This window comes from Anser anser (genome assembly GCF_964211835.1).
Source record: "Anser anser genome assembly, chromosome: 5".
NCBI lineage: Eukaryota > Metazoa > Chordata > Aves > Anseriformes > Anatidae > Anser > Anser anser.
The window spans coordinates 46,577,607-46,706,634 of record NC_139725.1 but is presented as its reverse complement, the minus strand read 5'-3'; the positions used below and the strand labels follow the sequence as shown (position 1 = coordinate 46,706,634).

The 129,028-nt window shown below is 35.3% G+C and overlaps 1 long non-coding RNA gene across 1 annotated transcript; it reads right to left on the bottom strand.

Annotated features, from left to right (window-relative positions):
• Positions 1–34,354: 34,354 nt before the first annotated feature.
• On the bottom strand, positions 34,355–119,507 carry LOC310900382. The gene is made up of 3 exons (XR_014585100.1): positions 115,813–119,507; positions 41,659–41,727; positions 34,355–34,580 (listed from the first exon to the last, which is right to left on the bottom strand). It is a non-coding gene; the product is annotated as an uncharacterized lncRNA (long non-coding RNA).
• Positions 119,508–129,028: the final 9,521 nt, after the last annotated feature.

Below are 129,028 nucleotides of genomic sequence, written 5' to 3'. Positions count from 1 at the left end.
AAGAAAAGAAAAGAAAAGAAAAGAAAAGAAAAAAGAAAAGAAAAGAAAAGAAAAGAAAAGAAAAGAAAAGAAAAGAAAAGAAAAGAAAAGAAAAGAAAAGAAAAGAAAAGAAAAGAAAAGAAAAGAAAAGAAAAGAAAAGAAAAGAAAAGAAAAGAAAAGAAAGAAAAGAAAAGAAAAGAAAAGAAAAGAAAAGAAAAGAAAAGAAAAGAAAAGAAAAGAAAAGAAAAGAAAAGAAAAGAAAAAAAGAAAAAGGAAAAAAAAGAAAAGAAAAAGGAAAAAAAAGGAGAGAAGAAAAGGAAAGAAAAGAAGAGATAATGTAATAGGAAGAAAAGACTGTCAGAAAATTCAGGATTTTCTGACAGGATACATCTGTAGTATAGTGAGTGTGTGTGGAGTGCGTCCATATCCACATGATGTTCCAGTGAACCAACATCACTTTTAATTAGCCACAATGGTTGCTGCACCCATAAATAAAAGATGACACTTGGCCTCTGATTTATAAAAGAAGCTGACATAATTAAAGAATAATTCATTAAAATAAAACACCAAGCACAATCTCTGAACTTTCACTCTCATTATTTTGAGAGAGAAATGCTAAAATATATGCTCTTCAGAAATAATTCTGTTAATTTCTGAAGATCTCTATACCTGAAAAACAGAACTGATAATGAAAACTGTATATGATGATATGGTAGTAACAAAGGTTACCTACAAACTTAAAACCAAGAAAAAAAGAGCTTTGGGGTATATTGCAACCCAAGTCCCTTGGGCTTAAAGCAGGGTAAAAAAAAAAAAAAAAAAAGACTAAGGCAATAAAGCTGCTTATAAGGAAAAATAATTTTCTTTCCTGACTGTTAATCCTCCCTTTCTCCTACCCCAGGGTGAAACCAGCCTTAAGCACTGTTTCTGCAAGGCAAAATTTCAGCTTGTTGCCAACAGAAAAACTGCAATTTTGGGCAAAGAAGCAAATGATGTCTGCAAATGATCTTGTTTCCAAGCAGCTGTCAGTAACAAAAGAAAAGTAAAATAGAGAAAATCTATGAGGCAGAGGCAAGAAGGTGTTAGGGAGTTCAAAGCTTTTTTCACATTTTTCACTGCAGCTACATTTCAGAGGGCCATCCAAGCCTACCCTGAGAGTCTGTGAGGTCTGTAGAAGCAATTCACCGCCAAGCTAACCTCTGCTGTTAAGTTTATTGAAATTGAAAGTTAAGACTTCTGTTAAACTAAAAAAAAAAAAAAAAAAAAGAAATAAGGAGCAACAAGTAAGATCCAGCACCTTAGCAAAACAAAATGAACAGGAAGGCAAAAGGGAATCTGTTACATTACTCAGGCAGCTGAACAGGGTGCTGAACTCTGGCCCAATGATGGTGCATGTCAGGAATCTGCCATGCACATTTCCTGTTTTGCATTGTTTCATGAATCCCAAAGCATATGCTGTGCCACTGAAGTCAGGAAATGCCTCACCCAACTCATTGTTTTGTACATTATGACAATAAATATTAATGATGTAAAATTAGAATTCTTCATGCCAGGATCATCAATCTGTCCCATAGACCTTACTATGGCCAGAAATGTATGACAATCTTTGACTTCCACCTTACTGTTTTAACCTTTAAGATTCCAGTGGAAATTTTGTATTATATAAACATATTGTTATATTATGCAATGTATTTTAATATAATGCATTGCAATGTAATGTATTGCAATGTAATGCAACAAAACAAATGAAGTAACATACAGTCTGAATTTATGTCATTTAAAGGTACATCACAGTGGAAACATGAAAACTAAGCAGAAAGTTTCTTAGTTTCTTGGACAGGAAACTTTCAAATAAAACTAAACTTTCAGTCTATAAATCCAGCGCTACTAAAGAGTTTTAAACCATGTGAAATACTTTTTTGGGGGTCAATATGGCTATGTGCAAATTTTATTGAAGTTTAAGATTTCAAGTTTGTAGGCATTTTCCTGAAAACGATGCTTAGCTCCTACTCAAAACCTGATCCACCTTCTGTTGAACTAAGGAAAACATTCCCATTGATCTTAAAGAAAGTTGCACTAAACTATGTTTTTATTTGGATTAAATAACTAAAGAGGTGAACTGGATCTTACTTCCATGCTCTTTTTTGAACAGAACAAAGATTCAGACATATCCACCCTTGTTGTCACAGAATCGTAGAATAGTTAAGGTTGGAAGGGACCTCTGGAAATCATCCAGTCCAACCGCCCTGCTTTAAGCTGGGTTATCAAAGCAGGTTTTAGAGATCAAGTTACTTATCAATCAATGTACACAATGATGTCAATCAGAAAAAGTTATTTTGAAACAAGATATGTCAAAGTGCACTTTAAAAAATGGTGCCATTTCATGATTTCATTTGTAATATATGCTACATATCTTCTTATTAAGATGTGATATTCTCAGGCATCCCATCGGACAAAATCACTATCGATTTTTTTTAATATATGAAATATCCTTTCCTCCAAGAAATCAAATTTATAGTTAACAATGAAAATTAATAATGGTATTTCTCTGAACCTGTAAGAAAAACAAAAGATTAAAATATTCTGTATATGAGAATCAGTTTATAGTGCCTTAGTGACAGTGCAGAAAGCTTGTCATAGTGTATAACAATATTTCTTGCTCAGAAAGAAAATCATCTAGAGATTTCATTTTCTTTATTCATCATATTAGAGATTTCTGTCATTATGAGGTTTGTACTATTCTTGTCCACTTAACAGACTGTCAGGAAGGAGACAATAGTATTAATGGCAAAAAACTACAACAAAAGATCAAAGGGGAACAAGTCCTTTATTAGACTGAGACTGCAACGTTTATATTTAGTTCAAAATGTTTCAGAAGGAGAACTCTTATACCACTAAATTTTTGGATATTAGATCTTTGCATGGTATGTGGAAATAACCAAAAGAAGGAGAAAGTGAGGAAAAGGGATGCTGGAGACAGAATATTTCTTCTGAAATGCTGAGCATCAGGTTGTCAAAGTATACAGTATCAGGTTTTATAAACATGCACAGAACTGCCAAGGACTGCATCTGTACCCATTTACCACTGTAAAGCATCATGGTTTATGCTTTGGAGACACTGCAGTTGTGTAAGGAAAATGACAGTCAGCAAAATATATCTGAAAGAAGAAAATTGAAAGGAGGAACTTATTCTGATTTTTCTGCTGCAAAAAGATGGAACAAAGCATGAGTAACAGATATCTGTAGATCTTATGAAACTCCCTTTGAATATTAAATGCAAGAAGGATTCATTCAGCATATCTTTACCCTTATCAGAAACTATCAGTCCACACAAGTACAAAATGAACTAGAGACCTTATAATAGCCAGGCTCTTGTAAGACTTTCGGCATTTCCCAATGAACCACAAGATGTCTAACTTCTTTCCAGAGCTTACTCTGAATTTTTTAAGATTTCCTCAAAAGGCAGTGACTTGGATTTGCTTTACAGCTGGAAATTGCAAGACAATCAGACTGGAATAAAGCAAAATATGTTTAGTGCAATTATCTAACTACAACCCTATAGATGAGTTAGATACCTTTATGACTTTATCCAAGAGGTCAGCCAAGATAAACATTCTGGGCCTTTCATTATTAAAATCTACCATTCTAATTCATCTCCTTTGCTCCTTTATTACTTTAAAATTAACTTGAAACTTGAGTTTAGAATCTCCATTTCTAAATGTTTCACAGTTACTAACCTAGAACTGACATGGCATGGTGGCTTTAACAGTGGGCCTCACTTGTACACCAGGAAAGTGGTGTACAATATGTATTAGTAACCCAAAGCGGTACAAACATTTACTTTCATGAGCTTCTCATGTTGAGCCCTTCATTATGCTTACTCCCTGGAATTGCTGTTCAGTCCTTTAAAGCCCTGGTGAATTCATAACATTTGTTATTCCTTATCTTTATTTGGCTTTTTTTCATGACATGGGAAGCTAGTTAAGCAGTATCCTTTCATTCATCCCTCTACATTAGCACTATTCTAATTTCAGGAGAGATTAGGAATAGAAATTTTCCTTCTCAGCTACTGTGAAGAACTTATCTAGATTCGAAATTCTCAGTAGTGGCGAACATAAAGTAATCACAGGTCACATTCTTCAGACCACTTCAGCAGAAATTGTAGCCTCTAGAGTAGTTGGGACCAGAGAAGGTTCTTTATATATGCAGAGATTTTCAAATGAATGGGAGGCAAGGTCACAATGAATGTAACAAATCCATATAACATGCACATTGATAAGAGAAGAAACATAAAATCGAGCTTCAGCTAAAGTTTCAGTTAAAGCTGAGATTCAGTGATATAGATAGGCTTGTAGATTCCTAATGACTTGAAACTGAGAAGATCTTTAAGATATATATATATATTATTTTGTTATAGAGGTTTGTGCATTAGAAATATTGGCCTAAAGTCATTTAGATGGCCTGTCATTTAGAATTCACAGCTATCTGGTGTAAAACCTGTCACAGAACTCCACTGAAGATAGCATCATTTTATTATAATGCTATTTATTTATTTATTTAAATCAGAATGTGAGTTTGAGGGGCCCTTCCAACTTGGTATGACTCATTTAGCTTTAAAAACAATTGTGGATTTTCTCAAGTTGATCCTTCACTTTTAACTCTCCTATCTCTTTTCCAGTACCACAAACTCATCAGCTACCTAGTCAGACCTTTGACCTATGTTTTACAAAAAAGATCAGGGATTTCTTCTAAGGCAGATGTCAACAGCTACATGTAAATCCACCTGCCAGTTGCAACGCCATTAAGGAAATACTTGAGCAGACATCTTTCCTTCTGAGGCCGACAGACACCCTTGTAGCAATGTGTCTCAAGGACAAAAGGACAAGGCAAATGAGATAACTCCAGAAGTAATCTACTAACAGTCTGAAAACTTTTAATAGTTGGAATCCGCTATTTTTCTGCGGACAGTTTTGCCTCTTTCTAGTTGGCAAAATCTGTTGATAAGGCAGACAGCTTTGCTATCACTATTTTGAACTAACCAAGAAACTTGTAATAAAAGGGAATGTTAAAATATTTTCTTGGGCTTATTTGATTATGTGTGACAGTGGTTAATGCATCGTGATGTATGCCTTTTTTTTTTTTTTTCCCATTCCCCGAAGGGAGAAGAAGCAAGTATTCCATTCAGATATATCACAGATTAATGTTCACGCTCTCAGCATTCACTGGCTTCAGTTGTTTTTTATTGAAAATATGTAGCTGTGTCTCAAAGCCAACATTCCCCCAGGGTGTCCATTAGGCAGAAGGGCAGCACAGTTGTAAACAATCTATTTTGTAAAGTCAAGGAATTTGATAGAAAAGACATCTAAGTAATATTTGTAAATATTTCATATTTTACATTACATAGCTTGCAGGGAGAGAAAAAGAAAAAAAAAGAATAATTTAAAAAGAGTTACTCAAGGGAAACAAATCTCTCTAATAATAATATCATAAAGTTTCATTTATTTTTTACAAAGTGGATGCATCATAGAAGCTCTGTCTGTGCCAGACAACACAAGTGGGTTTCAAAAGTTGGATGGAGAAATACATACCAGGATACAACAGGTCAAAGAGAGGCAACATATACTGGGAAGTTTGTGTGCTATGAGTGCAAAACCTCTGGAGATAAAATATCTGTGCTGAAACATGATAAAATTAGGGCATGAAGAACCTCATCTGTACAAGGTCACAAGCGCAGATGGGCATCCACTGTGGCTATGTACCATATGGCTGGTGTTTGCTATGTGCAGATGAAGGCTACAGGACTGATTAAGCACTTTGTGAACAAACAGACCACAGAAGTCCTCTCCAAATATCTCCCTAGAAGTCTCCAGTGCATCACATCTGACCTCACTGCTTTAGGGGAAGCTATTGGGGTTGCCTTCTCCACTTCTTCTTCAGTCAGGTGGCTGTGAATGAGTGCATGATGGTGCTAGCAAGCTCTGTGAGTGTGTGAGCATTTTGTGTTATTAGCTAATGAGAGTAATAGCTTGATTATATTCATAACAGTAGCTTAACGAATAAAAGGTGTTCTAAGAAATATTGGCTGTGATATATGTTTCTTTACACATCCACACCTAGCCACCCATCCCGTCCCATATTAGAAGGGAATTTACAATATTAAATAAAATATATAATAATATTACCTGATCAAAATGTTTAAAACTTCCAGTTTTCATCCAGGAAATCATGGGAAAAGCTTGGCATCCAGACACAATTTTGCACCATCCTGAAGTATTAAAATTGAATTTTATAGGATCTATATTTCTTCTGTTACTTTTATCAGTCATACATAGAACTAATCAAAGAATGTTAAATATTCATTAAGAAGAATAATTTACAGTAAACATCTGTAGCTGTAGAAAACTCTCTCTAAAAGTAATAATCACATCTTAGAGATGTTCTTGGTTCTTTCCCCATTTTTTTAAAAAATAATTCTTTCCATCAGCCAATTCTGGTTTAGTGAAACACCCTCATTTTATTTATAGTATGACTGATATTTTGTTGTTGTTCCATACTGCATTGTTTCTAAACAGGAAATTAATGAATGGTATTTATAAAAATGTTTAACATACCTTTAAGTCTATAATAATATATTTGCAAACTTTCAGCATCTGTAATAATCATAATTATTTTAATGATAATAGCTAAATACAATTAACATGACCACACCTCCTTTCGCTGTACTGGGTCTGGATGGGATGGAGTTAACTTTCTCTGCAGCAGCCCATACAGTGCTGTGCTCTGTACTTGTAGCTAGAACAGCACTGGTATCACACCAGTGTTGTGTCTACTGCTGAGCAATGTTGGCACTGCGTCAAGACTCCCTCTAACGCTCCTAGAGCCAGCAGGCTGGGGGTGGGCAAGAGGTGAGGAAGGAACATCACAGGGCAGCTGACCTAAACCAACCAAAGGGATATTCTATACCATATTCCATTCCATGTCACACTCAGCAATAAAAGGCAGAAAAAGGAAGAAGAGGAGAGGGGTAGGCTGTTATTGTGAAACCGTCTGTCTGCCCAAACAATGGCTACGTGCGTTGAGGCCCTGCTTCAAGGACGTGGTCAAGCATCGTTCACTTGTGGGAAGTAGAGAGTAATTTCTTTCCTCTGCACATCCACACAGCCTTTGTTTGTTGTTGTTGTTTTCCCTTTTTCTCCTTTCCCTTTTTCCCCTTTCACTAAATTATTTAATTAATAATAATTTTTCCTTAGTAATTATTTTTTCCTTTAATTAAATTTTCTTTATCTCAACTTGTGAGTTTTTTCTTTCCTTTTCTTCTTCCCTTCCCCTTCTGAGGAGGGGAAGTGAGAGAGTAGTTGTGGTGGAGTTCAGCTGCCCAGCTGGGTAAAACCACCACATTAGGTTAGCATTATTTTATGCTAAAATGCACATGTATTTTTTCATTTACTTTCATGTTTTATTTTCAAAGCATAGAGCCTAACTAGCTTTACTTGCCATGATCTCAGATTAAAAAAGAAAAACAATACTGTGATAATTATCAAGTTTATTAAGCCCTGAAGATAATGAGTTTAATTTCAATTTTGGAATGAAATCCAAAATCAGTGTTGTTTCTTGTAGTTTCAAGTTTCCTTAAAAATTCCTAATATAAAATGACAATTGTTGTTAGTACTTTCTTGCATGTGAATAGATAACGTCTCTTGTAGATAATTCTCATGAGGAAAAGCAGTAGTAATCTCAAACCAACCACTAATGGTGGTAAAGTCATTCATGAATCACCACAAACAGGTGGAAGGCAGTGCGTGAACCTGATACATCCCAAATTTGTACCAAATACAAATCTAGCATTGGTAGCACTGTACTATTTGTTTCTACAGACCAGAATTTTCATCCTGAACATGAGAATGTGTTTCTACAAACAAGTTACACAGAGTTCACTATTACTGGATAATCCTAGACTAGTAATCCAATCAAAGGGCTGAGCCACAGGTTTAGTTGTTGGCATGCATGTCTTGCTGCTTGTTAGCACACTCTTTTGCATAGTTTTAGTTTGCATTGACTAGCACAATCCCAGGAAATGCCTGGACACCAGGAACTTTTCTCAAAGGAAGTCCTGATGAGACAAGTGAGTCCAGGAGGCTGCTATCTGTGATGTATACATTCTAGAAGTGACAAAGAACAAGACCTAGAGTATTTTATCTGCTACCATAAACATAGCCCATGTGATGCAAATTTGGTCCGGGTCACCATGGCATTTCTAGCAAATCACTAAGAGTGCACTGAACAATGTTTATGCCAATTTTCTGATTTTATTCCAGTTTTCAACCAGATGGAAGAGTACACTTAGTACCTCATACCATACAGGCTATAGGAGAAAAATATCCTTAAAAAATGTTTGAACTGCTGTCAATAGAGCCAGTTTACTCCAGTTAATATTCTGTCATGTGGAAAGATCATTTATTATCCAGTACCAAATATCCTAAAAGTAGGTTTGATTTTTCTTTTTTTGTTTGTTTGTTTTTCCCCATGAAATCATAGCCTGAAAGCTTTTTCTAAGTATGTACTTTGGGTATATAAATTCTGGGTTTCTTCTGGTCTCTTCTAGTCCTATTTTCCAGTTATATTACTACAATCATTTCAGCCAAGTGCAAAAATGTACACAGTAGCAAACATTGCTTTCTCTAGTAGTCCAAAGAAGAATTTTCCACCAAGAAAGTTGGATCTATGGTAACTATAACTATATCTTTCACACTCAAAATATATATATATGTTATAAGCTGGGGTACTAGGAACATTCATATACTGAAATTTCCTAATAGGTCTATCCAAGTGCATCAATATTCAGAAAAACAAAACAAAACAAAAAAACACTCTATTGTCTAATAAAGATAGAATTTGATTAAATTTTCTCATTCCAATTAATCCTCAAATTAATAAGCAGGCATGAAGGGAGGAGCCTTGAAGAGAGACTGCCTCACCACTTCAAGCTAGCACTAGCATCTTTTAGTCTCTAAAGATAAATTTGATTTGAATCTTCAAATAATAAGCTAAAAATAAAATATTTTTTCACCTGAGAAAGTCAGCACTGTTGAGCAAGAGACTGAACTGCCACTGTAGTATCAAAGTTCCCTCCTATTCATCTGTATAATAAGAATTCTAGAATAAGTATCTTCTCAATTAACTTGAAGAGTTACCCAGGGTTAAAGGTAGAACGTTTCTTAAGGAAGTACTGAGTAGGTGGGTTTTCATCCAATGACTTATCTGTTTTTTAGCAAATTTGTAAACAAAGTATTTACAATCTATTTTGACAGTAGCAATATGATGAACAGCCATGGGAAGAGACATTCTCTTTCATTAATTTGAGATGCTCTTCTTTCATTAATTCATGAAGCTCAATAGCCAAATTTGGAAAACAGTTCTTAGGTAACTGTGGCTGATAACTATGTTTAGAAGTTGTCAATGCTTCTGTTCAACTCAATGATAAATGAATTTAAGTGCCAAAGACAAGGCATATTCTAGATTTATTACCATCATTATTATTTAAATGCAAATTACTCCATCATTCTATATGGATTTTTCTATCCAAGACAAAAAAAAAAACATTATTTATTTATTTATGGTTGTTGGACTAATATCCACACTGCAATATATATATATATATATAATATAATATAATATATGTGGCATGAAATTAACTTAATTGGGGATGACATAAGACATGTGGGAGTTATTAATAGGCTTTATATCGGAAGAAGCTATCCCGGGAACTTTATTGCAAGTTGTAGTACAGATGAGAAGTACTTGACAATACATTTGAACCTCTGAATGACAGGTAGACCTATCTTATAAATTTACGTAAGAACTGTTTTGTTTTGCTTTGTTTTCCTGCTGCTTCTAAACTGGTGCAATGAACATCTTGGGCCTCATCTCTGGTGCTTATTGACACAAATGTCAGCATTCCATGAAAAGGTACAGTTGGTGTAGGTTGTTTGTCTTTTGCTGCCGTGTTTTGACTTTTCTACTGATCTTATTTGTGCTTTATAATGAAATTAGAAATCTGAAATAACTAAGAGATACATAAAACGAGTGGCAACTCCAATAAATTACTCTCTTGCTTCATGTATTCTGAATATGCTTGTTTCAACTAGCTAGTAAATAAAAATGTGGGTAATTTACCAATCATTCACATCCTGTTTCAGTGCACATTGAGGTCACCTGAAAGGCCAAAAAAAAAAAAAAGTCTACTGCTATTCTACTGAAATATTAAGGTAACAAAATCCCACTGTATCTACTGTGTTTTTTGTTTGTACAAAACACAAGCTCCGACAATCAGGTGATTATTCAAGAAATATCAGTTTTTATTTAAAAAAAAAAAAGAAAAAAAGGCATATAAATCCGTGTGTAAAAAATAAAGGTTAAAAATTTAGAAAGATAATGAAGAAATACCTAACGACATAAATTTTAAGCCAGTTTTTGGGGCTTAGAAGATTTATGAACATTTACAAACTATGTATTTAAGGAAAATTCGATCTACACCTTCTCTTTTAAAATAGAGGGGGAAAAAAAATAAAAAAGAGAGAGAGAGAAAAAGAAAACTGGCAGTCCAAGAATATTTTCTCCACTACAGAAAAGTATTATACATTGAAATGCTTTGTCAGAATAGTTAATATCCATATCAGGATAACACCTCTGCAGATCAAGACATAATGATGCCAAAATGGGGAAGAGACACAGTGTTGTCACTGTGCAAGACTGTTTCAAAGCTTACTCTGGTGTACCTACAAAGAAACAATTCTGAATTTAAATGTTTAAAAGTAATAGTTCTATGCAGAACAGTTCAGAAAGAACAGTCACCACATAAAATCTTTCTTCATCATATGATGATTTAGGAAACTTTGGTCTCTTTCCAAGGTTATATTTTAAATGTTTTATATATTCATATCTGTTATTTTGCAATACTTTATAACAAAAAATGTGGCAATGTGATTTTCTCCCAAACATTCTATTCAATGTAATGCAATTTCATGAGAAGAGAATTTCAGGAAACACGTGTTCATGAATATCTAACAGTTCTGCAAAGTGAAATTCTTATGCTGCTTCTTCACCTAAAAATGTATCCAAATTCTGCTGATCTCATTTTTATTTTTTTTTTTAAGTAGGAATGTTAATATTTTAGTGATATTGTTCATCATATTCACTTTTTATTTTAAATGGATATTTACAATTGCATACACAACAATTTATGAAACTTTATTTAAGCACACTGTTAATTACTCTGTGTGAAAACCTAATGTGAATTGTTAGGAGGCTCAACCAGAAATGATTGCCCATACCTCACATTTCTAAAATATACAAACAGAATTAAAATGTCTGAGCAGAAATTAAAATATTTTAAAGCAAAAATAATAACCATAATTAAATTAATTCACTTTTTAGAAATAAAATATTTAAATATTTGTTGGATAATTTTGAAATGAAACTTAAAATATTTTTCAATATTTTAAGTATTTATTTCAAAACTATGATGAATTCATTGCAAATTCACAATTATGTTTTCAATCTAAATAATAATTTCAAGTGAAAATATTTTTATTTGTAGGAAGAAAATTCTGTTACTTATTTTGTAATTTTCTGCTCTTTATTTGTATGTTTTATTTTTAAATTGAAACTTAGGATAGGGTTATGAACCTAAATTATGTAGTGTACTGTCCAAATGGACATATTGGACTGTTACTAGTTCACTTTTCCTTCCCACTTTGACCTTTTCGAAAAATGAGAAAAAGTGCTATTATTTCATTGGGCAATTGAGGATTCAAACTTAATAAAAACGACAGAGAAATAACACTTTTCCATTTTCATGTATTCAGGTAGTCTACGTTGACTGTGTCCTAGATGGGGATTGAAAAGATTTTGAGTGAAGTAGTTGTGTAACAGGTCAAGGTAGAGTTAAAACACGTAATTGCTGGTACACTTGAGCAATGGTTGAAAATGGATCATACCATTACTTATGTAGGAATACATCTATAGCATGTATAAATGTTTGCAGCTCCTGTTTATCTCTATACGCTGAATATAGTCAATATTAGAGAAAACTTTGGTAACATATGGATCACTTAGTTTTTTTCTGGCTAACTTCATTGCATTCAACAGTGTCTTGTCACTGCATAATTCTGGATTTGACCAGTATGCTAGTTGTTAGCTCTCTTTCTGGGAGAAAAAAAAAAAAAAATGAAATCTTGCAAAACTATGCAGATATAAATATGACACACATGTCTTAACTGTGTTTCTGTTTTAATGCTTGTAACGTTATAGGAATAAGAAATCACAGAAAACATCACTACATAAAATATCTTAAAATGTACAGAGATATGTTCCCAATACTTGCTGTTGAGGAAAAAAAAATAAAAAAATATATGATTTTAATGGGCTGATAAATCCATTAAACCTTGAGTGCTTTTTAACAATTTAATTCCTGGGAACTTTGTGGCTAGCATTGTTAAAAATAAAGAAGGAATAGTTTAAACTAACTGCTCTGGTAATGAAATGAAATGAAATGAAATGAAATGAAATGAAATGAAATGAAATGAAGAGCCATTGAAAACTAAAATACATTAAGAAATCAGAAGATTTACCTAAGAGACAGATGTTTCTATTGTTGGTTGATGCATCGATGGATTTCACATCTGGCACGCAACTGTGTTCTCACCTCTCTTGTTTTGAAATGTAAAAAGGGCAGTGGAATAGTGATTAGGATAGAGCCGTGTGTATACTTGGAAAGGTTTCTACACCTGAAATGTCTGGCCCATAGAACACAGATGTGTTTTGTATAGGCAACCAAAATTTATTGGAATTTGTTTTATATATAATCTGTTGCGACATGGTCAAAACTGTATTTTCTTGAAATATAGCTCAATTTCTTTCCGTGTCCCTTAAACAGAGTTGTCATAATACCTTCTCATAAATAAGATTGTCCCTTTCACACAAAATATATTTTGCATAATTTTACAGATCTTGGTATTAGTAAAAGACAGATTCATACGTGTACTGAGCTTCCTTGACCTAACCAATTCACCAGATGTATCATCATTTCCCAGATTAACAAATACATGTGTTTTTAAGGAAATGTAGTTTCATATACTAAATCTATTGCATAATACCAACCTTTTAAAACTGCATAAGGGTTCATTTTCTCTATATCACTTTTTTTTCTTAACCACACTTCTTTTGTATCCACTTCTGCAAATTCTGAATGTACAACCTCAATGTATTTTCATACAATAATGTAACAACAACAAAAGCATGATGTATTTTGAACAATAATAGACCAACCCTAGAGACATCGCTAGACTTGGACAATATTCTCAAACGTCTGCACAGCAAAAGTCTTCACTGTCAACTCTCTACCAAGTCTTTAATTGTTAAAAGAATGTAAAAGTGGTAGTGGTACGCTTCCAAAATGAATGGGAATTATTCCCGTATAAAGACATGCCAAAAACATCTTGATATTTTCCACGTGATGATCAATATTTAGGGCAATCACTTAGAATTCAAAATGTAAAGAATAGTTGGTATCAAATTAAGAAATATATGTAAAACAAAATAGAAAATAAAACATGTGAATCTAGATAGACACACACACCTCTTTCCAGAAAGATAAACAACAAAAAACAGACTATAGCAGCATTTCAGAGCTGAATAGTGGAACACTTTCCAGGTGCTACACCATCTGAAAGCCACTATCAATATTAAATGTTAACATCATCTGCCTAGAATAACTTGCCAGTTTCTGTGTGTACAAACCTGAAAGATGGATAAATGAAAATATGTAGAACTACAATCAGAAAGCCAAAGTAAACATCAATTCCTCAACAACACCCTTGGAAAAAAAGAGCAATAAATCTGTATTAAACAAAGCACAAAACAGTAAAAGGCTGCATGACATGAGACGAGGGAATATGTGAGAAATAGCACCAAAGACATAGAAACAGCTGTTGCGAGAAATGATAGTAAAACACTTTATCAACTCAACAAGATTCTAAGTGGCAAATTTACGTCAGCTAAAGGATGCATTAGCAAGAAACAGAGAAAGACCACAAAGATTGTTTACCATGTCATCCATCTGTGTACTTGATTTTCTGATCTTCCTCTTTTTACATTAAATTCAAGTTTCTTGTCTTCACTTTCAAAGCCGTGTTTACCTAACTTCCTCTTGTTTCTGATTTTTCATCTGTAAGGTAGTTGTCCTTTTTCTCTAATATTTCTGCAAATCCTGTGTCTTTGGCCTGCCTGTGAAAGAACTGAAAAAAAACCATCATTGTACTCAGTCCCACCCTTTGCTCAAATAGGGAAAAGCTCTGTAAAAGTGTTATGACGGCGACAACAACAACAACAGACCCCCACTACATTCTTCTTTTCCTTCCTTATTGCCCAGAATGGGTCAAACTGTATCAATGATATTCTTGCCATGCACTTGACTCTTTTCTTAAAAAATGGTAGGGTCTTCACAACCTCTGTACATAATCATTTCAATTGTTCATTTCATTTACTTATTTGTGTGAGAGGTAGCGAAAAAACCACTCATTTTTTGTTTAGATTTTTTATGTCCTTGAAGATTTTTATTATTAACTGTTCTTCTTGAAACCAGTGGTGGTTTGTTTTGCTTGCTTGTTTGTTCGTTTCTTTTTTACAGCCTTTCAACAGACATGTTTCCTAAATCTCTCAGTTTCTGTTTGCTTCTATATTAACTTAGGTTGGTGCATATCATTCTTGAATTATAGTGACCAGAAGTGGACATGATAACAATGATGAATAACATGTTTTGTACCCCTCCTAGTCATGTTATTGGGGCTTTTGTCTCTATAGTCCTTTTTTGAATATTCCAGTGTCAATTTTGCGTGTTTCACAACAGCATGGATTTTGCTCATTCTTATTCAGTTTATAACACAGTTTGTAATCTAATAAATGGATTTATTTTTTTTAAGAATGTCTTCTTTAGTTTTATAGATTTATTCCTCCTAAACCATCATCTGTGAATTTTGATTTTTTTTGAAAGTTTTGAAGCCATTTCAGTGTAAATAGAATAAACTCTAATCTGACTCTCTGTTGTTCATACATCGCCTCACAATATCTTATTATCTGCAAATGCAAGAAACTAGTCTATTTCACCATCTAAATCTCCATTGAAAATAGTGAATACAACTGGACCCAGAACTGACCCTGTAGCACTCCTATGCATAACTACTCTGGAATGAAATAGCTTTTTACCACTTCTGTATCTTTCTTGCTGATTTGGTTAGAGAGCTACAGTATGAGCTCCATATGGTTTATCAACAATGCACTAATGTATTTAGATAGATTTTTATTTTATTATTTTATTTTATTTTATTTTATTTTATTTTATTTTATTTTATTTTATGTTATTTTTTTTCTGAAAATAGAGCTCAAAATAAGAGCTCAGGGAAAGAAGGACAAAGACTATCTAACAGTCTGCTTAACAAAATAAAAGGCTGATAAATGAAAGAGAAATCTAATAAAATTTCACTGTTGTGAATTCAAATATTAAATTAGAAAGAAAAAAGCTATATGAATCAAGTGAATTCTCACACTGTGACAACAACACGCATGTCAATAGGAATGTACAGAAAGAAGTAAAATGCAAAATTTAACCATTTTAAGTAAAATCTAGGTGTCAACCTTCAAACCCTTCACTTTTCCTCCTCAAATATTAATTCCACATTTTTATATAGTTTTGAAAGCTACAAGTTTACCAAGGAGAGCTAGACTGATATCTAAATAGCTGTGGAAATAAATACCCCTAGAAAGGAAGTATTAAATGAAATTGATCAATAATAGATGCTGAGATACATCAAAGAGTTTTGTTATCCTTATCTTTACTGTTATCCATAATAAGAGATGGAAATATTCAGACAGTGTTTTAAGAATAAATTTATGGAATCTTTTATAACAGGTGTAACTTTAGGCAACTGGAGGAAGAAGTAAAACTGCAGTTTTAAAGTACTTTAATTAGGTTGTGTGTGTCTTAATAGTATATAGCCCATACATACATACAGGAATTTTGTTAGGAGTAGAAAAAAATGAAAAGGAGAAAGCAGGAAGCAAGACTGAACCTCTCCCTTCCCAGACACTTCTACATACAGGAAAACAACATACTCTTAGCTCTTTGTGTCTGGCAAGTCAGGAAAGAAGATGTGGAATTCCACAGTATGAACACATCATTAGAGAAAAGTAGAAGCTAGGACTAATAGTAGAAAGGATAATAAAAACTATTTGACCTCCTCTGTCCAGTAAATTAATAGCTTTTTTTTATTATTATTTTTTTTTTAGTTTTGGTTCATCCTCAGTGCGTTCAGATCCTTGAAATACAAACTTCACACTGTGTTAGAAGTTAGAAGAACTGAACTGTGACTGTTCCCCCTGTTCTGGCACTGTGCTGAAATAAAGTCCATATTTTTGTTGATGCTGGTAGGATTCATCTTTACTTTGCCTAATAAGATTTCTTAATCAAATATATATATATGTATATGTATATGTATATATGTGTATATATATATATATATATATACATATATATATGAGATTTCTTATCCAGATTAGGCTTATCACCCACTGGCCTCAGAATAATGTTCATTCATCCTTAGCACCTGACCAGATTACTCCATCTGAGCTTTGCTGTTTCTGTGTCTGGATTGCATTGCAGCTAACTTCACCATCCAGTGGGAGTTAAACTAGCCATTGATGTAATAATTGCAAATACAGCATTGCATGACTGACAGCTCACTTCTACAGCACTGCATTTTGAAGATATTCATCTTTATTACAAAAGTTTTTTGCTTCATAACAGATTTCAGGTTTACGCCTATTCCATTTCTTAGTCAGAAGTTTCTGGGTCTTAAGTTCTTGTGTATTGCTGGTTTTTGTTGTTGTTGTTGTTGTTTTTCATTGTTGCTGGTTTTTCATTTGCCACCTTCAAAGTAGAATTTGATTATATTTTCCATCATGTACACAACTACCAGTGAACTAGGTACAATAATTACCATTTCCCATAGTTTCACAATGGTCTATACAATATATAGAAACTGGTTATTGTTTTTTAAAAACAAACAAACAAACAAAAACAATCAACAAACTGATTTCTCTTATGTCTTGTTATCTGGATTTTCTTAATTTAATCATGTGAACACTACTTTCTACTTTGAACATTTCTCTGCATGTTTCAGCCATATTTACTGTTTAAAGTAATAATTTCTGTAGGGCTAGATCTGTCTCTCAACCATCCAGCTTGAAGGCTTTAATCTCACGTTCCACAAAAGAGCCTGGCTCTAATTAGCAAGACTTTTATGATTCCAGTGCTGTGTGTGCATGTCAGAGTTCTCAGCTGTGCAATGTTAGTATTGGTTTTGGATGTAAGCACATGTTATCTTATTCCAGTTTCATTCATTTGGAGGTCATAATCCTCAGACACCTTTATCTACTGTTCTAGTGTTCTTAGTTATGGTATCTCACTCAGCTGCTCATTCTTTTCCCTGACTAATGAGCTGTTTAAATAATTTCTGTTATTATTATTATTATTATTTTTTAACCACCACCTTTCCACACAGAACCAGATTATTCTTCCCACCACGAGGTTTTTATTGGAAACTTAGTAGTCATGGTTTGTGTTCATGCTGACTGATTTGTTTTTGGTCATGCTTTGCATGTGACTTTGGCTCTCACAGCCATAAGACAAACATCCACGTTTCCCCAGATTTATCCTGTTTTTTCAGGTGGATTACAGTTTCTCTATGTTCATTTGCCCTAGCAGGTTAGGAACGTCCTACCCTGATAATAGACCTTCAGAAATCCTGCACTTACTGCTGTCTGGTAAAAAACACAGCTCAAGTACACTGTCCTGCATGTCTATACATGGTAAATTTAATATTATTCCAGAATGAACAGAAGTACCATGCTGTATATATATACACTGAGTGCTTTGTGACATCTCCTGGAAGCAGCAGATGTGCTTCTCCTGCCCACTTGCTTTCAAGAAAATTATGTGAAAATGATTTCATATACTCTCTGCAGTTACACCGTGCACACAGAACAATTCCTACGTAAAACTGAACTGTTGGAAGTAGTGTTACTGTACTGAACAATTCTATGGTGAATGCATACTTATGTCTCATAAAAAACTGTCGCATTCCACCACCCCCCACACACACACACCCCGTATCTTTTATTAAGATGAGTAATTACAAAGGTATTACAATGAAATTAGTTCAAAACACTTCTTTTTGGAGCCTTCTCCAAACTTCACCCTTGCGCAAACTGGGTTTTCCCAAAGGTTCAATGCATGTTGCTACTTAAAAGTCAGAAAGAACTGTTTGTGATTAAAACAGTTGTTTTTCAAGCAGCTATACTGCATGAGCACTGATTTATTAAAATTCTTTTTAATCAGCAAACCATATTTAGGTATATGTGTGCTGAGGATTCAGAACACTTGTCAGCAATCTTAAATCTGAGCAAAATCAGAGCAAGAAAAACTAAAAAGTATAAATTTGTGGTTGGCTGAGATCTGTAGAAAAAAATGCTCTCAAGAAAGTTTCAATCAAATATTTAAAACTCCCTGGCTCCTAAAGCACATCATCTCATTAAGATGATTTGTAAGATGATGTTCCCTTTGAAGAGCCCCGTTATTCAAGGTGTTCCTGGTGCCCCTGGCTGTTTTCTGCCAGGTTTGTCATTTCACAGCCTGCTTCTGAACTCATTATATGAGTAAATAAATGAAAATAAAGATCTCTCAAATGACTAGACAAGAAAATAATCTTTTGTTTTGGCTTGTTGTTATCAACTGTTGAACCCCACAACCTAGCAAATCCGTTCTCCACTGTGTGTTGGAAGGTTTGTTAAGATAAATTTCTCTAAGACATGAGTATTATTCCAAGCAGAACACATGGACATACATGAAATTACTGACTTGAAGATAAGAAGCTTATTTGGAGGAAATACATTTCAGTTTAGCCTGATTTCAACATAGAAACTTGGACATGCAAGATTAGATTAGAAGAGGAATTGCACTTCAGATCTGGGCCCTACTTAAATGATTAGGTGGGATATAGGTATAAACCAGCTTTGTTCAAAGTCACTAGACTCAGTAGGGTTTTTTGTTTGTTTGTTTGTTTGTATTTATGTTTGTTTGTTTTAAAACAAATACAGTAAACACTCAGGTTCACTTTAATAGAAAGTATAAGTTTACTGCAGAGAGAATACTGAAGGGCAAAAAATTAAAAAAAGTAAATACCCTCCTTGAAACATATGTAAATTTTTGTTTACTTCTTTTATATGGAGGCATTCATACAAATACAAATAAAATTATTAGTGCTGAAGTCATCTGAGGCACTTGTTTTGACATAAACTTTTTTACTGTATATGTTATGAAAGGATCTCCTTACTTGATTTTAGATAAGAATTTGGACTCACAGACTCAGAAGAGTATCAAGAAGAAAGAGAAAGATGGTTTTGTTTTCTTGGTAGAGTTACATTTCATTGCAATAAGAAAGTACAGTTATATAAAACCTTTCGGTTTTTAGAAACATTTTGTGCTTGACAAACTGTATGCATGTTTGAATTATTTCACAGAACTAGAACTATTTTCACCCAACACTGAAGTGAAATCAACATGGCAGGTGCCTCAACAGTATGGCATAATAACTTTGGAAAGGAAGGAGGAATAGCAAGTGCTAAAATAAAGCTTTACAAAGAAAGAGTGTGATCAGTCTTTCAAATTAGAACATAGAGATGCTTGACCTGCTTTTAGTTAAAGCTTCCCTTGAGAAGAAAGTCACACCAAAAGAAATCGAATTATTTTAGTGTAAAATGTTCAATTTATATACATTAAATCTTCCATCTTATCAATCAAGCTGGCTCTTCTGGAAACAAAGACTAAAAGAGGTACAATAACTTTGGAGAGGAAATATATAAAGAGAGAAAATTTATAACCAGATAAAAACAAATGATTGTGAAGCACCCTGTCAGCCATTTGAAATGAGAATGTTGCCAAAAGCTTTTTAAGTGGAGGTGTATCTCCTCAAAATTTCTGCATCTAATTCTCTTGTTTAAATATTACAGCATAAATTCTTGATATCTTGAAATTATACTGGGTAAATTTCCTTATCTGAAGCAAAAGAAGTTCCATAAACAAGGTAAAATACCAACTTTTCATTTTATACCACTTTTCATTACGGTATTTAGTAAGGATGCTTTTCTTTGAGCTGTCACTGTGACTCTCTTGCCACCAGGATCTGGCACACTGCACATGTAGGCACTAGTAACAAGGCTCCTGCTGATGCTGAACTACCTGTCCCCAGTACAGCATCCCCTCAGGAGCTCAGCAGCACTCCACTTTCATTAGGTATGTGTTTGCCACTGAGCTGATAAACATATGCTAACCAGTCCATCGAGAAAAAACTCTTTTACAAACATTAATTCTCATGATACTCTCGAGTGTTAAGCAAGTTTTATATCAATTTCACACACAGGCAATGCATGAGATGAAAAGGTGAAATTAGACTGCAGAGTACTTACTCTGAGATTGAAATCTAGGAATACTGTTGGTTTACAATTCCCCGTTGTAGTTGGCAGTCCTTCTTAAAACTGCCTAACACTGAAGTAACTTGATTTAAAAGTTTTTTGTGCAATTCTATACCAATGAAAACTACTAAAAACCTGCCTTGTTAATTTCATTAAGCCTTAACTCCAGTAGTCATCTAGCATAGGTTAATTTAAAGAATCTCTATTTCCTGAATGTGAAGAATGTGAAGAATGTGTAGCATTATAATTGTGCATACCACAGTTCAATTAATAACAAATATCCCTTATCATTAAAAGTCATACTAGTAATTTATGGAGGTAGTTTGATGTACAGCTTCTGAAAAGTAGGAAGTAAAGTGTTGCTCAGAAACCTATGCTGAAAATAGGATCTTCTTATTATTTTGACTGAAGAGAAACTGGTCAGTATTGACTTTTACTTTCATGTAGGTGACTTTTTATTTATTTACTTATTTAAGTGACAAGAAAATAAAAGCAACAGCAAAAGATACCATTACTGGAATTTTCAATCTTACTATTAAAAACTACTGCCTGAAAATAGAACAGGTAGAAATTAAAATGTTGTTCCAGTAAACAGAAGATGCCAACTGTTAATACATATGAACAAGAGAGATGATACAATAGTAGTTTCTGCTTTGTAATTAGATTAATTTTATTTTTAGTGCAAACTTGGATTCAGTTTTTGTTACTGAAGAAGGAATGAAAATTGCAGTTTTTCTAACTGCAAATCTAGAGGAAAAAATGTTCACAACTACAAAACCAGTTGTAAAAGATGGACTTCTTAGCACTGTAGGCAAAAGTGGGTTTTGGATCACAAAAAATAGGCAAAGAAGAGGGTTCTGGCGTTATGCTGGGACAAAGATGCTTTTGCTATTGGAGAGACAGATTCTACTTCATTTAACATTGTAGCTGGATCTGCTAGCACACAAGGATGAAGACAGTAGCATCTTTAGCATCTCTCAGATAGTAGGGGCTGGTTTGCTCAGTCTGAAATCTTTTTTGACAATGAAGAGACTAATTTATAGCAAAACTTTTGAAAATCTATTAGGAATACAATTCTAACTCTGAGGAGAGAAAATCCTTAAAAAGGTTACCAAGAAAAAAAAAAGTCCTTATCCATCAGTATTTTTACATAAAGACTGAAGTAACATTTTAAGATTAAAAGATTTTTATTTTTATTTTTCTATCAGATATAGTTCAATAAAGTTCTGCATTAGAGTTCTTTCTATGCCATTCTCCTGTGGTTTAATGGTAACTGTTGTTAGTCATAACTGTATTTACAGAAAATATTCTTCCCTCATCGTTTCTTCAGGTGAACTAATGCAGTTTAAGACTTAAATTTTGACTTTACCTAACTGAGAAAAGGAGCATTTAAAATCATGGATTTTTGTACTAGTCTGAGGCATCGATGGAGTGTTATGGAAACAAAGGGGGAAAAAAAAAAGGGTCGACCTCCACTGGAGCACTGCATACCTTCCACTAAAGGCTCTTTAGATCCTCCTCCCTAAAAGAGCACAGTGCAAGAGAAGTCCAGCTGACCTACATCATTTAGCAGTTTCATGCCTTCCCTGAAAAATGGAGTGTATATAGAGATTTGCCCATAGCTGGTTTTATAGTACCCTCTTTTATGCCGTTCCTCTGCAATATATTTGGTTTATCTAAAGAGCACATTCTTTAAATACCAGCAAACTAACTCTCCCAGAATATGCTGTGATTCAGACACACACATTCTCTTTTAGTGAGTTTAAGTCACGCTTTCTGAAAAAGTCATGAAAAAACATAACTTTATAAAATCAACCCTGTTTTTTTGATCTTTCTCCTTAAATTCAAGCAGTGTTGGCCTGAGACTTACACGAGCATATTACTTTAAATAGTTGATCTACTCTTTTGATTTTTGTGCTTTTAATCTTTGCAAGCAACCAGAATGGCTGTGACAGTGACAGAATAATGTGAGTTAGGTATAATGCAGTTGGGTGCAATGTAGATTACTTTGTACTGTGATACCAGTACACTTTGACCTTTGTTGTTCCAGGTAAATGTCACTGACATCATGAAACAAGCTGTGGTTAGCTTAACCCACTGCAAACAAGATGGACTAAAATAAACTGAATAAAATCCTAGAATAAAAGCATCCTTAAAAATAACCCTTAAAATATTGCTTGATGATAAGAAGTATTTCATTTTGTACTTTTTTTTTTTTAAGTTGTAGGCAATGTTTCTCTAAAGATTCAAAAGTATAATAAAATTGCACATAAAAAAGAATTCTCCTGATAGGACTTGCCAAGTCTGTCTGGAACCAAACCCACGGAGATCTGTCCACCCACTGCATAGTCCTCGGGGCTGAGGCGCTACCTGAGCAATACCTATTATGCAAGCCCAGAGAGACAAGTGTTTCATGAGCAGTTCCAGGGGTTTGGGAAGATCAAGACCTTGATGGCACTGGCAGAAGTCATATAGCTGGGTTGCCTATTTCCATGGATTTTGTAAAATTTTAACAGATAACATCCTGTATGAAAACAAAGATGCTTCTTCCTTTACAAACACCTGCATTTCCAGACACTTAGTTGCATGGCATAACCAGAGAAACTGAGAAACTCCCTGAAATCAGGATCGTCCTGGTCACATGCTTATGAAGATTATTTTTATTTCACAGTCAGAGCCTCTTCTGAAGCAAAATGAAATATGTTAAAGGCATAAAATAACATACGTAAAGTTTAAGAAAAGTTTAAACCAAAAGCCTTAACCAACTGAAACTTCAGGGCATTCCAGGCAATTAATCAACATGCATGCTAAGAAAAATTCTATTATTTGTTCAACTCTCTTCATATGCATTCTATCTTCATGATCCATGAACACTAAGGTGTTTGAGTTTCCACTCATTAGGATTCTCACAGGAACAGTGATCAACTTCAACTGGAGTTGATGGAAAAAGATTCTCGCTAATTTCTAGGGATAAGACCCAAAATACACTGTTTTACACTGTACTCTCACACTTCAACTACTTGCAAATAGGAGTTGTTGCACTCAAACTGACAATAATTTGGCATAGGACATTGCTGAAAAAACAGGACTAGAGGTTTCAAAGCTCTGTTACAAAAGTCAGGAATTAAGAGTACAATGCAATTTATAAGATACACATACATAAAAAACATTATCTATAGAATTCAAATATCAGAATGCCAAATACAGTTTTTGAAGTCCCTGAAAACTTGTAATCATTCTATCCAGTCAAAAATAGCATGAAAAAAATAAATAATTACATTTTCAAAACAAAAAATATGCTTTTGGTTTCATTCACCATAAGAAGGAAAAGAAAATGAACTTGTCAAATAATTTATATGCCATGAATCACTTGCTTAGATCTGTACATTAAACCAAATCTTTTATAAAACACACTGTTCTATATGAAAAATGTCATTTCTGTTTCTTCCCAGCTGCATAGAGGTCTTCCATTCAAAATTTCACTTTATTCTGCTAATTAATTACGCTTCTTTGTAGCACTATCTTTAAAATATTATTTGAAAGAGAACACACTTTTGAATCAATATCAATCAGATTGCTTTATTTTCTCAAGGGAAAAGAGGATGCTCAAAGGAAATAAATCTTACATCTATATTAACTTGCTGCCATATAAAATGTGCTCTCTTATTATGGTCTTTGGAAAATCTTCAGCATTTCTCATATAAGTCTCATTTAAAGGTTTCTCTGTAATGCATTCTCAAAATAACTTATGTTTTTTGATTTAACGTAGCTGTTTTTCAAGAAAGATGGAGTTCAGTGTGATGTAGTGTTTTGGATTTAATCAGTACGGTTCTGGTAGCAGGGGGGGGCTGCAGGGGTAGCCTCTGTGAGAAGAATCCAGTAGCTGCTCCATGTCAGATCAGAGCCAGCTCCAGCCAGATCCAAAAGGGGCCTGCCATAGGCCGAAGCTGCATCAATGAGTGATGCTGGTTGCATCCCTGTGAGAGCAGATTTAAAACAAAACAAAACAAAACAAAACAAAACAAAACCACACTGCTGTAGAGCGAGGAGCGAGAAACAGCCCTGCAGACACCAAGGTCAGTGCAGAAGGAGGGCAAGAAGTGGTCCACGTGCTGGAGCTTCCCCTGTGGCCTGTGGAGAGGCCCATCACATAGCAGGCTGTCCCCCTGCAACCCATGGGTCCCACATGGAGCAGATCTCCACGCTGCAGCCTATGGAGAAGCCCCTGGTGGAGCAGGCGTATGTGGCCTGAAGGAGGCTGCGGCCCATGGAGAGCCCCCATAGGAGCAAGTGATCTAAGTGATCTGGGGGGGAGCTGCCGCCTACTGGGGACCCGTGTTGGAGCAGTTTGTTCCAATTTGAATCAAAATCTTGTCTAGAACATATCTCCTTAAAGGTTGTTGAAAAAGATGTCTTTTCATGTTTAACTCTTTCTTTGTGGACACTACAAAAGATAAAGATTTCATTTTTTTCCATTCTGTTGGTAGCTGCCCCTATTATCATTGTAGGTCAGCGAATACTTCTCTAAGCTCATCCAGCTTCCCTTCTACTTTCAGACTAAAATAGATACTAACTCTTTTTAGAACATGATCTGTGAGACTGTTCCATTCCTTTCAGCTCTATTCTTTGTTCTTTTGATAGTCTTTTCATCTGCTGAAGAGATTCCTCAAAGCCATGTCTGTGGTGTCTTGTGAATACACTAAGGATAAATCCAAGTGTTTGAGACAAATTACTGAAAGTATATTTTGCACTTTCTTATGTGTTTACATACTTAGTTAATGTGCTTCCTTTTGAAATAGGTGTGGAGAACAAGATTTCCATGCTCTGGTCTAATGTTATAGAGCCAGACCCCCAAAATTTCAAGGAGAGTTCTTCAAGTTTAGATAAGTCAGATCCTTTCTAGTTTTAATGCACCTTTTAATAAGTGTTTACTTATATTGTGTTCTTATATTCAATACAGTAATTTTCTAGCTTCTGTAATGAAATGTTAAGATAAACTTATTGTGACTGAATGAGTTGGAACATTTACTCATAATACTACACATGGTTCAAAAAACAGAGGTATCTCACAGAGATGTCCTCCATTCAATATCTGAGGTACTTTCAACCTATGTTTCATAGAATAAGGTTTTGTTACAATATATAGCTAGAGCCTCCCAGCCAGCTTAATAGTTGTACAGTTGACCAAAGCGCTGTCCCATTTGTACAGACAATAATTCAGACCCATTTTGCCTCAATACTTCACTGAGTTGCTATATTACAGTACTTCTACATCTTGACTTTATTAATTTCAAACTTCAAGAATTACAGAATTCTCTAAGGGGTTTAAGCAATACATGGATTACAGCAGTGTATGTTTGTATTAAAATCACCTTCCGTGCTCCATACAGGCTTATAAGAAATTCAAACTACTTCTGGCCAGCCTTAATCCAGAATATTTAAATATATCACTTTAAGACTGGGGCCAACAGTTCTGCTATTATGCCACAATGAAACTTCGCCATGAAGACATATTTCATTTGAACAGAAAACAATGCTTTCTCCTGGATACATTGAAGACAAGATATTGAATCATTGTTATAGTGGATACCAGCAACTGAGATATTTCATGGAATGCATTGCTTTCCATCTTAATGCAAGACTGAGTTTTGGCTATATAACGACATCATGACTGAAACCATGTACCCTCTATATACTGGCAGGAACAAAATAATTCAGAAATAATTTTTGCCTGAGGTATTAGATTCAACCATTCATTTAGCCACTAGTATAAATTCTATCAAATTCAGAGGTATGTTCAGCCATTCTTTTCAATATATTCAGAATACATACAGCTTTCACCAAGATACAAAAGCTAAATGAACAAGAAAGAATGGGGAGAAATTATTTGGCTCTGCACTGAGAAGCAAACAATTGCTGTCATAAAGATGGGAAATATATAAGGTGGAGAAAAAAATGAGCAGTGAAACCCAAACCACCAGCTTTATACAATCATAGGAAAAAAAAGAGAAAACTGAGTTACACGTTTTCATCACACTAATCATGATGTGAGCTTAGGGAAAGCTTTGATTGCACACCATAACAGCCAAAATTGATTAAATATAGCATGGTATGCTGGAAAGGAAAGCCAGCGATGACATCCATGTGTGTATTTCAATGAATGATGTCTCTGTATGTCTCAGGTCTCCTTATGAGAATACGATAGAGTTTATAGTCTTTGCCTGTGATTTTCTCTTTATACTTAGCTCACAGATTTTCTTTCTAGATCAAATAAAACTGTGATAGAATGTGTTCAAATGATAAGGTCAGAAAAAAAAAAGATTGTGTTTGAGTACTGAGAAATTAATTATTTGAAGAAATTCTAACAGAGGCTAGTATCAGAATTTTCTCACTATCTTGTGAGATAATTAATCAAGCTTGATTATAAATAATTAATGCAAAGTAAAAGTTAAGACCTGTGATACAAGCAAGGTGCTATCTTAAATACATCTTTGGCCTTGTTAGATATAAGTTTTAAACAATTAGCAAGCATATTCCTGGTTTGAGTGTATAATTACAATGATTACATTTGCTGATAGGGTAATTAAATTTGCTAATGACAATTAGCCATTTGCACATACAATTAGCTAATTAATGTGCACAGTTTCAAATGAAAAATGGTGTCCTTCACAGCTTTTAAAAATAATTTTCTGTATTTTGGAACCTGGGATTAGTGACAGAAGTTTACTTCAATAACCCACACTGATCAGAATTATTTCAATCCACTGTGTTAATCAAACAAACATACTCCATAACCACACTGCACATATACCTAGCTGTACAGAACATAGGTGTAACATGTCTTTACCTCATGAACTAAGAAGAGAGAATGGGAAATTTTCCTGTGGTACTGTTAGCTATTCCTAAGGGTAATGTAAATAAGGAATATAGAGAGAGAGCTGCTAGCTACTGATGTCATGTTCACTCTCACAGTAATCTCTTAAAATTCTCTTGATTATGAACAGTTTAAGCTCAGGAAATTTCTGGTACAATTAAATTCAGGTAGCATCCTGCATCACAACAAAGACAGCAGTAATGATACACACACACACACACACAGACACACACATACACATAAAATCATCGCTCCCTTCTGGCTGTCATTTTTGTTTCCATCTAGCTAATCGTAAGATACCAGGCAAAAATGTGCAAAATTCATCATTGCAAAAAGTTTGAAGGAACACAGAAGTGAGCAGACTGGTGAACACGTCGAATACTGACATTAAATGAAATGACTGAAATTCAGTATTGCATTTTCTATTACAAACACTATTAATCACTTAGTTAAATATGGAGATTGGAAAGCACTTTTCCAAAGTGGTAAAAATCATAAAGCAATATAATATAGGCCAGAAGCTTTCACCATGATCATGTCTGGTTTCCCACAGAATACATTCCAGGAGGTTTCACCTAGCTACTCTTGGCATTCCTAATGAAGTGGCAGAGGCAAAAATTGACTTCTTTGTGATTACTCAGTAAGTCAGTGGTAAATGCATCTCAGACTCTAGACTCCCAGCACTTTTGTAGTTCAACAATAAGTTCTTATGTGATAGGAGAAACAGAAAGGGAAATGTTGCACAGAAGATTTTGAGACAGGCTTACGTGCACAAAACATTATTTGCAGTAATCTGTAGTCAACGGTCTATATCGACTTCAGTAATGAAAAAGCTACTTTCTGCAAATAATAATAAAAGTACAAACAAAACCAAAAGGAGAGAACAAGAGAGAAGTAAAAAATAAATAAAATAAAATAAAATAAAATAAAATAAAATAAAATAAAATAAAATAAAATAAAATAAAATAAAATAAAAGGTCAGCCAATAAGAGCAGTGATTGGGTCCCAAGGCAAGCTTCCTCTTTTGGGTATCCTCCCACAGGCAGCAGGTGTTCCTATCAATAACGTCTTTTTCACAGTAACTATTACTAATTCCATCAGCACCTGCTCACACTCTCTATTATATGCTCACATTTACAATGCTGTAAGCATGAATTACATGATGCTTTGATCTGAGGTGGGAGACGCACACAGAGCAGATCTTAAACTTTGTGCATGTGTATTAATGGTCCTGAGTGTGAAACATTTGGATGTAACAAAGGAAAAGTAGGAAAAAAGAGGAAAGAGAAAGATAGAAGGGGTAAATCTGGTACAGTCTGCCCAGGGAGGTGGTCATGGCACTAAGCTTGCCAGAGTTCAAGAAGCATTTGGACAGCACTCTCAGACACATGATCTGATGTTTGGGAGGCCCTGCACAGACTCAGGAGTATGACTCAATGATCCTTGTGGATCCCTTCCAACTTGGGATAGTCTATGATTCTGTGAAGTCTGTATTGGGCTTACTGATCCCCACAGGATCAATTTGGGAAGGATGGCATGCCATGGGAGGGACCCTACAGGGAGCAGGGGCACAGAGTGATTATGAAGGAGCAGCAGAGACTAAGTGCTATGGACTGACCACAGCCCCCATTCCCCTTTCTCCTGTGTCACTCGGGGGGAAGAAGTAGAATAGGGTGGCTAGGGGGAAGGTATTTTTAGTTTCACATTTCTCTAGTCTGTTAGTAATAGCCAATGTTACATTAATCTCCCTATGCTGAGTCTGTTTTGCCCATGATGGTAACTGTTGAGTGATCTCCCTGTCCTTATCCCAAACCTTGAGCCCTTTTCTGTCGTATTTTCTCCCACTTTTCCTTTTAGGAGGGAGAATGAGAGATTAGCGTGGTGGAGTTTAGCTGTCCATCAGGGTGAAACCACCAAGAAGTACCGTGATTTCACTACAACAACAGTTAAAGGTTACAGAGCTGTGTGTGAAAGACATGCTACAGGCCTGCAAATCTTATAGGGAAGGCATTTGTAATGGAAAGCTCAGGATGGATCTTATTGATATGCTCTGTGACTTCTGTGACACTGTGCAGGTACTTATGATATAGCCTATATATAGCATACCTAGATTCTTATCTCAGTAGCCAGAAAGAAAAATATTAATTGAATATTTAATTTCTGTGTATGTTGAGGACAGGAATAATGGTCATATAGATATGGGATGGGAACTCTAGTTTCTCTTCTTGGACATGTAACATTTCTGGAGGTTAATGTAAACAAATTAATGTTACATATAGATGAGTAATAATGTATGAGTAATAAATGAGTAATAAAGATCATCAATATTACTCTGTTTCAGAAACGTGCTGGAAATGTTATGTTTGTAATGCATGTGAAAGTCTCAAAGGTAATTAAGAACACCTTGTATTGGTTTTGATTTACAGTACAAAGAGGCATAAGGAAATTATATCATTAGGATTGTTATTTTACACTAGTTGCAAACTTATGTTGACTTCTGCCAACAGCTGCCTTTCCCTCTGTTCTCAGAAAAGAAGCAAGGGAGGATTCATTTCAGAAAATTGATAGGTATGCTGCCATCATGCACTACACCAAGAATGACAACATGCCTTCAGGTTTTAATATGCTGGAATAAATTTGCACTCACTTCTCACCTCTCTGGAGTGTCTTCTGTTATCACATTGTTATAAAGCATTGGGTATCAAAAATACAGGGTCTTATTCCATCCTGATGAGAATTGTTTCGTTTTATGTATGTAACTGAGCATTCACTGGATTCATTAGAATGTGATTAAGACAGAATAAAAGAAGTGCTACAAGCAGATCAGCTCTGCCTGTAGGGGTTAAAGGTGACCTAAGTATATTGCATCTGCACAGTAATTAGGATATAAATGTATATAGGATAATGCTATAATCCTAATTATTAGGTATTATACGTGAAATTCAGAGGTATTTCTTATAATCTCTTACCAAAAGCACTCAGAGAATGGCTGTGATCATAGATATCACTTCTTGCAGGTGAACAGCCTATTCAGCATGAGGTATTCTGGAGGCCTTTGGCCTGCAAGCATTTCCTCAAACATCTTCCACATGACATACGCACCTGTGAGATGAATGAACAGGTGCTACGATTTCCCCATTTTCTATGACATGCTGCTGTTTGTCTTGCTTATATATTCTTATATAAGCTTGTATATTCTTACATATATTCTTATATTTATATATTCTAAACTCACATCAGATAGATGATTAGGTTTACCGTAGTGCTTCTCTTTGATAATCTGATTTAAGGTTTCGGGTTCCTTTCATTTCTTGGTCTCCGGGAATGTATACTAAATGGATAATTTTCTTGAAGTTATAGCTCCTTAACACCAGAACCAATTCAATTTTCATTTTTCACACTTCCATTTCACTGAAAAAACAACTTGGATTTTTTTTTTCTTTCCATTAAAAAATTAGGGTTTGCATTAAAAGATAATGAAGAGTCATAATCTAGTCTTGCTACAGCATTTAACAGGTCAAACTGTGTTACCTTTGCTTCTATTTTTCTTGGAAAGTGCCTCAAAACCAACAAATGCAATGCTAGGGAACTAAAAAATTATTTGTACAGACAAGACATCAGTTGGTTTTATCAAGAGCTACCTGCAGCATTCCAATTCTCATACACAGCAAATGCCCCAAACCTTAGAAGACATGACAGCAGCCCCAGGTGCAATTTCCTTTGCCAAATTACTCCATTCAAATTGACAAACTACTTTAGGAAAGGATAGTAATTATCTTTAGATACACTGCAACATGGGAGAAGCTTGATTTAATTTAATCAGTAGCACTGTAATTTAAGTTATGATGCATGCTTTAATTATTCAAAGCACAAATATTCTTCTCAGAAAACTTTAATTAGGGATCCAGTCACTGGGAAAACCTAGTCATATATGAGTTTTCTTGCCACAGTTACTCTGAATATTAGTGTTGTCTTCCCCCCCGCCTTTTTTTTCCTGAGAGTTTTAAACAATCACATTTTAATAATGATTAAGTCCAGCTAGGTTAAAATTGTATGACTGATAGCACAATCAGATACTTTAGATATAGTTAATTATGCATTAAATTTATAAACTCATAAAATCATACCATTATAATTTTTTGCAACTACTTTTGGTCCAGTTCCTGATATTTACTCTATTATTTTTTCCTGCTTTAATAACAATTTTAAATTAATAAAGGAATTTTATTAGTGACACCGGAGAAATCAGTTAATGACACACAACTACCAAATGAAAAAAAAAAAGTCACATTGCACAAATTGTTCATGAAAAGCAATGACTAAACTACCCCAAAAGAATATTGCTAGAAATTTGATTTTTGAAGCCATTCCTAAAAACAGGCAAGATAAAAAGGCTAACAATTGTATTATATTAGCGATCATTACAGTGCTTCACATTTACATAAAACTTTTAAATATTTCATAAAATATACATGACTAAATTAAATCTCAAATGCTTCCAGGAGACAAAAGAATAAATTACACTCTGGAACTGTTTGTTTTAAGACAGAGAAATGTTAAAGCACTGAGTGAAGTCAATTTTTAGAACGGAAAAAGAAAACAAACACAAGACAGGAAAAAAACAGAAGTCATGCTCTTGAGCCTTGATCAAACCACCTAGTACTCTTAGAGCAATAGTAACAAGATACAAATTAACAGCCAGAATTTCTGGTGATTTTTTGAAATATCTGTTAGTGGAACTGTCTTTAAGTCATCCTACTCCTGGTAAATAAATTCTTTCTCCCACCCCCAGTGTAAAATACTAAAAAATGACCATTTCTGAAGAGGAAACAGCGTATTCCTTCCTTCAAATCCAGTCAGTTGTGAATCTCATAGAACCACTTTGCTGTTTTGGGGTTTCTTTGCTGTTGATTTTTAGTAAATATCTAGAGAGGTTTTCATATTATAAAATATATTGCCATTATTGTTAACAAGGACCTTAAGGTACCTTGTGTAATATGAAAACGGTCTTGAATTCTAAGAAAATATATTGACTCAGAACTCGATCCATGCTATTGATCTGTGTGTACAGCTGCAACTTACAGTACAGGTACATTTGATTCTGACAGTTACAGACCATAGTTTCACACACACTGTACAACAAATAGAGACCTCCTCATATGCTGCTCCTCCTTTGTGCAGAGAAGCCATATTAGTTATTATTTTTTTTTTTTTCCAACCTACTCCCTCCACCCTCAGCCCCCCAAAGCATGGGAAATATCCTTTGTGGAGTATTTTAGCAACAACTCCTTTTTAATGTATGATACAGTGGTTTTAATTACCAAATTTCTCTTTAAAACCATCATGGGCAAAACAGACTCAGCATAGGGAGATTACTGTAACATTGGCTATTACTAACAGACTAGAGAAATGTGAAACTAAAAATACCTTCTCCCTAGCCACCCTATTCTACTTCTTCCCCCCCAAGTGGCACAGGAGAAAGGGGAATGGAGGCTGTGGTCAGTCCCTTAATCTTTGCTGCTCCTTCACAATCACTCTGTGCCCCTGCTCCATGTGGGGTCCACCCCATGGGATGCAGTCCTTCCCAAACTGATCCTACATGGGCTTACCACAGGCAGTAGCTCTTCAAGAACTGCTCCCACATGGACCCGTACCACGAGGTCCATCCCCCAGGAGCAAACTGCTCCAGCACAGGTCCCCCACATGTGGGCAGCAGCTCCCCCCAGACCCCTGCTCCTGCGTGGGCTCCTCTCCACGGGCTGCAGCTCCGGCCCGGGGCCTGCTCCTGCGGGGGCTCTCCATGGGCCGCAGCCTCCTCCAGGCCACATCCACCTGCTCCACCGGGGGCTCCTCCACGGGCTGCAGCGTGGAGATCTGCTCCATGTGGGACCCGTGGGCTGCAGGGGGACAGCCTGCTCCACCAGGGGCCTCTCCACAGGCCGCAGGGGAACTTCTGGTTTGGTGCCTGTAGCACCTCCTGCCCTCCTTATTTGCTGACCTTGGTGTCTGCAGGGCTGTTCCTCACTCCTCACTCTCCCAGCTGCTGTTGTGCAGCATTTTTTTCCCTTTCCTAAATCTGCTCTCACAGAGGTGCAAATAGCATCACTTATTGGCTCAGCGCTGGTCAGCAACGGGTTTGTTTGGAGCCAGCTGAAATTGGCCCTTATCTAAAACGGGGCAGGCTCTAGATTCTTCTTACAGAGATCACCCCTGCAGCCCCCCTGCTACCAAAACCTTGCCATGCAAACCCAATACAGATGTATCAGAATATGATGATGACAAACACTGGTAATTTTACTGTCCTCCTATAAAAAAGCTTATAAGCCTTTACTCTCATCTCGTTATCCCTAAAGTAGTAAGCATATATATATATAATATTATATATATTATATATACATATCATTCTCTTTATATAATATATATATATTATACATATATTATATATATATATTTATTTTTTCTCTGTGGTTTTCTTCTTTCCTACTTTTTCAGTTCGCAGAATATGTTTTATTTTTACCATTTCTGGACGGTCAATTCAGAGTTCAAAATCTTCAAATTATTCTTGAAAAAAAAACAAAGTGTCCAACAATTTAGAAATTCTTCAACTTCACATCTATTGTATTTTCCCCCTCCCCTAGTATCTCCTCCTTGTATTTAAGAAATGATTTTTCCATGCTGATATGAAAGTAATTTGTATTTATATCGCCAAATTCAGTAAAGTAATACAGGAAATGTTAAAAGACCCTGAAATTATGATTAAATGACCTTGTGTGTTAACAATCGTTGTGTGTCTAATAACCGGCCAGTCGTATAGTCTCTACACAGACAATATGTGTTAAGAATACAGCACTAAAAAACTTTGCATAGAAGCATAAAAGAGTCATAAACTTATTTTATCCACAGCCAATTTAATTTTAAACTCATCTTTTAGAAGAAAAAAAAAATACACACAGCAAAATTGAAAAGGTGTCAACCCCTGATGTACACTAAGCTCTTTAACTTTGTGTAGAAATGGACTGGGAATGGAGTCAAACCCTGCAGAGTCAAACCCTGCATCTCAGCTTCCAGGATACTAGCTTTTGAGTCGGTGGCAGTAACTTCTTAGGCTGCTTGAATTCAATCATCAGAGCATGTCTGGCTGTGCTGTAAGCATACACAGGAGAGAAAAGTATTTAATGTCTGTAATTTGCAGGCAAAGGAGAAGCTCTAAATACTGTGCAAAGTCATAACAAACATAAGTTCCTTAGATTTTACCAAAATTTCATTAAAAGTTCATAAATAATGTTTTTTATTTTCCCTGAAAATTGTATTTTTAATATGATGACAACTGATTGGTTTCTAGATTTTTGATAGATTTTAGATCTTCTTTTAATAGCCAAGACTTGAGTACTGTAAATACTTTAAAGATATATAAGGAGCATTACAAAACATCTTTCTCAAGAATGGTGCTACACTGCCAGTAGCTATTATTGTAGCTATTATTTTAAATATTTTTAATAAAGAAAATTGATGCAAATATTTTTTAATTCAAATTATCTACATTTTTAATTTTCCCCTATGTTCTTTTCAGCATATAAGACAGGCTTAAATTCTTTTATGTGAAAACATTGGAACATATAAAAAGGCTTAACTTTAAAACAAATTAAATGGAAATTAAATTCACATTATTCTCATGTTTCAATCCACTTTTACAAATATATTTTAAATGTATAAGATTGAATACCCAACAGACATCTTATTTCACAGATGTCTGCATAGAAGTTTACATCTAAATGATGTTGCAAAAAAAACCCCTGCTATTTGGAAGAAACTATTATCTCCAATCTTTTTTATTTTTCCTCCACTCTCCTCTAAATATAAACATTGTTTTATTCTGAGTATATTTCAGTTTGATTTCAATGGAACTGGGCTGTCAATATCACCAGACAATCTAACAACAATTTAAAAAATATCTGAAAGCAAGTTTCAAAGCGTTGTGGAAAATTTTTAGCTCTGCACATCATTTTAGTAAATTGTCATGGGATTTATATCCTGAAAGTTCTCTTTCAGACGATATTATTTATCTACCTACAATCCACCCAAAAACAGGGATATCACCTCAGTCTTCTCCAGGTTGATGGAATATTTTTACTGTACTTGAATTTGCCTCTGTCGTCTTTCTTTATCCATCTGATCAGTCCCTGTCAAACTAAAAGCACCTTTTAACTTCTTCCTTAGTGAGGTTGAAACAGATAACTCCTGCACATATGTTTCATTATTAGAGAAAATAAAATGCAGAGTTCTTTATTTTTTCAAAAATACTCAGTGTTACGGTCATTTTATCAGGAACATCTGACTGTGTTTCTAAATAAACTTAAGTAAGATTTCTTATTTTGCACTCCTAATCCAAAATTCACAGTATAAGTATTTGCTCCAGACTGTTAAAATTGACTTCCTTGTTGTGCTTCATTCACTTCAATATGCAAATTAAACAAACTTATCAAGAATCAATAACATATCTAGATTAAAATTAATAAAATCATGCCATTAAAACAACATATAAAGCTTTAGAATATTTTTCCCAGTGTGCTTCTAGTAATGCTTCCTTTCTTTAATAATTTAAACAAGTAGGGATACAAACCTGCTGTGGTAAGCCTCACCTAGGGTCTATCTTTTGACAGCCAGTGGACTGAAATTTAAGTTCTAATTCTTTTTTTTTTTTTCTTTTTTTTTTTCTGTTTATGTGAATATCATTCTTATGCAAATTCATATTCTAATAGCAGACTCTTGCACTATAGGTTGTCAGATAAGACAATTTCTGCATGGTGACAGTTAGGCCTTCTAGGCATGGAGATCTAATGAAGTGTCTTGTTCTCTAAACAAGTGCCCTTTTGTCCACATAGTGTCGTAGCATGGTTACTATTGCAGATGTGAATATATCCCCATCTTAGGTCTACCAGTCTGGGGCTTACAAAAATGAACAGACAAACAAGCAAACAAAAACAACCCTATCTTTGTGTGATTGCCTGTTTGAAACTGAGATACAATGAAAAATTGTTTGCCATGTTGAGGAGAGCACAGACGGCAGTAACTCCAATGGTCCAAGAGAGATGCAGAAGACACACCTCTAAGTGCTCTGGGCAGAAGCATAATCTAATATGGTTTTCCTTTTTACAGATCATTTGTAACAGTATGTAGTCAAAATAGTTGTAAATTTAATTTTTGTGAGAGTAAAGGAAAAGATTGTACAGGGGTGAAATAATTCTAGACAACAAACGCTGAAGAAATGGATGCCTTCTGTGGACCTATACTGAATTCTTCATGGATAGCATGGTAAAGGTATAGTGATTTCCAAGTCAGTATTTTTGTTCTTGCAGTCTGTCAACTCCCTTCTTTTCTTTCCTTAATTCCCTTCCATTCATCTACAACAGTGCTAATTCACTGATTTAAATGGGAGAGAATTGCAGACCTCACTCAAACTTGATTAAATATAATAAATGGTTCTGCACAGTGAGTTTGCTTAATGCAGTTATGCACAGTCAATTGTCTTCACTTATAATGCAACATTATCACATTAAACTTAGAAAGGATCATATGTTCTGCCTGCTCACTGAATAAAGTGTGCAATACTGATTTTGGCATATTTTGCACTATGCAGTGTATCCATCATGTCATAATTCACTGGACATGGAGCGAGGAATAAAGAAAAACCTCAGTAATATATTTTGGTAGAATTAGTTCTTGAGTGACTTATGTGTAGACTCCATTCTGTCATGTCCTATGAGGATCTGTCATCCTCACTTAGACACTTAGATTTCTAACAAGACTCAGAGAATTGGCATTGTAATACAGAGACTTTAAACTGTAGGGCACCTGGCTCATACCCCACTTAGACTGGTGGTGAGTGAAAGCTGACAGTATCCAATGGCAGTTTAACAGACCATAAGTGAACAGAGATGGTGGTCTCTGCCAGTCACTGGTGGATGAGGAGCTCCTTGCATTCCAGATGGCACTGATGTCACATATAATAAAAAATAAAATAAAAACTTTAAAACTTCTACTGCAAAAGCTAAGGAGTGAGAATATGGCAAGTGAGTTAGTGTTTACTCCTCATATGATTTCTGTAGGCTGCAACAAAGTTATAATACTGATGAATGATGAGAAAGTTTCCTAGATTTCACTACTTCAGAAGGAAATGTAGAAAACATAAAATCCATATCCAGGTACATATTTCTACTATATCTCCCTCCATACAATATGTTGTAAAGCATATGCCTTTTAAAAATTAATTCAGCCATCATTGCAAATTAGTGTTTACAGTGGATTATAAAAATGCCAATAAGATTGCATGCAAATATATTCTAAGGTTGATTCATATATATATATATATATATATATATATATACACGCACCTTATCTTATATCATACCATGCCTTGATTTCAGTAAGAAATTGTACAGTTGAATGTCTTTACAATCAAGTAGTTGCATGGCCACAAAATGTATTCAAATATTTGTCAAGTCATTAGCACAAACTAATACAGATGCAATTAATTCAACAAGCATAATCATTTTGTACAGGTGCAGGCCTTGAAAATTTGACCTGCAGTCAGTGACACATCAGACTTAATAAATTGTATGTCTGGGAGAAAGAAGACAGACCACAATAGCAAATAGCCCAAGGACATATGCCATACCATGAGATTTAAAAAGTTTCAACAAAATAATCAAATTAATCAGAAAAAAACTCCCAAATTTCTTTGAGGAAAACATTAATTGAAATAATATTCTTCTTTTTAAGTAAATGTGAAATATAAACATAATTATATATATCAGCTAGATTTAACAGAGGACAATGAAAATGTAAGTCAAAGCAAGCCAAGCCAAGTCAAGGAAGAAGGCTGACACACAGTCTCAAAACACATTCTGCTGTGACATTGTGTGCCACCTGCAAATCCAAGCTGTGTGTCCAGATCAGTTTACCTGCAGGGTGAATGCAACAAAAAAATGATGTGGTGTCTTAATGAAATTGTATACCTATAAATAATTGTGACAGAAATACCAAAAAAAAGTGAAGCTAAAAATAGGAGGAATAACAGAGATAATAAGATATAGTATTAAGAAGATATAATCTAAGGAAAGGTTAATGAGCAAACCTTCCAGGTATGAAAGACTCGGTGAGAAAGGACCAGAAATAAACAAACGAGCAATGACAACAAAAAACATGTGCTGCTTGATTTCTATTTCACTGAAGTTTGACCCATTTTCCTAAATCATCTGCCATTGTGAGCTCCTTCAGAGCTAAATCTATGCTGTGCGTCCAAATAGGTAAATGCAATTGGAAGCATGAATGTAAACATATGAATCTGTCTTTTCACAGAACTCTGTAATAAGCAAAGTATACTTAGGTAGGATTTGCTTTGTGTACAAAGTATTTCAGGATTCTTCAGCTTTCTGAAATAGGCAATAAGTTATTTTCTATTTTATGTAAAGAAGATTGCTTTTTCATATCAAAATTTCAGAACAGGAAAAAAAATGAAAATAACCCAAAGTTAAATTTAGAGTATTTGGATTGTAAATGCCTATTAGTGTTTTTTAAATAGAAAATATAAAATACACCTCCTCTTTATACCTCTCCCCCAAAAGTTTTTGAAAGTCTGTTAAGAACTGTGGATGAAGCTGTTTGTAGGTAAAAACTTCTGCCTATAAAATTAAGGGAAAGTAAACAAATCAATCATCCTCTTGCAGTTCAATAATAAAATATTTTATCCTTTTTTTTCTATATATGCTTTTATTACATGGGAGATTTACTTCAGCATGCTTCAATGCATAAAAGATCAGAAAGCAATTCTGAAAAAAAATATACGAGCATTGTAAATGGTAGATTTGGGCTAATTTTTTAGCTGGGGACACCTTTTGTAAAAAAAATATATAAATAAATTAAAAATATTTTTGTCAGTTTCTGTCACTTATTGAAGAGTCTTCTAATCTGACTGGTTATTAACATCTCTCATTAATCTTGGATGAATAAGAGAGACAGGATCTTTGAGGCTGAAGTCAATTATGTATAAAGAGAGCCCATTATTTAAAGCATCATTATTTCCCCAGTTCATCTATTATGTCCCTATCATCTGGAAATTACCCATCCTGATTAACATTTCTGCATAAATTAAAATATTTTGACTGAGGCAAATTCTGTCCCACTTAGCAGAACTAGATAGGAGTCTCACTTATACAATTTCTCATGCTTTTGAGTCTATCTGAGATTTTCAATAGTAGCCAAGGCAAAATTTCTGAATGTGCATAGCAAAAATACATTCAAATATATGCTTTTATCTTGCATAAGAGGTTGTGTCTTCCTCAGCATTTTGGGACAATTTTGTGATGTCATTAGGACTCTTAATAGCAAAATATTAAAGTAGAAGAACCAGCCTAAGTTGTTTTCTATAGTTTGGTTAGCTTCTGTTTAATTTTTGCCCTGGCAAGACATTGATCAAGTCAGTATCATAGAAGTCACAAAAACTGCTCTCTGTGACCTTCCTTTAGTTTAGTTATACAGCATAATAAAGATGAGTATTGACCAATTCTCTTCACCAGTCCTTAGACTTTTACTCATTTTCTCTTCCGGTGGATTTTTATATTCCAATTTCTTATATTGTTTGTTTGCTTGTTTGTTTTAAATCTCCTAAGAGTTACACTACAATTATTTGCTTTGATATCTATATGAGGATATGGTATGGAAATAAAAAAAGATAGGAAGCAAAGATGTGTATGTTTTAGGCACTGATCATCTTGCAGTGAGGTTTGAGAGTGAATGGCAAATTAGCAAATTCTATTTTTTGGTAACTTTTAACCTTAAACTTTTTTTCTAACTTCAGACAAACCTGTATCAGGTCAAATGAGGAATCCATTCTGCATAGAAGAATCGTGCATCGCAAAAGATTAGAGAAATTTCATATATGCTTTAGCATGATTTATTCACCGACTAAAACCAAGAAAATGTGATCACTTATCTTTACATTGTGTGTGTTGTTTTCCGTGTCAAACTTTTTACCACTTTTAGTTCACTCTCTGGATCCATTTCCGGAGTCAGAGAAGATTTTCCTAGGCTCATATTCCTTGCTACAACCAATTAGGTGAAGCTGTATTACTACTTCTACTTCACATAGTGTGAAGTGATCACATAGTGATGTGTGACAGACTGCAAAATCAAAACATAGAGAAGAGAATCTGTATCTGTCTGGCTTTGAGTAAACCTTGAGTCATAGACAGTAAGTCAACAATCTTTACAAACACAGAGAGACTTATCATCTAGTATGAGGCTGCTTGAGCAGATCCAGCCTCTTGTCCAGTTCTAACTGCCACTTTAAAGCATTAAATATTTATGAAATATGTTTTGTCTTAAGAATTTAATCTAGCTTTTTCTGAATGGTTTCTGATCTTTGTAAATTCTGAAGATTCCAGATTTTTAAGAGTAAAGTGCCAATATTGTCTATCATTTATGAAAAAAAAAAAAAAAGAAGAAGAGAGAGAGATGCATTCATTGCTACTTTTGATGGGCAGCTCCTTGTTTAATGCCATTCTTTCCTTTTTAAATAGAAAGAGTTAATTTCAAGGAACCAGAATAAGTATATTACAGGGTATGAAGCCTTTAATTTATGGTGAATTGTTCATGCAGAGAAATGGATTTTACAATGAACTGAGAGATTCCAAACCTTTCAGCTGTTTAATAAACCATATAAATAGAAGTGATGGGTTGGGATTGAACTTCTCAGCCCACCTGTCAACCTGCACATATGGCTGAAATACTCTTTGGTAGCAGAGAACAAAATAACCTCTTTCCTATTTCTATAAGCTAAAAAACTCATGAGCAAGAATGACAGACAGGCCAATCAACCAGGAAAATGAGCACTGGTGGTGGTGGGATATTTTTGTTTCTTGGATCTTCTTGGATTTGGTGGAGCCACAATTTAGACTTTGATGAAAGCTAATTCTATGTAATAGGTAGCTCAGCACCTATTGGCACTGACAGTACAGAGGACTCCAGTTCAGGCAGGGATGGCACAAAATTAATTAACTGATTTTTTTTTTTTAAACACCTGTTATTTTTGTTCTATGCTATTTAAATTTGTCATCTGGCTAACAGGAAACCTCTAGCACAAGCAACATTGTGCAATGGAAAATCTCTCTTCAGGAAAGACTCAGATAAAAATCTGTTCTCATGAAACAACAAAGATACGTACTTGAATAGCTACAGAAACTAACTCCTGAATATGAGTCCATCTCTTCACAGGTAAACAGGAGGTAAACTGCTGGAAAAAAATAATAATAATAATTTTGTTTAGAATAGAATGAATATGATATTTTATATGTCTGTTCTCTTAAAACTGATCTCCATTCTTCAACATTACATATGTAGTTTTTTAGCTATTCATAGAATCATAGAATTAAAGAATCATAGAAGACCTTGCGTTGGAAGGGACCTTAAAGACAGTCTAATTCCAACCCCCCTGCCATGGTCAGGGATGCTACCCTCTAGATCAGGGTGCCTAGGGCCTCATCCAACCCGGTCTTGAAAACCTCCAGGGACGGGGCATCCACAGCTTCTCTGGGCAACCTATTCCAGCGCCTCACCACCCTCTGAGTGAAGAATTTCCTCCTAACCTCTAAACTAAATCTTCCCTCTTTTAGCTTAAAGCCATTCTCCCTTGTCTTGTCATTATCTGCCTGAGCAAAAAGTTGCTTTCCATCTTTTTTATAAGCCCTCTTTAAGTATTGAAAAACTGCAATAAGGTCAACCCAGAGCCTTCTCTTCAGGCTGAACAGCCCCAGCTCTCTCAGCCTTTCTTCATAGGAGATGTGCTCCAGCCCCCTTAATCAACTTCGTAGCCCTCCTCTGGGCCTGTTCTAACAGAACCACATCATTCTTGTGGAGTGGGCCGCAGGCCTGGAAACAGCACTCCAGGTGAGGCCTCACAAGGGCAAAGCAGAGGGGGACAATCCCCTCCCTCGACCTGCTGGCCACTCCTCTTTTGATGCAGCCCAGGATGCAGCTGGCCTTTTGGGCTGCAAGTGCTCACTTCTGGCTCATGTCAAGCCTTTTGTCCACCAGAATTCCTAAGTCCTTCTCTGCAGGGCTGCTCACAATGTGTCCTTCTCCCAGTCTATCCTCATGTCCGGGATTGCCCCGACCCAGGTGCAGCACCTTGCACCTAGACTTGTTGAACATCATCAGGTTCATATGGGTCCACTTTTCTAGGTTTGTCTAATTGCACCATGGTTTTCAATTCCTCCTTTTTTTCCATGCGGTGTGTGTGTAGATGCACTTCAGCTGGCCTATTGGTTGCATCACTTTTCCAGAAGAACCCTTCCTGATTGCTTTGGGACAGTTCACAAGTGTTTTCGTTTTTCTTAAAGTAACAATCTTCTTTTGCTTCCTTCACTCAGAGGTACATCACCTTCCCCCACTGCATCTATTTTAAATCCCTCCTGATAAACCCAGACAGTTTACTTCCCAGAACACTCTTGCCCCACCTGGTCAGGTGAACCCTGTCCAGTATCAGCATGTCCCCTGTCTCAGAAGTACTAAGATCGCAGAACCTAAAACCTTAAGCATGGCACAAGCCTCACAGCCAATCATTCACTTGATCCTTTCATCTCCTTCTTCTTGGGTCCCAGTCACCAACCGGGAGGACAGAGAAGAACACTACTTGCGCTCCTGATCCCATTAACATCGTTACATCCATGACACCCACCTCTGCCTTCAGGACCTAGGGAGACTTCCAGAGACTGGAGTTCCCTGGAACTGAGGGTCTGGGCAGCTCTTTCAATCCTTGGGAGGTCTGTTTGGTTGTAGGCATCTGCCTGGGGAGGTTGTGGCTCCTCCATTTGGGATTCAGTTTCAGACTGGCAGGCTTTGTGGGTGGGCACCATTTCTGTTACAGCAGAAGGCACTTTCTCTGCTGCTCTCAGAATATAAAATGACCCACCTTGTGCCCTGCTTGCTTGTCCTCCCTGTGCACAATGCCATGCAAACTGCTGCGCCCTGCCCTGACTGATGCGCTGTGCTCTGTTCACTGAATCCTTGTTGCATGTGTTCCTGAGGGGCTGCCTTTGTACGAGAATGGGGGGTGCTTCCGGCTCCACCGCAAGCCTGGTCAGCCACCCTTGCAAGGGCTGCTGCGTCCTGGTGGCTTGCTTGGCTGCCTCACGTGGTCTCAACTCAGGAAACCCCCTGCATGCAGGTGGAAACTGGATGCAGGAAACCCCTGCTCCACTGCCAAAGGCGTCTGCCCCAGAGCCAATCACGTTGGTGACTCAACTGAAAAAAAATGTTCCTTTCATCAGGTTCCAGCCTTTCAGCTCTAAAGATGCTTTCAGAGTCTCTGAATCTGTTAGATAAGAACTTCCACACTACATTGTTCTGGAACATCCTTTCAGTTCAAACCTTTCATAATATAAAAGATTAAGAACCTCCTGAGAGACATTGAGAACCTTCATCTCCTATTAACTTCAATGAGAAATAAAGGCACTCATCAACTCAGTAGACCCAAGAAAACATCCCTGCATAGAAGAAAAATGAATTTTCCAGCACATTTAGTTCCAGGGATATCACAATAGCTTTTCTTCTCATGGCATGATTCCTAGTCAAATTATGTAGTGATTACTCTATTTCAGTTTCTGCATTGAATATGCAGTTTAATTGCTCAAAAAGAAACACTTTGCTATTGAATATTTAAAAAAAAAAAAAAAAGAGGAATCGTAATCATTTTTGGCTGAGTCTATCTTTCTGTTGTGAAGCAATAGGCTATCATTTTGGATGTACAGATTAGAGAAAAAAATATCTGGTTGCTGCCTTGGGTGCAACCAGCAGAAATTAAATGCATTTAAGAAATGAAACTTTTCCTCCTTTCTGTCTATAATATGTTAACTTTCTAGCAGTACTGATGACATGCTACTAAAATGACACCCTTAGTCAGTAGTCAGGAAAACTTGATTGGATTGTTATACAGTCTATCCTGTGACTGGAAGAGTGTCATTGCCTCATAACCAAGTGGCTATTAATCACTCCTGGCCAACAAACTGAAAATTTATATATTCATAAATGTCTAAGACCAAAAAAAAAAAAAAAAAGAAAAAGAAAAAAAAAGAAAAAAAGAAAAAAAAGAAAAAAAAGGCTGCTGTCAGAACTTCAGTAATGCCAATAAATAAGCTTTCATTCTTATTTCATCAACAGTGATCAAGTATCTGTTTATTAGTAGTATTAGTATTACTGTTACTGTTACTATTATTACCATTATTACCATTATTACCATTACCATTACTATAATTTCTATAATTACTATTTTCTATTACTATTACTAATACTATTACTATTATTACAAAAAAAAAAAAGTAAGAAAAAAGAACAATGACCTTAAATTATGACAGGGGAGGTTTAGATTGGGTATCAGGAAGAATTCCTTCACTCAGTGGGTTGTTAGGCATGGAACAGGCTGCCCAGTGAAGTGGTGGAGTTGCCATCCCTAGAGGTATTTAAGAGATGTGTAGAAGTGGTGCTTAGGGACACAGTTTAGCCATGGAATTGTAGTGTTAGGTGGATGGTTGGACTTGAGATCTTACAGGTCTTTTCCAACTTAAATGATTCTATGATTCTATGACTAAAACATCCCTAAACCTTTCACTGGTTGATATAATATTGCATTTTATAACTCCCAGTAATATTAACTAATAAGTATTGAAGTCCTCTCTGCTGTCTTAAAATAATTGTAAATAACACTACTACTTCCACTGGTGGTGATGTTCTATTTTTAGCTAGGTTTTTGGAAAACCCTGTATTTTCATACTTCAAGAGCAATAAAATTCTTCATATGCCAATAATTTTATTTCCTGTTCTCATGTTGACTCCAGTTGAAATTTTGACACTCAGATTTTCAACTAATCAACTGATGCAGGTTAATGGAAGCCAATAAGGATACTATATATATCCCAAATGGAAATATTTTCTTTTCACTTAAAATAGGACTGACTACCTTTTGCTCTGCATCATTTTCTTCTTCAGTTTTCTTCATTTCAGTTTTCTTCATTTTTTTTCATTTCATTTTTTTTCATTTTTCTTCATTTTTTTTCTTCAGTTTTCTTCATTTTTCTTCTTCAGTTCACTAACATGTGATCAATGATCAATGCCTATTCCTAGTAAAAGATAATTCAGCATATTTAAATGTGTTTTTATAAAGAATCCACATAGATTTATATTTGTTTGGGTCAACAGGTTTCTAGGACTTTTATTTAACTTTCAATTAGAAATGATAAAAGCAAAATGGGTAATTCAAATATCTCTTAGGTTGCAAACTGCTGAAAAACAGATGTTATCAGAAAGGATTGGACTGTTTAGGTTGTTGATGCGTTCAAACCTCAAAGCAAATAGAAACTTCAGATTTCAGAGTGCTTCTCTCCACATATTCTCAAAGTCTGGTGAATTCCAGTTGTGCAGACCAGTTGTTCCCTCCAGGTTTGCCCAACAGAGGAGAGACCAAATTAATCATTTTAATTAAAAAAATGCTCACAAGCTGTTTTATGGGTGGCCTATACAAATTAGATGTTTTGTAGTTATAAAACAAGAAGTTTGACAGTTCTTCAATAGAAATATAATTAAAAATAAAAATTAAAATATAAAAAATGTAATATAATATATATTTAATATATATATAATATAATAATAATATATAATATATAATATATAATTAAAATTAATATATTTAAAAAACTCTTGATAAGATAATGGCCAAGAGACACGGGGATATGTTTATTGGGGATTTTAATGCTGCAAATATCATTTGTATTTGAGGAAATTGTCCATTGTCACTTACGAGAGAAAGTGTGTTCTTTGTTTTTTGCATCTTTTTTCTTTCTGTAGGCTGCAGTTTAATGTTTCTGTGGCATGAAGATCATCATTAAAGAATCTCATTATCTCTGAGTGAAAAAACAATGGTGTAGAAGCAGTAAATTTCTGCATATGGATTGTATATTAGCCTGCATCCAATATAATCATAATCATTGAACTTACTTTTATATAATCTTTGATGCTGAACTTCCAAATGCTGAATTATTTTTACTCTCTTGTATCCAATACCCTTGGGTTTCCTAACAAAACTCCTCATAGTCACCACAGAGGTATCACTACCTATAGCAACTCTATTAGGAATGAAGACCTCTTAGTCAGACCTCTTATATTTTTAATTTAAATATTATAAATTATAAATTAAAAAAAATATTTTTTTAATTTAATTTAATTTAAAATTTAAAAATGTTAAATATTTTTAATGTTTCCAGTCTTCATCATTCTTTGCTAATATTAACTGGTAACATATCAGAAAGCCCCCAAACCACATATTATCATTGTCCCTATCCTAAAACAGTCAGTCCAAAGTATGGTGATTAAGTGAAATACAGGGATCAAACTTGATTTTATCCTGAAGTGCAGCAATAGCACAGCTTCAAACATAATAATGAAGAATGTAGAAACTCAGAAGTTGGCTCCCATTCTCCTCTGTTTCAAGATCCTCATTTGATATTGCCAGTGGGAATTCCAGTGCTAAACCAGATTTCTACCTGGTTGATCAGTGAATAAGGTGTTGATTAATAGTGACTTTCTCTCTCTCTCTCTCCAATAATCGAAGAGATTAGTTAGCTCCATGCTATAAAGGTGAAGTAATTAGAAGTCAAATACAGTGAGGAAAATCTTTCTCCCCTGCAAACACAAAATGTGCTCATGACTTTTGGACAGAGAAATTAACTAACTGCCTTCCTTGTCACTTGCTCTGGACTTCATAGCAAAAATTCTGTACTTAAGTTCAAAGGAGGTAGGGAAGACAGAGGCAGCATGACAGAGATGTCCAAAACCACTTTTATCACTATCTTATACAACAGAACTCATTTCTAAGCAGTGCCTTGAATCAAACACTGGCTATTTTGCAGAATGTAATAGTCTGGTAGTTCAGAAATTAACTACTTTTGAGCACTGAACCACTGAGAGCTAGACTGTGTTGGAAACTTTTCTACAATAATTATAAAAGGAGTCATGGGTAATGCAGCTTTAGCTGTAGATCCTGTAGACACTCAAAATTAGGTGAAATACATCAGACTTAATGTCTTTGATAAAATACTACATAAAGTTTAATTCATTAATGCAGGAAAAAAGTTAATACTTCTTTTATGAAATAAAACTTCAGAAATAAAAGCATGTGCTCAACAAGAACACTTTAAGAAGCCCTGAAAATCACCAAAATGCTTAATATCAAATAAATAACTTTAGTTAATTGTTAATCTAGTTAATGACCCATTAACTAGAACATCTGTATACGCAAATAACAATGACGATCCCTATAGTTAGGAAAGAGTTCTGCTTTAGAATAAAGCAGAATATATCCATGATGAAGTCAATAATCTCTCAGTTAAAACAAAAACAGTTAACAGTTAAAAAAAAAAAAAAAAAACAGGGAAACAAAAGTTGAATATTTTTATCATTCTTAATCAATTTAATAAAAGATACTATTTGCCTTTTGGGAAAGAATCATCTGAGTTGTTACCACAAGCTGAATTCTGAAAATTACTTTTGAACCACAGGATTACTTTTGTTGCTCATTTTCCTTTTTAATAAATGAAGAAGATGCCAAGGACTTAAGCAGAGATTTCCTGCAAGAGAAATCAGAAACAAGCTCATCCAACTCTAGTTAGGTTTATAATTTTTTAAGTTTTCCAAATCTGTCTTGACCTTTTCTGTAACTCTAGCAAGAAACATCAGTGTGATGTATATCTTAACTTCTACTGTATACACTTCTGTCAAAAATCCAAAGATAGAACAAAAGATTTAATTCAGTAGCAGAATGCACATGGAGGTTTGGAGAGGATTTTCATGATGTTTTTTGAAGGAATCCTTGAAATTGAACTGGTTCCCAGCAGACTCCTCTTGGATCAATTAAAAATTTGACTTAAAAAAAATTGTTTATTTGCTTTCTGCCAAGATATAAACTAAAACTCTCTGTATATATATATTAGCATACCTAATAACTATATTTTTTAGCTGTGGTCTATGTACAACAACAACTTACACCTTGACAAGCATCTTTTCAAGCTATCTTCTGAAATGTTTTAATTTCTGGAAATTGCTAATTACATTCTTCATAATTAGTAATAATTTCGTATTGTTATAAAATGGTCGTGTAAAACAAACAAAATATTTATCACTGAAAGTGATGAGGACCATCTGCGTACTAAGTTGCAGCATTTCTCTTCATTTTTGTAGTCTCTCCAAATCAGTTCTTTTGGAAAGATTAGCAGCCTCATCTACACATACAGGTATCAAAAACATGGTCATATCTACCAAACTTATGGAAAAAAAAAAAAAAAAACTAGAATGGTCATAATAGGGATAGAATATTATGAATCATTTGTGACAGAATGACTAGTTCTACTTGAGTAAACAATAAAATTGCTATTGATTTCAGTAAATTTTGGTTTATTAGATGATTTTATACAAGTTCTACATATCACCAGTATATATGCAAGTAGAACAAAGAACCTAAAACGGAAATGGTTATATTTTCTGTGTGAACTAAAGGCATTCCATTTTCAATTGATAAAAAATTTGTATTCTGCATGAATAATGGGTATTACACCCCCCTAAACAACAAGGGACAATTTCAGTCTCTGCAAATGCTTACTGATTTCATATTGTCAATTAAAACAGATGGAGTAAAGATGGAAGGGAGTTAATATATTATTGACAGCTGTTTTTTTTTTTTTTTTTTTTTTTTTTTTTTTTTTTTTGAGCAAATGTGGTATTCATTTTATGATATATTCTTTCCAAGCTTCTGGAACCAGGTTGGGGAAAATAGAAAGATCAAGTCCATCGTATAAAAACCCTGAAAAGTCTTTTGCATGATTCCCGTTGCTATTTTCAAGATTTATGGTTCTAAATATAAGCTGGCTAGTATTTTCATCCTCAAATGGTAACTCCACAGCCTGCTTGGCATGGGTGCAATTATTCACAGCTGTATGCAAGATGTTGTTAAATGCAGAACAGCATCTCTAGCTATCTCCTGCATACTGTCAACAAACAATATTCAGCTGATTCCTCTCTCTAAACAATTCCTCCAAATGACAAAAACCTGCATATCAAAGACAAACTGGAAACTATGAATAGGGTCTATTTGTTTCAATATCATCTTATTTTTCATATTGATCAGATGAGTGCAACCAAAATGGGGACTGAGGTGTTTTTTGTCATCTGAATAAAAATATTTGGTTACTCAGTCAATTCCCTTCACATTATCTTCTCTATAATCACTGGAAAATCATTCACAATGGTCTCTCTCTACATGCACCCCTTGTAGAAAACTCAACCTGGGCCTCAGGTTTAAGGTGTTTTGTTAAAAATTATTATGCAGTGCAAACCTAGTTTGTATACTTGCCTTGTTATTCGTTATATCCATGTTATTCTCCAGGTGTATATTTCAACACTGCTACTATCGTAACGTCGGCATATTATTCAAATATATTTTAGACTGAAGGATGCATTTGGAAAAGCATCAAAACTATAGATTATTTTCTAGTTCAGGACTTCAAACCTTCTTAAAATTTTTATCTCTAATTCATTTCATTGTACTACATAAGAGTTGCTTTTTATTCTCTAAGGTCATTATAGCTTGGTAAGGAAAATAAGGACCAAGGTGTTACACATGTTGTTGCATAATACAGTATTTCTGTGAATTACTGTAGTATAGGAACGACCCTAATGGAAAGTTACCCCTTAGTAAACTTGATATGTGACTGTTTTCTTCTCATATTGTGGGGCACATATATATTTTATATATATATAATATATGTGTATGTATGTATATACAGATATACGTATATATATGTACACATACATATATGTAAAACACCTCTTGTCAGAAATTACTTCTCAGTAAAGAGGTCTTCCTTTTTTTTTTTTAACCCTTTTTTCTTTTTCTGTTGTCACTTCTACCCCCCCCTCAAAAAAAAGGCAATAAGATGTATCGCAAAAGTGAGTCTCTGAACAAGAGAACTGAATGAGAAAGATAACTATTGACTAACAGCACAGAAATCTAAAACTATATTTTCACTTGAGAGTTCAGAAAAAAATGGATTAAGATATCTGAAAAGATCTTTCTTTTCAAGACCAAGCTTGAAATGAAATGCTAGAGGAATAATTTCAGTGACAAGATAGCCTAGCTTTTTTGAAAACATCCTTTTAAAGTCTTACTTAAATAAAAATACATTTCTGACTTTCTCAATCCAACACAAATCATTTCACTGCAGTTTTTAGATTTTTTTTTCTATATGTTACGAATATTTTCTCTTTTGTATTTGAAGATTTCATCACTGAAACTCTATATTCATTTTAGGAGTTGTGCTAAATTAGGAAATGTGATTAATGTTATCAAGCTGTGGTATTTCATCTAGAGTTCACAAGGTTTAGCAGAACGCTTCTCTCCACCCAACCAGTTATAGCTATTCCCCATGATAGCTGTGAAATTCATTTCTATGTAAAGTGGAGGTAATGCTCTTCAAAAGTAGTATCTTCTTCAAAAGAAAACAAGCGAGACTGGGGCAATTTGAATAAGAAAGGGAGAGATCTCTGAAAATTACCAAGATAATTAGATTCCAATTGCCTTGAGCCAACTTTAAGGCCAAAAAAAGCAACCAACCAAACAAAAAGCTTTCTTTCAGAAGCTCAGGTTGTCACCATGAATCATCACAGAACATCCTACATTGTGTTCAGTGAAGCATTTAAATATAATAGTTAATTTCCTAAAAAAATCTGTGGTCATTCAATGTCTTACTGTACTATGGACCTGTTATGACTGTAAGCATTGTTTATGGACACTGTTGAAGGTTTTTGGACATTGGAGCATGCCCACTTTACACATCTGCTAGAAGATCTAAAACATTAGCAGTGGAGCTGGCAAATCATCAAACTTAGAACAGATCTAATTTAAGTGATAATGTATTCATTTGTGCTTTTGGAGGCAGTTTTTCAAATGCCTGAACCATCAATTATTTTCAGAAGATTCCAACACAAAGGCATCGGAATTTAAAACTACTTTGAAAATGGTCACAACTGAGAAAATTAGACTGGTGTTTATACTTCAGAAGCATTTCACCAAGTATCCTGCATATGCAAGAATCTTACTGCAAATTTAAGTGTCAGAAATATAAATATCTGAACTGGTAAATTCTGTCAGATGATTGTGCAAATATGCCTATCTCTTCAACACTGTTTTTACTTCGAGTGCAATAGTTTTTCATTTTATATTACAATATATATTAGTACATTCCTGACTAATTCTTATACTTTTTTTCTGGTCAACACCTGCTTGTTAGACTATTACAATCCCTACTGCTAAACTCTAAAAAAAAAAAAAAAAAAAAAAAAAAAAAAAACCACCTTTTTTTTAAGGAAAAAAAAATAATACTAAAAAATAAATATTAAATATTCCTCTGTCAAGAACAAGAATATAAGCATATTAGTAAATTTTATTTCCATTGCCATAAATGTTAAATATGAAGCACCATTCTACGTATGGTGAAAGTCAGAATACAAATCAACACAGCTGTGTGTAATGTTGTTCTATAATTTTTTTAGCTACACCTTCTTGAGTATATGCCAGTTTAATAATGGCACACAATTTTAAAGTCACTTAGCAGTCTCTAAAGAAATAGACACCGTATATTACCATTTTAATCTTTACTGGACATAGCTGGAGACCAAATTATAGTTCTGCAATAGCATGAATGGAATAGGAAATATCTCAGAGTGATTTTTCCCTCAATCTATTGGGGCCGGGGGGGGGGGGGGGGGGGAGGGGAGTTAGACAAAACAAAACAAAACAAAACAAAACAAACAAACAAAACCGAACAAGTATGGCCCTCCTGGATCATAAAAAAAAAAAAAAAAAAAAAAGTGGGGGGGAATTTTATTAAACTATCTCCTGAAACAAGCAAGCCAGATCAAAATGCCTCTGAATTTGAAAGCAACCATATAGGCTATTAGTTTTATGTAACCTGTGTTCAGAACAGACAAGTTGAAATACAAATATTTTCCATGAAGAATCAGAAGTACTATAACATGTACAGCTCACAGCTCACAGCTTTGTGAGTATGTCAAGTACACATTAATAATTACTTAACCCATTAAGTGGAGTCACTTATTTAAGAAAAGTTTTACAAAGTGTCTCCATAGAATCTGGGATGGTAAACTCTTATTGAATGTTTTAGTGAGATTATTCATCATTCGCAAACCCAAGATTGAAGTTATGGCCTACCACAAACGATATACATTGTAGACCAGCCAGAGTAAGGTTTACTTGTTCTTCTGGGTTGATTACATATTTCCACACATTCTGTATGTAGGATTCCTATAACAGATTTCACATTTTCCCTCCAAATGCAAATGTGGTGTGCATCTAATCTCAGGTTTCTTAGGTTAGAAAGAGTATTGATATGTTGAGAAATAAAAATACCATTTCTATAAAACAGAACACAAGAAAACTTTCTCCCATGTAACAATCTGCAGTGAACTTGAAACAATTTTCATCAGTGCAGAATCATGAGACTTAGAAGTAAAATACACAGAAAGTTAAGACAGTTATAAAGCCTCCCACTCAGGTATGCCCTTAAGATATGAGTCCCATTGCAATTATAATTCACTGTGTTTGCTTTCATTTTTATGTAATCTTACATGAGTAGAAAATATAACATGGCGTATGCCTTGTTGAATATAATATAACATTACTTCTTTCCATGCTAAATCATGTCAGAATTTTTTTACATAAAGAGAAAACCTAGCAGTGGCCTTGCATATGTTGTTATTTAGTGCACCACTAAGAGCAAAATTGCATTATTTCAATAACACACTTCATCCAATTGCATTTGGTACTACAATGAAAACACTATTAGCAACAGAATGGTAATTGATTGGCATGGAAATTATGATAAGGAAATAGTCCTTAGGACCAGCTAAGACATAAATTAGAGTAGACAAACAGGAGTGATAAATGATGATTTCCTGAAAATGCTACTTCAACAAAACTGAAATATGTTGAGAATACATGGAGTTGCAAAATATTCCTGGTAGACAACTTTTCTGGTGTCGTGGTTTCAAGTGTTAGAATATTAACTAATTTTGATCTTGATCATGGTTTTCTTTCAAAAAAATCTTGAAATCCTAAACTTTACTTTCCATCCTTAAACATTGACCTTTTTATCTCTATCTCACTAGATCAAAAGGTAACTTTGAAGTAGCAGATTTTCCTACAGACTGGAAATTGAAATTGTAAGTTTTATTCAGTACTATTTCTATAAACATCATCACCATTTACTCTGCAGTAAAATCTGAAACCTGGTATAGTCTGAGACAACTGTCAAGCTCAACAATAAAAGATATAGAACCAAAAATGCATATCTACTGCCACAAAATATATAATATCTAAAGGTAAATATTAGCATTAAAATACAGATTCTGTAATCAAATACTATACCCAACAACCAGTTCTACATTTTTATTTATTTATTTATTTTTATTGTTACACTTTTAACATAGAACAAGTATAGAGAGTTTTCTATTTTAATCTGGTTGAGGTTTCATTCTTGAGACAATATTTCAGGTTCTAGCTTCAAAAGTTTAATCTCAGTGCAATGGCATGGCATTAACAGCCTGTATATACTAGAGCATATGAAACTGAGGGGGCTGAAAGTTGTGCTAGCTAGCACTTCACAGGGTTTTTGTGTCCCCTGACACATTGTTGAACATCATACATGAGCACAGTCTCAGAAAAACTTCAGACTTGACAGAGTTCAGCAGTGGAGAATCAATAGCTGAACTACAGCAGAACCCTAATAGTCACCTGAGGTTAAAAATGTAACATTTTATGGGACATGTAAGAGCCACTAATGTTTGTTTTAAGACTAGCAATCACTTTCCTAAAGATTCATCGAGCATATAACAGGGGGAAAAACACTGTGATGCTAGGACTCCTGTAATTCCCTTTTGTTTCCATGCTAAGCAGAGCGTGGAGTCCTGCAGGACCAGCTCTGCTCCCTTCAGACTGTGTTGTCACTGTACTTTGTCACAAACCAGATAGCAAAGAGATTAAAGCTGAATCCAAGCTAACATAGTTGAGGGAATAAACCTAAATGAACCAACATTTGCCAATATCTGATTTACACAAACCCACTCTGAATCTTTGAAGTCCTCGAAAATTAACATTGGGTGAGACAAGAGACATGTTTGCAGGTTTGTTGATTCATTTAATTTTAGTGTTAAATATATAAAAATGCATCGATTAGGTCAGAAAAAGCCAGTCTGTAGACTGTATCTTGACGAAAAAATTAAAGTGTTAAGTATCTTCAGACACAGACTACCAAATGATAAAATATAATGATTATCTAACTTGCTTAGCAAGTAAGCCTGAACCTTGTATATCTGTCAAGAAACATGCATACCTACCATAATCAATTTATATCAGCATCATTTTGTAGCACTCTCAAATAAATGGCTAGTGGAGGAATGCATGGCTTACTGAGGGAAATTTACTACATAGGATGGTTTTAAGTAGGGTTACAATTACAGCACTGACCACTTGGGGTAACATATTCAAAGAGGGGGCACAGCTTGTTAGTAAATGGGTAGATTAAAATTAAAACCTTAATTTGTAACTATTAAAAGTTCTACACTTTGTGATTCACTAGAGATTTAGTCAAACCTAGCTTTGAACTACAAGGCTGAAGACCTAATTGGAACTTTTTTTTCTTCCTTGGAAAGACTGTCAACCTGAGTGGGCATTACCAGGAATTATATAACTCAGCTGGAATTAGTGAGTCTTAAGTGGTTTAGTCTTAACAGTAATAAAGAAGAGATGAGTGATTGCACAGGAAGTTCAGTTTGAACACATGCAACACAAGCTCCACCATGAAACAGTTAAGCATTGATCTAGTAGCTTTCTTCAGTGTGCAGACGTAATATCATTGTAATTGAATGAAAACTTATTTGGAATAAAAGCTATTTAAAGGTTATAAAACAGTGAAATCCAACTGTAATATGAATAAAAATTCACTCAATTAGTACATTTTTCCTCCACCTGTACTGACTTGAGTACTAGGTAAAACATCACACAACCTGTCACAGGCCTCATATTGCTGCAGTCACAGACTTCTGTGATTAAATAGTAAGCCATACTTTTCAGTAGAAGGAGAGCAAGGCTCTTTTGTTTTTAAATATGTGATCATGACATGCAACACAGTGAAAATTGTTCAATCTTTATGTTAACAGAAAGATAATTATATTTTATAATTAATCATTATTATATCTGATAGTTAATACAGCTTTGCTCCCAAGATAATCAAATGATAATGAATCAAATAAGAAAGCAGAAAGAACAAAAAAATGGTGTGTAGAACACTGGTTTCACGTGTAATAATAATCATAAAAAATCTCCCTCTAGCCATAGTTTCTACAACAGCTAAGCTGACTCCAGTCATCCTTTAAAAAGTCATTAGGAGATTGAACAACATTTTATAGGAGCTAGTATTAAATTGCTCAGAGCTTGGAAAATATATCACAACTGGCAGGCTCTATTTGTCTCAGTTTTTATGCCCCATATTTAAATGAAGCTCAGCTTCTTCTAAACGATTACAACAGTGTTTTGCTCACTGTCACTGCCGTATAACAGAGTTACACTGCTGTGGGATGAAACTCAAACTTAGTTCCAGGTAAATCAACTGCTGCTTACATTCATCTCCTGTCCTAAAGTTCTTCGTTCGTTATTGTGAGATATGTGATATTTCTTGATCCCTGACCAGAAAGGGAATCTCGCAAGATCAGTATCACTAGTATTATGGAAACAAAGAACTGAAAAATGGAAATGTTGTTATTCCATAAAGAAAAAAAGGTTCCTGGCCCTCTTGAAGTCTGAAGACATTCAGCTGGGACAAAAGCTTGGTTCTTCTTTTATTGCTTCAAAAGTTCCCTACCATGGTGCAATCAAGAAGTGAGCTACACAAAATTCACACAATAGATGGTGTCAGGAACAGGTGAAAATTTGACAATAGCTATCTATAACCTCTTTGTAAGTAGATTTTAGCATAGGAGAGAAATGCACAACAGGGCCTATAGACATGCAGAAAGTATACCCTATTAACAAATTCCATGAAGTTTAATGTGTACAGTATCCATCTCTCAGACTATTTTAGATAACTTAGCATAGGAAACAAGGAGTCTGTGTTCATGTTACAGAATATTGTTCTCAGCTTTTAATGCTTTAATTTAGTCAAAAGGAACTGTTTTTATTTATTTATTTGTTGTATATGCCTATTGGTTAGCTTAAAAACATCTTCTTGTTGAAAAAAGTTTTCAGATGAAGCATGCAGCTTAATACCAAACAGACTGCTACTGCTGCTTCTACGTTTGACTGCAATTGTTTCTATTCTGCCCATTGCTGTTTTTCCCTGGAACCTTCAAAGAGACTTTTTGTCAGTAAAAATATCAGATAGATTATGAAAATTCAGGGTCATTTGACAGAATACAGAAAAGGTGCATCTCTATGTTTTTTATTTCCTATTAAAGGAGTTTAAGATAAATAGAATTTACAAAATGTGACATAGCTGGAAGGAATTTCACAGTTCTCCTAAAGTTTTTCTAGAGAATATACATAGTATCACACTTTCTTCTCTGGTCAAAGGATTCCCAGTTGTCTGACTGTTGCCTTCATTGGAAGGTAAAAGCTTAAACTGAAGTAGAAACATGATTTGCCCAAAGTAACAAAATAATTTTGTCTTAAAATGAATCCAGGCTTTGATCACAAATATTTATGAATATTAAGTTGTGTTACACTGGATTGAACCACTCCACTTAGCATTGGTTAACTTCAAGACAAAAATATATTCTATAAAACCTGTACTATAAACATCAAAGTGAATCCTCTGCATGTATTTTTGTATGTGAGTGTGTTCACCTACATATATATTTAATGACATTATAATATTTTTAAAAAATGTTATTTAGGAAATTTTAATAGGAAAAATATGGCAGGTGTATACTGGTGTATGTCATATGTTATAAAACCTGAACTAGTGGTTTTAGAAACGTGAATGAGCTGTGACAGCCAAATTGTCTGCAATAGAAAGTTCTAAATTTTTAAAACTCCACTTATCAGAAGGATAAGAAAGGGATGCCTTTTCTTATAAGCAATGTGAAAAAAATAATATTCCTTATTTGATACCTGTAGCATACCATAAATTGATGCTTGCACATTAAACTCTGCAGTGAGGAATGAAAGTAAAATAGGGATGCCTAACAAGACCTTCAGGTTCTTAATCCAAACCACTGACTAGATCTGTCTCATACTTCCAAGTAAGCTATGTCCCATCTGGATTGCACCCTGTGGAAAACTCTCCCAAGTAATAATAAGAAGGATGTGACTGTTGCCCCAAGAATGAAAATGCCTTTCTTTGGTTCAGTTCATTGCTGGTAATTTTACTCCAGTGTAGGAACAAGACAGTATTGTCTGGGTAGAAGATTTAAATGAAAAACAAACAAACAAAAAACTATTCTATAGAAGTGGAAAAGAAAGAATACTTGAAAGGCCTAAAACCCAAGAGAGTCTTCTAAATGATGTATGAAGTCGTGAGAGCACGAGGAAAGTTATTCTGTAGATTTTGTATGTGGTTTGATTTTCAGTAGTGTAGGTGCATACACAGTCAAGAGCTAGCCAGAATACAAGAACCAAACTCTCACATCTGTTTGACTACAAAGCCATTTCTTCTATTGACAAAACATGGCCTAAAGAAAGACTTATAGCAACATTTCAGAAGTAATCTAGAGATAGCCATTAAACCCATATTTCTTCAGTATTTCAGTTCTTTCAATTCATTATAATTAAAAAAAGAAAAAAGCTATGGTATTCAGAATTATTTACAGTCATGGTCACAGTTCACACCTGTGTTGCTCTATATCAAGTTTACTTTCTTTGCCAAAGGCAAATGGACTTTCAAGACCAAGGCAAAAAATACACTGAAAGAATTTCCCACCTCATGTATATGAGTTAGCACCTAGATCTTCAACTTGCAGGTATTTGAAAATGCTATTTCTTATGAAATGAGATGTAACATTGGGGGTGGTTACATTGCTGACAAGCCTTGCAAATATCTAAATCCTGGAAAGCCTTGAATAGTCTGCTACAGGAAAATAAAGCACTCTAAGTTCTTGTAGGTAGTTTTGTACTTCTAGCCAGAGGTCAAACAAAATGTCTGTTTAACATCTCCAGTTTTGATCAATTCTATGTTAAGAGAAATGTGGTAACAAGGTGTTGGGATATGGGAAGCAATGTGACTACAGCTTGAAATACGTAGGAAGCATCACTTCTGGAATCCCAGAACTTGTGAATTAACTCCAGGTGTTATGTGGTCTGCTGTACATAGCTTCGATATCTGAAAAGCACCTAATAGATGACCTTTATTTGGTTTATCATTTTTAAAAAGGTGATTTATTCACTAATTCACCTGAACTTTGAAATGTCTAATAGAGATATAGAATTATGTTTCTAATTGAATTTTTTTTTAGGTTATGAATCATGTCCCCTGGGTATCATAAAACACATGTGCAAAGAATTTCAGGCACAGTTGGATGTTTCATGTCTCTGTCCCTCATTTTGCTGTTCAGATGGGAACAAATACCAATGTTGTAAATTGTGAACATAATTTCTGCTGCCTGTAGCTTGAAATTGTATAATGACAAGCATTTGAAATTCTGTCCCATTGTCAACAATTCAACATTCCTATTGAGTGGAAACAACGAGTCTTACTTTAAAGGCTTTATAATAATTAATTTGATTATTAACAATTGTAAATCAAACTCAAAAGCACAATAACCATGGTGTTTTAAGGTAGAAAGCAAAGACAAATAAATAAGTAAATAAATCCAGTGTATGCCTGGATGTTTCATTGAGAAGATGGACTTTCTGAAATGTCAGAAAACCTGAAGTTTTACAGAAATTAATTCAACAATTTTTTGAACATTGTGTTATGATAGAAGGTGCAAAATCTGGTCTGTGTGAAGGCTGTAAATGAAACAGCCAGGAAGTCAAGAAGGTGGAATGAGGTGGTAGGTGAGATGTGTATATTCATCAGGATCAACTACCAAATCACATTGACCATGTTGGCATTTATCAAGAGAACTGAATTTCCTGTTTGAAATAAAAGAAAGTTCCCTTTGTCAGGGTATTGACAGTTGCCTCATTGACTTGCTTGAGACTTGCTGAAATTTGAGGTGACAGTTTTGGCAAGTATTCTGGGTACCAGTCACTTCAGACAGGGCTAGCAGCATGAAAATCCTGTTTATAATGTGTGCAGAAGTAAAATGTGAGGCTCCAGGAATACCACCTGTCCACTGATGCAGTCACAATCCAGTTTCACACTGGAAGAGAAAAGGAAACTCAGAAAAACTCAATGCCTCTTAGAAATTTTCAATTTACATTATTATTAATAACTCTTTTATATTCACAAGATGTTGGCAAATAAAGATTTTCTCTTATCTGTTTATTTTAAATGAACATAGTTGTCAATTTAATAGTGTTATTATTTGTGACATTTTTATTTTTATATTGATAATGACTGCATTATCTACATTATGTTAACAACAAGTTTCAACCAAAATCAGAGTCAAGAACACTAGGATTTTAGGCTGTGCGTACTCTTAAAATGTATGCTTCATACACTGTTGAACACAGGAGTCCAAATTTTAAGGACATGAACATGTAATATTCCTACTGTAGTATGTAATATTCCTATTTGTCACACACAGGAACAGGCCCCCCAGGGACGTAGTCATTACACCAAGCCTGTCATAGTTTAAGAAATGTTTGAACTGTGCTCTTAGTCATATGGTCTGAATTTTTGGGTAGACCTGTGTGGTGCCAGGAGTTGGACTCGATGATCCTTGTGGGTCCCTTCTAACTCGCGATATTCTATGATTCTATGATTCTATATCAAAGGTCATACCTTTGACCTTTGAGTTAACAAGTTATATAAAGGTTATATAAACCAGATATGGCACAGATGAAAACTTTCAGTGAGCTCTCTTGAGTCTGAATCCAGTGCCTTAACATTAAAAACATCCTCCTTTAAGGGCTAGAACATTTCAAAAATTGTTGATAGCAACATTAATGTGCATTAATATATTTGTGTTATTCTAGAACACATATAAGGTAATGCATCTCAAAATTGTTTTTCAATCGGATCATCCAAGATTTTTAACTAGAAAAATAAGTAAACGAAAAAGACAGCAACCAACACTTGAGATGTGTTCCAGTTTACCTAATTTAGGTTGTCTAGCTTTATACAGCTATACAGGTTACTTCTATAGTGAATGGAGAGAAAAACAGACATACATCTCAAAAGCACAATTCAGTCAAGCCTAAGATATGGTTTAGGACTGTTTTGAATTCTCTTCCAAGATAGATGAGAGTAATTGCCTTTTGGAGACACCCTCAGGTTACCACAGAGGTGCTTTATGTAATTGCTTTAGAACAGAAATGTATTTACAAGTTTCTTTTGTAAATCCAGTTTTAGATGGTTCCTGATGAGGACCCACTCCTTTCCTGTGCAGCTGTACTTTATACATTGTTAGAAGTAATTTAGAATATATGAGTAAGTATACTTAACATCTCTCTTTGGACTTAGATTTCTTTTTTTTTTTTTTTTTTTTTTTCCAAAGAAGTGTATATATATACCTTTTTTTTTTTCCTCTTTTAATTGTAATCTGAGGAAAGATGCTCTTATTTTTCCTATTTCTCCTAGGTTTCTGCCCTTAAGTTAGAAAAATATTTTGATTATGATTTGTAGAGAAAAAAAAAAGTGCAATCATTTAATTTTCTTCTGATATTTATTATTAATATGAAAAGAAAATCTGTAATTTCTGACAGTATCAGAATTGCATATTCTCCCTTATTAAATGTACTAAAAAGTATATTCTTTTCAAACCACAGAATAAAGGAAAAAGAAATTATATTCAGTAAAACTCTCAAGTTCCATTTTATTCAATTCATTTTCCAATTTCCATTTTTCTAATTTCTATGAGAACAATTTTCTATACATTCTTAACTCCAGAAATAATTGAGAGTTTTAAAATCTACAATGTAAATTATTTCTTTAAAAATAAACAAAATGAAAGTATTCTGACTGGGTATTTTCAATTATTTTGTTATGACATCGGACCACAAAGCCGATAATGTAATAAGCTTGGGGTAACACATCTGAGACTGTTTACTAACTTTTCCCTGAAGAGACTGCTGGATCCATTCAATGTAGAAACATAAAATATAAATGAAGTCATTTATGAACTGCCGTAACTCAAATCCTGTTCCAGCCCAGTGCTGAAAATGAGACCCGCAGTCTCATGTTTTTCTCATATTGGAGAAAATAAATGAAATTGTTTTCTAGCACATGAGCAAAATATTACTAAATTCCAAAGAAGAAGAAGAAAAAAGAATTGAGCTATTTGTAATGGTTATATTAAAATACAAAATTATCCTAAATGTTTTTCCCTTCAAACAGCCTATGGCTGTTTACAGTAGCTACATAACACAAAAGGGCAAATATTCTTCTCTCAGAGAAAACAGCCTAAACTTAGATTAGGTACATGGTGAATGTTACGGATTATGGATTCCAAATTTTGTTCAGAAGGATTTCCATATAGATAAAAAAGAACAAAAAGAAGTAGCTGAATCTTATTTTTAAAAGTACACCAAAAAGCAGAAACCAAGAATTATGACATGACTGTATTTAGACCTTCTGGTTACAATACATACATGCAAAGTCCTCATTTCAATGTGAAACAGAATAAATCTCAAATTCAGGTACCAGTCTTGTCATATAGGGCTATATTTAAGAATTACATTTAACACAATAGTTCTTATTTAAATTTGCATTTATTTGTTTGTATTTAGAATGGTAAACCCTGAAAAAAAAAAAGCAAAAAAAAAAAAAAAGCAGAGCACTAGAGTACTATATGATCAAATTTATTTTTTATTTTTTTCTATATATTTTATTTACATAAATGTGCAGGTAGCCTTTGATGTTGCACAGCCTATTTACTGTTAGCACAACAGTATAAAATGCTGGCTTTAAGAAATTTGTCATAATTATCAAAAAGTATGTCTTGCACTTCTGTACAAGAGAGATATAATCATCTGTGTGGTGCCAGGAGTTGGACTCGATGATCCTTATGGATTCCTTCCAACTCGGGATATTCCATGATTCTATGATTCAATGATCTGCTGTAAGCAGTATCTTACAGGAAGATAAGGAACAGAAAGGAGTCATTGAATAGTGTAATCCTGGTACAATTTAGGTTCTACCTTTGGAAATCATCTAGTCCAACTACACGTTCAAAACAAGACTATCTGCAAAGCTGAATATTTATTTGAAGTTAGCTCAAATTAAATGGGGTCTTGTCAAGTTTTGAAGGCCTCCAAACATGGAGACTTAAGAGCCTCTTTGAGCAACGTGTTCCACTGCTTCACCACTCACATGATGAAGAATTTCTTCCTTATATCTGATCTGAATATTGTTTATTGCATTTTGTGGCCATTGCCTCTTGTCCATTTCACGTACATTTTCAAAGACAGTCTGACTCTGTTTTATTTATCCTCCAGTTAGTCAGATGAAGGCAAACATTAGATTCTCATTTAATTTTCTCTTCTTCAGTCTGAGCAAACAGCTCATATGTCAGCTGCTCTTGTCGCCTTAACATCTTGGTGGCATTCCACTGACTCACTCCAGTCTGTCAATGTGTTCCTTGTACTGACAACCTTAAAATTTTATACAGTACTCCAAATTTGGCCTCTAAGCATCAGAGAAGGAGAAATAATCACTCCTCCTGATCTGCTGGCTGCATTCCTGTGGTTAGTCCTGAATGGTGCAAGAGATAACTTCTGATCTATGTACAATTTTTTTTCCACCTGGACTCCTGTGTCTTTTTAAACAAAGGTAGAATCATAGAATCCTAGAATTTCCCAAGTTGGATGGGACCCACAAGGATCATCGAGTCCAACTGCTGGAACTTTCCTGCCAGTCAATCTCAGGCCTGTACTGCTGTGTGGAGGAACTCTGACATACCACACTGCATTTGCTTTTTTTTGAACTTCTGTGAAGTTTTGTTTAACCCATTTCTCCAGGTTATCTCCTGAATGGCGTTTTGATACCTCATATGAATTTGCTGAAGATACAGTCCATCCCACTGTCCAGGCTGCTAATGGCAATTTTAAATAGTATTGGCCTCAGCATCACCCCCTGAAAAATGTTGTTGTAACCGGCCACCTGTCCAAACTTGAACCACTAAATCCTGATGGTCCAAGCATTTTTCCACCCACTATCTAAGCATGTCTTACCATCAGCATATATATATTACCAGTATAACCATCCAGACAGTATCTCTTCAGTTTGGGTAACCTTAACCTGTAACCTTTCAAATTTCCTTTCTTATTTCTGACAGCTCACACAGGAGGAAGTGTGTGTTTTTATCTGTTGAGTTATTGATTTATTTGCAAGGGAGATGAAATGAGAAGCAGTGACTATTTGTTATTCTCTGTTTTGCCTCCCATCCTTATGAGGAAATGATTCTTTCACTTTTGAGGCAGTGTCTACAAGATACCTACCCTTGGGATAATGAAAAGCTTCAGTCTTTAGTGTTGTCAATATAAAATTTCACCAGCACTGAACTACTGTCATGGAGCCAAGAAGAGAGAGAGAGAGTAATATGAAACATTATCTACTCAAATTAATATTTGGTCAGTCACTGAATTAAAATATGTTCTTGCTATAATGCCATTTCCTGAACATGCCATACAGAAAGGCCGAATGTTTTAGCAAGTGATAGTACCAGCCTTCTATTTCTTCCTTTGTCTTTCCAATCTCTATCCATCTATTTTGGCTTTCAAAAGAAAATACATGGGGCATATTTAAAGCAAATGGGCATCATGATTAATAAGGACATCACACTGAGACATAAAACTGCCCTGTCTCCTTCATCTGTTCTTTTGGTGCAGTGATTAACCTTTGGGTTTATGAGTGTTTTTGCAGTTGCCTCAGATAAAATGTTTTATTACTTACCTCCCAGGCAACCTGGATTAAACTTATCAGGTCCAGGAAGACAGTGGACCATAATGACTGTTCTCTTGAAAATCATATCTACCTCCTTACCACATTATCAGAACATTCCTTGCACGAAACAGATGGAAACATCAAGACGAGATGATACAACTTGTTAAGGTCATAATCCACCTTCCTATACATCATTCATGCTTAGTTGATTCCCAACCCCTCCTAGACACAGATTGCTATACATTATGAATGCTGAGAATATCAAAAGATCATTTTCTTTTTGACATTAATTCCCATTTGTAAAGTCTTCTACCTTTACTGAAGCTGCTTTGGTAGTGTGCTTGCTAATGACATATCACTGCCTTTCAACACAGAAACAGGGCAGAAGAAAACATATTTATCTTTCGGCAAAAACATTCTTCTCTGACACAGCATTTCAAGTGTTCAGCTCTCAGTGTCAGAGAAGGAAAACCTGAGAGGAGAACGAAGGAGATTCAAAGGAAACCACAAGATGGATCCCCAGAGATTGTGCAGTAAGTAGTTTAAAATGGCATCTTTTTATGTACTTCGGAACCGGTTTGAGGAATACTGCTTAGCTTCCCCCTCACACCTACCTGACATCTCCTTCTACACTACACAAAGAGGGAGTCAATCATTTTGATCCATGTCTCCTAAACAGGGAAGATGAATATTTGAGTTTCAAATCTGAACTTGCTGTAGACCTCCTAATCATTTAGAGATACTGAAGTAAGTTTAAGGAGGGGAGCGAGGGGGCAGGAGGGACAACAACAAAAACACCACAAAGCTGTAAACGTTGTTACCAAAGATCCTTCCCTCTTTTCTAAATATGCTTTCTCTAGCTAATTTAAATGCAATGTGCATGAGTTGCTATCTATAAAACTATTAATATAGTGATGTAGGGATAACTATATCAGGGTGAAATATTATATTCAGTCTGCACAAAGTATTAAAATTATCTTCAAAGAACTTAAAGTGTAAGACTTCTCTGGCTGCAGCATTTCAAAATATAGTTATTAAGCCAACAATAGCAGGTAGCAGCCCTAGCAAAGAATATCTTGGATTTAGAATCCATGTCATTACAATAAAATTGTCTGTATACAACTCTTAGAAGTGGAAAACTGGTTTCTGGAAGGGAATTACTTCATTGCTTCTCTGCTCAAACAAAGTGAAAAGAGGTGGATGGAAGTCTCTTTTGGTTCCATAGTGCTTCAGTTTATCTAAATCACAGAAAAGAAACACAACAAGCACTGAAAGCACTATTGGCCTTTAAAATGCTTTCAGGCTCTGTCCTATTTAAGTTGTGAGCATGCTGACTAAAATAAAAATAAATAAATAAATTAAAAAAAAAAAAAAGAGTGGCCAGATATGCATGAGTTTTAATCCCAGTTTACTATCAAGTACATTTTGAATAATTTCAAACCATCCTCCAGTTTTCATCTCACATCTTAAAAGTTAGCATCATCAGCACATAAGAATATACAGATCCTCTTAGATTAAGCTAAGGTAGTGCTATAAGGAGCACTCCCTATGTTATGCATTTCCTCTTTTAAAACAGAAAACAGATGTTCGTTCGTGGAGTAATTTGGGAGTAGAATGAAGTGCAGATGAGGATCTTTCTTTGTAACTGTTGCTAACACCTGCTTCATTTCCTTTGGCACTCTCAGGATCCTTTCATGTGCACTGAAACAAAGGGAAGAGGAGAGGAAGGAAAACCAGAGGCTTTGTTTGCCCTATCTATTTCAGAGAGCAGCTTCATCTATCAGTTTGCTGTAGAGAGAAGTATCATCTCTGTGCTGCTGTCTCTGGCAGAAAGATAAAGTATAAACTGTATAAAATCTTTTATTTTCCCTAGAACTCAGTCATTTAGACATGAACCTTACAGCTTCATTGCAAGATACTCTTCACGCAGAGGAGCTGTCAGGTCGGAGAAGGGGGATAAAAATGAAACAGATGAGTTTCCTTTACTGTTTCCCAGTGGGAGTGCTCTGCTGAAATGCCAGTCCAGCTCTACTGGTTTCTGCTTCAACAGATGGCAGACAGCATTCCTTGGGTTTGCTTCCCATTTGGTAAATCACAGGTCACATCTGGTCTGGCCTCTGTTCTTTATGAACAGATGGGAGTACACGTTCATTATCGATTGCAGCGAGGAGATATGGGGATGGTAGGGAGGAGTGTTCATGGGGGGATGGAAGGTGAGAGGGAGTTAGAAAATAGAAAAGAAAACTAAAGAAGTCTTAAAAAAGGGGAGAACTTAAAATGAACGCTAACAAAATAATCCTGCTGGTGAAAATGAAAAATTTAAAGAAGCGATATATAGATAAATGGATACTAGAAATTACTACCAGATGTAAGGCACAATTGTGATAATTTACTTAGAGAATATGATGAAAATCCACAGGTTAAATGACTGTCACCTCCTATTCAAAGCTATTGTATAGGACAGAAAAAAAAAATATCATTCCTGTTTTCTTTCTACACAAGTTATAAACTAAAAAACAGAAAACACACAGAGAAATATTCTCACTCATTGTCAATCATAAGCTTTGTTTTAGGTAGAGAAGACCAAAAAAAAAAAATATTTTGTGATTCATTTCTCTTTTCATAGAGAACTATATTAATTTTTTTTTAAAGATTTTTCATTCAACTTTCTAATAGAAAATGGGGTGATATTTCTGAGTCTGTGTATATTTTCCTTTAATCAGGTTGTGACTGTGAATTTTTCATATTTTTATTGGCAATCTTTTCAACATTTATAATTACATACAAAATTAAACATTTCTAATTACCTCAACAGAAATTTTAAAATGTTGATTTTCAGTTAGAATTTGAGTTGTAAAGAAAAGATTCTAACATATTCTACTTTCAGAAATGTAAATAACCTGAAGCTTAAAAGTGAATGTGCTATCATAGTTTCAAATACACATAACACAAACCTACTCAAGTATAACAAATTCTTCTTTTAAGTGGAAAAATGCACACAAGGGCATAGACTTTGTAAATATACATGCAAAACACAAGCATTGTTGATCCTCGAACAAGGTGTAAATGTGTTTTACACTTGCCAAATACTAACATGAGTAATAAAATAAATTTACTTCTTTGGTCTTAAGAAGCAAAGTAGACTTGAATGACTTGACACAAAGCAATGTCGTGCAGAGCACACTAATCAGATCTATATAGGAAGATTTCTGTGTTTTCCTGGAATACAATAAGTATTATTTAGGACACTTAATTTGAACAGGCTGTTTTGACTCTGGCCTTTTGGTGTTTTACACATTTCTACCATCTGAAAATATATTTTGACAAGCAGCATTGTCTATTAGCAGTTCTCTATTACTATCACTACTGCTAATAATAAAACTTTTTTGAAAATTAACTGTTCAATAATTTTTCCAGGGGAAAAGAAAAAAAAAATTTTTTTTTTCTTTTTTTTCCCTTCAGCCATTCAAATGGTTCTGTTTTTCTTCAGCTTAAATAAAACAGGATTCAAGGTGGCTTTATAGAGAATAAGACTGTTATCATTGTTGAAAAGGTTAAAAGCAATTCAAACAAAACTAGGTTAGAACAGAACAGACATGCAAGTAGATTTTTTTTCTTATTTTCAGTCCATGTCAATGTGAAAGTCAGCATGGACATTTGTACCTAGCTATGAGCAGCAACAGAAAGAAAGGAAAAACTTTTCTAATCATAAAACACAAAGCATAGTAGCTCTGTCACCTTATTCCTGTTCTTGAATGAATCCTAAAAAGAGAGAGAAAGTATGTTTTTGTTTTCAGAAGGTTCTTTTAAGACCTAACACTTTTTTAATACAAAATCAGAAAGGAGCTTATGTACTTTTGGAAGTGGCATCTTAGATCTCAACCAGATATAATGATTTCAGAGTACCTGAAAAAGTGCAAGGATGTGAGCCTCAACACACTTCTATCCCAAAGTCAAAGCACATACAAAATTTCCTGTCTTATTTGGTAAGTAGAAAAGAGTAATGCCACCAGATCAAGAGTGTTGTTGAGTCTGCCTTTCTGACAGATCAGCAGGAGTCACAGTTAGGAAAAAAAAAAATAAATATTTTCATTCCTTTAAAAAACTCCTTTAATATGAACTTTATGTCTAAACTAGATGCTCAATATAGGAATAAAGCCTGGTTTTACATAACTGGCCTGTGTTTGGATGGGGTTGTGTTTTTTGTTGTTGTTTTGTTTTGTTTTTATACTTTTTCAATACTCTGTTTGAAGAATATAGAGTAGAATTTCATGGCCGAAATATGTCTGCTTCTGGCTTTAACTGAACTGGCAAGTTCCTATTGACACTGAGTACAGAGATAGTTCAAAGTAGGTGTTTAGAATAAAAAAAACAACCACTGCATATAATATTAGGCTGGGAACGAGAAATGCAGTGTAAAAGCAATGGGATTGGTAGAACAAAGTAGCTGTGTAAGTAAAACAAAATCAAAAATTATGAAAGCATGGCAAAAAAAAAAAAAAAAAAAAAAAGACCATAAAATATTTGGGAGTCAGGAGAGCTTTCAAAAAAGGGTTGTGTTATGCTTCAAGCAAGCCAAAATCAGAAAATATTATTCCAGAGAAATTATGATTCTTCTGTTTCCTTTAGCTTATGAACAGGCTAGACACAGCTTCTATCTATACTGTCCTAAAGAACCTCAGTAATAGTGGGGATAGCATGAAATCTAAATTAAACATGATATGTAATTCAGACTAGAAGACTGGGCAACTGTAGTATAAGCCAATAGCACTGGGTACTAATAAGGTTACTTGGCGATTTCAGTTATGCAACTTTGAATACTTGTTGATACTGGAAGACAGAGATTATCGCCAGCTAAGACAATGTGGAGTTAACTATAGGAAGAGAAATTACACAGAGAATTCAAAAATGGGGAGAAAGGGGAGAAAGAGAAAAGGCAGCCAGAGAAAGTAAGAGGAGAGGGAAGAAGAGAAGAGGAAGTGAAAGAGGGAAGAGATGAGAGGAAAGAGACAGGAGGGTGAGAGATCAAGAGAGAGTGGTGAGGGTGAGGGAAGGAGCAGAAGAGAGAGAAGGGAAAGAGGAACTGAGGGGAGAAAGGGCAAGAGGAGAGAACAGCAGAGAAGAATGGAGAAAGAAGATGAAAGAAGAGGAGAGAGAAAGAAAAGAGAGAACGGAGAAGATGGAGAAACAGAGTGAAAGAAAAGAGAGAGACCACTACAGAGGAAGGGGAAACAAGAGGAAGGAGGCAAAGATAGATAAGATGAGGAGAAGGAGAGAGAACATACAAGGACAAGGGTGAGAGAAGAATTGAGAGGAAGAGAGAGAAAGAAGAGAGAAAGAGACCTAAAAAGAGAGAGAAGGGTAAGAGACATAGAATCATTGAATGGTTTGGGTTGGAAGGGACCTTAAAGATCATCTAGTTCCAACCCTCCTGCCATGGGCAGGGAGGGACACCTCCCACTAGATCAGGTTGCTCAAAGCCCCACCCAACCTGGCCTGACTTTGAGAACTCTAACAATAATAATAGTAATAACAATAATAAAAAACTGATCTTTAGACAAAGCAATAGAATAGATAGCTTGGAACTATGTATTGTGCTTTCTGGTATCATTTACATGTGCCATTTAACACCACTACTGACATGTCAATATTTAACAGCTTTGATTACAAAAACAGTGAGCTCAATTTTTTGCATATATTGTTGTTTTTTATTTTTTATTTTTTGCTTGGTTGGTTGCTTTTTTCTTTGTTTTTGTTTGTTTGTTTGTTTGTTTTCTTCTTAATTGAGACTTTGATGGAATCGCAGAATCACAAAATCACAGAATCGTCTAGGTTGGAAGCAACCTCCAAGATCACCTAGTCCAACCTCTGACCTAACACTAACAAGTCCTCCACTAAACCATATCACTAAGCTCAACATCTAAACGTCTTTTAAAGACCTCCAGGGATGGTGACTCAACCACTTTCCTAGGCAGCCCATTCCAATGCCTAACAACCCTTTCGGTAAAGAAGTTCTTCCTAATATCCAACCTAAACCTCCCCTGGTGAAACTTGAGCCCATTCGCCCTCATCCTGTCACCAGGCACGTGGGAGAATAGACCAATCCCCACCTCGCTACAGCCTCCTTTAAGGTCACCCCTTAGCCTCCTCTTCTCCGGGCTGAACAATCCCAGCTCCTGCAGCCGCTCCTCGTAAGACTTGTTCTCCAGACCCCTCACCAGCTTCGTCGCCCTTCTCTGGACTCTCTCGAACACCTCCATGTCCTTCTTGTAGCGAGGGGCCCAAAACTGAACACAGTACTCGAGGTGCGGCCTCACCAGAGCCGAGTACAGGGGGACAATCACCTCCCTAGACCTGCTGGCCACACTGCTTTTTATGCAGGCCAGGATGCTGTTGGCTTTCTTGGCCACCTGAGCACACTGCTGGCTCATATTCAGCCGACTATCAACCAATACTCCCAGGTCCTTCTCTGCCAGGCAGCTTTCCAACCACTCATCTCCCAGCCTGTAGCTCTGCTTGGGGTTGTTGTGCCCCAGGTGCAGGACCTGGCACTTGGCCTTGTTGAACTTCATACAGTTGGTCTCAGCCCATCGGTTCAGCCTATCCAGATCCTCCTGCAGAGCCTTCCTTCCCTCTAGCAGATCGACACACGCACCTAACTTGGTGTCATCTGCAAACTTACTGAGGGTGCACTCGATCCCCTTATCCAGGTCATCGATAAAGATATTAAAGAGGACCGGCCCCAGCACTGAGCCCTGGGGGACACCACTAGTGACTGGCCTCCGACTGGATTTGACTCATTCACCACAACTCTTTGGGCCCAGCTATCCAGCCAACGAAGCCAACCCAATGAAGCGTACGCCAGTCCAAGCCATGAGCAGCCAGTTTCTTGAGGAGAATGCTGTGGGAAACGGTGTCAAAAGCCTTACTGAAATCAAGGTAGACCACATCCACAGCCTTTCCCTCATCCACTAAGCGTGTCACTTTGTCATAGAAGGAGATCAGGTTCGTCAAGCAGGACCTGCCTTTCATAAACCCATGCTGACTGGGCCTGATCGCCTGGTTGCCCTTTAAGTGCCGCGTGATGACACTCAAGATAATCTGCTCCATGAGCTTCCCTGGCACTGAGGTCAAACTAACAGGCCTATAGCTCCCCAGGTCTACCCTCCGGCCCTTCTTGTAGATGGGCGTCACGTTTGCTAGCCGCCAGTTGACTGGGACCTCCCCTGATAGCCAGGACTGCCGATAAATGATGGAAAGCAGCTGGCCAGCTCCTCCAGTTCTCTCAGTACCCTCGGGTGGATCCCATCCAGCCCCATCGACTTGTGTACATCCAGGTGCTGTAGCAGGTCGCCAACCATTTCCTCGTGGATTATGAGGGCCACATCCTGCTCCCCATCCCCTTCCACCAGCTCAGGGTACTGGGTATCCAGAGAACAACTGGTTTTGCCACTAAAGACTGAGGCAAAGAAGGCATTAAGCACCTCAGCCTCTTCCTCATCTTTTGTAACTAAGTTTCCCCGCGCATCCAGTAAAGGATGGAGATTTTCATTAGTCCTCCTTTTTGGTGTTGATGTATTTATAAAAACATTTTTTGTTATCTTTAATGGCAGTAGCCAGATTGAGCTCCAGATGAGCTTTGGCCTTTCTAATTTTGTCCCTGCACAGCCTCGCAACATCCTTATAGTCCTCCTGAGTGGCCCGCCCTCTTTTCCAAAGATTATAAACCCTCTTTTTTCTCCTAAGCTCAAGCCACAACTCTCTGTTCAAACAGGCCGGTCTTCTTCCGTGCCGGCTTGTCTTTGGGCACGTGGGGACAGACCGCTCCTGAGTCATTAAGATTTCCTTCCTGAAGAGTGCCCAGCCTTCCTGGACTCCTCTGCCCTTCAGAACCACCTCCCAAGGGACTCTGCCAACCGGTGTCCTGAACAGCTCAAAGTCAGCCCTCCTGAAGTCCAAGACAGCGGTTTTACTGATCCCCTTCCTGACTTCGCCAAGAATAGAGAACTCTACCATTTCGTGGTCACTCTGCCCAAGACAGCTCCCAACCACCACATCTCCCACCAGTCCTTCTCTGTTTGTGAACAGAAGGTCTAGCAGTGCACCTCCCCTCTAGGCTCACTAACCAGCTGCGTCAGGAAAAGGTTCTTGTATTTGTTGTATATATTGAAGGAAGGTTAGGTTCTTGTATTTGTAACAGTAAGTAAAAGATATAATTGACAGCTATAGATTGCTTTGGAGCTACAACATAAGCAAATCTGAGTGACAAAGAACACAATATTTCAGGCAACCCAGAATTAGAAAATGCAATAATTAAGACTGATTATAACATCTTATTCTCCTTCCCTTGTGCATACATAGTGCAATACAATTTCTAATTCAAACAGCTGAAACCTTCCTCTGTGCACACTACACACAGATTTTACCTAAAGAAAAGCCATTTTGATTCAGTTTTATTACCTCTTTTTGGTATAAGGCCCTATGTCTCATTTACTGCACACTATTCAACCCTTCCCTCTCTTTACTTCCTTACCAAGTTTTCTACGGGGCTATATTTTCATTTTTAGAACACTATAGTTCCTTACACTTCATATACCTTCTATTTTCATTATTTATGAGGAACAATGTAGCAAAAGTGTATTTTTATTTTTCTGAAAAAAAGCAAAGCATTTGGTGTACAGAGAGACTGTAGTCAACAAGTATCTAGGTAGAAATGTTTATCCTCTGTACTTAAGAATTTATGGAATACATGTGTGTCAAGGGCACTTTTCCTGTTTTTCATCTGTAGCACAAATAGCTGCCCCTACAGCATATCAGACCTTGAAGTGAACAAATGGCTCGTGATTACGTCTTACAATAGAAATCATCAGGCTAGCATTTAAGATAGATTCCAGGTTACATATTCTTCAAAACCACCTTCATTAATGAACCTTGTTTTCCCTTTTGATGTCAATTTCTCTATTAATTGCATGAGATACTGTACAGGTTTGCGTCTTAATCTTTTAGTCAGCTCTAAAAATAACATAAACCATAATATGTAGACTAGATTTGTTTCTTTCATGGAAATTAATGTTTTACTTCTGACACTAAAGAATTTTCATTTATCTAGAAAGCTTGTCTTAGGAACAAACAAACAAACAAACAGTTAATTCATGCAAAGTTATACAGTAGAGACAAAATTCATCTGCAGATATACGCACTAGCTAGTTTATGAACTGGAAATAGGCAGCAGTTCTTTATTTACATGTATGCTTCAAATCTTTACCAGTTTAGCATTTAAGGTTAATACCAGTTAATTAACTATTTTCAGACTGTCACATCAGAGAGTGTAATTTATGGATCTGTCAAGGTAATAGCAGACAGCTATCCATATTGCTTGATAACTTTATAAACCCTTAATATTCACGGGTCCCATCTAGCAATTTTAGAGTAAAGACCTTGTAAGTACTGTTTTAACCAGAGATTACAGTTTCAAATAAGAGCACTTATTTAATTACATTGTAAACATACACTTCAATGATAGAGGGACATGCGTTTCTACATCTCTCAAGATTAATCTATGTAAGATTAAAGAAAAACCTAGAGGAGGTAAGATCCATCAGTTAACAAGGCATAGTTTTGCAATTAATCATTGCATATAACTGTAAATACTCAAGTTTACTAAGCACATGCTCAGATATGACTGATTAATCTAATAAATACCTAGAACCTAATGAAAGGGCAACATCTAATCAGTATACTTTTTTGTTTGTTTGTTTGTTTTCCAAAGGACTTCTTTTTAATAACAAAGTCAATAAAGTGGGTGGGTGGGGGGTGTTGTTGCATAATTCTTAAAGGTTTTGAGAAAAACCTCATACAGAATTCAACAGAGAAATATAAATGCAAAGAAATTTTTATAGTCATAAAGGAAAGTTAAAATACTGACCCTTCTTCAGTTACTTCATTATTTTAAAAATCCTCCAAACCTTTGTTTTACCTCAGAAAAGCAAGGGGCCCTAATTAATATTTTCAAATGGCAAACTATATATGAATAATAAATATTATTCTTCATTCTCTTTGTCCTCTTCCCCATCACTGCATGATTTTCTCTCCTTGATAGACAATTTGTATCTTTTCTGTGTTTATGAGTAGCAATGTCTAAAGCTAGACAACATCACTCTAAAATCTATCATAAGGTGGGAACATTACTACACAGAACTCAAGTCATGAACATCTTTGTTTATGGTATCAGTAAAAGATGGGTCACTCACCCTCTCTTCTCCCATATCTAATTTATATTGTAATAGGACTGTATCCATTTCTATTCATTATCTTAAATATCATCTTTAAGTCAGTAGTTCTGGCTTACTTGGGTTCCATTTTCCATTTGAAATGCCATAGACAGCTGTAAGTGCTCCAGGTAATGGTACACTTAACCCAGTTTTACATTGTTGCATGTTTTCTGATTTAAACCATCCCACTTAATTGTGAGTAATACCAAAAAGCTGAATTACCTCCATGAAGCTGCTGTCTGCAGCCACACTTCTTATATACATATACTATTACTGCTTAACATTTAACACTGTTTCTTTCCGGCAAGTCTGTAATTTATACTAGTTCAGAGAACTCTATTCAAACAGGATTTAATGAATTTAAAGTGCAAAATTTTTAAGTTCATATGCAAAATCGTTTGACATTAGAGTGCAGGGATCAAGTATATACACAGTTTCATAAGAAAACAATTTCATACAAGTACATGTATTTTATATATAAGAAAATAGTTATATGTGAAATAAAAACACATAGAATTCTTATGGATGGTAATTAGTCGCATCTGTAGAAATACATCATCTTGTATATTAGTGAGTAGAGTTTAACATTATGGAACAGGCTAATAATTTAGGAATAAAAATAAAGATTTAACTTAAAAACAACCTCTACTGAAACCTTAAGTTCTAGGGCAGAACTCTATTTCCTGTTAGTATAATGCCTTTGGAAGAATGTCAGTTTGGGTAAGATTCATTGTAGGTTTTCACATGTAAAGTAGGCATCTCAGGACCACTTATGATCTGGGAAGATCTAAGTAATACAGTTAATAACACCTAAGAAGTGATTCAGATTATTTCAAGACAGATTTCTAGTATTGGTTAACCAAACAGCTCTCCAGGCTCCCTAAATGCATTGAGTAGCTCTCCATTAATTGCAACAGGAGCCTGTATAAGTAACTTCTAGACGTGTACACTGAGATGTCTTAAACTGGAGCAGAATTACTTCCTTTGTGTAAATGAAAGTCTTGCATACAGTATATGTCTGCCCAAGTGTTTAGGAATGCAGACACTCTGACTCTGTAATTACTACTATCATTAGAAAAGAAAAAAAAAAGTCATTATTTTGCCTTCTTACCTTAAAAAAATAATAATAAAGCCAATAAAAATCTATAGCTACTCTTTTGTCATTTTTCACATCCAATAGGCCCTGAGCTGTAAAAAAGAATCAAGGAAGGAACACTTCCTTGTGTTAAAATAAAGAGGAACACTTTATCAGGGAGTGTAGTGATAGGTATAGGGATAATGATTTTTAACTAAAAAATGTTAAATTTAGATTAGATGTTATGAAGAAATTCTTTACTTGGTGAGGCACTGGAACAGGTTGCCCAGAGAAGTTGTGGCTGCCCCATCCCTGGAAGTGTGTAAGGCCAGGTTGGAGGAGGCTTTGCGCAACCTGGTCTAGTGGAAGGTGTCCCTGCCCATGGCAGGGGAGTTGGAATTAGATGATCATTAATACCCCTTCCAATCCAAACCACTCTGTAATTCAATGATTCTACGATTATTGCCATGTTTGGTGAAAGTCCAGAACTATTACTTTCAGAAAAAGAACCACGAAGGATATAAAATAATAATTTCCCAGAATAAAATTGCAGGAAGAAAAGAAACAAGCTAGTAAGCAAGCAATGAAGCAAGTGAGAAAAGAATGAAAACTCATTTATTGGAATAATTTCTAAGGAAGGTGTACATTTTGAGAGTTGCTCAGATAATGCCACTCTAAAGAAGAGCAGAAGATTTCCTAATTTCCTGTTTGTCCCCACATTTGTTGTCACAATTGATTCCTGAAAAACATTTATATGTCAAAGGATAATAGACTTTCTTGGTGATATGTCTAAGTATTCCACAAAGAGGTCAGGAGTCTTCTTGAAGCTCAGCTCTAATGACAGACTCTCATAGGATCATACGATAGCTCATGTTGGAAGGGACCTCATGAGGTCTTTAGACCAACCTACTGCTCAAAGCAGTCAGCCATGAGGCCAGAACAAGTTCCCTGGGGCTTTGCCTAGCTGGGTCTTGAAAACCTCCAAGGATGGAGACTGTAGAACATCTTTGGGCAACCTGTTCCTCTGCTCAACTGTCCTTACAATTAAAAATATGTTTACTCATGTTGAGTTCAAACTTTTCTTTTTTCACTTTATTCATTTTTTATTTATTTTTTCCTCATCCTCAGACCACATAACACTCATGAAAAGCTTGGTTCTATCTTGTTGATATATTCCATGTAGGTGCCATATTCCCCCCAAACCATTTCTTCTCTAGACTAAAAAGCCTGAAGTTCCTCAGCTTCTCCTCACAGAGCAAGTTCTATAGCTACTACCATCTTCATTGACTCTTCTATCTTCATTGTTAAGTTTGCTTCAGTTTGTTAATTTCTTTCTTGTACAGGGGATCCAAATGTGGACTTAGTGGTCCAGTACACAGATGCTGTGTACAGAAGGATAATCACTTCCTTCCCAAGCCACTCTGTATGTTAAAAAGGAGTTAAATATACTATGATAAAGATACTGTAAATGTATCAGTGGATAATTATTATTTTATAGGCCATCTGTTCCTTCTCCTGTATCTAACCAGTTAAGTTCCCCCTTCACACAGGCCTGTCTCTGCTAAGATGAGAATGGCTAACAGAGAAGACAAACTGACTTCTTCAAAATGTTTCTGAGTGGGAGTACTGTCTCACTCTACCTTTATAAGCATTCTTTGAGATGTCAAGAATGTCTTTGTCAGACTGGAGAATCAAACATACTGCTATGAGGTTTCATTTCTTTGTTCTTTACCCACTCCGCTTGTCCCAGCAGTACCTATCTCTTCCTGTCACATGCTGTTCTTATATTGTCTCAATTTGTAGTATATATGTTCCCACACTTACAGGAAAATCCAGGATCTACATTACTTCTGATGATAGGCCTTACTTCACGATCTGTCTGTCCTCTTTTCCCTACCAACACATAACTAATATATTCTTTTATACTGAGTTTCTATCTTTCTTGTATTCCTCCATCTTACACAACTGACCTGAAGTTTGAAATACACTGAGTCATTTTAGGCAACAGGTTATCATGGTACTTTCAGGAGTGCAAGCATGGTTTCTTTGAAAGAACACCCCACAGCTCAGGAACCAGGGCTTGAGAAATGATTAAATTATTTGTTTATAGCTGTTGAGAAGAAATGCAAAAAAATTACAGCTGCTGAAGAAGTCACTCTATCTCATTTAAAATCCTCACACAATAAATAGCCTATATTAGACAAATCATTATTACGTCTCACAGCTGTGTAATCTATTTCAGAATCTCAGGTGTCTCTATAAACAAGTGTTGATTAGTCTTCAGAAATGGACGGTCTCCTTTTTCTTTTCTATAAATACGCTCTTCCAGGACAAGAGTCTGGCTTGTCAGTCTGCCTGTTTGTGCAAAGAAGCACACTACACTAATGATCATGTTTTACCAATCAGGTGAATAAATAAAGACATTTAGTGTACAAGGATGCTGATCTGGTAGCTTTCACCAGTGTTACGGTTAGCTGAGAAAGTATGTGTGTGTGTACAACAGAAATATTAAAATTTTCCATGAAGCTTTAACACCTCTTTCAAATACATAGATGGAAACACTATATTTAGGAGAAACTATTTAAAGATTAGACTGAGGAAAAAAAGCTTGCATAGACAAGATTCCTGAAAATAATTTGCTCTTATACAGAAGAACAGTTCTCAGTTTTTTGGGGGGAGAGGTAGGAGAGTAGTGTTTGTGTTAGTCTTTGTCCATGATTTTCTTATCAGAAAAGCCTTGTTCTAGCATCAAAATTAAACCAGAACCATTTCTTTTAATAAGCAAAATCTGTTCAGGTTTGCAATTCAGCTGGTTCTTTAAGAAGGTATGTTATGATTATTTTAAGCCTACATAATTTTATTTTTTTCCCCTGTGGGCCTTTGTGTCATTTTTGCATTATCTTCCTACACCATACCACAATCCCCTCTATTTTAAGTCTGCCCACTGTACCGCAGGCTTTGTCTTGATCATGCTGATAATACTCAAGCTAATTCTGATTCATTCAAGTGATACAGAGGATAATCCAGAGTCTCAGACAAAGGTCTCCTAAGAGAATTTTTTAGCACACTGATTTTATCCCACAAAGGTATTTTATTATTTTTGTAATGGATTCTTCCAGACACAGTTGCTTTGCATCTTTGTCTTTTCTGCTCCCCTCCCCACATTTCTAACAGTTCCCCCCCCTACCCCACCCCCAAAAAAAAACAAACAAAAAAAAAAAATAAGGACTGGGAATAATAATCAGTGATTTCGCATGATCATTTTAATGAGAGGCTTTCCAAAATCTTTATGTTAATAAACTTAATTATCTACATTGTTGAGATGAATAAACTGTCACTTGGTGAACGTACTAACCCATAAAAATTAAAAGTGGAAACTAAAACACAGCTTTCCTCAACTATCAAACATAGCTTCTGTTTATGGTCTGTTTTCCCTTTTTGCTATCTAAATTTTCTGTATAACTCAAGTGCATAACTATAATGTAATGAAAGAAAACATCTACAATTTTTTGAAGGACTTTTCTAAGAACTTCTAGTCTGGTTGGCCTATTAACAATTCACCTGTCATTAAAGAAAATCATGCTAATAATTACATATCTGAGTAAAACTTCTGTTTATGACTAACAGTGACTTGTCTGTACAGTAATTCTGGTACACTGTTCTGCCAGCTCATTACTAAAAGCACATGCACACAAAATTGGAAGAGGAGAGATTTCTTTTTCCTGATTACAGGTAAAATAAGATTTTCAGCATGTACCTTGAGACAGTTTTCTTCTATGTTTTTCTGAAAGTACAATTTAATAAATATTTATTAATATATTTAATGCTTCCTATGAGAGAAAGCTAATTGTAGCTAAATAAAGATTTTCCTCCCACTGCCTGCTGAAAGTGGGAAAAAAAAGCTAGCAAAATGGAATTCTATACTTATTGTTGGAAGATAGATCTTTCACGACAATCAAGAACAAAGGTTTCAAATCACACTTTCTTACAGTGTAAGAATATTTCTTTGGCTTTGTTTTTACCTCCACGCTTTTCTTGTACTCTTTTTACTTACCTCACATTTATCTAATTTTTTTGAACCTTAACTGTATGGACTGATACAACACAAACAGATTGTAACAGACTGGTAGACTGTGTCTTCATATTTTAAAATGTATGGTATTAAGAGATGTTTAAATATTTCAGTTCTTTGTTTTGTTTTATTATATTATATTAGTTTAGTTTAGTTCTTTTCCATGAGAAAAAGAACTCACTATTTTTTCTATTCTAGTAACCTTATCACTTAATCAAAAATTCACATGGCATTCACTTTAGCTGAATGAGACAGACTTGTACATATATAATTTTCAGTAATAACTATAGGTTTGAAAATCTGTTGCCTATACTAACTGATAATGGGATTATTTAAAATTAATTTCCTAACAATATATAATATATTTCTTCCTATCTCTCTTCAGGGTCCTTTCCTTGAATCATTTTAGAAAAGAAGTCAGGAATTTTCTGGACTTTGAAAATATATGTAGAAATACAACCGATTAAATAAATAAATAAATAAATAAATAAATAAAGCATATATATATATATGGTGGGTTATAAATACTATTATCTACTATCAAGAGAAGCTCTGAACTGGATAAAGGGAAGAAAGAAATATCAAACTAGGTTACATGGTATTTATACAGACTATGACATTGCAGTGGATAGATTAAATAAGTTCCTATATCTATTTACATCAAAGACTAAACATTCTTTGCACTGTGGTTGTGCAGGATCCAGGCAAGAGAAACACAGACAGACGGGGCAGTGATGAACTGTGGAGCCAAATGATAAATTGTATTTACTCCACACTTGTGACCACCTTCCCTGCACTCTCCAACTGATTCATCTCCCTTACAGATCTTTTTGACATTAGAGGCCAAGAGCAACTTCAAATACATTCTAATTTTCTTTTCTAAAGCAACAAGACATGTCCTTTTCCCACTGGAATTGTCCTTAAGGCAAAAAAGTTTTGGTCTTTTACAAAACAGGTTTATGGATCAGTATTTTGTTATTGGTTCTGGATGACAGCTTTGGATGAATATATACCAAAACATGCTGTTCTAGAAGCTGAAGAAGAATTAAGCTACAGTAGTTATAATTTAAATGTTTAAAGGATTTTAAATATTTATATATATAAATATATATATGTATATAAATTTAGAAATATTATTTAAGATTTAAAAAGCCAATACATGAAATAATGTTTTGATCAAGCAGAATAAATATTCTTTATTAGCTGGTTATGTGATAAAGCTGAAAATAATACAATGATCAGAACAAAATGAAGCCTAAGCCAAGAAACCATCTCACATTACCTTGTGCATTCTTATTATTCCTATATGTTCCTCTAAATGCTGCTTCCTCTATGTTTTCTTTTTCTGCATAGTATGTTTTCTCCAAAGAACAGTCCCTGCTGTTCTGTCAGAGATTGTACAATTAAAGAGTTTAGAGAAAGCAAGCAGGACTCATAAGATATTAGTACTTTCTGATTTATTAATAAATATATGGGATTAACCTTCTCACACACTTTCTACCAATCCCTGCCATCACTGCCAGCAATAAATGTTTGAATGACAGACTGCTCTATAAAATCTTGCAAGTAATCTTACAATCTATGGCACCAATCATAAATTCAAAGTGTGAAATGGGTTTATTTAATTCCCTGTGAATTAGTGTTGCTGTTAATAGAGTTCTAAATATATAATCATATAAATGACAGAAAGAAAAGTCTTAATCAGGCTTTCACCGTGCAGTTATTTCTAATGTACAGCCAGATCCATTAAACTTTGGGAGCAATACTTTGGATTACTCCATGATTGGACTTGCTATCTAAAATTCCATGCAGAAAAAAAGGCAGGTCATGGATTTTATCAGGCTTTGTTAGATCTCCAAAGCACCATCAGTTCCTCAATCTCTTTTTTAGATTTTTATATACTACAGTCCAGACGACAAGCAGAGGGTCTTTAGGGTGTTTAATTTGGACCAGAACTAGCTTCTCAAACTTGTTAGGACACTCTCATCTAAAAAGTGATATGATATGGTTCTCTACAGGTAGGGAAAACAAGCTTCAACATTCCTGGTTTCTTGAACCTGAACCAGATATGTCAGTGAATATCTTGTTCAGCAGACTGGAATTTTATTCAAAAAATGCACTTCAGAAAACTCACAGACCTTGATCAGTATGGGTTTTCTTGTGCTAAGAAAAGCTCTAGAACACTGTTGTTTCTAGAAATACTATCTCAGGCTGTATGTTGTCAGCCTGTGTGAGACAGTTGAACTCCTTTGAGCTGATTGTAGTGCTAATGTACATTGAATTCTTAAATGCTGTGTTCCAAAATTGTTAAGCATTTAATTTCAGCCCTGAACTACACCATAGTTCAAAGAAGTCTTATATTTTTCTTTACTTCTTTCCTCTTTTCTGTTTTGCGGTATTTTATGTATATAAATACATACTCATATATATTTATAAATTTAAACCAACACAAGAAATCTACAGAAAAGAAATTCTAAATTAGTAACTGTGAATTACTTGATTAAATGTTTTTGGGGAGGATTAGGTTTATATATATGTCTGAGAGAGAAGGAAAAGAAGTTTGTAAATAGTTATTTGAATCAGTTTGTAAATAGTTATTTGAATTAGTATCTGTTTTTTATTACTATTTGAATTAGTGAATTATGTCTTTGTGAGGTAAATATAGTATTGAACATTAAGTGAGGTAGCTGATTTAACTGTTAGGGAACAAATACAACTAGTAGGAGAACAAGTAAACTGACATAGACTTCAGAATCAAATCTGGAAGTGGAAAATTTCTAGATAAATTTGCTCAAAATTTTATGTTCATACGGTTTGGCTCAGCTTAAATAACTTTATTGTTATTTTCTATGTGAATATTTCAATGTGAATTTATATGTGAATATTATTGATGTCATAAAAAGTATCAACTAGAAAAAAATACTACTATGTTCACAATAAATAAATTCTAAATTACTATGTACTTGATTATAAGCATTTGGGGATAAGGGACAAAATTTTAAGCCTTTACTCCTCCAGAATCATAACACACACATTTTTACACAATAAAAAATTATGAACATGGTATCTGGTTGTAGTAAACATTCACACATACTTCTAAATGCCATCCGTTTGAATGGAACTTGGAATGAAACAAAGGAGGGCTACAAAGATGGTGAAGGGTCTAGAGGGGGAGATGTATGAGGAACAGCTGAAGTAACTTGGTTTGTTCAGCCCAGAGAAGAGAAGACTGAAGGGTGGCATCATAGAGGCCTACAGCTTCCTCACAAGGGGAGCAGAGGGGCAAGCACTCTGGTGACAGCAACAGGACCCAAGGAATGGCATGGAGGTGCAACAGGGAAGGTTCAGGCTGGGTGTTAGGAAAATGTTCTTCACTGAGAGGGAGGTTGGGCACTGGAACAGCCTCCCCAGGGAAGTGTTCACAGCTCCGAGGCTGCTAGAGTTCAAGAAGTGCTTGGACAACACATGGTCTGGTTTTGGGGTGGTCATGTGTGGACCCAGGAGCTGGAATTGATGATCCTTACGGGTCTCTTCCAACTCAGGATATTCTAGAATTCAACTCATTCTTAAGTATATTGCTAAATCAGGTCCATGCTGAACTTTAGACTAAACATAAAGAATCATGAGCTCATGTACAATGTATATATGAAGATATACATTACTGTCCATGAATACTTTCTGAAGAATGAACAGTCAAAATTGCTATTTATTTGATCAGTTAATTTACAGAACACCAGGAAAGATAATTACACATCTATTTCCCTAAGACCTATAGAACTGAAATAGAGTATGGTTTTCTTTTCCAGCTACTCATATTTTACATCTAGAGAAATTCTAACTGCATATGTGCAAATATGTATATATACTTACAGGTCTGGGTATTCAGATCATCATTACAATCTGTTCCAAAGGGTTTTGTTCAAAACTGTCCTAATGTAGCTCTTAAAATTATATTTAGTTTCCATTGTAAAACAGTAATGTGAAATTACACCATTAAAATTACTGTTCCACAGATGGGATCATCATGTTAAAATGGTTCCCATAGTCCATTTCTGTTGCTGTCTAAGAGGTTGTCATAGATACCTTTGCCTTTCAGCTTCTTATCCAATGATTCTTCTCTCAAAAAAATCTTATCACAATAGTTTCATTATAACTCCCCAGCTGAAGAAAATGTTTTCAATAGGCATACTGAAAATTTTATTGATACTCCTGAAGGCCCAGTGTACGGATGGCCAAGTCTGCCACATGCCTTGAGTTTCAAGACTTGAATCTTTGAGTCGATGTATTCTTATTCGATTTGGATCTAGTTCTATGTCATGGTTTGTGAAAAATGTATTTTTTTTCTGTTGATCTGGAACTGCAAATCAAATATTTCTCAACTTTTCTGATCCCTTTCAAGTAATCACAGACTGCTATCCAGGGAAGAATTATTTGATTAAGCATAAAACTTTACTTGGTTTCAAAATCAAGGGGATTTTTGTCTGATTAAGCATATTTGAGGTAAATTCTTGTTTTATAAATACAGTCTTACAGTGTCTAGATTCCATTTTACATTTATAATTTAAGATCTTAAGTACACTACTACCAGTAAAATCAAAATTAGACTGATTTTTTATTTTAAATAAGAAAATATCAAATGCTCTCTATAAAATACAATTCTTTTCACTTTATAATACTGTGACAATAAAGGAATCATCTTTACAGGCTTTATATTTCTTATGAATATGAGAGAAAAAAAAATATATATATAGCTTTCCAGCCAATACCCGGTATGCCAGACATACATTAGATATACAAAGACTAGTAGTCTTCACAAGTTATGCTATCAGACAAAACTACATAAAAATTAAGAAGCAATCCTGACAAAGTAATTATATTTTGCAGGTGAAAATTTGTGTCTCAATCTGTCCTAACCAGCACTTCACTTTAATGAAGACTTAATTTAGAACATATTTCTCAATGAAATAATCTTTAATTATTCTGATTTCTTTTATTAATCAAAATATCCACTGTCAGCTTTTTTCACACGTTTTCCTATTCAGTCTGCTCCAGCTTTACTTCTGAAATACTCTCTGGATTCCCACTTTCTGTTGCAGCCTGTTTCTGCAACTCACATTCAACAGGTGACAATTGTATAAAGTGACAACTGTGTCCTGAACACTGGGGAGCTTTTCAAAGCTACACTTTTCTGTGTACAATAGCACTACAGAGCTTCATTATGCTGTGTAATGTATAAAAAAAGCCACACACAGTAGAAATTAAATGCATGTGGAAGTTCATGAAATGGAAGATCCTCTGAGAATTCCAAACCATTTTTGACTTTGTGAGTTTTCCCATTCTCCAGTGTCTCTTTCAACCCAATATCTGAGTCCAGTTTTAAATAGCCTACCTATTTCTCCAGCATTAGTCAAATACTACTTTTTACATTTAGCTAGAAAATGAGACTATGGGACATATTATAATTAAAATATCAAGATTTTGTTGTATGTAAGAGAGAAAAAAGGTCAGTTTTGCTTTATATTTTCCATAGAGTCTTTTCACAGAGAAGTGCAAAGACTGCAAGGTTTCAATTAATTTTATTTATTTATGAGTATGCCATAAAATTCATGGTCTGTGAGGAACTATTCATTCATTGACATGAAATTTTGTTGAAATTGGTGGGGTAGGACAAGCCTTATAAACAATAATTATGTTTATTCCAATGGTTTGTTCTAATAACAAACCATAATGACAGAAAGACATTACTCTGCCAAAGACTGTACTCACACATAATCTCTCTCTCTACTTTCCCAGAGATCTTCACTGTGGAAAATGATTGTTGTAATTCCACCCTCATAGATACGCTGTACTCCTGAAAAGATGTAGAAAGAAGTAACACTGGAAGATTAATATGATCAAAGCTTCTGTTTGTGTTCTGCATTACCTCTTCATTCACAAACAAGTTTCTAGGATTCAGATCAAGATCTTTCCTGAGTTAGTTCACCATATTGAGGTGAGGTTCACCATATTCATATAACAGCCCTATTAAGATAAGAAAACTGCATGGTTGAATATAGTTCCTCATAACTATCCTGTCTGACTGAATAGAAACACGCAAAATTAAATTACATAAAATTCATGTCCCTGTAAACTAGACAAGGGTAGGATCTCAAATAGAAAGCTCATTCTTCACCTGGTAAATTTTGATATTGATAAAAGGCTAAATTAGTTCTTACCCTGCTCTTATATCCTTTGAAAAAGTGTTTCTAGATCAGACTGATGCCTCCAATGTTTACCTCTTGACAAAATTTAAGAGCAGAGAGGATTGTTTGTTTTGAGTACTTTAGGCAAATCTGGAATGCTATGGTGGATTGAGGTTTTCACAAACAATACATAATTATATTCCTGGATTTTATAAAATATCCATCATATTTCAGAGGCCAGATCAAACTGAAGAAACTGAAAAAATGTGCAAACAGGTTGAAAAATAGAAATGGAGAATAGGTTTATTTCACTGTTCACTGTATGCTAGCATAAACACAATTATTGCAATATTAGACCACTTTCAGTGGCTTCACTAACTTTAACTAACTTCACTAACTAACTAAGACCTGCCTGCCTATGTAACTATTGCCTAATTGTTTTCAAGAAATACTTTAAATGATATAATATTCCCTTTAAAGACAAAGAAAGCAAAACAAAGATAAATTTACATCAGAATTATACTATACAGCCCAAGGGAAACTCATTACATTGTAAGCAAATCAATTCTTTGTGTTTTCCTTTCCACTGGTGTATTTTTAATGGAAGTGTCTTGCATGGCAACAGGTATTAAGTGATGGAGAGCACTACACATTACTTTTAGCTATGAAAGAAGTCAGATGGTTCAGATGAAACCAGTCAAAGAGCTAGCAGGTTGAGTGGTGGAGGACACAGACACAAGGCATGGGAGTAAAAATAATAAAATAAAATAAATAAAATAAAATAAAATAAAATAAAATAAAATAATAAAATAAAATAAAATAAAATAAAATAAAATAAAATAAAATAAAATAAATAAAATAAAATAAAATAAAATAAATAATCAAACATCTTTCTGTATGTTCTGTCATTTACTTTGATCACAGTCCCCTCCAGTGAGTTTAAGAGGTTTGAAAATGCTTACGAGGTAGAACTTCACACGGAAATTTTGCACTAATAAGAACCCAAAATAGTAGGTATGAAAGGGTAGAGAGAATACAAACAGTGAGGTAGAGCTGTGGAGGAAGGGAAGACAGGCTTCCCTGGGCAATAAATAATGTAGATAACCAAGGCTGAAGAGGGCACAGAAATAACAGGAAAAATGAAAGAAAATAGCAGAAAACTGACAAAGCAACACACAAGTGGAGAACTTCAGAAGTGACCAGAAAAATAAAATTAAATTAAATCACAAATTGATTTTCCACTACTCATTTAACTTTCATATTAAAAACATGAAGAGACCAAATCCTCATCTGGGAGGGGTTAATGCTAATCTAGGTTTAATGCTATATTTTACATCGACATAAAATCATATAAAAACGGTCTTTCTTATGTCAGCTCTCTAGCTGAAGAGAAGAAAAAAAAGACATTCAAAATTCTTCTCATATATAGGACTTTCTCTTAACTTATCCCAGAAAATTACCTGAAAAAATTAACAGATGTTTAATTAATTTAGAAACTTGTCTTCCTCTTCTTCTTTCATGTGATGAATATTAACTCTTTCAGTGCCTCACTTATACTGAATTCTTATATCATCCCACAGTCAAATGTCCAGTGCTCCAAAAGAGAAAACAGTCTAATGAAAAAGTTGACCCCACAAAATTTCCAAAGACATGAAATCATCTGCTAAATGTGATGAGTATTATTTCATCATGGTGAATGTAACCTTTGTTCTTGCTACATTCAAAATTTAAGTGTATAAATTAGTCTCAATGGGAACTAAATATTATTTTTTTTCCAATTGTTCTTTTTCATTAGGTGGAAAAAATCTAGTAGACAATGAAGAATTGCCACACTTCTAGTCAGTAAATTATTTGTATACATTATGATTTTGGACACATTTGTTCCAAATTCTGTGTCAAAAATGTATAAATAAATTTTATCTTGGGCCACCTAAAAGAATAAAAAAATAAACTTTGCCAAAGTCACATTTAATAAGCAAATCAAGACTTACTCTCTCAACAAGTGTCTGTTTCCTTCATAGAATATTTTGTTCTTCCTATAGTCTTATAGTCTTGTATTTAACACCTAAATATTTTAGTAAAACACAGCTATTTGGATGACTGAGCTTCATATCCTTTCTAAAAAAAAATTGTTAAAAAAAAATCAACTTTTGAGCATTAGGTGTTACATTAAATCTAAAAAGTCAAGTAATTTACATATTTTGAAAAATAAATAACTGAACTGTACAGGTAAGCTAATATGCTTTATACTGTCATAGTCTCTTTATTCATTAGTTCGAGGAACACTACAGAGTTCTGTCAGTTATGTGTCTTTATATGAGAGACGTAGACATCAGTTAGCCCAATGGGAAAACCATTTCATGTATTTCAAGCCCTCTGGTCTCATAAGAGATCATATAACTCAAAGAGTCTTATTGCTTAGGTTAAAATCTGCATAATAGACTGAAACTGAGGAGTTCCTTCTTCTTCACAACCTTCCTTAGTCTCAAAGAGCATGCTCAGATTGTACTCTTTTATCACTCTTCATCTTGTCCACACAATTCAATAATGTTCAGTTGATTAGCTTGTACTCACCCTTTGAATTCAACTAGTGGACACATTTATGGCCTTAATTTGTTCCCTGAAACTTTTTATTTCTCATGACATTTGAAGAGAGAATTGGAGATATGCTGCCTAGAGAAACAACCAAATTTTGTAGGTCAGCGTATGTCTTGATGATGAACTTCAACCTTCTAATGAATTCAGTGTACAAATTGTTGGTCTTAGTTCATTGCTTTTATTTAAATGCCATATTTTACCAGTGTTCTGGTATATTTGTTCTCTTCTTATATATTGCAAAGAAAATTATTGGGCATCATACTGAAACACTGTCCTGAAGCAGTTTGTCATGAAATATTCCTGTGGCATGAAACCAGATGCTTCTATAAATAGGTAGAACTATACAAATCAAGAAATAATAACATACCAATTAAAATTCAACACATACTAAACCTGTTCTCCCTTCACAAGTTGACTTGGTTAAGAGTGTTTCTACAGCAGACATAGTACTAGATGATTAATACATCAACCTTGAAGTATGAGAGTTGTTTTAGTTATGAAATATATAAAAATTATACAAATGTTTCTGCTTTAACCTCTTCATTTAACATTTCTCCATATGGCAGATGAGCAACAAAATCTGGTGCAAAGATGCTGAATTATTGAAATATTTCATTCCAGAAATGGAATTTGTAACAGGTGTGCTTCAAAGTCAAGAAAATATGAGGAAAGCAAGTTAAAACTATACAGTATCTACAACATAATTCCAGCTATCAGCACTTATTCTGGAGCAAAGTTCATAAACAGCTAGTTAGTCGATGATTAGTAAAATATTACAAACAACCTTAAACTAAACTTTTTAAATACATACATATATATATATATAAAGCTTTTGGTTTTGGACAAAGTCAACTGCAAAGTAGTTAATGCATTCTTTTTAAAGAAGTCTAACCGGAGAAAAAAAAAACAGAGTTGACTAGATTAATACAGCTTCTGAATATTTTTAAAAACACTGGAAGAACACTCTTCTACACTGGAATAATCTTATAAGAATAGACAAGTCCAAGGCTGCCTTCTTTTTTTAAATACTGTTTTCAAAATTATGTTCATGAAAACTTTACCTTCACAGAACAAAATATAAATTTCAAAGTGTTAAAAAGTCATAGAGCTTATGTAAACTGCTATCATAAGGATAATTTCCAGCTCTTGTTTTGTTGATAGCACACACCAAAATCAACATTAAAAGCTTTAAAATGAAGTACTCAAGGTGCCCACATTAGGTTCTTGCTCTGATTCGCCCTCTTGAGCAATCTTTTTTCTGATCATTTATGCAGCCTTCAAAAACTAGCCCAGTCTAGAGCTCCCAGCTGGATATCTTAAGTATTCAGCACTTATCATTGCAGCCCCACAGACAGGCTTGAATCAGAAAGCGAGTCAGCACTTGTAGCTTCATTATCACTCAGAATAGTTTGACATCATCAAATCTAGTTTCACACAAAGAAAAATATCTGTATGTATTCATCTCATATATGAATTACGGTGGCTAATTTGTGTTTTTAAATGAAATGCAAGGTTCAGCACATGAAAAAGATTAATGTGAAGAAATTCTCTTTTATAAACTGTACCCAAAGCCAGCCTTGTGTGAGACACAAGCTTATTATGTGGCAGCCAGTCCTGAAAAAAAGTAGACAACTCTGCTTGTCAGCCTGCATATGAGTCAAAAAGCCATGTGACATTGTTGTGGAAACAGCAGACCAAGTTATGAGAAACTGTGTTTTCCATATGTCCAACCTCCTGCTACCCCCTAGTGTCCTAGATGACCTCTGATAGCTGCACTGCTGTAGCTTTCACAGGCTTCCTCAGGAGTTTAGCCGTTTGCCCTGTACAGTTCAAAATCTTTTCTTCACATCTAGCCTAAACATTTCCTTCCTTACCCTCAGGTCACCAATCCTTGTCCTGTGTCTTCTAAGACTGTGAATAATTCCCCACTTTCAATTTCCATTACTATCTTAATGGCATGAATCTGAGAAAAATGGGAAAAGAAAACAAACAAACACACACACACACACAAAATCATTATCTCCCACAGCCTGTGAGCCACAGCAGGATTATCAAGATTTTTAACCTTCCAGTTTGCTTTACAAGAAAGTTATAAAGAAGTTAAACCTATCATATAGTACTATTAAAGCAGCACTACCCTGGATTAAATAAAAATAATCAATAGACTGGACCTTTCAAGCACTTACAAAGAGCCTTTTCCTCTTTCTATTTACTGGAGAGGAGCCAGGCAGCCCAATATACTGTGGGCTAAGAGATTTCTTAATGAAAATATTCTTGCATGTACTCTCAAACACTGCTGTTAACAAGGTACAGAAAAAAAAGTAAAAAGGAAGAAGAAGAAATTGACAATAAAGTGTTCTGTCCTAAATTTATGTGAGGCAATTAAAATGCATTTCCACGTTGTATAAACAGATGACAAACTGTTTTGTTGTGGCGGTGGTAGTTTTTTGTTTGTTTTGTTTTGTTTTCCAAAATATAATACAGAAATTGATTGATCTATAGGGTAAGAGCCCTGTACTTTAAAGAATTATCTTTTTACTTTATGATGCCAGGGGCTATAGAAATCTGGGTCAGATCGCAAAGGTAATGCACATTCTAGGCATACTTTATTATTCATAATGCTGGACATACAGCATTGGGCAAGTGCTGTAAAGCATAGTACCCGACCTATTGCCACAAAAACAAACAAATAATCGAGCGAAAAAATAAAAAGTCACATAACAGATTTCAGCTAATGAATATTTTTTATGTACTCATATTTGGCTTTAAAGTTTCATCTATTATAGAACTCTACCAAGTATATGAAGTGACAAAGAAAGTAACCATTCCCAAACTGAAAATAAATCCCAAAGCAACTGAGGAACACATGAGAAGAAATTCTCTGTGTATCTTAGATAAATCTCCTGATTTATCAGGTCTCCTCACAGACAGCTGTGTTTCTTGTATTCATGAGATATTGTCTTAGCTCATCCCATGTAGCACACAATTGTTAAAAAAAGATATATGATGAGAAATTTTGATTTATTATCTTCCGTGCATTCTGTAATTGTGATACAAACACATTGTTGTGGCAAAAATACATGTTATTTTGCTGTGGTTCGTTATGGTGGGTAGCCAAGTACAGCTGAAGGGGGAACAAAACATCACAACTTGAACTTTCATGGGGTGCAAAAAGAGTTACTCCTCATGTCCAAGATTCAAGCTGAAATGACAGATAGAGATAATATTCCTTTATGAAGGGATGGATTGAACTTCAACAACACTGCTTTAGATCTTATATAAGGTTTCCCATTTCAATATTGTTCCTATCCCACTCCATATATACTATTGACACCAAAGAGAAATATAACCTCATTTCTTTCTAAGATTTATATTATAAATTTTATTATTGATAACATATTATATACTATTATTGGAGCAAGTTGTTGACGAGTTCTCAGTTATGCTATGAGTGGGTTAGATACTGTACTGCACAAGTTAAAGTCTATTTCAGAGACTTAAAAAACTTTTTTTTTTTTCCTCAAGATATGAAGAGAGAGCTTTATTTTGGCCTTTTTTTTTTTTTTTGAGTGTTTAAGTCAGTTTGGAGAGATTGAACATTTTCAAAAAAAGAGAAAAAAAAGAGAAAGAGAAAAGAAAAAAAAAGGCACTAATTGTATGGAGCACATGGGAAAATATTTTGTGTGCCCAGCTTTCCCCATGCACCTCTACCTCAAACCAATATTTAATATGTATAAGTGATGGCTGAATGTAGTTCACTATGTTTTTTTCCAGTGAGAAAGGATGAAAGCAACATTATCTGAAAATTAACATTTTTCTGATGCCTGAAAAGCAAAGGGGAAACCTTACACTGCCATTCATTGTAAAAGCTTGATCACAAGTGAAGTGTTCTTAGACATTACTTTCCCCTCCTGATATGCCCAGCCCATAATAGCTGACCCATGACACATTCAGTACTTGAAACTGATGAAACAGCTAAGATAACATTCCCTAACCCAGTGTAAACATTGATAGATGCTCCAAAGGATGTTTTATATTTGCTAGCCTGAGATCTGTTTTAGTACACTGACAAGGGTGACCTTTAAAATAATGTATTTGCTATAAAAAAAAGGGAAGGAAACTCTTTATAACCTGAATTTATTGCCTACAAAATCATTTCCCAGCAAGAAATCTGATTATAATCAAAATAACCCACCAAAATGAAACAGTTTACCTGTGATCAACTTAACGTGGTAGTAAAATGCTAATTATGGGCAAAAACACGTTCAAGGTTTGTGGTATTGTCTATAAAATCTGCATGGAAACTAAGATTCAGTGATGCGTAGCACATATGGGAAAGCAGATGGCTGAAGGATTATTTTTAAAATCATGACTTTTGCTGACAAAATATAGAATTGGTAGGGTATGATCAGAAAGCTAAGAAGAAGTTATTTATGGGACAGTAAGCACATATGCAGTATTTGAATTCTTACTAAATAGAAGATAAAGAAGACCTTTGTGAATTAAGGTGATAAAGAGAGAGTTCATGTTTTTAACAACTACACCTTCCGATATGATGACAAGTTCAATCTGGGGAGATTTTTTTGTGTGTGCTGGATGTTTCTTGGCTAATTTTTAAAAGTAAAATATTTCTAGATCAGGACACCTAAAAGCTCGAGCTAACACAATTTTGCTCTTTCAATAACTTCTAGTCTAAACCAAAAACTAAAAGAAGTACAGAGGCAGGCAACATTTTGTCTAAAGTAGGACTTTATGAATAATTTTGAAGAAAATTTGACATTAAAAACATCCTAAAGTTAAAACATTTTAGGACTTTTTTCAGCTAGCTTTCCCTGGTGTTTTGCCCTTTCTTTCAGATGTCTTTTTTGGAGCACAGTCACAATTTCTGTAAGAAAGTTCCACCTAAGATACAACTACTGTATTTGGATCTCAGGCAAGATATCATGCAAGCATATGGTTATATACCCTAGATGCTTGTTACAGTAGGATCTCTTCTAAGTTGCACAATTGAATACCACATTAGAAAGCAGAAAAAAAATGTAGTCTCACATTAGAAAGCAGAAATAGACAAACATGCAACTTTAAAGAGAATAAATGTTTGTAGAGGGAAAGGGATTTGTATTTAGCGAAAATATGTAAAACCCATATAAAAAATCTGAGCTGGAGGATACCCTGAAATAGTGTTTCAGGAGCAGAGTAATAGTTTAAGGAAACTTAGTTTTCTCTCCTCTCTTCATCATGATTATTAACTTTTCCTATGTTTTCTATACCTTTTCAGTGTCCTTCCCAGAAAGAAGGGCCAAGGCATCTTCTCTCATGACTCTATTCTTTAATTGCATTTCTGAAATACATTTCCTTTTAGGTAATTTGAAATTATGTTTAAATATTTTTCCCACTGTCTTCTCTCTAGACTTTCCAAACATAGATTAGCTTATTAAAATTTGGGTAAACTTCTTGTAACATTGGTTTCATGACAATTGCAGATAAAAACTGAAACACAGATCCAACAGTGTTGTAAAATAAACTGCATTGTATTACCTATATCAAATTCTACAGGTCTTTCTGTTTTGTGTTTGAGAAATGGTCTCTCAGAATCTACCTGATCATATTGTTGAATGGTGGAAATGGTTGAGTACAACTTGAATTTCTTGCAGCAGTTCCAAGCTTTTTAACATACATCATATCCCTATCTCTCTATAACACGTCATTTTCTTCTCTATATGTTGGTGTCACCTGCTGAAAAGGTAGATGTCATTTACTCTGTAGGGCCATATAGATTATTTTGACTTACTTGGCTTGTTGAATTTTCTTTCTTTTACCTTTCAATTTTCGTTTAAAGTTTTCTTCAGTACTTATTAGCGTATATACACGAGACTTGGTCATCCCTTTGTACTGAATTATTTTTGATGGGGGCTGAAGGCCCAAATTTAAGATTCTTCCATGCTGCTCATGCAGCAGAGCTAATAGGAACTGAGTTCTAATTTTGACATCTCCGTATGTTTAAAGAAACAAGCACAGAGCAACTGTGATACCTTTGATAACACAGTCCAGCCTTCACACTCCACACAAGCAGCCTCATCAAAAATGATGCTGTGTCAGAAGAAGGGGGGGATCACAGAGGAAGAAGGATGCTGCTGTCAACCCAGACAGCTGTGTGGAGATGGGGATCCACACCCTGTTTCTGAGAACGCATTTCTCCCTCTTCTTCCAGGCCATGTAAGGTAACACCAGCTTTTTAGATCCTCATGCTAGGCTGTGAGCAGCTGCAGAAGGAGGCACTCAACCACTTTGTTGATGTTTGCTGCCCAGATATGTGTTTCTGTCCCAGAGGGGAAGCTGAATGGAAGTATCTCATAAAACAGGTCCACAGTCACCACTGGAAGCATGTTTTCCTAAACAGCTGGATATTTGTGATAGGTGATTAAATAACAAAACCAAATCACATCTGAAGCTCATACAAAAGAAGAGAAGTTGCAGACGCAATATGATGTACAGTTGTGGCATGGACTCTTAAAGCACAAAACCCTTGTCTCTCCACTGCCCTTTTGAGAATCTTCCTTTCCTTCTCCTTCTTATTATTCTGTATCATGTAAGCTACAGTGCCTAACTGCACTGCTGAACAAATTTAGATAAGTGGTGATTATTCATGGTATGAGCAGAGTAGCAAGTGAATTTTCTAAAGGAAGTGTGTTTGTGGCATGTCTATGTGTGAGTTAAAGAGAAATTAGAACTGACTTTGTTTAGTCAGATCAAAATTTTCTTTGCTTTAGTAAACAATATCTTGGCATCAACAAAGAACTTTTTTTTTTACTTTTATTCTTTCTTTTTTTTTTTTTTTTTTAAGGATTGCATTCTGACAGATTCCATTATTGTTCATCACTTGGGGATAATGGATAGATTTTACCACAACATCTAAACTTCAGTGAGGACTCTTTTATTTTATGAAGGCTGTGAATGAAATGAAGTGTATTTGTACAGGGGATTCCAGCTGCATTATGAAGTTAATAATTGTTACTAAGTAAGTTTAAGCACTTTTACTTGTGTTTTTTTTTTTTTTAAAAAAAAGTAACCTCAAACAACCAAGTAAATGAAAAAATCTGTACTAAGTTATTGAGTACTTGCAAAAATTTAGTGACAGAGATTTTAGTATACATTTCAAGCATTTTGTTTTCATTCTTCATGTTGCTTCCACTTGCCAACCACAGTTGCTAAATGCTTTGATAATTAATAAGTCCCAAAGGTGAGCAATTTATCCTCAAATCTGATATAATGTTAAACTCCCGTGTTGTGTCCTTTTCATAGTACAAGCATAACTCTGTGAGAAACAATCAGTTCTCTCAGTGCCCATAAGCACATAAGAGGGACCTGGAGAGATGTCAGTCACTTAAGATCATTCAGGTCAGCTTAGTTTCTTTTAAAATGCAACATGTCTTTGCACCCAACTTTGTATATTGTACAGTGCACTTGTACACACCACAAATATGTAGCTATTGATGGAAGAAGTAGCTTGGAAAAAAAAAAAAGAAAAAAAAAAGAAAAAAAAAAGGAAAAAAAAGAAAAAAAAAGAAAAAAAAAAAAAGAAAGAGACCAAGCTGAAAAAGAAACCAAGCTGTAAATAGGACATCAGTGAACCATGGACCATCTTGGATATTTGCAGTGAAATAAACATTGTTCAGAATCTACTGTGACACCATGTGTATCTCTACAGTGTTTGTATGTCGTCAGCTAACATTCTGAATTTGTGTGTGATATAGTAACATTATGCTAGATACCTGGTGTTTCCCAGATTGCCCAATGCATAATCTGTTTCTTTTCACACATACCATAGAAATGAAGTTTGTCATTTTCCTTGTTTAATTCCCAAGTTTCCTGGTCTCTATCACCTTCTGCTTACTAAATGTAAGTTAGGCTTTTAGCTTGTCTCCTAGAACTGTTGATTGATGTCATGGAGTAGTATAGGGAAGACTGATGGAGAGGAGAGGAGAGGAGAGGAGAGGAGAGGAGAGGAGAGGAGAGGAGAGGAGAGGAGAGGAGAGGAGAGGAGAGGAGAGGAGAGGAGAGGAGAGGAGAGGAGAGGAGAGGAGAGGAGAGGAGAGGAGAGGAGAGGAGAGGAGAGGAGAGGAGAGGAGAGGAGAGGAGAGGAGAGGAAGGGTTAAGAAAAAAGTATAGCAAAATTACCTTACTCAAAGATATATATTATAAAAATATTATTTGCCTCAGTACAGTACAAATTGTGATATTTTGCACCTTTATTTATATAGAAGTACCAAGAAAAGCTTAATATTCCACAAACATATATGACTACCTGTTTAGAAACAATTCAAATGTTGAAAAGAAATCCACAAGGAAAAAAAAAAAAAAAAGCACAAGTCTTGTCATGTGCATTAAAGAGGCATTAGCCTCTTTCCAAAAAAAAAAAAAACAACAACAAAAAAACAATAGGCACTAGACAAACTCTTTCCAAGGGACATCACTGTTTCATTTCTTCCAAATCTGACTGTATGGAGAAGGGAATTTGGCAGGTAATATGAAATATACCTTTACTGATAAGACTCAGAATAATCTTTTATGGTCTAGGCCAGTCTACATAATACCAAATATTATTGGGTATTATTATTGACAGGAAGGTGATCAGGAGTGATCAGAATAGTTTAACAAAAGGAAATCATGCTAAAACAACCTAACTGCCTTTTACAATTAGATGACTAGGCTGATGGATGAGGCATCATGAGCAGTGGAGGTTGGTCACTTCAATATTAGGAAGGTTTTTCCCACAGCATCATTCTAGGCAAGCTGACAAAACGTATTAGATAAATGGACATTGAGGTTAAATGAAAACTGACAAAATAGCCAGTCCCAGAGGATTATGATCAATCACACAAACTCCAATTGGAGACATTATTAGTGATTTACCCAAGGTAAGCATTGGGGCCAATATTGTTTAACATTTTCACTACTGACCAGGACAATACGGTAGAGTGAACCCTCAGCAAGTTTGCAGATGATATAAAACTGGGAGGAATGGCTGGTACACCAGAGGGTTTTGGTGCCATCCAGGTGGACCTGGACAAGCTGGAGAATTGGCAGAGAGGAATATCTTAAAGTTCAATAAAGGGAAATGCGAAGTCCTGCACCTGGGGAGAAACAACCCTGTGCATCCTGGGGTCAGGGTGTTATTATTATTATTTCTATTATTTTCTATAATTTCTCTTATTTTTATTATTTTATATAATCTATTATTTCTGTTATTGTTAAATTATTTTCATTCCTGGAGTAGAAATATGCCTAATCTAAACTGAATTACACTAGAAAGGTATTTGTAGGTCAAGATTTTACATAGATGCACACATACACACAAATACATCATAAATATCAGTGTAAAGATCTGTATGGTTTGAATAAGGACAATTAGGAGAACAAGGGAGTATGAGACACTACCAAAAGTTGAAAAACTTAAGACGCAGATAACAAGAAAAATGTATGACAGAGGGCAGCTCTTAAATTACCTGTCTGTTTTTTCATCATTTCTACCACTGAGACAATACAGAAAGATAAGAGAAAGGTATTCTGAGCAAGCATAAACTTCAATTTCTGTCCTGTAAAATGAAGGTTTTCTGGGACCTGATTTTTTGTTTTTGTGCAATAACTAAGAACAGATAAGTGGGGCAACATATTCCTGTCACCATTCCCCTCAACACTTAAATACAGACTATTCAATTTTTACGTAATTATGAATGATTACACTTTTTAAAAGTCCCTTAGATTTACTAAGCTTCAAATTTAAACTGAATTAAATATAGTAAGTTTTAAAATATGCCCATTGATTTCAACCAAAAAAAAAATATTCCTGTTTCTGTACTTTGCACTTGAAAAGAATTGCATGTCTTAAATATATAAGTATTTTATAGTTGGAATTATTTTATGAGTGACAAAATCTACATTTAAAGACCCTGTTTCAGCAAGTAACTTCCTTTTACTACTAATTTTAAACATGGGAGAAGCCTAGTGACATTAACTTTTCAGGAAATACTTAAGATATTTCTCACTTAAAACATCAGCTAGGTATATGATAATCAAGTTATCAGTTTTGTAAATACAGGTTTTCACCACAATTTCTAAACAAGAAAAAGCAAAATCAAATATATTCTTCCTGGTACTAACAGTTTGTCAGAGTTTGGAGAAATCATTTCTTCATCCCTCACATTTGGAAAACACCACAAAATAATCCAGAAGTAATTTGTTTAAATAGTAGTGTTCGGTTAAAAAATTTCTGAAAACTGGGGAGGAGGAGGTGTAAAAAAGTGTAAGTTCTGATATTTACATGCATAAAGTATTTCAATATCAAGCTTTACAATATCAAGCTTTTCATTACATCATTAATAAAACAACATTTATTACAATAGTTTTAAAACTGCTATAGAATAAAGTGAATATGAACAATCATATAGGTGTAATTATCACAGAAAAAAAAATCTTATTATAGAAAATGATTTCATGTAAAATTTGTTTAACATTTCTAATGGCAGTATCACAGGTACTTTTGAATGAAGTACAGGCCAAGATGTTGAATTGTAATAAAATAATACTTGAGTATTTTAAGTCCCACATAGCATTAGTGTCTGGAAGGGAATTTAGAAAATGATGGAAAGCAGGATTGGATGGATTCAACTATTTATTATTATTATTCTTGTTGTTGTTTTTGTTGTTGTTGTTGTTGTCATTGTTGTTATTACAGTCCTCCCATAATTATAGCTGGCCTTTGAGTGGCTGTAAGTTTTCCAAGAATATCTGCATCTCCGTTGACATTCCCCAGTGAATTTACTAAAGTAAGTAAATCTAACAAATGTAAAAGGCCAAGTTCAATAGCTTTGATATACTACACAAAGAGAGCAGAAGTGCTTAAGGCCACCCTCATTACATATCCAATAGTAGTAGAGAGCTTGTTAAACAAGAACTAAAAAGTCATCTTTGAATGAGGTTAATACAAGATCAGTTGCAAAGAGTTATCCAATCTTCTTTTTTATCTTTAACATGAACCTCCACAACAGTGGCTGTTCTGAAACAGCATTGAATCTTAAAACACCTTCCTTGTTTTTAAGTTTGAAAGGCAGTTCGTCACTGCCAGCTGGTTACAGATCTTCTTCTAAATTCCATTTCTAGGTTTATTTATGTTATATACTTTTATTTGATCAGTTATCAATAGCGTTTTTTAGGTTTAATAGCTCTTTTCCTTCCTTCATATCTACCCTGGATGCATACAATTCCTTTTTCAAATTTTGGTAGGTTAGACTGAATAAGTTCCAAATCTCTCATCCTAATATAAATATTGCATTCACCTAATCATCATAACAGCTATTTTCTACAACTGCTCCTTTACTATGTTCATATTTCTGGAAAATAGTCCACCAGAACTGTATGCAGTATTCTGAATCAGGCCATCATCAAAACATAATAAAAAGAAATTAGTATTAAATTATGGGTGCTTAAATAAACGAATAAATAAAATTGCTTGCTATTTTCCAGAACTTCACAGACCCTTTTTAGTGCTTAAACACACTGGCCATTCAGTCACTTGGCAGGTCCCCAGTTTAAAAAGAGTTATTTCTTTTTATCCTTAAATTTATGTTGTATGCTATCTCACTGAATTTCCTTTTCTTCTGTTAACAGTGTCAAAAGGATTACAATTCAGCCTTTCTTCATAACGATAATATATTGCTTTGTTGTCATCTGCAAATTCCATGAACACCTACTGCTTTTCTGTGCTGTGCTGTACTGAATCCCAAAACAGATTCAAAGATTTTTGAAGGATTTGTCTCCATGTTACTGACTTCCATATTACTGGTCATTGTCTTCCTATAGCCAGGCTCTTATTCCCTTTGTAATTTTTTTATTAATCTTCATTACTTCCACATCAATAGTAATCTTGATAAGACAATGTCCACAATGTTTTTTAAGTCTAAGTAGATGAGGCCTGTTGCATTGTCATTTTAGAAATAAAAATAATATATATATATTCCAATGTTCTTCAAAAAAACAGAGAAATAATGGTCATTTTCCATAGCTTCCATAATCTTAACTATTATTTCTGCAAAATTTTGTTTCAGGATTTTTCATATTATTGAAACTGACAATGATACAGCTTAAGCTGAGTTTGGTTACCTTAACGAGCAGAAATACTGAATTAGCTATTTGCCCAATCAAAAGGTAATACTGTGTATGGATTCAGGGTTTACAGATTCAATAAAAATCATGAAATTCTCCTAAACCCTCATTATTCTAAGCATTATCCCCAAACCAGCAAAAATAATTCTGGGTTTATTATATAGGTGAAAAAGATTTGCATATATTCGTGAACATCATTTCTCTCAACATAAATAAAAAGTCCGTGAGAATTATTATGAAGATTCTGTCCAATTTATGCATAGATGGATCTTCATTTTTTAATTCAGCTATTTTCACTAGCAACAACTCCTCACTTACCATTGGCCTCCTGCAGTTTCTGTGTTTTTCTCATGAACCATCTTAAGATCTTTTTTGTCACTAGGTCATGACGATTTTTTTCATGTCTTAAATATTCTATTTTTCTTGGTTTCTGGAACCAAGCACAAAGGAAAATTCAGTATTTAGTTTGTTGTCTGCTTTTTCCTACCCCCAGTTTGTTCTCAGAAATATCACCCCTTCACACTTATTAATTTTTGAATACAAAGGGTCTATTTACTGCATGTTTGTTATTTTTTCTTTTTGTTCTTTTCTTTTTTCTTTTTTTTTTTCCTCTCTATCACATTTCCCATATCCCAACTGAAATCCTTTATTGTCTTCAGTTGTATTTCCTTGCACTCTATCTTCATATCTAGGTTTTCAAATATATTTTACTTTATGTATAAGTAATTTGCCACAGATCAACCTATTATATAAGAATACATATTACATGTTTATTCCACCCCATCATCTTCATGCACTGCATCAAATTTTTTCTCACTTTTATTTATCCTTACTAGAAAGGGAAGATTGGTCCTGAACCATCCTTATAATGTCATTCAAACTGCTTTTAAAACCCAACAGCTACAAAACAGTTTAAATACTAACTCTTCTCTTTCTCTGCACAGAGACAAGGACACTATATGTTGATTCTGCCATTACCCAGAAAAGTTTTTCCTATATGAGCGCTCTATACAATAGTTCAATCTGCCAAAGAAAATCGGTGTTGTTTTATAAAGAAAATTTGAGAGGTCTTAGCAGGAAGGCTGGTGTTTCAGGCTCAAGTAGATGATTTCCAATAACATGCTGAATAAACACAAAGGCATTTTTCACTACTTTTGCTAGTTATTTCACTGATGTAAAATTTTGTTGTGCATTGCAGTCTGTAAACAATGTGAAGATGCTAATATGAAGTGACTGCTGATACAGCCTACTACATGAATAGCTGTGAAATTTTTTTGAGTGGTTACAGAGCTGCCGTTCTTAACTCCAGATTTGGCTTCATTCCTGTGATAAGAAATCCTTCTATGTAGAAAGTTTGGTGTCACTCTTAAAGCCAACCTGAAATATTATATTAACACAGCAAAATGACTAAGATTGATACAGATTTTCTCTCAGAATACAAATTCCAGCTCTAACCACATTACAACTTTATTAATTTCACAATCCTTCCAGAATAGCTTTACTAGCATACTTTTGCAAGTCATTAATTGTGCATTCTGCCACTCTAGCTTTAATGACATTGTAATTTATTCCCAGACTGCTAGAGAAATGAACTGTAAAGTATAGTTTTCATTAAGTGGTCTAAAAAAAGAAGTTATATACAGACAAATAAATACTTACAAATAAATGGATTATTCACAATCATTTCAAAACACTGAATATATCTCTTGAAACATGCAGAAAATAAAATGCTACAATGCCACTGGAAATGTGAAGTTCAAAATGACATCAAGAACAAAATAAACCATCTTGTATCTTACTAAGGATTTCCATCAAGTTATTTTTATCTAAATTTAGAAGAAGTATTACACTGGAAAACTATATATCCATTTATTATGATTTACTTATTCATAGTATTTCTTGGGCTTATAGTTGCCCTAAAACTCTTGAATATTCTCTTACAGATGCTTCCAAATTTTTCCTTTTTTTTAATAGCAATATTAAAAGTTCACAGACATCTTTTAATAGATTTTTATTTTATTTTATTATATTTTATTTTATTTTTTAATGGGACATTGAATAACCCAAGTAAACCTATTAAGGTACATAGAAAGACCTAATAAGAATGAAAAAAAAAAAAATCAAAACCAGAACAAACCTTTCTGGCTACAATGGAGGGAAAATTTACCTTTATCTGAATGAAGAAATACAGTTAAGCATCTGCATAACAACATTTAACAGAATAATGGTATTAGGAAAAAAAAAAGTAATTAAAGAACTTAAAAAAAAATAGAATTCCATCTGGAATAGTATTTTATTTTTTACATTTATTTATTTATATTTCCTCCCTCCCTCCCTCCCTCCCTCCCTCCCTTCCTTCCTTCCTTCCTTCCTTCCTTCCTTCCTTCCTTCCTTCCTTCCTTCTTTCCCTCCTTCCCTCCTTCCCTCCTTTCTTCTTTTCATATGGCAGCCATCTGGAAACAGCTCCTCGTGGTTTATGGTGTCTCTTCCAATCACTATGTTGTGTCTGAATGAAATCAAACTGGGCATCATTGTGGCTTCTGTATGATATAAGCAACTTCTGTGTCACCAAAATCTGTGTCATCAAACTCAGTGATTTTTTCAGAGATATTGTGGCAAAGTATTTTTTCATCTATTGTACTGCCTTCTCTGAATTCTTTTATTTCTCTCTATAAAGCAGAACTCCAAACACCTTCAGGGGCAACAACAACAAAATACAAGACCTAGGCTTTTACACGAGAGTTCTTTGCTTGGTGGAAAAAAATAATGGAAAGACACAATAATTCCCTATCATCTTATTTTTCCTGATGACAGACAATTCATTTATATTATTTATTTATTTATTAATTTATCCTGAAATCTGAAATTTCCATGAATCTTTAGCATCTTGGAATTTTCTAAATGCCTGTATTCCACCTGAATTTGTCATTGAGCTGTACAGGGTCTGTAACGTATCCTTCACTACCCATTTACATGATTATGCTAATATTGCCTGCCCTCTTTATCCCTTCATCACTTTAGGAAGTGATGTAGCCTGGACATTCGTGGTTCCCCCAAAATCTTAGAAAATAATATTTCAAAAGGGAAACTTAGTAGTTCCTGATTAAAGTTTTTTAATGACATAACTTCAACACCACTGTAACTCTTAAGAAGCTTAGTTGTCACTACCTTGAAATTAAAAGTGCAAAGGACTTTAATTTCTTCCAAAGTGAAGTCTGAAACACTGTGCATCACGTCCAAGATTTAGTGCCTGAGATTCTTTTTTTTAACGTCCTTTCAAAGCCTCTGTCTAGCAATAGCAACATATTGCAAAATTTTCTCTTGATCTAATATACAATATCATATCATGTCACATTGTATTATATTTTATCATCACTTCTATTTCCATCATTCTTTTTCTGATTATATTTGAACTGATCTCAAATGCTTGCTCTTGCCTTTAAATAAACTTTATGGTTCCCCTTTAATTATCAGTTTGTTATCCATCACAAAACCTTGATTTTTGCTTGCATTAGAACACCTATTCAACTATTGAGTTACTGAATCACTTGAGTGATGAGTCACTACTGAGCTACTTCTCCTTCGTGCATCTCTACATTCTTCCATGTTATTTATTTTGTAAAAATCCTTCAATTTTTTGTTGTTATTGTTTTTTTTCCCTTCATTCACCCTACTGTACCACTTCTTTTCATTCATCGTTCTACACTTTCCAAGAGGTTCCAACTTATAATTGCTATATTATTTTCCTCAGAGTTCCATTTTCTTTCCCTCCTTTCCTATTTGTTTGTCTTTCTTTAGTTTTGTTTCACCTTCACATTTCCCTATTCACTATGGAATTCTAGTCTCAGCATTTTTTCGCCTTTACTTTCCCTTTCTCGCTTCAGCTATTAATTCTTTTTTTCGTCATCTGTTGATAATCTACAAATTTGTGCAACTCAGTTTATGAGACATCTTTCTACTTCTCACTGGAAAGTAATTTAAAAGGATTTGCAAAAATAATACATTATAGATAAAATACAATATCACTTTATATTCTTCTCCCTAACTTTGCTTGGGCTCCAGATGCTGTTCTTGTGAATAGAGAAATCAGAAAATCAGAAGTGTCAGAAGACAAAAACAAAGAAAATGGAACGGCAAAATATTTTAAAATCACCCTAAGAACATAATGAAAATAAATAAATGTCCCAAACTGAAATAAATTTCTGACTATTATAAATAAGTTTTTAATAGCATTGATTTACAAGATATCTAGTCTCTTGGCTAAATGAATTACTAAATGAATTACTAAAAGGATTCTAAATGTGATTAATTCTCTAACAATATGTTAAAGAGTTTTTAAAGGGGTTATTTTCATATCTCTCACCATTGATTTAGTAGCATCTGGACCCTACCTTTGTAAGCTCTACATTTTTTTTTTTTTTTTTTTCCTGGAAATTCTGTGTTTACGGGGATGAGTTTTTTTTTGTTTTCAGGAACATTTTCTCATTTGTGAAATGAAAATGGGGTTTATCTAAGAAATTTCTCCAGATTGACAGTACTTCATTCTTTCCCCTTTTTTTTTTTTTTTTAGTTACTACTTATATTTCCAGAAAACAAGCCATTACCAGACATTAGAGAATTAAAAGATCACTTATTTTCAAAGTCTTTGCAAATGATTTTCAATCATCATGTTTTGTGTTCGTAAAAGTCTTACAGGTTTACTGAAAAATTTAGATTTCACAGAATTCATTGAAGTGCTTTTGAGAAGGACAATATCCTGTAGATATAAATCCAATTATTTAGTTTCCATGAAATTAGCATAGTTAAGGTTGTTTTGATTTGTGAGAAGAGCCTCTTCTTCATTTCTGTAAAAGGAAGGATAATATGAAACTGCAAAACTTACAATAAAGTAAAAGGAAGTCAAATGTCAGACACTTGGATTCTGGGAGTTGGTAGCCACAGATGAAATCTGCAATGCTTTAAATTCTTAATAAGGATCATACTCAAATTCCAGACAATTTTTTCTCTTGAGAGATAGAATTTTTGATTGTTCAGAATTGGAAATTAACTGCTTGTTCATAATTCATTTTTGCTTCCTTACAAAAAATTAACTAATGCTCTGGACAGTAAGGAGACCTGATAAAATATTATTCCCATGCAAACCTTTCTGCAATCTAGAAAAAAATAAATTTCAGGCCGTATCAAGTCATAAGAGATCAAAAAAACAGACCTGATTTAAATAAACGTTCATTAGCTTTCCAAAAATATTGGGAGCCTAATGAAAGGCATATAATGGGGAAGCCTTTGAAAGAAAAGAACAAAACTGAACTCTTTCAAACTACACAAAAGAGTACATAACATGAAGATTGAACGATTTTCTTGATTTCAGCTACATGAAGGAAAAAATATGAGAATTTTTTACAGAAATGCAGAATGAAAACCCATGATTCTGGAAGATGCATATCAACACATTGAGTTTTAAGTTTAAGTCTGTATTTAGAACAAAAATAATTAAAGTGCTGAAAACAAGTAATATGCTCTAAATTAGACATAAAGAATGGTATTAATTTAACCAAATTTCATATATATGCAATGCAGCTTTCAGCACCTAATCTAATCTTTCTTGTTTCCTTTAAATTTTAATGGAGTGTACTCGGCCTTCTCAGGATTCAATTGATCAATCTTATCTATGACATCTTTTTTAAGATGAAGTATGTTGAGCCTAGAAACAATTATAATTCATTCAGAAGCTGATTATGACTCTTGTATGAGATAACCCACCTCACTATTGTCTTAATACTTTTAGGAATGGGTCATTAACATTCTGTGTGAGAATATCTCCTTTCCTCACAATAACTCTTTTGAAAATTTGTAGAGGACATATGGAAAGTATAACAGTTTAAAATGAGACTGCAGTAATTTCTGAATCTATGTGGGGAGTATGGTATTGGTCATCAATAAACTTTTGGAAAAAGGGCTGTAGAAAACTTACTGTGTGTACAAAACACTTTGTTGTTGTTGTTTGATATAGCTCTTTAGCAAACACTTAAATCTCAATTCTGATGGCCAAAAATTTCTAACCATTTTCCACTCTGAGCTGAATCATGCACAGTTTACAGACTTTTGATTGTGCAGACAAAATAAGCTCATGCTTAGACAGTAGATTATCAGGGGCAATAAATTGGCAGCCTAGTTTGTCCATGCAAAAACTCTAGAATGTCTTGTTGCAATTGTCTTTTTGCTTCCGAAGGAGATTTTGATGTAAACAGGAGAAATTAGCAAATGAGTACACTTAATTCTATCTTGTATCACAAAATATTATTGGCTATATAATGCCCAATTTTTGTGAAGTTAATTGATACAATAGTATATCTGACTTTATGGTGCTGTTCTGCTTCTTTCCTTAATCTCAAAGAATTATCTTTTGAAATTGAGTTTTTAGAATTCTAAAGAGCCTTACTCCTTATGACATCATTTTGCAAAATAATAAATCATTCAGTTGTAATTGCCCTCTTTATGTTTTTTCTTAAAAATAAACAGTTGAAAATTATTTCAAAATATTGAGCCTGATTCTCAAAATGTATTAACATTTAAATTATTCTGAAATCTCTGCACTCAAACTTAGTATAGAACTGATTCAAATAGGGTAACAAATTAATCAAATGATAACTTGATCAGTGAAAACGATCTTCCTTAGAAAAGAAGTGTCTAATGGGTCAGTCAACTGAATCTATGTTCTTTTAGAGGGCAGGACACTAACCTGAGGAAAATATGATGGGCTTTGCAATCTCTAATTTCCTTTGGCTTCATAAATGACCAGGAACTTCAGGCAATAAGAAATGATAATTACCATGTGCAAGATATAGTTTTTAACACCAGTCTCAGATTAAGATTTGAGCTCTTCTGAACCAACAATTCTTAAATTGTTCTGACCCAACAATGCTGAGGTCAAATCTCAGATAGCAGGTAATGAGTTATTTAGCAGTGAGAGTGTTGGAGTGCAAACTTCATGCTGTTCTGAAAGTTATAACACATTGTTAAATGCACGATGAATTAAAAGCAGGCAATTCTATTTTTTATAACACCTCCTTTCCAGCTGCATACTGGTTTATTACAAAGAGCATTAACATCACCAAACGTTTCTTGACATAGTGGAAGAAAACACATTGGACACAACATCAGCTACTCCTAAAGTATAAATTCAGGGTTTGGTGACAGCATATATGCGAGTGTGCATATCAAATCAAAAAACTCCCATGAAGTCAAAGAACAGAATTCATAGTTAAATATTCCCCTTAAGGGGACAGAAGAAGGATGTCTTCGGAGGACTGGTGAAAAAAGGATGAAAAGGATAAATGTTTTAACTCTGAGCAGAGTTTAGTTTTACTAGGTTTGAAGCACTAACATTCTGTGACACTATAAAATTGAAATATGACAAGAGTTTACTCACTGGGCATTCAGGCCAATGTTAAAAATATCAGTTGTCAAAGGCCACTTGAAGTTATGCAGATGACACTGAAAGTATTGCTTTTGTTTATTTATTTATTTGTTTATTGAGAAGGGGTACTGAATGACCAAAATCAAAATTTTCAGTGATGCAGAGGGTAAATGACATAACAAATAAAATGTCTTAAACTTTTCATAGACACAGAATAAACATTATTCAAATATATATATATGTAAGTAAATCTCTTGATAAAAAGGAACATGCTTCCATTTTGAACCAAAGAAAATACTCTAGAATTAATATCTTTGCAACATGGAATGGGCAATGAAAAATTAAAATGACTTCTGATTTATTGCAACAGAATACCCTAGAATAGCAGTACCTGCATCTAATAGCCAGTGTATTGTGGTAGAGCTATCTCCAATATACATTAGGAAAATCTAAATCATGCATAAATTCAGTTTAACCTAGCCACATAGGGAAGGTAGACTGATCTTTCTTCTGTCTATACCACAGTGATTCCACTAAACTGTAACTTCAAAAATAAATGAAGTGGAAAAGTGGCCTTGGATTTTTCCTGATGTCCAAAATAAATAAATGAATAATAAACCAAACGAAACCGAACTAAACTAAACCAAAATGAATAAAATTTGTGTAGTGTACGTGTAATTCAGTTACAAATGAATAATAATTTTTTTGTGTGTGTGACAGAAACAAGTATATCACAGTGACCTGACTCTATTCTATTGTGAATTGTTTAAAGTGCTTATACAAAACAAATAGCCTGATAAAAATAATAGAGGCATAGCATGGAAAGCAAGTTCCACCAAAAAAGGCAAAGCCAAAACTTTCCACCGAGTTCAATGGACCTGGAATTAAACTTTATTACAACTAAAACAGTAAATAAAGTTAATGATGAATACTTATAAAGTAAGGTTTGCAATCCCTACTAGTCTTACTAAATTTTAATTTCCAGGAAAACACATGTTGGCATGTGTTATATTTCAGAAATATAGGAACTCTTCCCTGAATGAACTCATTTCATTTCTCTTCACTTATTTTAGCTAGGAGATGTTCAATATTTACTAAGATCTCTATGGGTCTCTGTAAGAATAATTTTGAAAATATATATATATTTTTTTTTTTCCAGTCTTTTAATTTCAGCTGAAAATAGCAGGGTACAAGGGAGCATTTTGAACTAATATTCTGTTAGGTGAACAGTCTGTTCCTAATTATAATTCTTTTTATTATTAATATTATTTATTTTTTATTTATTTTTTTTATTCTGAAGCCCATACATTTACGTATTTTAATCCAAACCTTATTTCTTTTTTGAAAAGTATTCTTTTCTGGAAGGTGAGATTTTAACTGTTAATTTATTTAACGCTATAACATTTTGGGAATTATTCTTTACCACATTCCCTGTGTAATCTAATAACTTGTTGAAAGAGATCCATTGCCAGGATAATTTCCTTAGGGAACCTGTTTTCAAGTTTAGAGCAGTTTGCTCAGCTTACTTTACTAATCACAAGAGGAAATGCAGAACACTTTCTGTCCTGTGACCATTTTCCTTACCAAGAATGTGTTGTGTTCACTGTGTCACAGTGCCTGTTCACTTAAATTATTGTAAGGCAAGAAATACTGCTAATCAAAAGGTTTTATTTTATCCAGGCAAGAGGTTAAGTTTAAGTAGAAAATTACACTTTCATTATATAATTTAACATTTTTTTTCTCTTGAATTAAAGATGGATCTAAATTACATATTTGAATATAAACTCTCCAACATTTAAAATGAAATCAATTCATACTTAAAGCAGCATCTGAATAGTGATGCAAAAGGCTCCTGAAACACAAGGGTTAATCCAATAGCTAGATAGGACCTTATAAAAAGAAGAAAGATTTTTTAAAGGGTATTAGTGGAGTATCTTCATACTTCTTTATGGGAGGAGAAAACAACAACAACAACGACAACAAAAAGCAGAAGTTATGTAACTTTAACAAATTCAATTTTAATGGCAGAAAAGAACAGTAAACAAACAAGAACAACAAAAACCCAACTATACAGGATATGGCCAATGTCAAACCCACATATTTACTATGAGAAAGGAAAGAGTAAACTCAAATATGGTAAACAGATACTGAAAAGGACTGTTGTGTTTGTGTAACACTGAAAGGGGTTAAGAACTGTTCCACAGTTGTGAAGGAGGCCTAATGGATAAAGACTTTCCTGTAAATTACTATAAATTCTGTCTTATAGGATAAAAGTGTAATCCTGATGTCTCATAAAGATATATAGTTAAATCGGATCTTACACAGATAAGGACCATAGGGTAAAAAAATAAATAATGCAACAGGGAAAAACAACTGCATTTCCCTCTTCATAAAAAGTTTGAAGAAGCTGACAGTAGATTTAAGACACAGTACAAGTCATTGAGCAACAAAGCTTGGAGATAAATATATATATATAATGTAACAAAATTCATACTATATATATTCTCTTTATTAAATACATATGTTTATGATATTGATTAACTGGATGACTGTACCTGTACCTTTATTTATTTGATAAAATTCTTTAAAGGACGAAAAAAGAACCAATACAAGCTTTTATGCAATACTTCATGAACTGTAAGTTCCTCCACGTTTTTCTTTGTTTTATGAATTTGTCAAAAATGTTTTTTTGTTTGTTTGGTTTGGTTTGGTTTGGTTTTCCGCTTCTCAGTAAGACAGTTAATAAGTACTAGGAAGGAAGCTTTTATACCTTGCTGCTGGGCTAGGCTACTTAGAAAGGTTAGATAATGAACTGACTAGGTCTTTGGTCCAACATGGTATGACTATTCTTATGACGTGCGACAAAATGCTGCAGAATCCAAGCAGGCCTTGACACAAGATTTTTGTATAAATGGGTTTTCAGATTTCAGTCATTCAACCATTTCCGTAGCATTTCTCTACTACTTCAACTCTGTTTCAAGAATTAAGACAAAATTCTTTGATTCATATTAAGTGACTCTTGACCAGATGAGGCCTGTACCAGGAATACGAGAAAGGGAAAAATTCTAAAAATGTATAGACAGAGCTCAAATGAAAAGGGTCATTCTCATACCTAGACATTTTCTGAAATACCTATATACATGTTATTAAATTGCTGTTTCACCTATTTTGTCAGATGCATTTTGCTCTTCCACCACAGAGTTAGAAGCCTAAAACACTTTGCCAGCAGTAATAATGGTAGTTGATTTTTACAGGAGTTCTACAATTTTCAAAGATATTTCTGTCCTACCAAAATGCAAAGGCCTGTGGTTAGTTTGTTCTCTATGAGTACTTACATGATTTTGAATCACAGTTTGTGGCTTGGTAAATGCCTAACACAGACAGCTGTTAAAATGGCAAATCCACAAGTAGGTCTGTGATAACTTTAGTACCTATCTAATTTCCTGTTTAGTTATAAAGATCTGCAGACGTATTAAGTTAAGCAGTACAGAAGTGCTGGGGGAAGTACTTTCGTGTACCATGGTTGTCAATGGTAGAATTCAAAGTCTTTTTTACTTTACTAATTTACTTACCTATAGGCAAGGTTTATCATGAATGCTTTGCTTTGGTCTTAAGAGGATGGAGCTGGTCTCTTTTCTGTTGTGCCCATTGACCGGACGAGAAAAAATGGGCACAAACTGAAGCACAGGAGGTTCCAGGTGAATATGAGGGGGCACTTCTTTACTGTGGAGGTGACAGAGCACTGGAACAGGTTGCCCAGAGAGGCTGTGGAGTCTCCTCTGGAGATATTCAAAACCCACCTGGATACCATCCTGCGCAATGTGCTCTAGGTGATCCTGCTCGGCAGGGGGGTTGTAATAGATGAACTTGAGAGTTCCCTTCCAACGGCAGATGTTCTGTGATTCTATGATTTGATTCTGTGACCAAATTTTCTACACAACAATTGAATTAGTTCTGAGACAGGACGTACCAAATACCTTTTTTTTTCTTTTTTTTTTCCCTAGAATTCCTCCCCCAAACCAAGATATTTTGATTACATTCATCACTTTGGCTAGATTCCAATCAACAGTAGCCTACAACCCTGAAAAAAAAAAAAAAAAACCACACACACACACACAAAAAACTACCTAGAACATATTTTTTTTTCCTTTTCTTTCCTCATCTTGAACTGTACTGGCTCTGGCTAGAATAACATTAACTTTTCTTACAGCTGCCCATGTAGTGTATTTTGCATTTGTGGCTAGCAGAGACAATAATTACCAAAATCACAGAATCATAGAATGGTATGAGTTGGAAGAGATTGTAAAGATCATCTAATTCCAACCCACCTGAAATGGGCAGGGACACCTCCCACTTAACCAGGTTGCTCAAAGCCCCATCCAGCCTGGCATTGAATACTTCCAGGGATGGGGCATCCACAGCTTCTCTGGGCAACCTGTTCCAGTGCCTCACCAAGTAAAGAATTTCTTCCAAATATCTAATCTAAATATACCCTCTTTCAGTTTGAAACCATTACTCCTTGTCATATCACTACACTCCCTGACAAAGTGTACCTCTCCTGCTTTCTTGTAGGCTGCCTTTAGGTACTGGAAGGCCACTACAGGGAGTATTCTCTTCTCTAGGCTGAACAACCACAACTCCCTCAGCCTCTATGAAGGTAGGAGAGGTGTTCCAGCACTCTGACCATCTTCATAGCCTTTCTCTGGACTCACACTAGTACATCCACATACTTCTTGTGCTGCAGGCCGCAGAGGCAAACAGTACTCCAGGTGGGGTCTCAGCAGAATAAAGATGGAGAATCACGTCTCTTGACCTACTGGCCATGCTTCTTTTGATGCAGCCCAGGATGTGGTTGACTTTCTGGGCTGCAAGCACACATTGTTGACTCATTTTGAGCTTCTCATCAGCCTAAGTCCTTCTCCTCAGGGCTGCTCTCAATCCATTCACTGCCCAACCTGTATTTGTGCTTGCCCTGACCCAGATGAAGGACCTTGCACTTGGCCTTGTTGAACTTCATGAGGTTTCCCACAGGTCCACCTCTCAAACCTGTCAAGGTCCCTCTGGCTGCCATCCCTTCCCTCCAGCGTGTTGACTGCACCACACAGCTTGGTGTCATTGGCAAACCTGTAAAGTGTGCAATCAGACCCGCTGTCCATGTCAACGGCAAAGATTTTAAACAGTGCCAGTCCCAATACCAACCCCTGAAGAACAGCACTCGTCACCGTTCTCCACCTGGACATTGAGCTGTTGACCACAACTCTTTGAGTGTGACCATCCAGCCAATTCCTTACCCACCAAGTGGTCATTTTCCATGTGCCTTACCACAGTTTCCAGGAGGAACTGCTCCATGATCTTGCCAGGCGCAGAGGCAAAACAGACTGACCTGCAGTTCCCCAAGTCTTTCTTCTTTCTCTTTTTAAAAATGGGGGTTATGTTTCCTCTCTTCCAGTCACCAGACTGCCACGACTTCTCATATATGGTGGATAGAGGCTTAGCAACTACGTCTGTTATTCCCTCAGGACCCACAAATGTATCTCATCGGGCCCAATGGACTTGTCCTCCTTTAGGTTTCTTAGCTGGTCTCAAACCTGATTTTCTCCTACACTGGGCAGTTCATTTTTCTTTGTCCACCTGTCAAATCCATGTCTCTCCAATTTAGAAACAAGAATATTGTGCTGGACATCAAATGGTTTGCATTGAGTCCAGGTAGATGAATTCGGTTGCTCTTCCCCTATCTACCAATGCTCTTAACCCTGCTTCTCTTAGAGGAAGTTTTTGGTACCAAGAGGTTACGACAAGAACTATGTTGTTTTTATTGTCCTAAGAAGGGAATGGATAACTTGGAAACAGTATTTTCTGCCTTTACCTTCATGTGCCATCAAGATAGGACCTTTCAAAATATTGTTAACTTACTACTAGCATTTATATTTTCACCATGAATAATGACCTATTCTTTGTCAAGAGAATTGAATACAGATTTTTGTAAACAGGAATCTGCTTCAGTAAACCTTCTGCAGCTTCTTGTCAGCATCAAAACCAGTTTTGTCAGTGACATTATCCATAATGCATTTGCTTCACTTTACTCACTAGATTCTGTCTACTTGCAGTTTGACATTTCAAGTTTTACATTAGTCTAGAAGACACCTATCAGGTAGTACAGTAAGCATTCTATCTCTGATATACTGAATGAAGAAAATACTGAACGGTTCTTACAACTGTATCCAGGAAATTAAGACAATGATACTTGTTTTTAGTTAACTAATTTGCAGTATGTGAAGGAATTTTTTCTAGTACAAAATACACCTTAGCAGTATTCATTTGTTTTAAAAATGCCCATTAAATTATATACGTGTTGAATACAAACTTCAAAAATGAAAAAAAAAAAAAAAGAGTATTTATGTTCCCTTTCTAAAGGTCAGTTTTAATTATTATACAGAAGGACTGGAAAAAAAAAAAAAAAAAGATTTTAAGCTAAACTGCACTAAGGCTCAGTGTGGGAATTTTCTTAATCACAAGAAAACAAAGATACAACCACTGAGACAAGTATCTGCAATGTATGCAAGTACATTTCCTGAAACAGTTCCCTGAAGATCAATGTTTGTTTGTTTAAATATGTTACTTCTCACTTTAAGAGAGAGAGGACAGGGGATGTAGTAAGATCCTACAGTTGGAAATAATTTTCCTTACATATCCAGGCTTTTTCTTTTTTCTTTTTTTTCCTGTACTTCTAAGACCATTTTGATTTTCCTTGTAAGGAACACTTATCTTCCCAATGTTTACTTTCATAATGAAGAGTGATCTTTAGAGATTTTTTAGAAAGTCTCAGTATTTTTCTCCAATTTTCTGTAATATTGAAAGCAATGACAGATGTGACTTATTTTCTCTGCCATTTATTTTTTTACTGGCTTTGGAGTTTGATATCAAAACAGCTCTATGTATAGATTAGCTGCATTCATCATTTATAAGAATTACAACACTGCAAAAAATGACCATCCAAGAAAACAAATAAGAATTTCAGAGGTCAAGAGTTCAGCAGGTTTCAAGGATTTCTACCTCCTTCATCTAACTATGTATGAGGTAAGTATTCATATCTTTCAAGTTCTAGCTATTGAAGAGGGGATAAGTAATACATCTGCTGCAGTTTACAATATTTATTTGGGAGAGGATTACATCAGTACTGTGTAAGATTTACTGTAAAGGTCGATATAGATTTTCAACCTAATTGTATTTTTGCAGTGCCTGTGTTTCTTATGTATGAATACACAACCCTCTCTAGGCAAGTATCCAATATTATGAATTCTAAAACTACCTGCTGTGTAAAAATGATTTGGAGATCAATGTATATCTAAGAGAATAATTTAGTTCCTAACTGTAGAAAAGACAACTTTATTTATTTATTTATTTATTTATTTAATGTGAATTCTCCATATTTTGTACTTACATAAAGTTCTGCCATCATGTACTTCACTGCAGTTCCCATGGAAATTCTGTTGTGTTTCTGTATGTCTGTATTGGCTTTTCATTTGTTGGAGTAACAGATGGGGGTCATTCTGCAAATTAAATAAAATAAAGAGTTCATTGATTTTACTGGCCTCATAGTCTCTTTCGCTCTCAAACATTCACCTTCTCTTTGGAGGTTGTTTAAGAGGCCCATCGTAGTAAAGGACATCCGTATATCCCACATATATTCACTTACATAAGCTGAACAAAACACAGCAGTATATTAAGTTACTGGTGGCAGTGAGTGGGAATAAACTGAACATGGCAAGTGGAATTACATGAGGGACCAACTAATAGTTGAACAAAAAAAGTGGCCTTTGCATAGGTCCAAGAATAAGTAAATCAGTTTGAGTACAGTATGAATTTCATCCAACCCTCAGATAAAAAATATTTTGGTTCAAATAATCTGATGAATGAGTGTATCAGTCACCAGGGGCAAAAGTCTTGATTCCAGGAAGTTCGCTTTATTTATTGCTAACTAATGTATTTTTTTATTTATGGATTCAGGTACCAAAAACAAAATAGACAAATAAAACAGCTAGAGAAAACATTTACTCCTCCCTTGCCAGGTTTATCTTCAGTCCAGTATACGTTCTTGCCCTTTCCTAACCTCAACTCCCCTTGCTTTTTCAGCACATTACACTCAGTTTAGGCCTAGCCCTTTGGTGAGGCAACAGGCAGTACAGGAGGTTGTGGTCAGCGCACAATAGTTTCTTTCTGCTGCTGCTTGCTTTTTACTCTTTTTTTTTTTCTCCTCTGCTTCTTGATTTTTACTTATTTTCTCTGCTTCACCATGGGTTATTCATGGGCCGCAGTCCCTTTGTCCCTGCCCTGGCAAGGTCCCAGTCCATCACCAGTATCCCGGACCGAGGCCACTCGAGGCAGCCGCCAGGACCTGTCAGCCCTCGCGAGGGAGGCTGACGAGGCGTAGGCAGGGCCGGCAGCGGCAGCGACGGGCCATTTAAATCCGGCGTCGCCGCCATTTGGCAGCCCCTCGCCGAGCCGATCGGCTCTGAGGCAGACGCGTCCTGAAGCGGAGCGCGGGATCGAGGCGGGCAGGGCTTTTTTTTTTTTTTCCGGCATGGAGGCCACTCGAGGCAGCCGCAAGGACCCGGCAGCCCTCGCGAGGGAGGCTGACGGGGTGTAGGCAGAGCCGGCAGCGGCAGCGACAGGGCATTTAAACGGGGTTCGCCGCCATTTAGTAGCCACTCGCCCAGGCAACCACCGTTTGACTGTATAAAAGCAGCCCCTAAGGAGCGCCACGAACAGGACACGCAAACAGAACCGGCTTGGCAGTTAGCGCAGGCAGTTTAGGCGAGGCAGTTCAAGCGGGGCAGGGAGGAGTGCGGGGAGGATCCTCTTCTCCCTTTCATACGTCCCTTTCTCTTCCTCTTCTCTCCTCTCCTCGCTGGGAACTCTGCCTCTTAGAACTTATAATTTTAGTGAAGAAGCTACTGCAGAGAGTACTAGCCAGCCTACTGGTTTGCCATGGTTGCACCCCGGCGGAAGGCTGTTGTGAAGAAAAGTGTGGAGACCCAGACAGAGCCCCCACACAAACATGCGCGTGCACAGGTCTCAGGTTGCAGCAAGTGCCAGAGCCTAGCACTTGCAGTGCAGGGTGACAGAGACAACACCTGCATCAGATGCGACCAGGTGAATGATTTATTCAGCCTTGTGGCTGACCTGAAGGAAGCGGTGGAGAGGCTGAGGAGCATTAGGGAGAGTGAGAGGGAGAGAGATTGGTGGAGATACTCCCTATCAGCCCTGAGGCTTAGGCAGCCAGCAGAGGCTGCACAAGAAACACATCACCCCCTACCGCCTTGCGAGCATGTAATAGGAGGGGATCAGCAGGCAGGCAGAGTTCCTGCTACAGTGAACCCCCTCTTCTCTTCTCCCCCTAACAACAATGGTGATGAATTGGGGGACGGGGGGCAATGGCAAAAGGTCCCTGCTCAGTATTACAAGCGTAGCTGGTGCACCTGCCCAGTGATTCCCCTACCTCCCCAGCTGCCCCTGCAGAACAGGTACACTGCTTTGCAAGGACAACTAGTCAATGGCGAGGGTGATGGTTCTTCCTACCTGGAGGTGTCACCAAAGTCTAATCAGACTACCCACTGCATGAAAACCTCCTCAGTAAAGAATAAAAGGTCATTGTCATTGGTGACTCACTGCTGAAGGGAGCGGAAGGCCCAATATGCAGACCAGACCTGATAAACAGGGAGGTCTGCTGCCTCCCAGGGGCCCAGGTTAAAGATGTAAGGAAGAAACTTCCTTTGCTAGTACGGCCCTCGGATTATTATCCTCTTTTCTTGTTGCAGGTAGGCAATGATGAAATAGGAAAAACTCCTCTAAGGACTATGAAGAAGGACTTCAGAGTCTTGGGGAGACTGGTTAAGGGTTAATAGATAGACCGATCCAAGGTGAAACCTTACTAGACCTGGTGCTCACCAATGTGGAAGAGACCATTAGAGAGGTTAAGACTGGAGGCTGCCTGGGCTGTAGTGACCATGCCCTGGTGGAGGTTGTGATCTTGAGTAATATGGGTCTGGCAAAAAGCAGAGCAGGACCCTGAACTTCAGGAGAGCAAACTTCCTGCTGCTCAAGGAATTACTGGCTGGGATCCCCTGGGAAACTGTCCTTACGGTCATAGGAATGTAATAGAGCTGGCAGCTCTTTAAGGACACCCTTCTGAGAGCACAAGAGCTCTCCATCCCCCAGCAGAAGAAATCGAGCAGAGTCAGCAGGCGACCGGCATGGCTGAGCAAGAACCTGCAGCTTAAACAGAAGGAAAAGAGGGAAACGTACAGGAAGTGGAAGCAAGGTTGTGTACCCTGGGAGGAATACAGGGGTGTCATCTGGATGTGTAGAGACGGGATCAGGAAAGCCAAGGCACAGATCGAGCTGAACTTGGCAAGGGATGCAAAAAATAACAAGAAGGGGTTCTACAGATACATAGGCAGGAGACAGGCCAAGGAGAGTGTTCCCCCTCTGATAAACGAGACGGGAGAACTGGCTTCCTCAGACATGGAAAAAGCTGAGGTACTCAATAAGTGCTTTGCCTCAGTCTTCACTGGTGGTCAAGTTCCCTATGTCTGTCAGGACCCTGAACCTCCTGGAGAGGGTAAGAGGGGTGGATTCCGTCCGACTGTGACAGTGGAACAAGTCTAGGACCACCTAATGAAATTGGATGTGTATAAGTACATGGGGCCAGATGATATACATCCCAGGGTGCTGAGAGAGATGGCTGATGTGGTTGCCGAGCCGCTCTCCATCATATTTGAAAAATCATGGCTGTCAGGTGAAGTCCATGGTGACTGGAAAAAGGGAGACATTACTCCCATTTTTAAGAAAGGGAGAAAGGAAGACGTGGGGAACGACAGGCTGGTGAACCTCACCTCTGTGCCTGAGAAGATCATGGAGCAGATCCTTCTGGAAGACATGTTAAGGCATGCACGAGATAGGTGATCCAAGAAAGCCAGCATGGCTTCACCAAAGGCAGATCTTGCCTAGCCAGTCTGGTGGCCTTCTATGATGGAGTGACAGCATCGGTGGACAAAGGAAGGGTGATGGATATCATCTACCTGGACTTGAGCAAAGCCTTTGATATGGTCCCTCACCACATTCTTCTCTCTAAATTGGAGAGTTACGGATTTGAAGGGTGAATTGTTAGGTGGATAAAGAATTGTTTGGCGGGTCGCAGCCAAAGGTTTGTGGCTAACGATTCTATGTCTGGGTGGAGGTCGGTCACAAGTGGTGTCCCTCAGGGGTCGGTCTTGGGTACGGTGCTCTTCAACATCATTATCAATGACATAGACGATGGAATCAAGTGCACTCTCAGCAAGTTTGCAGATGACACCAAGCTGAGTGGTGCAGTCAATACAATAGAGGGAAGAGACACCATCCAGAGGGACCTAGACAGGCTGGAGAAGTGGGCCCATGAGAACCTAATGAGGTTCAACAAGGCCAAGTGCAAGGTGTTGCACTTGGGATGGTGCAGGCCCAGGTTTTTATATAGACTGGGAGAAGAAGAACTTGAGAGCAGCCCTGCGGGGAAGGACTTGGGGGTCCTGATGGACGAGAAGCTGGACATGAGTCAGCAGTGCACACTTGCAGCCCAGAAGGCCAACTATGTCCTGGGCAGCATTAAAAAAGGGGTGGCCAGCAGGGAGAGGGAGTTAATTGTCCCCCTCTTAAAGGGAGTGTATAAACAGGAGGAGGAACACCTGTTTACATGTGTTGATAGTGATACGATAAGGGGGAATGGTTTTAAACTAAGACAGAGGAGATTCACGTTAGATATTAGGAGGAAGTTTTTCACTCAGAGGGTGGTGAGGCACTGGAACAGGTTGCCCAGAGAGGTTGTGGATGCCCCATCCCTGGAGGCATTCAAGGCCAGGCTGGATGTGGCTCTGGGCAGCCTGCTGTAGTGGTTGGCAACCCTGCCCAGAGCAGTGGGGTTGAAACTAGATGATCTTTAAGGTCATTTTCAACCCAGGCCATTCTATGATTCTGTGATCCAGTGTGGGTTGCCTGCGAGCTACTGTACCTCTTCTGGCACCAAATGCCTCCTTTCAAATGTACATTTCAAGCATGTTTCCAGAGAGACCCCTTCCACATGCCTCTTCCATTTCTTTTCTCTAGGCAGCCCAGTAACAGAAGAAAAGGTACCAAGGAAATATCTGAAGAGCAAAGGTGGAGACAGGTTGGGTAAAAAGACAAGATCAGCTTGCTGCACTGCTTACTGGGTCAGCTCTCAGCCATATAAAATGTTCAGTTCTGAACCATAACTTTCTAACTCTGTCCCTCGCTGTTTACCAAGAAAGTCTGTGAGGTTAATACATTTTCTGAACCTCTATGTAATTTTGAAAGAAGGTGGATGTTTCTACATGGTTACATTTAAAACATCCTGAAGTATTAGTTCTGATCTAAAACCAGATAGATGTTTCTGTTGTGACACAGTCCCTTTTGATCCTTCAGGATTCATCTAAAACTTAAGAGCAACTCTACAAAGATCAGCAATAAAAATATGTATTCTGAACTACCTTTCCAAAGAAGGGCAACCTTTGTCAATGGGGATCCCCTGAGTTCTAAATTTCTGGTAACACCTCTGTCCCTGTGCAGAATCTCAAAATAAGAAACCTGACTGGAAAAGCTGTTGAAGAATTTAGGATTTGCAAACCAAGACAAGTCTGGGCATCTCTAATTTATAACCATGCCAGGTTAAATTACACTCATACAGTACATCAACCTTTATTTTTTAGACATACAGTCAATGTTGATTCCAGATCACCTAGTTTCATGTGATGCTTCTAAAACAGCATCTTAAAGTCTTCTGTACTCAGTTCCTGCCCTCATCTTTCCCTCTCAACTCAGATACAGAGACATTGAGTAGGTGAAGCCAGTTGACAATGATCATGGATCCTTACTTTGAACATTTATGAGTTCATTTATATATGAGCCAGATACTGTGTCTTTGGTTTCTCACACATATCTATGCATATGGATTGGTTTGAATTGTAATGTGACAAGAAATGCTTGTGAAATTACTGGTGAGTTGTTATTTGTATACCCATACTTTATTAGTTACTATGTCTCTGACTGCTTTGAAAATTCATTTAAATATATTACTAAAATTATAACTTCATTTTAATAATAATTTAATGGTAGTTAAATAGATTTCTACTTACTGAGTTAGAGAAACAATCAGGAAAGAGCTTTTCTCCTCTCCAAATTTAACTTGGTTTCTATGTATCTATGAGGATTACATGGTAGTCAAATATTATGAAATAAAAAACAAAACCTAGATATCTAAACTGAAACAGCTTAAATTGGGTTTGGTGCTAAAAACGGTTTACTCTTTTAAGCCAATCTTTCTCTTTGAAAGGATATTAAAAAAATAACTTCTGTCGGGAATAATATATATTCTATTTCATTATGATAACTGAACAAGAAAACAGTCCACACAAACTAATTATATAGATCATTCCTACCCTGAGGGTTTTTTGTTTTTTGTTTTTGTATTACTATTATTTGAATTCAGAAAGGTGAGATAATTTTAAAATGAAAGACTGACTCTCTTATACACACCCCTGTGATACATTGAATTCACTGGATTATAAGGCATTTGTAGTAGCAGTGGTTTTATAAACAGAGACCAACAGCAAAGTTGATGTCTGTTCTGAGTTTTTTATTTTGACACTTTTACTTACTAAACCAGAGAGTTTATATACCTACACCTACCAGCAGAGAAATATGAGACAACATCTACACCTTTTGAAATTTCTGACAGGATACTATTTAAATGAATATGTGAGAAAATAGTGGCACGTGACTTTGTGTGGATGTGTAGATGACTACATTCATTTGTAAAATGAAGAATCAAGAGCGTAAATATATATATATATAAAGAGCACAAAAGCCAATAAACTAATATTGTCATTGGTTCTTTCTTTGATATTTACAGCCATAGTAACCTACCATCCTTTCCATTCTGTCACAGAATTTTTCAGGACAGTTTTTCTTCTAATTCAAGAGTTATTTCTTTTTCCAAAATATTTTAAATGAAAGGAAAACTACTGTGAAAGGAAAATTTTCAACTTACTGGTGCACATGGTGAAAAGCTTGTGTCACTCACAAAATATGTAAGATCCTGTACTTTAATTCTCAGTGAGGTTTTATTGTGCTATAGAAAAGCTGCCTATTTTCATGTTTTCTTCATAATGTTAGATTTCCTCATTAGAATGGTTAGGAAGATGACTGTTGAAGTAACAAATCCTGCAGCCTAGTCAAGCAAATCTCTCCTAAATGCTAATTTTTATAGTTATCAGATACTCTTTTAGATGCACAGATGCCCAATCTACTAAGTGTCTCATAAGCAGTTACTAGACACCCACTAGTAAACTGGAGATGAGCACTGGATTTGTTTGAAATATTGGACTTCCTGCAGTGTACAGAGAAATTATACGTCACAACTACTTTTTACATTAAAAACTTGACATGTCAAAGGTATTTTTTTGTTTGTTTGTTCATTTTTTAATGTTTGACACTATTCTTGTTATTCGTATTTAAAATCTAACAAACCCAGCTAAGTAAGAGGACCTGCCAGAAAAGGGAGAATTTTCCATGGAGTGTTCTTACTTGTTTTACTCAAAACCCAGCCATAAAGTATTATATATATAAACATACTCTTTCATTTGTGTCATAAGCTGATATTCAACATCTGCTTCCATATTTAGGCCAATTCTTACTATTTATTTTTTTCCTGACATACTTTCTCTGCAATTTCTTTGTCTCCCAAAAGAGCCCGTACCTCTCAACATCATCTCTTACTCTATAGACGTTGGTCCATTTACAGTGCTTCCCCCTTAGCTCTTCCCAAGCACAGCTCAGAAGCATGGCTTGAATCTTTTTTCTTTCAGTGATGTCAGTGTAGGATTCTGTAGTGTCACCATGCTCCTGTTTGCTGGAGGGGCTTTGTTTCTTGCTTTACTAGCTGTCTACATCTTGCTTTCCCCTTGGCCAATGTGTATATTTCTTCAAATATCTGTAATCTGCAGCTGTATAAACTACAAGTGGGATGAGCAGCAAGCTTTAAAAACACTATGCTGTACTCTTCCTTGAATACTGTCATTGTGCAACAGAAATGTCACAGTCCAAGACTGATAGATGCTGTGTATTTATCTTTCCAGTTTGAAGAAAAAAATCATATATTGTAATAGCTGGTTTTACATCTGTGAAAGAGCATGGTGATTGAGAAAAGGATTTATTCCTGTACCAAGGAATTTTTTTTAAAAAAAAAAAAAAAAAGTAAAGAACTCTTAAAAGTATTTTGTGCAAATGTCAGCAAATTGTTTATGAATCTCTTCAATCACTGGATAAATGAAATATCTCTTTCTGCTGAGTAGGTATGAGATGATTCAGTCTATCTTTCAGTCAAGACTGTGACCTGGTGATAAAAGAATATCTGGCAGTTAAAAACCATGACTGGGATTAGCCAGTTACACTTTATGGTAATTTTTAATTTAGATTATAGATAACAATGGCAGATCATTGGCTAGGGATATGAAGAGATGTACACAGGAAGAAAAGAGTTATCTTTTTTCCCTCTGAAAAGCCAATACATTCTATAAGAAAAGAAAAGAAAAGAAAAGAAAAGAAAAGAAAAGAAAGAAAAGAAAAAAGAAAGAAAGAAAAGAAAAAAAGAAAAAAGGGAAGGGAAGGGAAGGGAAGGGAAGGGAAGGGAAGGGAAGGGAAGGGAAGGGAAGGGAAGGGAAGGGAAGTTAGGGAAGGGAAGGGAAGGGAAGGGAAGGGAAGGGAAGGGAAGGGAAGGGAAGGGAAGGGAAAAAAAGAAAAAAGAAAAGAAAAGAAAAGAAAAGAAAAGAAAAGAAAAGAAAAGAAAAGAAAAGAAAAGAAAAGAAAAGAAAAGAAAAGAAAAGAAAAGAAAAGAAAAGAAAAGAAAAGAAAAGAAAAGAAAAGAAAAGAAAAGAAAAGAAAAGAGAAGAGAAGAGAAAAGAAAAGAAAAGAAAAGAAAAGAAAAGAAAAGAAAAGAAAAGAAAAGAAAAGAAAAGAAAAGAAAAGAAAAAAAGAAAAGAAGTTCCTTAGAATTTAATATAGAATGTAGTGCGTGTTTTAAAAATGTATATTTTATGAATGCTGTAATGTGATAAACAGATACGAAATTTCAAATACTTGTGTGATCATTAAATTAAAGTGATCCCACAAAGGTTTACAGATTTCAAAACAGGATTGGAGTAGTAGTTCCCACTGCAAGATCCATTCCTTTCTTTGTATAAGTTTAACATAACATACCCAGGCTATCACAGATACACAATGCCTACTCCCTGAACTAGCATCAATCTCTGTAATTCAACTGAAGTCAATACATCCACAGCAGTACAATCAATTCTCTACAATACATTGACTGAAAGCCCTACCCCAAACTCAAGAGGAAGTGACTACTCTGGAGTTGAATGACAAGGTAAGAGAAGTAAGAGAGGCAGCCTGACAATGTAGAACTTCAGGCTGGATGTGAAAGGAAAACAAAGGTGATATTTATATGTAGATCAAAAATCTCTTTTATAGTGAAAGACAGGAGGCCAGAATCTTGAAAGCTCACAATACTAGAGACAGTGAGAATAAACAAAAATACTGGAGGCACAAGAATGAATGGAAGAACATTAGGAATTTAGATAAAATCCTATAAATAGTGGTATGTCTTTCATCAGTAACAATCTCAAAGTAATATTTATTTACTTATTTATTGTACAGACATTATGTAGAAATATTTTTAAGCAACTCTATAAATATTCCCCATGGCAGGTTTTGACACAGATACTGTCTTTTGAAGCTGTATGGAAATTACATTTTTTTTTGTTGCTTGAATTGCATTCTTTCCTTATTTATGCTGATATATCACTTTTATTTCCAAGGTTTTATGTCTGACTGGATTAAATAGAATTCCATATGGAAATCTGACCAGGAACTATCTCCTGTTTGTACCTTGGAGCTTCATGTTTTGGCCAGATTTAGCCTTTACACTGCTAGATAAGATTTCATTCCAGATCTGCAGCTTTTTGTGTTCCCAGATCTAGTTATGTTCTATGGTTAATTAGACACCCATTTGCATAATTCACTCAATTGCCTAATAAAATTCTGTCAATTCAATATTTCTGTAATAGCTTTACTGGCACTAATCTGTAGAATAAATCTAGCTGGAGGAATCTTGCTGTGGTCTTTAATACAGGCTTTTGTATCCATAATATTTGTCACCTCAATTTGCTCTCAAGGTCTTTCTGGAAAGATTCCCACGATACCCCTGCATTGAGAACCCTCTCTACACAAACATAAAAACACCTTTTCACACATCTGAATTAAAGTGTCATACATTACCTAGAAATAGAATTGCATAATCACATAACATTTTAAAATAAAATGAGTAACATCACATTGATTTTAGGTATTGCAGTTACACTAAACCTTTGACAGACTTCCTTGGTACTGTACAAACACAGTCCAAAAAATAATCCCTTCACTAAAGCACTGGCACTAAAGCAGTCCTCTAGACAACCTCCTCTGAGAGAATTTGGAATAATTTGCAATGTAGATTAATATAAATTTTAGGGAAAATATATTTACAGATTGAAATTTGAACAGAACAAAGACTTGTTGACAAATACAAAGACTTGTTGACAAATACAAACCCCAAAGTACTGAATTTAGAGCAATTTGATAGATAAATTCTGTATTTGCCTCGGTGGTTGGCAATGGTCTCCTACCGTTAGTTCTAGCATTCAAATTATCAGAACAGGGAGGAAGAATATTTAGACACACTGTCTGTAAGCAACATATACATGTGGTGGTTCTACTCCAATATTCCAGTGGGGTCCTTACCTAACATGGGGCAGCTTCTAGATTCTTCTCACAGAAACCACCCCATGGCCCCCTGCTACCAAAACCTTGCCACGTAAACCCACTACATTACACCAACATGTAGGCAAGCAAAACTGAAGTATAATCAAACATTTGCCAAATCCTTATGGAAAAGCTGCAAGAGAAGAATATTCCACTGGCAACTCCGCAGTTCCTTGGTGTCCTGGAGTAGACTGAAATAAAAGACTTTTTTTCCCTTGCCTCACCAACCTATTTGCTCAGAGACTCTTACGTACTGGGTTTCAGTGCAGTCATGAGGTTTACATTTTTCTCTTCCAAAAAGTAATAAAATGGATGGTGGGAATATCTAGCCTGGCATTTTGAAAAGCCATACATATTATCATCGTCTGTTCTTTTACCCTACTTACAGTTTGTGCGTACTGATCCATTAAAGATTTGCAATTCCAATATGGTTATTCCTGTTTGGAGATACTATTTTCATGTCTTTCTTGATCCATGAGTTTTTCTCTGGACTCATTTCATTATTCATAATCTTTTTCGCAATTTAAGCAAATTAATTAGAAAATAAAGCAAAGGTCTTGGAAATAGCATTTAGTAGTTCTAGTCAGCAAATAAACCTCACAAAACCCCATTATTTCTTCAGATTCTCTTTGTACTTCAGGAATGCATCATTCTTATGACTCTGTCACTGCAGGCACTGCTTCTTGCAAGTTATTCAGATGTTGTGTAGCTGATTCCTAAATTCAGTAATAAAAATACCTACAGGATACTATATTTTGCTGTAGAAAAGTTGCACCGTGTATGCATAGCACATCGTTGCCTTGTTCAGGTACACAGCTGTGTATGTGGCTTGTTGCCATTTGCAGTCCAGCTAGTCTACAGAGTTAGTAACTACAGTTATGAAGCCAGATTTATAGATCTTCTTTTCTTTATTGAAATGATTGCATTTGTTATTTTCCTACTTGACACAATTGTCTCATTTCTGTTAATAAAACTTGCTGTGTTCTCCCTTTTAAAAATTACTCAATTGTAGAAGGAAGCCCAATGTCAGACAAATATTTCATGAATTCAAGGTATAAATGAAATGCCTTAAAGATGCTCTAAAAGGGTGGTAAGAACAGAACTCCAAATTAATATACTTCTTAGTTTTTGAGACGTAGACCTGAGTTTTACCAAAAGCTAGCACTGGTTTTCAAAAGGCCTACCTGAATAAACATCTGTTGATATTTATTACCTGAATAAACATCTGTTGATATTTATTATCTACTCCCTAAATAGTAATACTTGATTAGCAGGACAATACTGAATTAATCAGGACAATAATGAATCTGTCCATAGTCTCTGAAACACATGCTGAAAATTCATTACTTGCAAAAACCTGATGTGCACTACATGTTAAATATGTAAGACTAATGTTAGAGTATTGCTATCGAAGAGAACGGGTTTATACATTCATTTGGCAAATTCTGAAGAACACACCTGGAGCTCATTGGATTCTCTCAGTAATGCTTAGGAAGTAGAAAGCAAGTAGTTAAATTTCAGTATTTCTCGTTCAGTGTAGCCTTTCAAACAGTGAAACACTTCCCTCCCTTTTTTTCAATAGATTTCTTTCCAAAGTCAGCTGCACGTCAAAAGCATTCACGTATCTTTGGTCATTGAAACATTCTAGGTAATAAATTAGGCTATGAGTTTTTTATGGTTTCGTGGCTGCAATAAAAATGTTGCAGAAAATGACAAAGATATGTGGGAAACAGGTTGCAAAGAGTAGTGGGTATTTCTTTAAATTGCAGTCCCTCCAATGAGAAGGATTGCTTGATTGAAAAAATGTTTGTATATCTCCAAATACTTCAACAGGATTTTTCTCACTCTTAAGCTCTGTTTCAGCAATTTACTCATATAGTTCGTAGAGAGAGGAATCCACAGAGGTTTTGAAAGGTATTTACTAAATATTCCTCTATAACAAGAATGATTTATGGCTTGTTCACACATCATTTTTCAGAGGCAGCTGTATCAGCTGAAGATGTTAGCATCTCACCCAGTGCCAGCTGCTTGTTACTGCCTCCTGCCAGAGGTTACTGTGCCCTCAGATCTGTCTGGGCTCTGCTGTTCTTGTTTTTCCCCACCCCACTGCAGTCAGAATAAGACAGCAAGACAGCGGCAGTCCACGATTTAAGCGGTCTATTGTAGCCCAAATGGCAGGCTTTTAGTGCTGAAAACATTGTGCAGGGGGACTTGAAGGAAATCACTGGTCTTAAACTATGAGGGGGTAATTCACAGTTCTAATCAGTTGTGATGGGCAAATGAAACTGCTTCATGTAAGACCTTAGGGTAAGACCTTTGAGACTGATTTTCTATAATTGTGTCATTTAGTGGTGCAATAAAACAGCAAAGGCTTTGAGAGCTGGTTTGATAAAGACTATGTATAAAGGAATATTGCTGATGACTTAAGGAAAAAATATCATTACACTAAATGAATTGTGGCTATTTTTCTGCCTGAGAATAACCTGAAAATAAAGCAGCGTTATCTACAGTGAAAATATCTGCAAAATATTGTGTACACTTTTCAAACTTTGCTGCTGAATGTAGTAAGCAAAAAGGTGTTTGCATGGCTACACACTATGTTTGCATGAATACATACTGTTTGCATGTCAGTTACCGCAATTCTCTGAAATAATGGTAATATTTATCTGTACTTAGAAAGAACAAATGGAAACGTGCAATGAGGTAGAAACGTGCTGAAATAACTGAATGTATAGCTGGAAACTATG